This window comes from Ictidomys tridecemlineatus, unplaced genomic scaffold (assembly GCF_052094955.1).
Source record: "Ictidomys tridecemlineatus isolate mIctTri1 unplaced genomic scaffold, mIctTri1.hap1 Scaffold_444, whole genome shotgun sequence".
NCBI classification, from domain to species: domain Eukaryota; kingdom Metazoa; phylum Chordata; class Mammalia; order Rodentia; family Sciuridae; genus Ictidomys; species Ictidomys tridecemlineatus.
In genome coordinates this window covers 53,830-198,008 of record NW_027522873.1, presented here as the reverse complement: position 1 = coordinate 198,008, position 144,179 = coordinate 53,830, and the positions used below count along the sequence as shown (strand labels likewise).

Here is a 144,179-nt window from a genome sequence, read left to right as displayed (position 1 = left end):
CCTCTACAAGGGATCACTCCATGCAAACTAGGTTGGCTTCCTCACATCATAGAAGTTTTAGGAAAGTCAGACTGTTTACAGGGTAATTGAAGGTTTCATGGGAACCCTGTAGAAACTATATTGCCTTTCACTGACTTACTCTCATAAGTCACATAACATTACTTGTGAAGTCACCATGAGCACTCTCATATTCACATATTCAAGGGGAGGGAATTGAAAGTAGGCTCCCAACTTTTTTTGGCAGGGGTATCAAGGTACCGGGTATTGAATTCAGGGGTACCCAACCACTGAGCTACATCCCCAGCCCTGTTTTGTATTTTATTTAGAGACAGGATCTCACTGAGTTGCTTAGCACTTTGCTTTTGCTGAGGCTGGCTTTGAACTCGCAATTCTCCTGCTTCAGCCTCTGGGATTACAGGCACATGCCACTGAACCCTGCTGGCTCCCAATTCTTGATGGGAGTAGTGTCAGCATCACAATATAAGAAGAGCATATAATACAGGAGATATTGTGGTAGACATTGCTGCAAAATAAAATATACTAAACAAAAGGAAGAGATTAGTCAAGGAGAAAAGAAAATGAGATTCACAAAGAGAAGGCAAAATGTGTGCAACTAACATAAAAAAAAAACTTTCATTCAACAAATAATTATCAAACACCCTGTGTGTGTATTGGACATCAACCAAGAATTATGAGTACATTGGTAAGTCCAATGTTATCCTCATCCTAACAAAGCCAAAATTGTCTAGGTAGGAAATTATACATATAACAGAGTGGGAGGATTTAGGAGTTCTTACACAAGGACAGCTATAAAATTCATGGTATTTTATGATGTAGAACAGGTATTAGCAAATTTCAGCCTGCAAGTCAATCAAGCTTCATTGGTTTTGGTCAGGCATGTTGCAAGAACGACCTTATTAAAACATAACTGTACCTGCTAATTAACATAATGTCTGTGACTAGGCAAAGGTAAATACTGAGACAGAGACTGTATGACCCTCAAAGACTAACGTATTTATTATCTGTCTTTTTATAGGAAAAAAAATCTGACTACCTCTGGAGTAGAATATTGTGCATCCACTCAGAAGAGAGAAAGAAACTGAAGCCAAGAGGGAACACCCTAGACTTCCAGCATAATGTAGAATGCACAAGAGTCATTGCTTCAGAAGAGTCACATTATTGGACAATCGATAGAGGGGAATGTTGGTGGAGGAAGGCATGCAAATACTCTACTTCTTGTTGACACAGTTCCTTTACTGTCCACAATTGCTGAAGTCCTAGAAGCATTGGGATATTTTAAGAACTCCTGAGAAGACTCTTCTGTAGAAATCTTTGGTAATCTCTTTCAAGTTTTTGATCCCATGACTATATTGACAGGACACACACATTCCTATGCATCAAAACCACACCATTATTAATTGCTGGACCTTCATTTTCTGTGTCTTCTCATATCACCATATTAGCTGCCAATCCCACCTAATCTAGGAAAATTGACACTAGGTATCTCCTTTCACCTTCTTCTCATTGAGTATCATCTACACAATTTACAGTCTCTAAAGGATTAGATGGGTCAGGAATAACTGGCCCCATGGAAGGTAAGTAGTCGTGAAACTTTCAGACTAGAATCCCCCATTCAAAATGTCCTAATTTCACCACTTGGTTCCATTGAAACAGACATTCAACTCTTGTACTTCCGAGCCAGCTGGTCATTTCACACACATTCCATGCACAGGAAATGTCCATGTATCACTAACCTCACTAAATAACTATGACAATAAGCTCAAGAATGTCATGGCCAAGGACACAAACAGAGCAAAAGGATTTCAGGAGTTCTTCCAGGGAGAACCAGAATGTGATTCCTGGTATTTCATGGTGCAGAATAATTGGGAAAGTAACTGTGGATAATAATACAACAGAAGAATGTCTGACCAAAGTTTAGTCACACATTTAGACACTCAATTTGAAATTGAGCTTTACTAACTAGTTGTAGAAGTGAACCATAGTAATAAGATTCTTGTAGACAGCATGTCAATGACAGATTAGGGCCACTAGAAAACAGGTAGCAATGTACTTGTTTGAGAAGCATAAAGAAAAAATTGTCTAGAAAGAAGTTAAAGGAGAGATAGATCATATGTCATATGTTTTTAAAGTATTTTAAGTCAGGAAAATTCTACCTACATGGTAAACATAGTATTACAAATTTCTCATGAGATTCCTCTAGATGAAAATCTTTCTGGCTCTTACCACAATAGCGGGCTTGAGCAAAGCTTTTAACTTGAAGCAACTTATATGAAATTGGACATTCATTGGACCTTGAAAATGGTCAATTACATGCTTTGTTGAATGAATGAATTTGTGTCCCAGGAAAAATAAAATCCTAGGCCAAGAGGGAGATACACTAGTGAAGCAATGTGATTCTTCATGTTTTCCATTTTTGTACTTCCGGATGTCATGTTTAGTCATGTTTGTGTTTTAGTTCTGTGTGCCATGACTCTCCTACCTAACATATTCATTGGGGCTACAAGAAATACGGTGATATGACATAAAGGTTATTTATTAAATTGTTGAATCTTAAAATCATAAGCAGACTTACAAATTACCCAGAGTCATGGCCTCAGAAAAGCTATATACTGACCAGTTCTAGCCAAGATTAAATCCTAATAAGCCAAATAAGACAAAAAGAGGGGGGAAAATGCCAAAAGTATACAACTAAAGATGATGTTTGTGTATAAGCATCAGGGTGTGAGCATCTGTATTTGTCAACTCTCATTTCTTATAAGGAACAAACTAATTTATTATGCTAAAATTCTTTTTCTCTTATAAAGTGCTAATTGTAGCAGGTGTGGTGTGTGTATGTGTGTGTGTGTGTGTGTGTGTATGTGTGTGAGAGAGAGAGAGAGAGAGAGAGAGAGAGAGAATATTTTCACTGGGCAAATAAAAACTATGGCAATACTTTGTCTACCCTAACCACCACCATCATACCACCACCCTTGCCAAGATTTTGAAATTTTACTGGTACAGTACATGTAATCTGAAAATCCTACTTCTGTTGCCTCCAAAATTATCCTTCCTAACTAAAATCCTGTTGTGTTAATAAAGAAATACAGAGAAACAGTTTGGGAAAGAAACTTCTTTAAAAGTTAATAGGAACTAATATATGGGATTCACTCCATTCTTCCTCCCCCTCTTCTAGAAAGATTTAGAATTCTCTCCTGAGTCTTGAGTTTTCTCTTTTGGAAAAGACATGGGTAAAACATTCCCCCCTCTTTCGCATTCCTGGAATCAGCTGCAATTTTTGTGGGTGGGTAGGAGTCTGTGGCCTTTCCTGTTAAATCAGAAAAGGGACAATTGTGAAATGGCACCCAGTCCCCTAGGAGGAAACAAGCCATGGCATATCCAGAGCTATTCCAGGAACCATGCTCAACCCTTGCTATCATTTGGATCTGGAATGCCCACAAAAGGCTCATGTGTTAAAAGCTTGTTCCCCAAAGTGGTGCTGCTAGAGGGCTGTGGAATGACTGTTGGGAGGTCTTGGGTGTTTGGAGGCATGCCCTCAAAGGGGACCCTGGGACTCTGACTCTTCCTCTTTCTCTTTCTTTCTCTTCCATCATGAGGTGAAGGATTTTACTCCACCAGGTACTCCCACCATGATGTCCTGTCTCACCACAGGCCCAAAAGCAACAGGGTCAGTCAATCATGGACACAAATCTCCAAAACTATAAAGCTTTTCTATCTAGAAGTTGATTATCTCAGGCACTTGTTACAGTATCGGAAAGATGAACAATGCAGCCAGGATCAAAAATTCTGTCCTGACCCAGAGGCCCAGGAGGATATTGATGTTGGAAACTAGTTTGCAATTTTTTGTTTTTTCACCTATACTGGGCATGTTTACCAGGAGACAGCGTTCAAGGACACACTCTCTCTAACACTCTGTAACACACTCTCTCTATGCTAACAAAATACTGAGTTATTACATCCTGGATGGCTCTGGGCCAGAGGGTAAGGGAATAAAATTAGATGATTTTAATTTGGTTCGATATCTTCTAAGAACTTGTTGACCTGAATGCTTATTTTTATTTTCACTTTTTGAAAACACTTCCAAAGATGACAGATAACTAAGGACCCAAATGAACACATTACAGATAAACTAGTAAAAATAAATGGGAAGTGATCTACTCTCTAGGGGCATATTGTTAATTTTTTCCTTCTCTATTCAGAGAGAATCTTGTGGAAGAGTGTGTACCATGAGGTGTGAGTGTGATCATCCTCCCACAGATATCCTTTCCACATGGTAGTCTGTGGTTTTGTAGCTTCTGGTGCTGAAACTTCACACTATAAAATGTTTTATCTCTGTTTTGAAGACAACAGCCTTCCCAGAGTATCATTCAGTTATTTAGCATATATTTATTTAAAACAATGTACCACCATTTGGTAATGCAAAGATACATGAAGCATAGTTTTTATCTTTAAAGATGATAGCCTACTTGATATTTATTAAATATCAACTGTGTACAGGTGTTATGTATTTATGTCCCCTAAAATTCATATCTTAAAGCCCAAATCCCCAATGTGACTGTATTTGGAGACAGTCCCTTTAAATTAAGTAATTCAGTTTAAACAAAGTCATTAGGGTCAGGCCCTAATTCAGTAGGATTAGTGTTCTTATATGAAGAAGAATACACAACAGAGATCTCTCTTTGTCTATACAAGCACAAAAGTCCATGCGAGCAAGATGGCAGCCACCTTTGGGCCAAGAGAAGAGGCCTAGCATGAAACTTATCTCACCAACACCTTGACGTCAGCTTCTAGCCTCCAAAACTTAGAAATAATCTCAATTGCTTAACACCAGTCTCTGTAATTTTTCTTTTTTCAGCTCTACAGAATAAGACTCTGGGCAATGTAGTAGGTATTTTACACACATGCCATAAGCACTATTGCTTATTTAGAACTTTGTTGTAATGGATGTCTTTATAATCCACACTGATTCTAGTTTTTAGATTGTTTTGTTCTGGATTTCTCTTTATAAACCTGTTCTCAGAAAACCCACTGCTCTCAAACTGCTATCTGGCTGCACTGAAGGTTTTCTTGAGATCCTTCTTCTGAGAAAAAATGATCCTCTCTCTCTTTATTCTTCCTCCCTCACTTCCATCAAGACCTTTCCACCTTCATTTGGAAAGCAATATAAACAGATAGACCCATTTATACCCAAGTGTCCACAATGCTACTTTTCATGATGAATAATGCACTACTCCTTTGCTACTCAAAGTATGGTCAGCAGATCAGCTGCACTGGCCTCACTTGGGAGCCTGTTAGATGCACAGAATCTCAGGTCCTTCTCTAGACTGACGTGTAGGTGTGAAAGAGTTTGAGAAGCTCTGCTTTACCAATAGTTAAGAGAATCAGTCCTAAGTATGTCTATGAACCAGGCAGTATCTCACTGAGACAGTTCTTTCACCCTTAAAAGAAAAACATCCATTCAATTAATCTTCCACTCCACCCCAGCCTTCCTCATCACATTGCAATACTCCCATGAAGCTCCCCTTCTGCTCTCACATACTATCTTCTTCCACCTTTTAGGGACACTGTGTCACAAATGCAATCTTTGATCCCATCAGCGAGAGCCCTCTCCATCTCTTCTGTGACATTATCTTCTTACTCTAATTAAAGCAGCTCTCAATTCTTTCCTTATGGGAGATCTAGGCCTGTTGTTATGTTGTCCCTCTGTTATAGTTTGGGTCTGAAATGTCCCCTAAGGGCCATGGGCTATGTGCTGATGGTTTGCTTTCCAGCCTGTGATGCTACTAGAAGGTGGTGCAACCTTTAGGAGATGGGATCTGGTAGGAGTAAGTAGGCCACTGAGGTTGTGCCTTTGAAGGGTATATTTTGTCCCCAAACCCTATCCCCAACCTCTCTCTCCTTCCTGGCCACCGAGAGGTGAGCATCTCTGCTTTACCATGTGTTCCCTGCCATGACATTCTCCCTTACCACAGGCCCAGAATTAATGGACCAGAGACCCTGGAGTGAGTTCAACCTCCGAAATCATGAACTGAAATAACTCTTTCCTTTTCTAGTTGATTTTCTCGGTATTTTGACATTGTGATAAAAAGCTGACTAACATCTTATATCCCAAACTTCTGGTCACCAGGTTTTCCCAATCTTGCCATTTACTCAAGATTTTTTTTTTTCAAACCAACTCCTAGAGAAATCTTCCCAAGGCAAAACTAGTCAAGACTTTTATATCTTTGAACATATTCTCAATTAGATTACACACATACAATCAACTAAAGAAAAAAAAAAGATATCAAAACCATAAAGACAATGAAAGAAAAAAATTTTTAAAACTTTATCAAGAGACAGTATATTCAAAGGATTAGCTACAAATATCCCGAGGCTGTCTGATCTAATGGTTAATGAATGTGGGCTACTTGAATAAGATTTCATGAGTTCAGCGCAGAATGATCATGGAAAAATAATTAAGTCCTAAAAATGTTCTCTACTTAAAAGCGAGGGTACCTTGTGCAATATCACTGGTCATTGGAAAATTCAAGAGATGAAATTGTTTTTCCTAGCTAATATTGAAAATCTGTGAAAGTTAATTCTGTTTCAAAAATATGTATAACACTTCTAAGACCATGGAGTGTTACAGGCACAAATGTTAGAACATAGTGGCCAGGAGTATGGATCCCCCAGGTTTGAATCCCAGGTCCATCACTTACCCACTGTATAGCTTTGAATAAACTACTTAATCTTACTATTAAATTTTCTCACTGACAAATAGATAATAATAATGCTTGAATTATAGGATTGTTGCCATGACTAAATGGCTAATATTCTATGTGTGAAAACTTAAAATAATGTATAACCAATAATGCCAAAAGTAATAGCTATCATTTTAATATTATAGCTTATTGAGTACAAGGGCTTTTTCTATAAAATATTTCCCACAGCAATTGCTAAGCCTAGTGGGGGGAAAAAAGTGAACTGTGGTAGACAACCTACCACATATTACTCTATGAGATCCCTATAACTCGAAGAAACAAAAAAACATTAGATAAATAGGTGAAGTTAATGAATAAGTAAATTTATTATTTAAGATATCCACTTGAGTAATTTAAACCATTTACTGAGTGCTTACTAGGTGCCGTGTAGTGTCTTCATGGTGCTAGCAATATAGCTCCACAGAGGAATGCCAGCCAGTGAACCAAAACAACAAATATAATCTCACACTGTGGTAAGTGTTCTGAAGGGAAAAAATATTCCCTATTACAGAGAAAAATGAGGGGATACATTTGCTAATTAGGTCATTGTGGCAGTCAAAGAATCTAGAAACTCTTTTTCATACTTAGCATAAATCATTTCCCAATTTATTCTTTAAAAAATACAGGTTCCATAGGGTTAAATCCCTCTTAGAGAAATTCTTTAAAACTCCTCTTGTAGTTTTCACAATTCACATTGTCTTATAAAATTTAGTTCCTTTATTCTCCAGACCTGGAATCATGATATTATAGAAATTAGGTAAATACTTGATGAATAAATAAATGAGAAAATGAATGAACAAACCATGGAACCCTTTTTATATAACACCTATTAAAACCTTCTAAAACTAATGCTCTGGGGAACTCAGGGTTCAGGGGGCAGGTAGTCACCAAGGAAACACTGTGCTTAAGAGAAATCAAAAGCTTAACCCTCACCACAATTTATGCCATTCCAAAATTAGTCCAGTAGAAGAAAGGACACAGGGTCATGACTAAGTCTAGAAAAATCTAAACGCCTTTTTTATTCTGTCTTGATTTTGTACAGAGATTACAGGATCTCTGTGTTTGGCACTTATAAGTTTCCCATATTCTCCCCCAAAACCCCAGTCTCCATCCAGTTTTTATGTCTATTCTGGCAACTTCTTCCACACTGATGATTGACTTCATTTAAAACATCCTTGATGGCTATTGTTAGGACTTAAGTCATGGAAGGGTGGAGTTGAGAAACTGTCTTTCTTGCAATGTTCATATTGTCACATGTTAAATCTGGGTTTCAAGAAGTCTGGGCCATGTCAGATCTAGATCCAATTCATCATGCATTTGATTAGTCTCCTAGATATTCTCTATGAGAATGCAATGTGTTAGTTCCATTCTGTTGCCAGATATTTGAGGCTTTGAGACCTTCATCATTCAGCTGTGGAACAAGACACATTCAAATAAGTTATATGGTTGACATTTCTATCCAAAAAAATATAGCCCTTGCATAGAGACAGCAGATGAGCAGTTTCCAGAAGCTAAAGGGAGTAGGAAAGGGAGAATGACTGCTTAATGGGCATGAAGTCTCCTTTGGGGGTGTTGAAAATATTTTGGAACTAGACAGAAGTGATGGTTGTGTAACATTGTGAGTGTAATAAACAGCATGGAGTTGTTCACTTCAAAAGGTTAATTTTAAGTTAAGAGTAAGTAAGCTCCTTTGAAGTTAGCAAAACGAATAATAACAACAGCAAAAAACATGGCCCTAGAAGATCTTCTGAAATTGCAGCACCTAACACGACATAAAGGAAAAGGCCCCAATAACAGAGATACAATATTATGCACCTGTAGTTCTGAGGAGCTCACTCGGCTCCACTCCAGCATCAAGAAGGAAGACAGAGAATTGCTGTTGTTAAGGGAAAGAAGAGCTGTGGCCACTAGGACTTTGTCATCAGGACATTGTTCCTCACTTGAGATGTGTGAACTTCTAAGCCACTTCTGATCTCAGGATGAACCCCAGGTGAGGACACCCTGCATGAAGACAGCCTGCTGATGAGATCCAGTATTTTTTTAACAAAACGAATTTCTATGGAACTGGCACTAAAATATGTTTGGTAATAGGGATAGGAGAAGAATTACTAGGGTGGGGAAAATACAGCCCTGGGAAAGAAAAAAAATGAAAAAAATCACTGTTTCTTTAAACACATGTATTAATCACAGTTCAGATCCAACTCAAGGTAGGAACCCACAGCTGTGAATGGGAGAGTAGGAGGAGGGCATTATTATTATTTTAAATATATTTATATTAAATCATTTCTGAAAATGGGGTACAAGATGGAATTTGCAGCTGGAAGGAGGGCAAAGGTAACTTAATCTGTCTCCTTTGAGATGAATGTGTTAAATGGGTTTCCAGCTAGATCAAAGGGGGCATCCTCTGTAGCTGAAAGTGGGAGGACCACTGGAGAATGCTAGTTTGTCTACCTGTCACTTTAAAATATGCTCCTTCCCTCTAAGTGTAGGAGCCTCTTACAAAATAGACAACACTGGGAAATGGGAGAAAGGGGAACTAGTTACCTATGTAGTCTACTTCAATTTCTCAGCTTTAAGAAACTCCATGGATTTTTGTAACACATGCTATTTTCCCCCACCCCTGGGGAATATGTACCAACACTCTTGACAGTTTTAGAATGCTAGAAAAATTCTTTAAGACAGAAGCAATTAACTCTCAACATTAATTTCTGCATCACAGAACCTTGAACAATGTGTGGGATGATTATGGGTAAATGGTGGATGGGTAGGTGGATAGATGGATGGAAGGATGCACAGATGTCGGGATGGACAGATGGACACACAGGTGCTCTCAAGAAACCAGGGCCAAATATGCATCCAAAAAATGGACATGGAGATGGGCCTAGGGAGAAACTAGATTTTTTTGTTTAGAACTCTAATTTAGGGAGTTTTATAGACAGAATGAAGTTAAGAAACATGGACATTAACTTAAGTACACTTTATTGTAGCAGCATAATACAGCCAAACAGAGGGAGGGGTTCAAAAAATGGTAATAAGAGAATTATGAAATTCCTTGAAAAGAAAATCCCCACTGTATCTCCAGTTGTTCTGCCTTCTATAGAGTAGTTATCACATCACTTGTGAAATAATGCTTACTTATCAGGAAAAGCACTGGCTTTAGCAGTTTCATGGAGCTGATTTCAAAGATGGACTCCGGCATTTGCTGATGATGTGAAGGTTCCTCAAAAAATTAAAAATAGAATGACCACATGAACCATATGTACTGAGTACACATCCAAAGGAAATGAAACCAGTCTGTGGAAGAAACACCTAAACTCCCATGTTTATTACAGCACTGGTCACAGTATCTGAGATATACAATCAATTTAAATATCCACCAACAGATGAATGTATAAAGAAAATGTGATACATATATATATATACAACGGAACACTATTCAGTCACAAAAGAGTCCTACAAGAGTAAACTGGATTATCAATATTGATGTATTTTATTAATTCTAAGAAGAATATTTTCATATTTTAATATTTTCATGATTTGGATGACTCTCACAATTACTATTATCTAGTTGATGGTTATGACATAACTGTTATTGGAGAAACATGAACAAGCTTAGCTGTTAATCCTGGTGGAAAAGTAAACAATTGCAACTTCTTAACAGTTTAGTTAAGAAACTATGTAGGAAGTATTTAAAGAGAGAATATGAGCACTGGTTATTTTCTGACCATCTTTCATTGAAACCCTGAGGTCAAATCAAATCAAATTTCCATCAAAACTTTCAGAGCAAGCTAGTGATCAGAGATTATACTAGAGTACCTTTTAAGAAATACTGCCTCAGTAATGCTCCCAATGGCACAGAGGATACTGTTGTATGGGGAAAACACAGATATCAATAACTATGAATTAAAAACTGACGCGGGACAGAACTTCCATTTAGAATAGTGAAGAGATTGGAAAAACTTCTGCCCTGAAAACAAGTTTAAATTGACAAAATTGTCAGAAATATGCATTCTAGGCTCTAGATACTGGCCCCAAAATAAATAATAGATTAATAAGTGTTAATTCATGACAAGCTACTAGAATTTGGGATTAAAACATTGAGAATCTGCAGATGGTTTGAGTGTGGCGGTTCTGCCCTCAATCAGGGTGGCACTAACTAAGAAGACCATCCGCCTCCTGTCAACAGAGGCTATTTTGGAGTAGTTGACAGAAATTAATGCCTAACAGTGTCGTCAGTAAAAAATAAGAGTTGTGAACAACTGTACTACTGAGGTTGTGGTCCCAGACAGAGAGTTAACAGGGAGAACCTAGATGTGAGAAACTCACAGAAGACCTAGACGAGTTTATCCTTATCCCTGGTTTCCTGGAAACTAGAGGCACGCGTGGGGTCACAAAGAGAGGTCTACAGAAAGTAAAATCTGAGGCAAGACTGAACATTGCCTGAACTTTCCATGTGTTCCTCAACACAAACCCAAATTAACTGGCAGAGAGTAGAAATCTTATGATCTGAGGTATTTAAGCAAAACTCCTGACCAATGACTTGCTGGCTAGTAAGCTATGCAGACACAGGGACAATGCCTTGAAATTCAGACTGAAAATATAAATAGGATTATTTTAAACTTAAAAATATCTGTGGTTGTACACTGCAAGGGAAACAGGTCCTGCAATTAAGGCCAGGTATGTAGCTTTAAAATGGTAACAACAAATCTTAGGAAAAGAAATTCAGAATCCATAGTTTCTAGAATTCATTATATAAAATGCCAAATTTTCAAAAACAACAACAACAAAATGAGACATGCAAAGAACCAAGCAAAAGGGGAAAATATCAGTCAATAGAAACTGATGGGGCCCAGATGTTAGATTTAACAAAGACTTCAAAGTAGCTATTAAAAAATATGTTCAAAGAATTAAAGGAAAACCATGTCTAAAGAATGAAAGAAAAATATGATGGTAATGACTCAACAAATAAGTAATCACAACAGAGAAATAGGAACTATTTTAAAACCAAATGGAAAGTCGATGGTTGAAAAAGTATAATAACCAATAAAAATTTCATAGATGAGTTCAACAGAAGATAAGAGGTGGCAGAAGAAAGTTTTTCTACTGAACCAATCTAAAGACCACAGAGTAAAAAGATCAAAAGAAAAATGAACAGAGCCTCAGAGACCTGGGGACCACATCCAATATATCAATATATGTATAATGGGAGTTCCAGAAGAGAGACGAGGACATTTAAAAAACAATGGCCTCAAACTTCTCAAATTTGATACTCAATAAGAAGCTCAATAAAGTGAACTCTAAAAGGTCCGCATCCAGGATATCATAGTCAAACCACTGACAAAGAAAGACAAAAAAAATCTTGAAGTCATCCACAAAAATGATTCATCTCACATGGGGTAATAATAATATTACTAATGGGTTTTTTGAAATTAAAAAAAAAGGAGATCAAGAAAGTAGTTAAATGACATATTAAAAAGAAAAAAAGAAGCAAAAAAATGTCAAACAACAGTTCTGTAGCCACCAAAATTATCCTTCTAAAAGGAAACTAAAGCCATAAAACTAAGAGAATATATATATATATATATATATATATATAGATAGATAGATAGATAGATATAGATATAGATATATAGATATAGATATATATGTCTATATATATTTATTGGTTGTAGCTGGACACAATACCTTTATTTTATTTGTTTATTTTTATGTGGTGCTGAGGATCAAACCCAGGGCCTCGCTCGTGCTAGGCGAGCACTCCACCACTGAACAATAATCCCAGCCCCAAGAGAATTGTTTTTAAAAAGCTCATTCTATGGAATACCAGGGGAATCTTTCTAATTGAGAGGAAATGACACTGGATGGTAACGGGGAAATGGGAAGAAATGATATACACCCCAAAGGGTACATATGTGGGTGAACATAAAAGACTGTATTTTATATATTTTCTTTTGTTGCCTTAACTTTTAAACCATGAGATTGTATAAAGCACACTTAAAGTGAATGGACTAAATATTCTAATCAAAATACACAGATTGTCACACTGGACAAAAATACAAGAGTATTGCATAAAAGAAACATATTTTAGATTAAAAGACTCAAGCAGTTCCCAGCAGCTCAGAGGCTGAGGCATGAGGATTGCAAGTTCAAAGCCAGCCTCAGCAAAAGTGAGGTGCTAAGCAACTCAGTGAGACCCTTCTCTCAATAAAATACAAGATAGGGCTAGGGATATGGCTCAGTGGTACAGTGCCCTGAATTCTATCTCAGGTAACCACTCCCCCCGACCCGGAAAATAAAAAGCAATAAACAGCTGAAAATAAATAATGGGAAAAGATACACCATGGATATGTCAACCATAAGAAATCTGGCTTGGTTCTATTAATATCAGTCAAAATAGACCTTAATAAAAAAAATCCTGAAGAAAAAGAAATCCATTTCTAAATGATAAAATGGTTAATACACTATGAATAGCTATAACAAATGTATACTCATATATGATACATGAAGAAATAATTGAAAGTTGAAAGTGGAAATAAGCAATTGAAAAACAGCAGCTAGAGATTTTAAAACTGCATTCTCAATAACTGATAGAATAACTAGACAGAAATTCTTACCAACCAACTTGATCTGATATTATACAACACTTCGTGCAACAGCAGAGCACACAGATTATTTTCATGAATAAACCTTATGCAAAGACATAAAACAAGTCTCAATAAGCTTAAAATGGTTGAAATCATTCAAAACATGTTTTCCTACTGCATTAGAATTAAATTCTAAATAATCAACCAAAAATTGGAAATCCCCAAATTAATTGGAAATTAAGTAGTACTAGTACTTCTTAATAACTCATGGATTAAGGAGGAAATTAGAGCTAGTTAGAAAATATTTTGACTGAATAAAAATGAAAACACAACACTACCTTATATAATTATCAAGGTAATATGGTATTGTTGTAAACACAGATATAGATCAATGAAGCAAAATAGAAAGTCCTCAAAGTCTTATACATATTTTAAGTCTGATTTATTAATAAATGTCTTAAGATAATTCTAGAGAAAATGAATAGTATTTTCAATTGATTATGCTGAGCCAATTAGATATGCATATACCAAAAAAAAATGAAGTTTGGCCAGTACATCACATCATACACAAAAATGAACTCAAAATGGATTAACCAAAGATTTTTTTTTGTAGAATGTATGAGTAGATTGCTCCTTTTTATTGATCAACAGTGCAACAAAACATGATTCATAAAAAAATTGATAATATAGATTTCATCAGAATTGAAAACATTTGTTCCTCAAAAGATTCCACCAAGAAAACAAAAAAACAAACCATAGACTGGGGGAATATATTTACAAGAAGACTTACATTCAGAATATAATTTTAAAATTATGTAACTTAATAATAAGCAGACAAGTAACACAATTTAAAAGGAACATAATATTTAATGATATATTTCTCCATGGAAGATACATATAGCCATTAAATGCATTAAAATACTCAGCATCTTTATTCATTAGGGAAGCACAAATTAAAACTACAATGAAATACCAATACATAACCAACCAATGGAAATTGACAACACCAAATGTCAGTGAGAATGTGGAGAAACGGAAACCCTCATACACAGATCACAGAAACATAAAACAGTATAGTACTGCCACTTTGGAAAATGTTGGAAGTTTCTTAAAAATTCACATATGGCCAAGTAATTCCATTCCTAGGTTTTTACCCAAGAGAAATAAAAACATATGTTCACCAAAACCTTACACTTAAGTGTTCATAGCAGCATTATTTATAATGGCTCTAAACTAGAAACAATTCAGTGTTTTTAAACAAAATGTGCCACTTACCCACAATGGGATACTACTCACTATATGAAGGATCAAACTACCAATACACCACATCACAGATGAACCTCAAAGTCATCATGCTAAGTAGAAGAAACCAGAAACAGGCCAAGTCCAATGGCACATACCTGTAATTCCAGCAGCTTGGGAAGCTGATGCAGTAGGATCCTGAGTTCAAAGCCAGCCTCAGGAACAGCAAGACATTATGCAACTCAGTGAGATCCTGTCTCTGAAAAATATACAAAATAGGGCTGGGGATGTGGTTTAGTGTGTCAGTGTCCCTGAGTTCAAATCCCAGTACCTCCTCTCAAAATAAATAAAAATAAAGAAACCAGAAACAGCAAAAGTACAAGCTAGATTAATATTAATATTAAGTTTCCAGAAAGACAAATGTATAGTCCCAGAAAGTAGGTTACTGGGAGTCTCAGGCTTAGGGTAAAAGAAAATATTGAATGCATCTGAGGACCTTCTGGGATGATGAAAATGTTCTAAAGTTGGATTGTAGTGATGGCCATACAACTCTATATCCTTTCCAAAAGGTTATGGTACATAAATTATGTTCCAGTAAAACTCTTTTAAAAAGCAATTCAGGGATTTGAGGTGTAGCTCAGTGGTAGAGTAGTTACCTGGCCCTTGTGAGGTCCTAGGTTCAATCCTCGGCAATAGACATGCAAGTAATTCAGAAGAATTGAAGTATAAATATAAAAAGATTTAGATGAAAGGATTTTGAATGTTTGCATCATAATTAATGATAACTGTTTCAGGAGATAGATGTGTTTACCTGATTTGAACATTAAACAATGCATACATACACAAGAACATCATATGGTGCTCCTATGAATATTAACAATTTTTGTGCATTAGTTAAAAATGTTTTTTAATGTAAATTCTAAAAAAATAAAAAATAAATAAAAAGAGTTTGGGAACTTTCTCACTTATGCCTTCCTTTGTACATATGACAAGATGCTGAAGAGCAAGGATAAGTAATTTGCTGAAGATCACAGGTGTAGTTTACTGACAGTCAGAACCAGAATGAAAAATTTCCAGCCACTGGAATATTTGCTATGAGATATCATATAGGCCATGGCGGGTGGGGAAGTAGCTGCTTTAAATCTTCTTTGCAAAAAAAAAAAAAAAGTGAGGAAATAGGTGATAAATGAGTAGAAATATGAGTAGATAAATATTTTAGACATTCAGTATCAATAAATTCTAGTCACATATTCACACATGAATTTTATTACAGTACCTTTATGTACTATGCTCAACATCTGCTGCCTTATTCAGTGTTCATACTTGCACATACACAGGAATTCAATTTCCCAACTCACAATGAAGCTCTTCACAATCATAGATCATGGTTTTCCTGCATGCACCTACATTAGCCTGTGGCTGAACTAGAGTACACCCTTAATAAGTTCTTGGGTCCTCTGCAGCTTTCCACAGGGCGGCTACCACTACATCCTCCATGGGGCTATTTACTCCTCACAGTGACCTTGAATTTCTCACAGGTCGACCAACTTAACCCAAAACACCGTATTCATTCTCCTCACTCTTATTAACCCAGAGACATCTCAAGATGTGTGGGGAAATAAGAATCTAAATTTCATACACACAAAATGATAGGAACTGATAAGATGGTTTGATCTTTTTTTTTCTTTGTACAAAGGAAAAAAACACACACTAAAGACCTAAAAACAAATATATATATATTTGTAAAAATTGGGGCAGGTGAATGGACACCAATATGTTTTGCCTTTAAGCTGTGGTGTATGGCTTGGACACGAGGAATAAGAAAAGAATTGTTCTTATCTCTTATTTCTGGCTATATTTAAGGAAAAATAGAGAGCCCTCTAGTGGCAGAATTGCTATGCTCACAATCAAACTCCCTAAGGAGTCTCTTCCTAATCCAGTGGCAAAGATGTACATTAATACCTAGAGACTCAGCAACTCTTGCTCTTCAAAGGGGCCTTTTATTAAAATGAGGGTACAGTTTAACTTTAGCCTTCTTTTGTGAGGGGAGAGAAGTTTCTTGGCAAGAATTTTGAAACTAATAAATATTTAAACCCAAGCAATAGCACGTTCTAAATTATATTAAAATAAATTGGAGGTTAGCCATGAGTTCCAGAGCCACACTGATGATTAGTGGGTTCACTGGGATGGTCCCTGACCTCATTTGCATCCTCTACCCAATATTTAAATCCTTTTATTGATAGATGAAATTGTTCTCTTTTATTAATAGTTAAGCAAATACCTTTTTAAGATGCAGTGGGTTTGTTAAGAGTGTTACTTTTGTTAAGACATTGTCACTTTTATATGATGTCTTCTGTTTTGTAGGAATCTCTCTTTCAGACCATAGATCCAGTTGGCTTTGGTAGTTGACATTGGTCCTTTCTTTTTCCTCCTTCTCATTAAAATATAAATAAATATATATATATATATATATATATATATATATATATATATATATATATATATATGCCTGGAGCTTATCCTTTAACAGCTAAAGTCCAACTATCTGTAGAGTCAAGGAAGAAAAAAAAGGCAACAATTTCCTAATGGGATCCTGAATGCTTTTGCTCTGCTTTTTAACAGTCCAGGGTTCAGTTTGAAATATGTTGTCTCATCCACTACCAGTTAAGAGGTGCAACTTTCTGAAGAAGCAGATTTACTTCAAATACTTTGTGGAAAACATTATTTGGTGCAACGAAATCAGAAGTGGGTTAGACATGTGCATTTTATATAACTCCCCACATAAGCAAACTTGACCTACCCGTGACTTGGGTTATTTCCTTAGAGCTCACACTGGACAGTTCTTAGACTTCTGTTTTATTTTCAGAAAATCAAAAGTCTCCTCTCCTCTTCAGATTCAATCACACAAATTGCATCAGGCCTTAAAGAAAGCCATACCTCGGGACCTCACAAAGAGGTATCTATTACCAGGAGCTCTAAGAAAATGTTCTTTTAATTAGATACATTTATCTTTAATCCCTGTTTTGACAGAAACTCTAACATAAACATACATTACCAATACATAAAACCCAGCTCAAAGTATGGTTAATTTTTATATTTGACAGAGCCAGTTGGAAAAAATAACTTTGACCTTTCTCCGTCTTTGTGTGATGTCACTTCAACCTAGTCTCAGAGCCTAAAACAGAAACAGTGGCATCTGCAGCTAAAGTACAATAATGATTCTTAAACTGCTCCTTAAAAGTGGCAATAAAAACCCTAATAAGACCTCTGGGTCTTATGTCGAAGCAGCTGCAAAATCAAGTTAAATAATTTCTGCAAGGACTACAGTAATTATAAAACTGATTAAAGTTTACCTACACTTCATTCCTAGAGGGTTTCCACCAAGGACTTGGAAACCAGATGGTTCAAGACCATGCATGATGGATATATTCCATGAAGCATGTCCGTTGTCATAGGAACAACAGAAATAACATTATCTTTACTGTCTATTCCTTTACAAAACCATGTATTTAAGAGTTCCCACCAACTTAAAACAAATTCAAATGGATACTTGGGTAGCAGGTCAAAAAAAAAAGCACCTCTACCTACATTAAATATAAAGCCAAACTGTTGAATTCACTTACATGTCTGTAGCAAATCCAACTGCTTTCTACAGGGGTGTTCAAATACAGACTTCATAATTTTGTGATTTTAGTACTCCAGAGAGAATTGGAAAAACTGAGGAACTTGAATTAGGGTTCTGAGATTGCCCTTGGACAGGAAAAGAGAATGTCTAGGGAGAAAAGCATCCATCTCTGGTGATCCCATGAAAGTTCCAGTCCCACTTCTCCCTGGAGCTCACCCCTCCAGCCACACCCAGACACACCCAGACACATTCCTACTAAAAAACATATTCCTGCTATGGAATCATTTTGCCAAAGTTATTCTTTTCTTTTTCAAGATTCTCCACTGCCATCATAACAACAACAGGCACCGAACAATTATGGCACACTTCCTCTGTAGTGAACATGGATGATGCCATTTCATCCTCCCAACTGCTCTTTGCTGTAGGGAACTTTACTATCTCTATTTTAAAAATGAGGGAACATCCAAAGGTTTTTCAAAATACAATGACCAGAGGCAGAGACCAAGATTTTACATTTCTAACCAGCTTTAGATGATACCAAATGTTGATCCACTGTGAGTTGCAAGGACTTGAATGATTAAGGAGCATGACCCCATACACCCGACCTTAAGGAGCAGAGCTTGGCATTCCAGAGCATAGCTTTCTGACTTGAGAGCTCCAGCTCTTAATCACTAATATTCTGTCTCCCAACTCCATCACAGACACCAGCCTGTCCCCCAAAGTAAACAATAGATAACACAACAAAAAGACAAGTTCTAGATATGGACACTCTGATTTGAATGTAAGAAATATGTATAATTTTGATGTTTCTATGTATCCGCTAAAATATTTTTAAATAAATTAATAAGTTCATTACAACAGTGACAACTGCTATTCCCATTCTTTCCACTCAGGCAAGCTTTTCAAACCAATAGTTTGTAGGTGGTTTTGGTGTTTCCATACAATTCACTTTCCACTACCACTCTGAAACCTCCCTTTCAAACCTTGGAATTCCCTGAATATACTCTCTTTCCATTGTTGGTTTCTCGGTGAAAAAGATAAACCTGGTCTTATTTGTACAAACTTCAGACATGCCTTTTTGCCATTTGATGTACATTGAGATATAAATGGGATTCTTACATATGTAAATGCAAAATAAGGAACTATAGACAAGATACTACTAAGAATATTTCAAAGTAGGGAAAGGGACCAAAAGACAGCTTGGAAAATTGAAGATAAGAATCAAGAAAAAAAATAAGTTCAAGAGGACTTTTGTAAATAAAGGACCCAGGTAGATGTGGGGACTTCGGGAAGATGAGATATTACTCTCAAAACCCAGGGGAAGAAAGATGCTATGCTTTGGGTTTAGCCTGGAGATCTAAGATCAGGAAAGGCCTGGGTTAGAAAAGGAAGTTTTCAGAAAATATACCAAGAGGATCTCCCACCAATAAATACAACCTTTCTCTCAAGCTGGACTAAGCAGCCCTCTGTCATTCTGCCCCTGAATCTGAATTGACACATCTGAATTTAGAGTTTTCTTCTTATGAGTTTGCAAGCAGGGGGGAATATTCTGAGCTGGTTTGGGCATACAAACCATGTAAAGATCTACCTATGGGGGTTAATTTTAGGAAGTTCCATAAAAATCTCCTAAACTTGTCCTTGCCCCCCCAAATGCCTCTCCTACATGATTCCCTGGGCTAAAAATGTCCTACAGTTGAGCACGGCTCTGAAATCAACAAATAAGGCCAAATCCCCCACTCTGCAACTAATAAGCTGCACAATACTGGGCAGAATACTAAGACATTTAAAAAAGGTGGAGTACCATCTCAAACCTAAGGGAACTGGGCACATTGTTTTTGCTTTCAAGTTCCTCTTTGATCTACCTGTATTATTTGTTTCTGTATGTACCTGTGTTATTTATTATTCTGATGTACCTGTATTTTTGTGTGTTTCTGTTTTGTCACACCTCTGATTGTTCTTTTTTGTTTTTTTCATTGATTTTTTTTCACTGTGTGCTTCCCAGTATCATCGCTTTATAGGTACAGTGGGCTGAACTGAATGATCTCAAAATTCCAAGATTCTAATACTAAGATTCTTAGACAACTACACTTCCTCTCTTGCACTTCACCTAGTTCACAAGCTCATAAAACTTAAGCAAGTCGATGTCCTGGTGACACCAGAAACTATATTTGCAGTCTCACTGTTTTAATTAATTCTAAATCCAATTTCTAATTGCTAAAGAAAAATCAAAAGCAAACCAAAGATTGGCCCTAAACAATTCCTCTGGCAGAGTCTCCATTGTAGCCCCACCATGTTTTGAATGGTCCCTGGACTTCAAACCTTGCAGTTATCTTGGCTCTTATTTCAGACTCATGTCCTAAGACAAAAGCAGTCACCAAACCCTATGAATCCATAACCTCTCACATCTGGGAAGACTGACTGTGACTACCAAGCTATTCTGCATCTCTCCTCATGTCCACATTAATTTAATTGTGCATTTTCCTAGTGTTCTCCAGTTTTCTTTGATCAGAAAATCTCTTGTTTTTGCATTATGTTCTTCTTTCATAGTGTTCTATTAAATAGCATTGAAAAGATGTTACTCCTAATTTTACAGATGAAGAAAATTACTCCTAATTTTAAAGGCTCAAAGGGTTTAAGGAAGTCATCCAAGGTCACATGGCTAAAATAGGCTAGTCCCAGATGTAAATACTTACCTAATACCAAGATGTTATATCACATCTTTCTCATTAAAATGTCTGCATTGTGGTAATTAAAATAAAAATGAGCTAGGCGCAGTGGCACACGCCTGTAATCCCAGTAGCTCAGGAGGCTGAGATAGGATGATCACAAGTTCAAAGCCAGCCTCGGCAACAGCGAGGCACTAAGCAACTCAGTGAGACCCTGTCTCTAAACAAAATACAAAATAGGGCTGGGGATGTGGTTCGGTAGTTCAGTGCCCCTGAGTTCAATCCCCAGTCCCAAAATAAAAACAAAAGATAAAAATGAAATTATGTACCTCTAAATATTCTTAGAATGACATGATCCTATATTTAGAGGTTAATTGTAATCATTTAGTCTGTCATGTACTTACAAGTCACACATTTACCCAATATGATAGGACTACCAGACAGAATGATGAATGAGAAAAGAAAAAGGGGGCAGGGGAGAGAGAGATCTTATTGGAGTAATTTTCACACACTTTCTATGAAGAAAGACAAACGCACAGGAGTGACAGCTTAATGTCATACTCTGTGGGTGGTTCTATTCTCCATTTCTCCCCAATCCTCAGTGCAATCAGCAGTAAGGTCTTTCAGTATGTGCTTTCCTTAGGGACTTCAGAGCAAGAATAAAACATTACACTCTGGACTTTTCAGTTCTGAAGTGGACTTTTGTGCAGCCAGAGCAGGGACAACATTCTTAACAACTGTGGATTGTCAGCTGCAAGAGGCATGCAATCAAAAGTGAAAAAGATTTTCTAAAATTCAAGAGGTTGGTTTCCATTGCACAAGCCAAATCCTGGGGGACCCAAACACATGATTTCTACCATGAAGTGGGATGCATGCAGGGTGATGTAATGCCATTCACCCACCAGAAAGGAAAAGAAGGCCCCATCACCTTAGGAAAGAGAGAAAAGGGGGAAGCAGGACCCCTTCCATCACTCAACCCCCATCCCACTCTGCTTCAGACGCAGGAGCTGCCTGAAAACAGAAAGTTCAGAGGAATCTGAGGGAGCCACAGGCAGGATAGGCTCTGATCTTTCTGTATTATTGCACCTTTCCATTTTGTCACACCTATGATCTTTCTCCCAGAGCTTAATTAAGATGGAATGCTGCAAGTCACCAGAATCCTAACTTTACTAATTAATTTATACCCCTCGCTACTAAGGGAGAGAATGTCAGAACAGAAGTTAGGAAATTTTCTGGAGTTTGCAAGATCAAGTTCTCTACCACCAAGCCAAGATATACCTATAGTAACAAAGACTGAAGAATGTTTCTGGGAAGGCACACCTTAAAGAAGCCCCACAGGATCCTGGACATCCCAAAGCACTATGGGGAAAGTCTCCAGCCCACTCCCTCTCACACCCCACCCCAAACACACACACAAGGATTGGAAGGACTGATAGACCCAAAATAGATCCGAAGAAGTCTTATAGTTGATGTGAGGGCAATGCAGAATCTGAAAAGAACAAAGTAAAAGGAGCTAGCACAGGGGGGCCATGGAGAAGCTGCTGCCACCACAGTGGGGATGCAGACTTATGCAGCACCGCCCAAGGCCTGAGGGAAGAATGACACACAGAACAGGCTAACAAGCACCAAAGGTGATCAAGGACGCTCGCCATCCTCCCCACACCACACCTAATTATGTCATGCATGATGCAGACACTCCTCCAACCCAGGAGGAAGAGAAAATATCTAGAGAGGGGAGAATCCTAACTTGCTAATTAATTACCACTCCCTCCTTTCTAAGGAACCCTTAGACTAGAAGTCAGTGAACTTTCTAGAGCTGGCAATTCTTTACTACCATACCACTGTGTTTTTAAATCTAGGCTGAGTCTAGTTATAGAGAAATATAACTCGATTTTATACAAAAATTATTTTTTTTGTATACCTAACTTAACTGTGTAAAATTCATACACAGTTCACAATCTTAAGGAAATGTGTATTTCCTGTTGGCATGGTGTGGCTTGGAAGGGTATTCTTTTTCATTATTCAAATTTCTCTGATATGCCCCGTTTATAATGTTATGAGTCATAAACTCAAAAGAAGGTTTATTTCCATGGTAGAGGGAGAAACCATGGAATAGGTGGGCACTGGCTCTAACAGTCACTACAAAGTAAGAGAAGGCCTCAATGGTGACCCACTTTGCTTGTGAAGACAGGAGCAGGGAGCTGACAGGCAGCTTATGGGCCACCTGAAACAGCTTTGTGAGCCACTCATGGCTCATGAGGGAACAGGTGGGGAACCTTGGGCATGGGGGAGGAAGCAATAAAAACAAGAGAGTGGGAACCGCAAAAAGACAAAATAAACTATAGTTTCACTGAAAAAAGAGAAAATGTAAATATCAAGAAATAGAGTCTTTGGATTCATACGGGACTCTTCAAAGATGTGAAAGCAAAAAGATAGGTTTTTCCCCCCACTAAATAAAGAAAAGAAACTGAGAAAACAGTGAAAGGACCTTTCTGCAAAGAGTGCTAAAAATAAGTCTATATAGATAAATACTATTTAAATTCTTAACAGAAATCAAAACTTCCAGAAATTAAACAAGAGTTAAAAAAGGAAAGATCTAAAATGGCTATTAAAATAAATAGGTATTAAATTATTTTTAAATGTTTTAATGTTAAATCATTTTCCCAACAATCATTAGTGTAGCAGAAAGAGGTTAAAAAATGACTATCATAAGTCAGATGTCCTAAAATCATTAAATGTTAAAATGCTGTATCATTTCAAAGAACAAGAATAAATAATCAACTGAAAAATATTTATTTATATTTATATTTAGAATATTTACTCTATAGATACCAATACTATGAATTTTATTTAATATATATTAGCATCTTTTATGAATTAAAGCTAGCCCATCAACCATCCTACTGGTTTATTTTTCTCTCCTTTGTAGAGACATGAGACAGACGATGGTTAAATGCTTTGTTCCAGGTCTAAGTGAGGTAATTATTGACAGATGTTTACAACTCAGTTTCTCATTTTAAAAAGGAAATGTACATGCATACAATGCTATGGGTGTGGTACTGACATGGTGAGAATCATGAGAGAATCACAGAGTAACCAGACAGACACAGAGCCAGAAATAGACCCACCCACTCTGGATCTCAGACAGAGGAAACTTACTTTACACCATGTCCAAAATCAGTTCCAAACCAGCTAAACATTTGAGTGTAAAGTGAAAAAAATATAAATAGATCTTTTGGAAAATGGTAGGAGAATGCCATTGTGATCATGGAATATATGAAAGAGATAGTGCTTTGGGTTCACCAAATCCAACACTGCTCTCATTATGGACACTCTAAGAGTCCCAGGGACCATATGCCTGGCATCTGTCCTTGTAATGCAGGCAGAAATTACTGATAAACAGCATCTCCAGTTCTGACTCATATAAAATTCCCACCTGATGCTCTTCTTCCCTAATTTAGTCTCTCTTCCCTCACCTGGGACCAAAGGCAAAAGGATCTGCAGGTGGATTTCTGGGCCCAGGGAAGTGATAGAGCTATTGTTTGGAAGGAGTCTGGGTCTCTGAGTGACTGCATGAAACAGAAATCACCACCCCACCCCCAACACACTATATAAAGATGCCATACAAATCGATAAGAAAAATCAGATAACCCAAAAGGAAAATGGATCATTAAACTAAAGAAGACATATAAGTGGTAAATAAACATTTAAAAAGATATGAAACCCCTTTGGTAATTAGAGATATACAAATTAAAATCATGTTTTATATTCACCATTTGGGCAAAAAACATTAAAGTCTAATAATAACAAACATTGACAAAAATACAGGGCAAAGAGAACTCTCATATATTGCTAGTGTGAGTGTTCATTGGTACAACTGCTTTGTAAAAGAGTTTATCATTATCGAGTATTATCAAATCCCAATGACTCAACAAAATAGAATGCATTTATCAAGAGGAACCATGTACAGATACCAGGATATACACCCAAACTATGCATCCAGAGGCAACTCAAACTTTATTGCATTCATGCATAGTAGAATGAACAAATAAATTTTGGAAATGACCCACAACTACATGCAAAAATTCCTGTCTCACAAACAGTATTAAAATGACATACATTATTATTATTCTCATATGTATATGCAAAACTAAACTATATCATTTAAGTATGCATAAATACTTAAGAAAAGCATGAAACTCATTTTTTTAAGTCAGGATAGTGGTTACAACAAGAAGTGATTGGTGGTCAAACAGATGTTTGCTCTATAATGAGTTATTTAATAGCATCTAAATATTTCATGCACTTTTTAGCATACATGTATGTGTGCATGTATAATATTTGCAATAAAAATGTGAGGAGAAATAGATTTAAATGATAGCCTATGAAGAAACCAAGCTAAACTTTTGAAAATGTTAAAAAAATAGAGGAAATCATCACAATATGAAGATAAGAAATTCAATACTAGAGAGCCATCATTTAAAAGGGAAAAAAAATCACAGAGTTTGAAATTCCATCAGGATCAAAGAGATGACTGTTAAAAATTAACAAAAAAAATTAATATCTAACTTTGGGGCTTAGACATACATACCAATAATTTCTCTTTGGTCCAACTTAAAAATTCCAACTTCTACAAAATCTCTTCTGGAGGCCAAATACCAAGGGTTTACTAAAGTCCCTGAGCCAATCCAAGTACTGAAAGAGAACAAGCTTGGCAGAAAGGTAACACCAGCATTTAACTGGGGAAGGGGGCTGAAGAGCAAGGCTGAAGGAAAAGCAGCTCTGAGAACTGCCCCCCCCACAGAGAGAGAGAGAGAGAGAGAGTGTTTTGAGGTGAACCCATTTGCATTCACAGGGGAAAAGTATAATGTGATACACTAAACATAATTTCAAAAAGATTTTCCATCTCTGATTCCAATGTTTCTATAATCCTCAGAAATAGTAAGACAAGATTGCAAAGGAAAAAAAGACAGAACAGGCTGGTTTCCTTGATCTGAGCATAATGCTGAACATGTACATCAACTACCAGTGGGACTTGGGTGTTCCCAAAGGTGGAAATCCTAGGACTACCGGGAGGGTAAGTGCGTTCCAGCAGATCTTAAGCTTTCCTTTTCCCACTGAAATGTCTGTAGTATTTCAAATAAAATGTTCAGGATCCAGAGCAGTGCTTTTCCAAATGGAAGCAGACAGATTTCCAAGGTGTGATCTAGTTACCCTCCTTAATGCAAGAAAAGGCCTGACTCTTTATACTCACCTGAGTTCATAAATTTTACTCTTGTTGACAAGAAGAATAACAGCTTTGAAGTAAAGAGGTACAGCATGCTTAAAATGTCCACTCTGTCTCCCTGCTTCGTTTTCAAACACAATACGCACATTATTTCAGATAGACATTTAAAAGGACAGATATATACCGGGTACTTTAAATGATATTATACATTTTCTGGTGCCAGAGCACACAGATGGTCCATTTACCACTTCTGGGGATTTGCCACTGTTTTCCAAGCAGTAAAACTTTCTTTTTCTCACTTTTTTTTAAACTTCCCATTCTCTTTCATGATATTCACTAATACTATGAAATTCTCCAGACATTTTGGAAGTCATTAAAAAATGGAGAAAATTTCTGTTCTCTAAGAATGTGGATCTCTTATTTGTTTTTAAACCAAACAGGTGAGTTGAAAAAGGAGGTACAGGGATTTACACTTCTAAGAGCAACACAGCCTTCAGTTCAAAGACAGGCACACCAATGTCTAATCACTTCAGCTGGTCCCTTGTACAGACGAAGAACTCAAGGCTTACTGGTTAATTGATTCATTCATTTTTTTAATATAACAAATTCTATTTGCCTCCTTTCTTTGGGACCCAAAATTTCTACATAAATAAAGAAATAATAAAGAATGAGAGGCCGTCTTGGACAGAAAGGGAAACAACCATCCCATAAAATGTTAAATGTCACATTTTATTTAAAAAAATTTCCTTGCAAAGAAATAGTTGAAAATGCCTTTTCAGAACTTCAGGTAGTCTTAAAAGTTGATTAAACAAAATGGCAACAATACTTCATTAGAAATGTATATAAAATATAAAAATCTGGGTGTAGCTATATTCAGAAATTAAACAACACACTATTTCCAAAAGAAGGTTACAGGGAAACAGATACTTGTTAGTTATGAGACAATTTTAATAGATATTTACTTAGTAAATATTATTTTTTGTCATAGCCTGAGTACTGGTGATACTATTCTGAATAAGATAGACAGTACCTGCCTTTATAGAGCAAGAAGCAGATAATAAAAAGGTAAGAAAAGAGCTCCAATATATCCTACTTCAGAATATATTGGATTCCAAACAGAGATTAGAGGGGATGACATCGCACTAGGCACAAGGTGTAAATTCAGAACTTTTTTGTTTTGTTTTGTTTTCAATAGCATTTGTTTTAAAAATGAATAAGAAGAACAGAAGTTGAAAATTCTTTTTTTAATATTAACTTTTTTTCTAATTAGTTATACATGACATCAGAATTCACTTCGTTTTATTGTACACAAATGGAGCACAACTTTTCATTTTCGGTTGTGCACAATGTAGAGTCACACCATTTGTACAATCATACATATACCTAGGATAATGATGTCCTTCTCATTCCACCACCTTTCCTACCCCCATACCTCCTCCCCTTTCCCTTCCCCTTTGCTCAATCCAAATTCCTCCATTCTTCCCATGACCCCTCCCACCATTATGGATCAGCATCAGAGAAGATTTGGTCTTTGGCTTACTTCGCTTAGCATGATATTCTACAACTCCACCCATTTAGCTGCAAATGCCATAATTTTGTTCTCTTTTAAAGCTGAGTAATATTCCATTATGCATATATACCATAGTTTCTTTATCCACTCATCTGTTGAAGGGGAGTTTAGCTATTATAAATTGAGCTGCTATAAACATTGATGTGGCTACATCATTAAAGTATGCTGATTTTAAGTCCTTTGGATATAGATTGAGGAGTGGGATAGCTGGGTCAAATGGTGGTTCCATTCCAAGTTTTCTGAGGAATCTTCATACTACTTTCCACAGTGGTTGCACCACTTTACAGTCCCATCAGCAATGTATGAGTGTAGCTTCTTCCCCACATCCTCACCAACATTTACTATTATTTATATTCTTGATAATTGCCATTCTGACTGGAGTGAGATGAGACCTTAGAGTAGTTTTGACTTGCATTTCTCTAATTACTAGAGATGTTAAACTTTTTCATATATTTGTTGATTAATTGTGTATCCTCTTCTGAGATGTTTCTGTTTACATTTCCTTAGCCCAGCACATTCTAAAATTATTATTAAAGGAATTCCATAAGTGGTTGGTGCTAAGGAAATTAATCATCTCGTCAAAATGGAAACTAGGGTTTTCCTCACTGTTCTTCTTCTCTAATCCTTCAATCTCCCATATCCACTATTGCTGAAAAGGGAAACAAAAGAGAGGACAGTGAAAAGAAGGACAGAGGGAGGGATAGTTAGGTGCTCGAATTGGTTTGTGTACAGATTTTTTATTAAACCAGGATTTGAACTCTGGTGCACTTAACCACTGAGCCACATCCCCAGCCCATATCATTTCTTATTTTGAGACAGGGTCTCACTAAGTCGCTTGGGGTCTTGCTAAGTTGCTTAGGCTGGCGTTGAACTTGTGATACTCTTACCTGGGCCTGCAGAGCTGCTGGGATTACAGTAGTGCATCAACATGTGCAAATGGTTGATTGATCTTGTCAGTGTGAAGTGAACTATATTACACTGGTGCTGTGAAAAACCTTTTGAATTTCTAAGTATCCACTAAAAATGATTTTCTTCTCCCAGTTTCAGCATACGTTGGGACCCACAAACAAATGAAATATAATTATTCTCTAAAGTTCACTGTACAACATTTTGGCAACCAGACTTAAAAGATCATCCCTAGTTGCTATTCAATATGGATATCACGGCTTTAGGCCAGACCTATTTCCATCTTGTTCCTCTGCAGACCTTTTACACATAGTTCCCCTTTAGTAAAATGTTGTTTTGTCTAGGCATATCAACTTATGAGTATGTTTACTTGTAAAGAAATACTGTTTATTCAATTGTCTGGGAAATAAAGAAAAAAGCATTTATTAACAATAAAAATAAATCCATAGTGAAAATCAACCATAACTTATTGTTATGTAACATTGTAACAAATTTATTATTAACTCCCATAGCCAAAAATCCCTGTATTCGTTATATTTAACCAATTCTACTTCTTATGAAACCTGGACAATTCAGCATTCAAAGGCAAAAGTATGTAAAAACTCAAAGATACCATCTAGTTCTGCTTAAAAAGCTTGCTCTTTAAATCCCTGAAGCAAGTTCTCTCTTTCTCTTCCTTTGGCTTATGCAACCAGAGAAGCCAAGGATGGTCCACTATCCATCCTAAGTACAACAAAGGGGTGAGTGAAGTGTCAAACATTCATTTGGGAATATTTGCAATAGTGCAAATTGAGGGGCTTGGAATAGGTTTAGGATGAGAGTGGTCCATTCTCAGAAGAGACCTCGAATTTTCTCAAAAATTTCTGGATAATGCCTGGCAGTCATGACGAGGTAAAGCCTAGTTACACCATCCAATAGAATAGCCACTAACCACATGTGACTATTAAAATTACATACAATGTAGAATTCAGGTACTCAGTCACATTTTCCATATTTTAAGTGTCCATCAGCCACATGTGCCTAGTGGCCACAGCCTTGAGAAGCGCAAATCACTTTCTCCCGTCTCATAGTATTGTATTATAGGCAGAGCTATAAACCTTTCTGGGAAGTTCTTCTGCTTCCAGATATACTTCAGAAAATCTTATTGAATTAAAAAAATAATTGCATTTGCTTCTCTGTAATGGGTAATGACTCTTGAGACTCCTCCCCAAACTGGAAACCATTATGTTCATGTTAGATCTTCCCTTCTCTTTCTCTTTCCCTTCAAATTTGTCTGCTTGGACTTCCCACCCCTTTAAGCTTCCCCTCTTTACCACTTTCACCATCTTTTACTTTACCCTGGTCCATGAGCCATGCTCAGACCTGCCTCTCAACTTTATATATACTTTCTACCAGATCAGTGTGGTTCGCCTATCTTCTTACCATTACAATGTGTTTTTGCATCTTAAAAACTCTTTGTGCAGAACCTTAGGGCTTTCCAGAGGGAGGGGAAGATGGCAGGTTCTTAAAATAATGGAATTTATTAAACCATTTCAGATCAAACATATTAGAGTTTTTTTCTAATTCACCCATATCCACTCCCAAATAATAAGTGGATATTTAGTCATAATAGTTGAGCCCTGATAAGAGATAAATTCTTGATTATATAAAAAGTGAAACTTTTCCTTTAAGCCTCTTGACCTTGACATGAAGAAAATTCTATAACTAAATTTCAAACCGTGTTCTTTTGGGCAAAGGTTTCTGTTATCCAAATATACCTTTTGAAGCCAGTAGAAAGGACTTGCTGATAAACGTTTCAACACCAGGCTTTATTAAAACAAGTTATTTCTGTTGTTTACTATGTGGTCAGACCACGATGAAAAGCAGATCTTCACCAGTGCATTTCTGTGCAAATTCCTTACCTTTCTGTTTACAAAAGAAAGTGAAGACCTTTCAGGGCTATTTGTCACCAGGCCCTAGTAACCAACAATGCACATTGTCAACTGCTTAAGGTTTCACTTCCTAATTAACTTTCCTAGAAGCACAAACACAAAGCTCTCCCATTTAACCAGCCCTCTTTCCACTCAGTTCCACTAGGTTGATGAGTATGTCAAACCTCAACTGGGGTCGCGACTGTCCTGTGCACAGAGAGAGTAATCTGAGAAGGCTTTCTTCAAACAAATCAGTTCTCTACTTCAGTTAGAATCTTTTAAAGGATTATAACATTAAAGCAGTCTTGCCTCAAACCCATGCACGAATGTTGAATTTATTCTCAAAACGTTCTTATTTCCCTCATTCCCAAGGTGAGATTCTTTTTCATTTAATCATTAACAGTATTTCCCAGCCCTTGACTGAGGGATTCCAGATCACTTGTGCATACATACAGTATCTCAATGTGTTAGTTACTTTCAATAAAATCCTTACGATTGGAAGTGGAATTTTCTTTTAAATCCTTGTTTGATTTGGGCATTTGTAACTAAATCCACCCCACTAAAGAATTAAACAACGCCTCAAGTATCCTAAAATTGTTATGCTACTGTTCATTTTAATTGAGAGAATTCTTTTGGCAAAATTTGGAACATGTTTGTAAAAAATGCAATAATGCATTTTATATACTTTCTCATGGATTCGGGGATTAGTTTGCCCATTTCACAGGCAAAGGAAGTAAAGAACAAGAAAGTTCAGTCAGGAAACTCAATTTACACACTGTTGACCCTGAAACCAAGAGCTCTCCTGACTCAAAACAAGACACGTGGTTTAAAGGTACGTGGTTTAAATGAGATCTTTTATCCTAACCACTTTGGGACACTTGACCCATCTCTGAGAAAAAACTGGGGTATTTTCTCAGGCAGCAAGTTCTCATTGATTTCAGAATATTCCTAAATCTGTGCAGTACTTTTATAAGGACTAGAAATTATAAAAGAGTAACTATGGTACACTTGACATTCCTAAATGCATGATTCTGACTTCTTTCCGGTGAAACCACTTATTTCTTCAAGTCTGACTTTTTTTTTTTTTGGATAAACACAAGGATTTTATTGGAAGATGCAAACAAAAATTTTTTAAAAATAGAAACAGGGCTGGGGATGTGGCTCAAGCGGTAGCGCGCTCACCTGGCATGCATGCGGCCCGGGTTCGATCCTCAGCACCACATACAAACAAAGATGTTGTGTCTGCCAAGTACTGAAAAATAAATATTAAAAAAATTCTCATTCTCTCTCTCTCTCTCTCTCTCTCTCTAAAAAATAAAAATAGAAATAAACATTTTATTTTCTATAATAGATTTGAAAATCTAAGAATAAAAGTTTAGAGTTGTTATTTAGTAGATTAGCACAAAAAAATTGCTTGTTTTTTCGAATTTCCATTGTAGACTGGACTCAGAAGCCTAACTCCTCCGAGAAGATAAGGGCAGAAGAGGGAGTTTGGGGTACTTATGTTGACAGGAGCAGGAGCAGTGAGGGCCTCAGCACTCAGACACCAGGGTATGTTTTTTGCAGTGACAAGGAGACCTTTACTGGAGAGTAAGTGCCAGAGGCACAAGAGATGAGATTTGAAAGGTGGTTGGGATCAGATCATATAAAGAGCCTGGACTATTCAGCCACTTTGGCCCTTTTTTTTTAATTTTTATTGTTGGTTGTTCAAAACATTACATAGTTCTTGACAAATCATATTTCACACTTTGATTCAAGTGGGTTATGACTTTTTGCAGAAAACACAGGCTTAGACAGGAAGAGCTTTGCCTTTTCTCCAGATCATAATTAGGCAACATTATTATGCAGATATCTGAGGACAGATTTCCAAAGCCACAATATTTTCAGCTCAACTGGGCTTCCCAAACCACCATTAACTGAATGATCATCTGCTTTCCCTTACAAAAATTCACTTCTCATAGAGGACAAAAAAATGCAGTTAGCTCTACTAGTACTTTCTAGTAGCCTATGATAACTATTAAAGAGAAAAATTCACTACTGGATGACTAAACACAGTGCAGTGTACATTCAAATAGGAGTGACTGTCACTTGGTTCTATTGTCAGTTGGTCATAAGGTTAAGCCCAGCTGCAGGCCAGCAGAAATTATCACTCCTATGACTCAAATGTGGAGAAAGAATGCCCATCTTGGTAAAACTCCTGAGGACCAGTGGCTGGGATGAGCACACAGGGTGTATTCGGAGACAGATTTTCCTTGGCAGTTATCTATTGACTAGGAAATTTAAGGACAAATGTGAAAATAATTTGCTCAGAACGGCAAGGGAAGAGCCCAGAATGAGGACAGAATGACTATAATCCCGTGTGTAGGGAGGCTGAAGCTAGAGGATCACAATTTAAAGGCCAGTCCAGACAAGTTACTGAACCCCATCTCAAAATAAAAAATGAAAAGGTCTGGGATGTAGCTAGTTGGTAAAGTACGTCTGGGTTAAATCCCCAATAGCGAGGGGAGAGAGAGAGAGAGAGAGAGAGAGAGAGAGAGAGAGAGAGAGAGAGAGAGAGAATATGAATGAATGTATGTCAGAGTCATTCCAGGGAAGATTCTGATCTTGACATCAAATATACTTGATCCTTTTCATGAAAGAACATTTAGAAAGACTGGTTGGATCTAAGTGCTGCCAGGTGCTGTCTGTAGAGTGGAAGAGGTGATAACACTAATAATTCGTAATCCTTGTGGAGGCATCTGGTTACTTGCCAGCTCGGCTTAAATTGACCATGACCTGGTTGGGGGATCGGGAAGGGAGTGACTTTCCAAGACCATCAAGAATGAGCTGGCCTTGCTGCACATGAGAATCGGAACAATTATTTATCTAAATGTTCTCATGCAGAATAGTGGCAGTGCTTTCTTTCTTGAAGCCCTGCCTAGCTAAACACATAAGAAAACAGCAAATCCCACCTGAGCCACATTTTATTCCCGCCTATATACATTGCCAAGATATAAAGAGATAACTATGTGTAAAATTGTTGCAGAGAGTCTTGAATGAACCAAGAAGCAAAGGGAAAGGAAGATAAAAGAATTTAGAATTGTGTGACTGATGAAATAATGGCCAAAATAAAGTTTGCTTTCCAATGTCAACCCAAGTGCAAATTCACTCTTTCCCAGTGAAAGTGCAGCTTGGAGTGTGATCTTCATGCTTGGTTGTTGTTTTCAGCAGATCTTAAAAGCAGGTGACTGAAGTCACTGTTGAGGAGTGCAGTCTACCTAGGCTAAATCTCCAATGGAGTGGCGGGAGGCAGATAGCAAAAGGGAAACACCTATTTTCAGTTACAGCCAGATGTGATGGTGATCAGTAAAAAACCAGGGGCAGCTGAGGTTGGTCAATGGGGACATGAGGACAGGTAACACAGGTGAACTGAGGCAATTGGGCAGATCAGTGGCTTCACAATGAACATACACTTGAGGAGACCTTGAGAACATTCCAAGTCAGGGATCCCAAGAGTAGAAATGAGGCTGAATTTGAAGCCAGTAGGGGTAACCTGATATCACAGAGCATGGAAGAATGAGGTGCCGGGTGGTTTTACCTGCATGGTTTACTGCTGGGTCAGTGGGTTGCTATGAGCCCAATTCAGAATCAACAGGTCTTTCCAGGAGAAATAAATTAAATAGCTTACTAGTTTACCTCTAGAAACAATGTTTTCAGTTACCAAGTGGAAGACAGAAAAGAAGTAGAATCAAAATAGTGGCTTCTAAAGTCAAGCAAAATGTTCACATGTACATATGGTTAAAGTACATAACATCTTTTCCCCCAGACCAACATATATCTAAATTAATTTACATAATTTAGCATCAGCATCTCCACATGATATGTTGCATAAAAATTATGATAGAGAAAGAAAAGATCAAGGTATTAATATTTATGCTTTTAGAATTTTTCAAGATATAGATATCTTCCTTAAACCATAATTACAACTGCTTTTAATACAAAAGTACCCTGTTGTTGAAATGTCAATTGGGTACCCAGAAAGGTTGAAGAGAAACAAATGCAGGCTCTGTGCAGTTGAGTAATAGCCCAGAATACTGTTGATGGAGAAAAATACGAGTGGAGAACAAAAATGATTAGACAGTCTAATAATGCGTAAGGTCAAAAACACGAGGAGAAAATGTAAACTTCCTCAGTCACACTATTAAGGCTATTCTACTCATACATCACTTTGTAACTACTGTATTTTTAAAAATTGCAAATTGTAATATCTCCACTGAAAAGTTTACCTATTTTAGTAAGCTTGTAACATTAATTGTATTATAACGCATTTGATGTTTCTCTTCATGGCTAAGTGCTGTGCTTCATGAGGTCAGGTGTGTATTTAGCAGTATATTTCTGATCTCTAGAACTTTTCTTGACACTCTAAATGCTTAATACATATTCTTTATTAAGGGAGTAGAAAGGAGGGAGAGGGAAGGAATAAAGGAAGGAAGGAATAAAGGAAGGAAGGAAGTTGAAAATAAAGGAATGACATGTACATTTAGAGATTAATCAGATACTTAATATTTATATAGTATAATTGGATAGAGAGTTATTTGTAAATAATTTGAAAGAGCTTCAACCACTGATGTTCCCAGGATTATAGACATGCACCCAACACATGATTTAGGTAGTAGAATAAAAAAATGCATTTTAAAACTTTTAAAAAATGAGAATTTATAGAAGATGTCAACTTACCTATGGAAAGATTTGAATTTTGAATATGCAAGATAAATGAATCAGTTAAATAATTAAGATTTAATAAAATTAAATACAGAGTATTTTTGATATTTGTCCTGTGGTACCTTTGTGTACTTCTACAAAGTTCTTGTAAAAGCAGTAAATTGATATTAACAACACAGCTGCCCTTGGCAAACTAAGGCACTAAGTGTAGGCAAGTATGATGTTTGGGTAAAATGCTCTGATTCAAGAGATTTGGGGATTTAATTCTAATAATCCCATAAACAAAATAAACTGTAGCTTCTTCAAACATAAATTAAAGGCAGTGAATAAAATTATTTTGAGTCGTTTTAGTTATAAATTTTTTTATTTCATAAAAGTTTTATATCTTAATGAGTGTGGAATAAATGGTATGTCCTCTTATTATAAAGAAATTTTTTTAAATTTTTAAAATTTGTTTTAATTAGTTATACATGGCAATAGAATGCACTTTGATATATTACATATAATGGAGTATAATTCTTATTGTACATGATGTAGAATCATGCCAGTAGTATAGTTATTATGTACATAGGATAATCATGTCTGATTCGTTCTATTATCCTTCCTACCCTATTACCTCTCCCCTCCCTTCACTCCCCTCTACCTAATCTAAAGTAACTCTATTCTTCCCTACCACTCCCCACTCCCATTGTGAATTAGCATCTGCATATCAGAGAAATGGTGGCTTTTGGTAGCTGCTAAGGGAAACTGTAAAGTTCAGGACTTAAAACACAATGAAGTGATCAAAGATTTTTAGCAATTCTGCTTTCCAAAAAAATGGTATCAATTTGATTTTTTGAAAGCATACCGTGTTTGTAAAACATTTAGATGCACGTGATTTCCTAGTGGCTTAGCAAAATATAAATGAAACATATAAAGAAAATAACTAAAGCTACTTTCAAAAGTTATTGATTATATTCCTCCCTTGATTTTCATGATAGAAGACTGAGAAAGTCAGGCTGAGGGGTTCCCTTTCCTCAGAAATTACCTGTAAAAGAATCATAGACAATCTCTAAACTCCTAACAGTTACTTCCATAAAAGAAATCAAATATTATTTTGCAATCAAACTCTACAAGGAAAGTACAATATTGTTCTTTACATTTTGAGTGAATTCATGGGCCTCATATGTAGGAGGCTACATTTAAGAATACATGAGGGTTCAAACAGACTAATGTCCTACAAAACCTATGATTACAAAGCAGATATCAGAAGAATTCCATTTGGGAGGGTTTCCCATGAATTTGTGTTTCCTCGGCTGCCTCTCCGATTTACAGTTTGGGATCAAATGACTAATCTTGAATTAAATTATGTTCCCATGTCTTCTACCTGACATTCCACCCAGCCCAGGTCTCTTCATGGCTTGGCACAAATATCCTGGATATTCAGCCAAAATTCAATCCTGGTTGTGAACCTTGGCAAAGCATCTTGGTGGCCTGCTCCTAGATCCCTGCAGCCTCCAGCATGCACTCTGCCCTGTTTGGAGGACCCAAGAGGCCAGTTTTCTTTGAGTTTGTGTTGGTCGGCCTGCCCAAGTACAGGCTGATGTCTCCTTTTCCAAAGTTCCACGTTCTCCTTTCTGTGATATTGGTCAACATACTCCAGAGAGAAAATAAAAATCTCAGAGCATACTAAATGCAAAAACAGTCTACAGCATTTTCCAAAATTGCCTGTTTGGTATTAGACACCCTCTTTTGCAGACAACACACCCCAACAGCATTCTTGCACATAGCTTCACCATCTCTTGATACGTTATCCCCAACACTGCTTTTTATTATTTTCTCAAGAGGCTAGGAGAAAAGAGGATCCTGTGGCTGTCCTCCTTAAAATCTTCCATGGCTCTTCCTTTCTGGCAAGTCTCATGGGTTGTACAGCCAGGAAGGGGAATGAATTGGAGGCCAGAGCTAAAGACAGCCCAGTCTGTGAAATCAGATTTGGTGTTTTCTGGCACAGTTTGGAACACTGACACCTGAGCCCAAAGATCTGTCCAGAGAGTCAATTTTGAAAACACTTGTTTTTACACATAAAAGGCACATCTTCATGGAAAGATTAAAGGAAGGAAATGTGACTTATAATTACTGCTAAGCATCTGTTAGCAGTTGTGTATACTAATATGGCCCATGAAGAAGGCCAAATTTATGTTCTCTTTCCAAACCTCATACACACACACACACACACACACACACAAATTCTAACAATTAAAACATTCATGACACCTATCAAATAATTGTGAAAATGGGTAAAATTATATGTATACAAAAAAATTTCAGAATACACTGCTGCTCAGAGCTTGTCAGAAACGCTGCCACTCAGAGGTGCTGGAGTTTTGCACTGACAGAAGCCACATTTGAAACAAGCCCCGAGGCCATACCTGAACACACCCAAGCTCATGTGCTTGTACTCCACACTGGGTTCCTAACCTTGGTGCCCTTGGCCCATCAGGCCACATCCTTCTTAGTCTGTAGAGGTCTTCCTCATGCAGTGTAGACATTCAGCAGCACCCATGGCCTCTACCTGAGTTTTGCACCAGCACCCCTGACTTGTGATAACTCAAAAGGTCTCTAGGCATTGTCAAGTGACCCGAGGGAAGGGGGAAAGTCACCTGTGTTGAGGGAGCCCTGCCTGGCCTGGACCAGGATCTTAATAAACATCAGTGGAGAAAGGCATTGCAGTGCCCATGAGGACATGAGGACAACAGCAGAAGCCCTCTGTCTCAGGGGCTTGAATTTGCTGTGGATCCTGTATGTTCTGCAAAGGGACCCCAGCTTCCTAGATCCGATTCTAGTAGAAGGTGTCCTTGCAAATGTGGCAACTGGGCAAAAGTGAGCTTCTCCACCCATGTGGATTAGACAGGACCTCAGGTAGATCTGCAGGCATGTTGTAACCAACAGCCAATCAACATACGCTTAGAAAATCATGGAAAGACTAATGACGGGGGTGGGGTGCTTCACAGATGCCAAACCCACACCTGCCTTCTTAGTCTGTAGAGGCCTTCCCCGGGCAGTGGTAGACATTTAGCAGCACCCATGGCCTCTACTTGAGTTGTGCACCAGCACCCCTGACTTGTGATAACACAAAAGGTCTCTAGGCATTGTCAAATGACCTGAGGGGAGGAGGAAAGTCACCTGTGTTGAGACCCATCAGCTTCAGGGTCACCTGGGACCTTGTTACAAACACACATTCTCAGACCCCGCCCCAGATTGGCAAAACCAGGAACTCCAGTGGGCCCAGGAAACTGGTAAACTCTCTGTGAGACACAGGTACTCTGAGGTGGAAGAGGACTCGGGAAAGGCCCTGCAGTGAATCACTATTTGGTGACAGACAGGTCACAGGGGCCACAGCATGACCAAGAGGTTGCAGGCCGTGGGGGATAAAGAGCCCAAAGCTGGAGCCACCTGGGAGGGTTTGCAGCCAACACTTCCCCCTGTGCTATCTCCATGACCTTGGCCAAGTGACCTGATCTTTCAGTGCCTCAGTTGTCACCTATGGAAAATGGGGACAACCAAAGCACTGTTCCTCCTGCAACTATTGAGGGATGAGGAAGCTTTTATGATAAGGTGCTTAGAAGAGTGCTTGGCTCCAAGACCTTCGGACAAGTCAACTAACTGGTCTTGTCTTCACCATCATTGGCCTGTCTTGCCCCCGACTGTTCCCCTACAAGCCAGCCAGGCAGGTGCTTCATTCTCTGCCACATTCTCAGCAGGGAGCCCTGCCTGGCCTGGACCAGGCTCTCAATGAACATCGGTGGAAAAAGGCATTGCAGTGCCCAGGAGGATATGAGGACACAAGCAGAAGCCCTTTGTCTCAGGGGCTTGAACTTTGCTGTGGATCCTGTATGTTCTGCAAAGGGACCCCAGCTTCCTAGATCCAATTCTATTAGAAGGTGTCCTTGCAAATGTGGCAACTGGGTAAAATTAGACGGGCCCTCAGGTATTCTACAGGCATGCTGTAACCAACAGTCAATCAACACACGCTTAGAAAATCATGGAAAGACTAAAGGTGGGGGCGGGGTGCTTCACAGATGCTGTGTGTTTTCTTCCTCTACTTCTAGGATTCTCTCTACCCACCTCCTGAAGTCAGTCATACAACTATCCCCATTTCAGATATGCAAATACTGAGGTCCCAAGAGGTTACAGAACATGCCCAAGGTCATTGTTCAGTAAGCAGTGAAAGTGTTCTTCTCATGCTGGTCTCTGATTCCAAACCCATACCTGCCTTTCTTCCCAGGGCACTTCTTGGTCTGCACTCAGGGATAACATGCCTTAAGATTGGGAGGACAATCCTAATTTCAAACCTTCTACCTCACGTTATGCTGAAGACCATCCTTGGCAGCAGAGCACGTGTCTTATTTGGCTTAAAAACTCCATCTCTGGTAGTAATGAGATCTCTCTGCCACAGCCCCGCCACAAAGCCATTTGGGACCACAGGAGTGTGGACAAAGAGTGACCAAAGGAGTGTGGAGAAAAAGGACACAATTCAGGAAAGCGAATTACGAAGAAGAAAGAGCTGAATATAGTAGAACAGACAGGACCAGCAGACAGAGCCCAGCTGAGAGGCCTAGAGAAGGGCTGGGGCGAGCCAGAGCATTCCACGGGTATTGATGAAGTTCCGCTGTGTGCCTGGCACTATGCTGAGAAGTAGACGCTGCACTGAGCACAGTCTCTGACCTTGCCCTGCTAAAGATCCCAGTCTGGGGATTCAAAGCTGGATGACATTGTCCAGCACTATGCCATTTCTTCACACCCCAGCTGACCTCCAGCCCCCAGCACCATGGCCCATTTGCCTACAGTGAAGGCCAGCAGCAGCTTCCCCTCATGGCTGGCAGGAGTGGGTGGAGAACACCCCAGCTCTCTCACCCTGTAGGAGGGCTTCTACTAGTAGCATGATCTACATGGACCCCAGCACTCCTTATCAGGACTGTGCTTAGTCACTCAGTGACAACAACTGGCTGGTACACCCTGTCTTCCAGTTCCTAATCACTTCCTGTTCCCATCTGGAGTTTTCTAGCATCACCTCCCAAGAAAACTACTTGCTAACAAATCTGGATCACAGAGTCTCCACATTTTACCTCAGGGAAGCCAGAGAATGAAAGAAGATTCTAGAAAGATATACAGTGATCCCAGTCTATCTGGCCATTTTGTGCCTGAATTTATAGTACTCCTTGGCTGCTCTGATTGCCCTGATAGGCTTAGGAGAAAAGACAAGCCATATTTTGGGATGTAAAATGCATTCAGGCCGAGTCACTTTCACACAACCTACCAAGTAGGAGAAGAATCTCATGAAATTTTAAGTACAACAGAATGCCAAATGACTACTCATTCCAGTGAAGACATGCTGCAAATAAGACTTAGAACACGTGCTGCAAACAAGACTTAGAAAAGTGTCCTCACAGAAGATTCTGTCATTCTGCATTTGTTTCTGAAAGTTGAAGCACACAGTTCTAATGAGCCCAGGAAGAGGTTGATACCCAGTTGAGTTGGCATATGATGTGCCAGAGCTCAGGACTTCAGGGCTGCTGTCAGGTGGTTCCCGGGCTCTTCTGGTCCTCACCTTCACTCAGGGTCTTTTTGTTGGTGATGGAGTTCAGCAATGGATTACTGGCCCAGAGACTTGTTCAGTATTGCTCCGTAGGAGCAAAACACTGTCACCAGTTGTAGGAAGCCAACTCCAGGTGAGAAACTTGATAGATGTTAATGCTCACGGCTTCACACCAGCAACCTGCCCCTCAGTGATCATGCTCTCTAAAATATACACCATGCTAAATTGTGTGGAAGCATTCTAGGTCTAGCCAAACCACACGATCTTTCAAAAACAGCCCAATAACATTTAGAGGATTCACTCTCCAAAGCAAGCTTGCCAATGCCTGAGCGCCCACACACTCTATTGGTGCCAACCTCACCTCCTTTTAGAATGCACACATCCACCAAGATACCACTGCCTGTGGTGGTTGAGCAGCCTTTCCAATGGACGAGGTGGATGTGAATGTAACACGTGAAGGAATTAGCATTTACCAACAACTGGAAGAAAATAATCCATTCTCTAAGATGACGGAGCTGCTCTGTGATCTAGACCATCCCCCTCTCCGGCATCCTCTCTCTTTTCCTCTGCCTCGATGGACCTCCAACTGAGCCCAGAAAGATGTGTCCTTTCTAGTCAGAAGCCCTGTCATGGCTTCCATTTCCAGGCCCTGATTCCTGGTTAACTGCAGCCAGAGCTCGCTTTCAAGGTAGTCTCTTCAGATCCCTTCCCTACCCTAACCACAGTGTGGGCTCTGGCCCCACCCTTACTCTCTACACCACCATTCCACATTAGGGTCTTCCTGTCCCTCTCTGTGACCCAGGACTGCCCATGACTGACCCCACCCAACAACAAGCTGTTGAACCAGGTGCCATCAAAGGGAAGAAATGACCAGAGATGGCTAACTTGAAGGTTTCACAGAATAGTCCATGAGACAACGAATATCCTGAACCAGTGAAATGCCATAAGAGGAAGTCAATGAATTCTAACCTCAAGGGCAAATCCTACAGTACACTGGCTCTCAAACTCAGCTACACACTGGAGCCACCTGGGAGCTGTGCATAGTACTGACCGCTGGACCACCCACTGGCCCTGGGCTGATGGAATGGCTCTAGGCTAAGATGGGACACTGGGGTTTGTAAATTACCAGTTGAGTATAATATAAAGCAAACTTTGAGAACATTGCTTTTTTCCCCACATGAAGAACTGTGTGCATACAGATGCAGAAGTACACAAATCTGCAGCATAAACCTCCTTGAGGGCCATAGATTAAATGCACTGCAGTCACCAGCATCCTGGCTAGGAACACCACCAGCCTCCTATTTCCACCTTCCAGGTGATTGCAGCCCCGCCATCCAAGCATGGAGGAGTCCTCCCTGCTGAGAAATTTCAGTGTGCAGAATGGAGAGCCCTCTCTCCAGGGAGTCCCTGCTTTGACAATAAGTGCACTGGAGAAGTTGAAATCAAGTGGGAGGCACATGGGCAGGCTTCCTGGATGAGGCCCTATTGAAAGAAGGATGGGATCTGAGGAGTGGACCAGAGAGAGGAAAGATGGGAAGTACAGCAAGTACATTCAGAGCCGAGGTCAGGCCCAAAATACAATGTTGGCTGACAAGAGAGCCCTTGCACCAGGATCAACAATTTTGAGAAGGCAATGAGGACTGCCTGAAAAGATCAATTCCACAAAATTCCATGGAAACCCACTCATCACACCTTTCTGAAAACACTGGAAATGTAGGTTTCATGCAAGGAACTCTGGGTGGCAGATGGCAAAGTTTGCCAAATGCAAACATGCCTACCAGCTCTGAGAAGCCATTCTCATTCACACTGCTTCAACCAGGGAAAATCCCCATGTGCTCACTGAGAACAAGTTAGCTTGTGCCACTTGAAGCTGCTTCAACAAACAGCTTCACTTCTGCACTTCTAAGCTGTTCTCCTCAAGAACTTTCAGAGCACAGTTCAGGCATGAAACACAAAGGGTGCCAGAAAGAGATCTCTTGAATCTAGCATCACCAACGTGCAGTGGAAAAGAGGACCAGCTGAGAAGATCAGTTCTCCAAAGTCTCACTGACATCCATTTGTCACACTCATTTACAACATTCACTTGAAGTGCAGGTGCCCACATGAGTGAACTGTTTTTTTTTATCAATGGCACAGAGGCTTCAATGTGTAAGCATGCCTGTCACCTGTAAGAAGCAGTTTTGAATTCTTCTAGGTCCACAGGAAAAAAAAATAGCATGTGCTCACTTACAACAAAGTTAATCAACAAAGCAAATTGAAACTGCTTGCAGCAAACAGCTTCCATTCTCCCATTCCCCAGCTATTTTCAGCAATCGCATCCAGAGTCCAATTCCAGCTCAATATAAAATGTGTGCTCCCAAGGAAGCCTGTATAATTGACATCACCCAACTTGGGGAGGCAAGGGGAATGCTGAGAAGATCAGTTCTTCAAAACTCCTACTTTTTCAGAAAACTCATTGAAAGGCAGGGTACCCACTTGCAGCCATCAGTGGTTGACAGATGGCACAGAGGCTTCAATGTGAAACCATGAATGCCAATCATTACAAGTGCTTCTGACACACTCTAGTGCAACCTGGGACACCCCAAAGTGCTCAACGAGAACACACTTTGTTCCTGCAAGTGGAAGCAACTTGCATGAACTGTTTCAATCAGGAAATTCCAAGCTCTTCTCAGCAATCACATTCAGAGCACAGTTTTGGCCCAATAGAAAAAGGGTCCTAGCAAGAGGGTCCCACACCTACGATCACCTTCATAAGGTAGCTTCCCATCTTCTGTGTGGAAGTGGGTTTCTCCTTGGCCCTTATGCTGTAGAGGAGACCACTAGGAGCTAAGCTTCATGCAGGACCATCTGACCCGGACTTTTTGCAAGCCCTATGAAGCCCTCACACAAGCTCAAATGCTACAGGACTCTGCAGACCAGTCCATGCAACAGTAGACATTCATTCATTGTCTAGAGTCTACAGGTTCCTAAATGCATGGCATTCATTATCATCAAATGCACAATTTTGATCAAAAACCATCACAGTAGATCAGGTAACAAATCATCACAGTAGATCAGGTAACAAAAACATATATATTTTAAAATAATAATATATTAATGGGAACAACAAATACAGGATAGAGTAACAACTGTGTTACTAAACAAGGTCAAAGACAATGGCAAACTATAGATTCAAACTTTGAAGCAAATAGTAATCAATGTAAATATTCCTGGGCTGCCTCAGCCCCGCCCAGGCACACAGCAGCAGAATGGTTTTGCAAGCATCCTCAGGAGGGCTGCAGCCTTCTTCTTTGCAGGACGAGAGGGAGGTTGAGGCTGGATCCACTCATCATTCTTTTGGGAGAGGCTCCTTTTCCTCAGCACGAAGTTGGGTTTCGTGTGAGGGTTCTTTGCGTAAAATACGTTGGCCTGCGCTGGAATCCTCAGCTCTGGGGAGAGAGGGGTGTACAAAATAAGGTGGCTCAGGAGGTGCTCCCTGGGACACCCCAACATCTGAGAGCCTGTGCCAGAAACGAACTGAGCCACACACCTGAGAGCTCTCCAATTCAGCACCAATACCAACAAGACAGCCTCCACAGTCCTCCCTGAGGAAGAACTAGGCAGAGCACTTCAACAGACCTAATGTCTGTTCCTACCAAAGGCTTTGGACTCCAAAACATCCCAGGTCCTCTTGCGTCTGCCAAAGCACACCACTAGGGTTTGCATCTGAAATCTCCCACAAAAGTGCCGAAGATTCAGACCCCACATGAGCCATCTTCACAGGTGGGTTTGGAAGGAAGCATTGGATGGTGAGTGCTCTGATGTCAACATGAAATTCTCATTCAAGATGAATACACTACTGGGAGGTGGGAGGGACTGGAAGAAAGGTTGAGCATGCTTGGAGGAAGACCTAAACAGGAGTGCGCCCTGGGCACCAGTACCTTGTCCCTGTTGGCTCCACTGAATCCTCAATTCTCCAAGTAGAGGTCCTCCTTCTCCTCTCCGTCTTTCTCTCTCTCCCTCTCTCCCAGCCTTGTTCTCTCTCTCCCAGTCTATGCCTTTGTGGCAAGGGCTGAGGAGCTCTCCACTGCCACACACTAGAGCTTTATGGACAGCCTCAGTGCACAACCAAAGAGAAAGTTGTGAAACCCAGAGAAAAGGCCTAGGATTCTCAAGTATGGCCACGGTGAGGACAGGCTGACCAGCACGGATACCACATTAGAGCCACGCTTCTGCGTTGGTGGAGCCTGCTTCCATGTGAACCAGGCTTCTGAGAATGGAGGCCACATTCCAAATGCTGCCCTCCTGAGAACAATGATTCCAAAGACCAGCAAAGGGACTGCTTCCCTCCGACATGGTGTATGGCCCAGTGGTGCCATGACCCCGAGTGGGGGAATACAACAGCCAGCTTCTTCTTCCTCTGAACACCTCTTTCCTGTCGCCCTCCTCTAACCTAGAGCCTGTTCTCTATCCCTTCTGGGTTGGATGTGGGGATCTCTGCTATGAATTTCTTAGGCTACCAAGGCCCCAGACAGACTTCCTCTTCCATAGACTCTACTAACCTAACAGAAGGTTAAGATAGGAGACAAGTGATCCTAGAACTCATTGGGATGGTGGTCTTCAGCGTACATAGGCTGGGATAATGGCTGCTGAGGTGTTTGGCTCACAAAAGCCAACCAACCAACCAATGAAAAAGCGCTGACATTATTATCAGATGAGCTCTGTGGCTACGTGCTCAGGAAGCCCTCATCTGACTCTAGTTAGGGATCATAACCTGGCTATTGGGATCACTCCTTGGCTAGTGGACTCAGGTGCGGAAGACCATGGAATTGATGCAAAAACAGATGATTCAAGCTGTCTCCCAGGCTGTGTTTTCTTCCCAATTTCATCCTGTTACTGCTTGCTAGAATCTTGGCAATGCTCTGCCCAGGCAGTGGTTTTCTGGTCACACAGAAGGCTTTCAATCCTACTGCTTCAGTCCACAAAATGCCAGTTCCATCTTTAGCCCATGCATTCCCATGTTCCTCTGAAACCACTCCTATCTCAGACCACAGAACCATACTGCTCCTGGAAAGAGGCTTTCCTCCTCACTCCTCAATGATGTCAGCTTTGCATGCGTCTTCATGTCCTGGGCAGGGCACCTGGTGGGGAGCCGCACTAGCCACTGGGGTATACCAAAACACCTGGAGAGCTTACACCAGCAGAAGTGCAGTTGGCTTTGTGCACGAGCCCAACGCACCCTGTTGGAGTGTTCTTGGGGGTCAGAGACTACTTTTTGGTGCTAAGAGTCGACCTGAGTCTACATCCTGACCCTTGCTCTCTGTCATCTGATTGTCCCACTTACTCTGACGGTGAGAGATGATTTGGCCCAGCTCATATTCCTCCGGCTTCTCCTGAGTAAGCAAGTGTAGCTCGAGGGCCCTGCGGATGACGACAGGAGCCCGATCGTGGCAGGTCACCTGGAGCAGCATGGAAGACAGGCCTTCAGGAAATGGGCCTTGAAGTGACTACTCAAGGACAGTGGGCAGGGGCATTCTGGAGGCACCTCCACTCTAAATACAAGGGCAACATCCATGACCCTACTACCTGAGGCTGACCTCCTGCTCATCGCGTGGGCTCTTCCCATAGGCTACTAGCCCAATCCTTGTACATAGGACTTCCTGGACCTGCCATTGCTCTTTGTGGAGCTACACTTCTCTCCAAGTGAAAGGACCCCACTACCTGCATACAGATGCAATCTCATCCCACAAGTTGGGAGGAATGGGACAATAGCCTCCAAGATCCTAGGTCTGCCCGAGGATGCAGGCGGCATTGGGAATGGCCTAGGCACAAAACCTAGAGGCTTTGGTCTGGATTGCCAGGGCCCAAATCAGACCCAGGAACATGACCACACACAGGAGTGACGAAAGATAGCCATGAGAGCTCCTGGCCTCCAGAGGCTCAGTGCTGGCTGGGGTGTACGAGGGCACCTGTTCCGCCAAGGGTAAACATTGGGTTACCTGGACATTTAGTGTGCTTGCTCCACATCCATACTGACTCTGCAGAGAGACCCTCTCAGCTCCTTGTTCAAGGAACATGCAGAACCTCATACTGGTGTCCTGCTCCATAGAGGCCAGCATCCCATACAGAGGAACCTGCAACCTAGGTCCTGGCCTGTTCTCATCTGTCACCCATACCTGCCTCTGCCCTTCTGGACTGCATGCTGCCACCTGACACACAGACTCCCTCAGACATGGCGGTGGACAAGCTGCTGCTCTCCCTCATCTCAGCTCCAGCCCTTCACACTGACCTCTTCCTTCTTGATTCCCATCTATCCTCCTGATCATCCAGAAGCTCCAAATTCAAGAGGGCATGAGTAGTTCATGGTATTGGACCAGTGTCTGCTCCCCACCCAGGTGTAAGCACCAGGGGACACCCCTGCTCCCAGGCTTACCAAAACAGTCTTGGCCATCTTTGGACTTTGTGTTTCTAAGTGGACACGAATTAAGCAGGTGTCTCCCACCTGCTTGTGGGAAAGCGGCCTGGAGGACTTGCAGGTTGATTCTGAGAACTGTGGGGGATGGAACATCAGCAAACCCAGAAACAGAAAGCCACCCCAGCCTGTCAGTTGGCTCTATGGGCTTCTAGCACATATGTCCAGGTGCTCAGGCTTCTCATTTCCCCAGGTGGGAGTGGAATGGCAGCACAAGTACAGCTTGAATAAGGTAGGTGTTTACCTCCTTTCCCTTGACCTCGCGGCATTTCCTCACGATGAAATAATATTTGATTTGTGGATTCATGGACAGATACATCAGTGAGTGGTCAGGGACCTTGATTTCTGCAGAGCAAAGTGGAGAGAATTGTTAGGTGGCACTCAAGGATTAGACCACAAAACACCCACAACCCCTGAGAGTCTCCGCCAGGGCGAGCCTGCACCAGAATTGAGAGCCCTCCTATCCAGCTACAGTGCCACCAAAGACTCCCTCAGTGATTCTTCCCTGGAGAAGATGATGTACAGGATTCTAAACCAAAAGAGCACCTGGCAATGGAAACAGCACCTTGGGCCCAGAACTTCTCAGTGCAGGTTGGATCTGCCAAAGGGACACTGCCAGGATCTGCATCAGGATTGGCAAAGGCTCCTGTGCTTAGGCCTTTCTCCCCAGGGCAGCCATGCTCACACATGGGCATTCAGGGAAGCGTTGGATGGTGGGGGAATTCATCCCCTTGCCCTGGATGAATCCACTCATGGATGAATACACGGAGGGGAGGTGGTATCCATCAGAGGTGTGTTGGGCATGGACATGGGAGGACTTGAGCAGGGTGGTGCCCTGAAGAACTCTATTGTTTTCTAGGATCGCTCTCCTTCCCCTTGTTTCTCATCAGGAGCTGTCTGCTTGGTACTTCTATTCTGGTTCTTGTTCTACTTCTGGCTCTTCTTTCTGTCCTGCATCTTCTTGTAGTTCTTTCTGGGTCTTTTTCCTGTTCTTACATGATTCCTTCTTGTTCTTCTTCTTGTGTATCTCCCTCCACCCTTCCTTCTGTTCACCTCCTTCTTTTTCTTCTTCTGCCTCCTGCTCTTTATCGTGTGATCCTCTCCCCACTCAGGAGTGTCTCTTTCTCCTCCTCCTCCTTCTCCTTCTTTCTCTGGCAATGGCGGGGCGTCCTGAGGAGTTCAAATCTATCACACTCTTCTGCCCAGATGCAGCCTCTGTTCAGTAGTCCAAGATGAAATCAGTTCTCAATCAATGGCCAGGAGTGAAACCAAGACCAAAGACAAGTGACTTCCTTTCTTGGTCATTGTCACTGTCAGGAAAGACTGAATAACAGACACCGCATTCTGGATAGGCTTCTACCTGTGGTAGTCAGCACCTCATCTGGACCAGGATTGCTAAAATAGATTCCACCTCCATAAAGCTTCCCCAATGAAAACAAGGTTTCCAAAATCTAGGAGAGGGCCAGCATCACTGCCACCCTCCTGCCATAAGGCATAGATGCCATCACACCTAGTGGGTTCCAGGCCCCCCGTAGTCCTCCCTTTTGACGTCTGTTACACACAAACCTCCCCTGGTCTGGAGCCTGCTCTCAACTGATGCTTGGGTTGAAAGTCTGTTTCTGAAATCACCTTTGTAGATTCTCGGTTTGGTAATTCCTTTTGACTGGCTTATTTTTTTACTAGGGATAAAGCCAGAGGCACTTAAGCACTGAGACCATTCCCAGGCCTTTTGACTTGGGTACAGGGTCTCCCTAAGTTTCTGAGGCTGTTTGGAAATCCCCTTCCCCCTGCACTGCCTCCCAAGTCCCTGAGATTCGCAGACACTGCCCCTTGCCCAGCTCCTTGCACCTCAGTCTTCCTCATGTGTGAGACAGAGCCAACTCAAATGAGGCAGTGTGTGAAAATGGGAAAACTCACTTACGTGCTCGACAGATGGTGTGTTCTACTGTGGACAGGCTGGGATGGTGGAGGCTAGGAGTGTCGGGCTCACAAGAAAGGAAAGAGCACTGGCATTGTGGACAGCTCAGCATTGTGGCCTCTGTTCTTCAGATGCCCTTCTTTGTTGCTGGAAGGAATAATAACCTGGCCATTCTGATATCTTCAGGAGATGGGCACCCAGGCACAGAGGACTTGGAATTGTTCCAAAAAGAACCCAAACAGGCTGTCCCCTGGCCTTGACTTCCTCTTCACTGAGTCCTGTTCCCAGTTGCTGCAATCCTGACATTCTTGAGTAGGCAGGACTTCTCATATCCTGGCCATGGATTGGGACCTGTGCGGCTTCCGTCCATAGCAATGCTGATCCAATCAGGACCCATGCTCTGCTCCTCTTCATTTGAAGGCATCCTTATCAGTGAGCCATAAACCAAACTGATGATAGATTGAGCCTCTCTCTGCCTTGCCCTCATCGATATTAGCTTTGCATTGCCAGACCAGGTCCAGGGGAGAACACATTTAGAGAGGTCCAGCAGCCGCCTGGGGCCTCATTGAACTCGTCCACACTGGACACGCCCATCACTGCACTTGGTTTCCTGCACCAGGCCCACCACACTCTGGCTATTTTAGGGCCAAGGCCCACTTTCTCTTGGCTGTGAGTTATCCTGAGCCCACTGTGGATCATGTCTCCCCACTGTCTGATTGTCCTACTTACTGTCATGCAGAGACATCATTCTCAGCAGCTCAAAGTTGTCCACATCCTCATGCTGCAACAAATTTTGGTCCAAGGCCCTGCGGATGAGGCTTGTCACCCTCTCCTGACACGTCACCTAGATCAGGGTGGGACAAATGTCATCAGAGAATGGCTTTTAGAGGAGCTACCCAGAAGACTGTGGTCAAACATTCAGGAGAAATCTCAGCTACATATACAAGGGCACAATCTTGTTATCCTGCTACCTGAGTGTGGCCTCCATATACCCCCTGGGTTCTTGCAACGTGCTACTAGAACAATCCTGGTACAAATATCTGCCTGTACCTGCCATCTCCCCTCCCCCTGGGGAGCCACATTCCACTCAGGTCAAAGGACCAAACTGCCTATGCACAGACACACTCTCATCTCACTGAGATGACAGCAATGGGCCAGGGATCTGCGCACCAAGTGTGCTCTGGGATGCAGGCTGCCTTTGTGGGTGGAAGAGGCAGATGCACTGAAAATTTTGGTCCTGACTGCCACTACACAAAACAGACTCAGATACAAGAGTGTGCACTTGAGTGCTTCATGATAGCCTGGAGAGGCCCTGGGCTCTGGAAGCTCGGTGCGGGTCTGGTTCTAATGATGTACTTGACTCAGCACTGGCAGTCACTGAACATGTCTCCTCTGCAGCTGGACACCTGCAGCATTAGCGTGTCTACTGCACATCCATAGAAATTCTGCCAAGAACCCCTTTAGCTCCGTATTTACATACATGCAAAGACTGACATTCCGAAGTTTGGCATGACCCCCCCAGGTGATCCCGACCCCAAATTTTCACACCTAGTCATGCTAAGGAGGTTCTCTTCCCTGCCACCAGGAACACACCCCCTCCTACACATGTGACAAGTCACTGCCAGCTCCGCTGCTCCAACCTCACTCATTGAGAATACCAAGTTCTAGGCACTGCAGCCTGCACCCTGGACATATCTCTGCCTTCATCTGTCCACAGCACTTCCGTCTGCACTTCTGGCCTGCCAAACCCACAATACACAGGCCCACTCACCGCTGCAGCTGGGCATGCTGAGGCTCTCCCCACTCAGGTCAAGCCCTTAAGACTGACCTCTCTCTTCTTAATTTCCCACCACAGCCCCAGGGTTAGCTGTGTCTCCTGCCTTCCACTGTGGGGACACCCAGGAGGCAGCCCTGCTGTCGGGCTTACCAGGATGCGCTTTGTCTCCCTCAGGCTCTGTCCCTCTAGGAGGACGTGGACAAAGCGGCTGTCTTCCACCTGGTCGCTGGAGTGAAGCAGTGAGGAGCTGCTACTGGTGACTTTTCTCACGCACCACTCATTGGTTTGGGTGGCCTGGGGCAATGGTCCTGCAGCCACCGCAGAGCTGCTGCTCACAGCTGCTGGGATCCTGGATGCCACTGCCACAGAAGGCTCCAAGAACTGTGGGGGATGACAACATCAGCAAAGCCCAGCACCTGCACCCCACCCAGCCTGGCAGTTGGCTCTGTGGGCATTCTACAACATCCATCCAGAACCTGAGGTTCTTGTCCCCTTGGAGGATGTGGAGTGGCACCAGGAGTAAAGACTGAAGAAGGTGGCTGTTTACCTCCTTTGGCTTGACTTTAAACAACTTGCTGGCAGCTGTTTCCCGAAGAAGAAAGTTATAATCCACTCTGCCATCCAGGGCGTAATATACGTTTCCATCAGCAGGGATCCTCAGCTCTGGAGAGGCAGGGGCAGAGGCGTGGTAGGTGACACTCAAGTAATACACTACCCAACATCCCCCACAACTGAGAGCCTCTGCCAGCTCAGGTCTCACACACAGACCTGAGAGCCCCCGAATCCAGCTACTGTTGCACCAAAGACTCCCCACTGATTCCTCCCTGAGGACCCTCTATGCACAGGAGGTCCCCTACAGGAACACCTTTCAAGGAAATAGCCCCTTGTACCCCAGACCTTCTTAGTTCACGTTGGACCCACCAAAGACAAACAGCTAGAGTTTGTATCTGGATTGGTCCCCAAAGACTCATGTGTTCAAATTTTTCTCCCCACTGCAGCAATGATCACAGGTCGGTTTATGGAAAAGCACTTGATGGTGGGTGCCTCCACCTTGCCAGTGGATTCATCCACTCATACAGGGCTACACTAATTGGAGGGGTATGGTTTGGAGGTGTGTTGAGCGTAGGTGGAGGATGTCCACAGCAGGGCTGTGCCATCCAGAGATATATATTTCTCTTGAGTTCCCCACTTCTGCATTTTCTCCTCATGAGTCTAATTCTCATTCACATTTTTAATCAATTTATTGTTATACTTCTTGTTCGGCTTGTGTTTCTCCTTCTTGTTCTTGTTCTTCTTCATCTTCTCCTCATGCTTCTTCTTAAAGTCATCTTGACCTTCTTATTCATGGTCTCCTCCTTCAACTTATTTTCATTTTTCTACTTCTCCTTCTCCTCCTCCATGTCCTCCTTCTCCTCGTCCTCCTCATCCTTGTCCTCCTCCTCCTCGTCCTCCTCCTCCTCGTCCTCCTCCTCCTCTTTCTTCTTCTTCTTTCTCTCTCTCTCTCTCTCTCTCTCTCTCTCTCTCTCTCTCTCTCTCTCTCTCTCTCTCTCTCTCTCTCTCTCTCTCTCTCCAAGAAGAGTTTACAAGCTGTGAAGGGTTCTATTCTACCACACTCTTCTCTCTAGAAATGGCCTCTGGTCCTAAGTAAACTCAGTTTGCAATGAATAGAAAGATTGGAAGCCAGAAATGATTCTTCATTGAACTGCTTTTCTCATGTACTCATCTAGGTCAGGAAAGGCCACCAAAGTAGGCACCCTGTGGTTGTCTGTCTTCTTTGACACAAGACAAAGAAGCCTCTCTTCTTGGCCCCTTGTGGATAATAGCTTTGCAATGCCTCCTCAGGCCAAGGAAAGAACACATGATAGGCAGGTCCACAGCCCCTGGGGAACATGAAGAACCTGCAGATTTATGCCCCATCATTACACTTTGTTTTATGCACAAGTCCCACCATACTCATCCTGGGCACTGGGTCAATGCACACTGTGTTCTGGCTCCCAGTTATCGTGAGCCCACTGTGACTCACTGCTCCCTACCCTCTGATGGTTCCACTTACTCTGATGGTTCGAGAGAATTTGCAGAAGCTCGTAGTTTTCTGGGTCCTCCTGCTGGAGCAAGTGTGCATCTAAGGCCCTGCGGATGATGACTGGAGCCCTGTCCTGGCAGGTCACCTGAGCAGGGTTGGAGAAAGCTCATCAGAGAGGGAATTTGGGAGTAGCTACCCAGAGGACAGTGCTCAAGGACAATCAGAGACAAGTGAGCTCTCAACACAAGGGCACCATCTTGATACCCTGCTACCTGAGGCCTTCATGTGATCATGTGGGGGTCTTCCTATGAGCCTCTAGTCCAATCTTGGTACAAGAGTTTGCTTCAACCTGCTATGCCCTACAGGGACAAGGGAATAAGGACCAAAAGACTTTGTACAGACACACTCTAGTCCCATCAAGATGGGAGGAATGGTCCAGTGCACTTCCATATCCCTGCTCTGGTCTGGGATGCAGCTGCATTTTTGTGTGGACCAGGCACAAACCCTAGGTGCTTTGGTCCTGACAGCCAGGGCACAACACACACTAGGACTCTTTAATGATAGGCATGGAAGCTGCTGGGCTCGAGAGTGTCAGTGCTTGCTAGGGTGTCAGGAGGTTCGGACCCAGCAGGTGCAGTGGTTCAACATAGCTCCCCTGGAGGTGGACACCAGAGTCTCATGATGGATACTCCACACCCAGGAAAATTCTGCAGAGAGAGCCGCTAAATCTCTATTCACATACATGCAAACTAGGACACTAATGGGCCCCTCCAAGGCCCCCAGTTCTCTGTGACCCACACCTACCCACCCTAATCATTCTACAATGGCTCCCTTCCCTTCAACCAGCAACATATCCCCTCCCACACACAAGAAAATGACTGCCAACTCCTGTGCTTCAACCTCCACGGTTCAATATACTCCTCCTCAATACCAAGGTCAGTAGAGGATGGCCTGTACCCTCGATATTTCTCTGACCTCCTCTGAACCCAGCACTCACTCCTGCACTTCTGACCTGCACATCCCAAAACACGCAGGCCCACTCGCACCCAGACCTGGCATGCTGCTGCTCTCCCGCCTCTCTCTTGCTCACTTTCTGCTCTCCTTCCTGACCTTCCAGAAGCTCCAGTTCAAGAAGACAGGCCTAGTCCAAAGTGTTTGCTGTGGATTTCGTCTTCCCCACTGTGGGCTCCCAGGAGACTCCCCTGCTCGAAGACTCACCAGGATGCTCCTATACTGTGTTGTCCTTTCCTTTTCCAGGTAGACGTGAATGAGGCACCTGCCTCTCATCCGCTTGTTATATTGGGGCCTTGGGGAGGATCGAGTAGAGACCCCTGATGTCCTGGACTCCGGCTCTGCCCCTTCCCTGGGAGAAGGCTCTGGCTCTGGGGTTGGCTGAGGAGCCGTGACAGGAACTGAGCTTGTAGCTAGAGGAGAAAAGATGCCAACATGACTGCCTTGCCCTGACCTTCCCACAGACAGACAATACCTCTGCTGCCAGGAAGAACTCAGGCCCTTGGCCCACACAGGACCTCTTTGCAGACTGGGGTCACTTCCTGAATGGACAAAGGCTTGTCCTAATTTCCAGCCCAACACCAGGCATACAGACTCCCTGCAGTGGGACAACAGTCGGACCTTTCCTCATATACCCTTAGGTACTCACCACAGTCCGCCTGGCTCTCAGGCTTTGCCTGGCTTGATTTGCCATCTTCAATTGCGGCCAGGAGGTGGTGTGCTTGGTGTTCCAGGTTCAAGCCTCCCAGCAGGAGCCACATGGATAGCAGCTGCTGCAGACTCAGAAAGCCTGGAGGCTGATGGGAAGCCTCGGAGTAGAGGTTCACCCAGGTCCCCAGGAAGGAAGGTGAGGCACTGTGGGGAGGAAGGTGTGGAGTCAGCAAAACCCTGGCCTTGCCTTCACCACGGCCTCCAGAGAAAACCTCTGACCCTACACTGGGGAGAGCAGTCTTTCCTCAGCCTTCCCAAGTCAAATCACCTTGCAGGTCCCTATTCTGGAAACAGGAGCCCACCCTCTTGACCCCAAGCCCATTCCATGTTGAAGTTGGTCCAGGGGTCCACCATAGTCACTGAAGAGGACAACGTGCACTTATGCCCCATGGAGTCAGGGATGCAGTCACATGTAGGATATGTACTCATGGCACCTGCGGTTTGAGGCTGACCCCCATGAAAAGGGACACAATGGCAGTCATTTGCACCCTATTTTTCAATGAATTATGAAATGTGACTGGAAACGTGTCTTCACACAGTGGGTGCTTTCTCCATGTTCATCAGTGAATGAGCCCAAACTGCTGATTCCCACATATCTCTGGGTGTGGGAGCCGCCATGTCCAAAGCCCCTGTCCAGCTATGTCCCAGCTAGGATGCTCTGTCCCACTATGGAAATTAACATGTCTTTATTAACCCAAAAGTGCTTTTCCCAAGGCCTGAGTTTTGAGACGCCTCTGGCACAGATCTACGTTCTTCACAAAGCCAATATCACACCAGAAAGACCACCTGGCCTCGCTGAGTCCACCTGGGAATGAGCTCAGTGCACACCATTGAGCTGTGGTGCCCAGTGTGTGGGGACTGCTCCACGGACCTCTGTGGATCAGCTGGAGTCAGGATGGTTTCTCTGCCTGAGAGCGGAGTTCACTCCCCTTGCAAGGCTGTGGCAGGCACCTCCAGGACTCGTCCCATTCGGGACTGACATTCCACTATGAGTGTGGTCCTCTATCTCATTAGGTATCACAAACCTTTGGGTCCCTGAGAGGTACATGGCAGCCCCAAGACCCAGGCATGAGGGGGCTACACACTTGGGCTTGGTGGTCTGGTGCTTACCTTGGGAACAAGAGATCCAGCACCTGATGGGTGGGGATGGAATCCCAGGAGATTAACCCCATGTTGCCGCTGAAATGTAGGTTCCTCCCACAAATGACAGGCAGGAGCTCATTCCTAAGCTGGTCCTGCCTGTAAGGTTCAAGGCTCTGTACCCTGAAGGGCTCCTCCGTGTTCTCATCATTTTCACCCTGTGTTGGGACCAAGAATGTTGGTTTAAAATGGAAATGGTGACAAACAGAAAAATGACTTGTGCCAATACACTAGAGTCAAAGCACAATGGGACAGTTCCCATCAGTACAAACACACACCCACACACACCCACACACACACAGTCAGAATAGGAGTCCTGGGCCATTCATCAGGGATCAGACTAGAGGGCCTGCTGGGCTCACCTGCCCTGTGCTACTCACTGTTACTCTTGAGCTCCTCTGCGACAATCGCCAGAGGCTCTGGCGTCTAAGATGAAGCCTCACCCAGTGCATCCACAAAAGGGCTAGTTGGCCCCCCTGAGATTCCTGGGAGCCTGAGGCTCGGCATTGTTTGCAACCACAGGAGAACATCCTTCTCCCTCCAGTTTCTCCAACCAAATGAGCTCGGATGGCTTGGTCAGTTAAGTGGGTGCCTGGATACCAGGGTTCCATGTTCTGTTTGATCCATTGTCAAGGAAATGATGTCATTTCCTGTGCCCATACCTGAGCCTCTTTTCACATAAGACCACTTTCAAAAGCCCTATGAGCTGCTGATTTCTCCTCCATGCCTAAACATCTCAGGTGCGCAGGTGTTCACCAACAACTACCCAAACATCCCCACCAGCATCTGCCCTGCTTGGTGCCACTAGAGTTCCAGCTTGGAGCCTTCAAAAATGCATTCACAACCAGTCCTTCCCTCTCAGCAGCTTTTGGACCCTGGTCCCATCATTGTGCAACTCATGGTGTGCCCAGTCTTTTCTGGAAAGTAGGGTAGCATCTAATCTCTAGGGTTTATTGTGTCTATTGGCCCATAACACCCTCTATTCTCTCTGAAACCAGAGATGGGACTCACAGGTGGCTAAAGCACAAATGTAGAGATGGGACAATCACAAGAAGGGCAGAGACAAAGAATGCACCCCAACTCAATCAGGCCTGTGTCCCACACAGGGACGTGGCCAATGTCCGTCCCATCGTGGCTGCAGTTCCCTCTCTACACCATGGCAAGTTGGAGGGGACTGAGATGCAGAGGCTGCTCCCCTCTGCCATACAACTTCCCAAGGCTTCTCCTAAGATTTCAAAAGGGCCAAGTGTGTCTAGTGTTGGGGTCTCACAGAGACTCCGAGGTACCACAGCATCCTGCTGCCCAGAACCGGTTCACCCCTCACCTCAAGGGGGCTCAGCCTCTGCATTCATGGGAATTGAAGTGGGTACAGGTGATGGGATATCACCTCCAAGACTGAGTTATGCCAAGTCTATGACCCCTGTCTGCATCCCTGTCTCCAGCACCACTCCCTTCTCTCTCTTTCCTCCCCAGAGCAAACAAATCCATTTAGCAAGTGTGTCCTGTGATAAAGACATGACAGTCACCCATCCTCTCATTGCAAAAACACTGAGGCTCAGCCAACATGGATCCTACCAGGAACACAGGCATAAACTCAGAGTCCGATCCTCCCAGCCCAGCCTCAGTGGAGCCTGGACTCCCAGCCTCCTGAGTCAAGGAAACAGAGGTGCCTAGCCGAGCCACCTTGGATGCAGCCACACACAAACTGAACTCATCAATGCCCCTTGCTCTCAGTTGTGAGTAAGAGGGGAGGTGGTGTTTCACAACCCTGGACATCAAGTGCAGTCTCCAGGCTTTGGGGTGTGCCCTGGCCTCTCTCTATCTGCCCAGGCCCTCCAACTCACACTGGCCTTTTACCCAACCTCCTCCTAGGGCCAAACTCAATCCTGCCTCTCAATTTCTTCTGCCTTCCCCAACACACTGCTCCGCAAAATGAGCAGGGCTGGCTCTCTGTTATCACGCTGGTGTCAGCAGCAATGCCACCCCACTGACATAATTCTGAGTCCCAACCTAGGCACTCCAGCTGTCCTTGCCACATGTGGCCCTGTTTGGGCTCTGGCTCTTGCTCTTTTCTTTCATGTGCATGTGTTTTGAGGTTTTGAGTTTCTCCCACTGCAGAACTGCAGCTGTGGCAGGGTAGAGCTCATGAAGGTGACATTCTGAGCCACATCCAATCCCATCAGGACTGTGAACTGGGGTGATGCTGGAACACAGTGATGAGTGAACACATGGGAGGTGGTTGGACCCACCTTGCCTCTGAGTGGTTTCCTTTCAGGACAGGAATGTAGGGATGGGAGCCCCTGGCGTGGGGTGCTTTGCACAAGGCGTGACCACGGGCTCTTTCCTGGCAAAAACTGGCTCCACTCAGCATGGAGAGCACTGTCATTCCTGGTGGCTAACAACAGCCCTGGACCCCAGAAAGGAACCCACACTCAAGATTAACGTCTGAGTGTGCGTGTCCTCGAGGAAATGAGGTCTCCTGATCCCAGGTGCAAAGGGGTAAGTCCTCTAACTCCAGGGGCCATGAAGGGACATCTGAGATTCCCTTGTCCTTCTTTCCCTCTCTGAACCCATGGTGTCCTCACACTAACCACAGTTAGGACCCTGGCCTCATTCCCCAGTTGGGATCATTAGGCTCCATAAAGGACAGTCTCTAAGATGCTCAGTAAACCACCACCCTCTGCACAACCCATAACCCTATTCACCCAAGAGGCAAGAGGATTTCTATTCAGGAAAACCAGGACAGGGAGAGCCTTTCTCAAGGACACAAGGACATTAGTGAGTGAGGGAGTGATTAATGGATGGAGAACTATTTCCACCACCAACTTCCAGGAGCATATATGGCCCTTTGGGCACAGGTACGGACCCTTTTTTTCCAATCAACTTTTTCAGAGAAGTGAGGCTGCCTTCTAGATGGCACCTCCACACTAAGGGGGTCTCCTACTTCTTCCACATGTACATATTGCAACGGGCCTCCCACTGTGCATCTGAGAACACTCTGTGGGCATCTGTAGCCTTTCAAGACCCCAGAAACCATGCGGGCACCCCAGCACCAGCAGAGCATTTGTGCACATCACAACAATCACCCCGGGTGAGAACTCTCCGTTCCACTCTGTACTAGGCCCTGCCATCTGTACTGATCAGTCCAACCCCTCTCCTTCCTGTTTCTTGATTATACTACCATGGTTCCCACACATGGATTCCAGGGTGCTTGTGGCCCCCCCAACCATTTGAGTTCCAGGAACAGTGGAATGTGTTTGGGAACTTCTGGATGACGGGAAGTCCCACCCTCCAGGGTTTCATCTTCAATGTAATGAGTGCAGAGGGAGCCAGGAGGGCTCTGTCAGGTAGAGAGAGGTGGGAGCTGATGGAGCCTCAACTAAGTGCCCAGGACTCTGGGTTCAGAGCTGGTGTTATGTGGAATTGTTGAGGGACGTGAAGAAAACCCAGCTCACTGTACGCAGAGACAGCAGATGCCCTCACGTGGTCAGGCTGCTGTGCTAATCAGAGCCCCGAGATGTTCCACAGGTGTGCAGGTGGGGAACCCACGTGCCAGCCCAGGCTGTTCCTGAGCACCTCTACCTGGATTCGGAGCACGTGACTCTGCATCAGCGTCCTCACATCAATGTATCCCGGCCCCCCACCCCAAAAGTTCTCTCAGAGACAGTGAGGTTCCACTGCTCTGGACTTGCCCTTTTCTCTGGGATTCTGGGGTTCCATTAATTAGGAGGTCACAACAATTCTCAGCACACAGGCTGAGCCTACTGAGATCCCAGGAGTATCCAGGCATTGCTTCTATTTATAGTCCATCATGTCCCACCACACTGTGGACACGTATTGCACTCACCTAAAGAAACCACCAGGCCCAGGGCCTTCGTGCCACTGGCCTGCAGACACCTGGAGGAACAGGCAACCTATAGGCTGCGTGGAACCAAAGACCCTAGATCCTGGGATCTGAGCTGGACACACAGCTCATGTGCACACAGTCACCACCGTCACCGAGAGTGCAATTGAAACACCCGCCGAGTTAGCAGTGGACCTGATATGCCCACGAGTGGGGGTGAACTGCATCCCTTGAAAATGATCGTGTCCAGAGAAAGGCAAATTTTGTAGGATTTCACTTATCTCAGATTCTCAATTATCAGGTTCATAAAAAGATAAAGTACAATGTTCTTTTCCTGGGCCTCAAGGGCACTAGAATTCTGCATTGATGGCAAGAGTATGTCCACGTGACTTCTGGAGATGCATGGTGGTGACGCCTATACACCAACATGAACATGCTTAATGCCACTCAACTGTGTCCTCCAAAATGGTTTAATTACAAAACAGATGTTCGGTGTCAATTACCACAATGTAAACCCTTGGGAGACTGCTGATTGACTCATCTTAGCGTAAGTCAATGAATAAAGGTCCTAAGGTGCGAAGCTACAAAATGAGGGATGAGCATGGATGAGGATGGGCGGGAGAATCCTCCCCCTCTAACACAATTAGGGAAGGATGTGCTGCCCTCAAGTGGCTGGGGGGCCTGGGATCCTGCCACAGAGGGGGATTCCAAACCTCACATGCCCTGACCCAGGCCAGAAGACCAGGTAGAGTCCAAGGACCCTGGGGTGGCCCAATGGCAATAAAGGTCAAAAGGAACTGGGATCTGCCTGGACCCTCAATCCCCTACTCTGAGCAGGGCTGCATTATGAGGCCAGAGGCCATCCACAGCAATCTGCCTTTACAGGAAAACAGGGACTGCAGGCTGCCTCTGGCTCACTGACTCAGGATGGTGTTTTCATAAAGCAAGACCACTTCCTCACATTTGACCAGCAGCTCATGCGCTGACAGCACAATGGCTGGCTTGACTCAGGCCCTGAGAAATGAAATAGAAAATTCATAGCAAACCCATCTTCAGCTCTTCCACATCATCAGGGGGTGTGATTCATTTCCATCAACAAAGATGTCTGAAATGATGTCTAAACATGCTGGGGACTCACCTCCGTGTGGAACTTTTCAGGAAAAAGGGGATCAAATCTCATGAAGCAACTCTTCTCTCCTCTAGCCCATGGGCAATGCAAGGAACCTGCATGTTACCAGAGGCTCACTCTCTCTTCTCATGTCTTCTGGAAAGGATTCATGAATGCTTCCTTCAAGGTGAAGCAGAAGCCTGCATTCCCAGCTGCACAGAAGTGTTTGAGGGCAGTGTCTCCCTTAAAACCCAAGAAGAAAAACAGGTCATTAAACAGGCACATGGATTAGAGTACATGATCAATGATCCCTCCTCCCTGAAGCCTTCCACATGCCCACCTTCCACATTCACAGAGAAATGCTTGGCCATTCTCAAGACCAGGAGACCATGATGCTCATCACCAGGAAGTCAATAGGAACATGAACAGAGCAGCATGGATTGCACAAGGTGGCACACCAAGGATCTGCAGCACAGCTGCTAGAACACCAGAGCTGAACTTCAGTATTGACTTTCTGCCACCTGCCGAGTACGATGGTAATGTCAAGCACAACATGCAGATATGCAAGTAGTGGGTGACACGGTGCATCCATTCACAGAAGTGGGCAACATCTTCATTGGAACAAGGAAGTATCTTATCCTTACTCATCAAAATCATCACAAAGAATAAAATGGATGCAAGACTTCTCATTTCACTATCATGTAGCTGTTGGATTTCCCTATTAAATAATACCTCCTCCAAAATAAAAAAATATCTCAGATATGTGTCAACTATTCGATGGATGACATTTTAAAAACTAGGCCTTTCCTTCATATTTATGTATGCTATAGCCCTGCCTAAGGCTCTTTGAGAAAGGAGCACATAGAATTGGATCTTTGAAAATCTCACATTTGCCGGTAAATATTACCGACAATGTCAGGCATGGCGAAGTGAAAAGTGGGACTTTGGATACTCAAAGAATGCTATGTTGTGAGATTGGTGTCTCTGACTCATAGACAGCATGTGGTTTCTATGAAAGCTGGTGAGGGAGCAGGAGTAACGAAGCTCATGGAACAGATGACCTCAGGGAATACTGACAGATAGGCCAAACTGGAGAACATGTTCCAGCTAACATTGGTATTTGGGCTCCTGAGCCCAGTCCTGTTTTAAAAAAAGTTGCAGACAGGCAGTGTTCATGTACAAAATGTCTACCATGTAAAAGTGGGTAATTGAAATGTCATCTAGGTACACATCTGATAGAATGGTCTGCCAACCTATGGATTTCATTCTAACAAATAAAAAGAAAAACACAGACATGAGACAAAAAGATAAAACCTTGTCTTCACCAGGATGCCTAAAAATAAGTTTTATTTGCCTCATGCAAAGAGCTTTCAATAGAACTTCTGATTTCTGAATGAACCCATTCAATTTTATAATGCACAGATCATAAGGTTTTCTTTACAGAATATTCTCTTCTTCTTCTTCTTCAAGCCTCACATAGAAAATGTCTCACAGGACATAGGAGGGGAATGACCCAAAGGATGAGAGAATGGCTGGAACCGTTCTCAAATGTGCCCATGTAGCCTAAAGTTTGAAGGCACCTAATTGTACTCTAAAACAATGATGAACCTATTTGATCCATTAATTAATAAATAGCAGGGCTTTACCACTTGAACCAAATCACAGAAAAATGGAAACAGATGATCGAATTCCTCTTCTCCCATCACCTCCTGGCCCAGACTCTCCCCAGAGGTGGCTCTGGTCATCTGTCTATTAGGGAGTCACCCGTGGTCCCCTATCTCTCAGAAAAGAAAATCACCTCAGCTACTGTCCCTAAAGCCAAGTGATGGCTGCGGTTTCCACACCGTGTGGATCTGGAGAGATGCACAGTGCCGCTGGACCAGCCTATGTTCAGGGCTGTGTCTGTGTCCCACAGCTGAAACATGTGGTCCAGGGTCTTCTTTCCACCCACAGGTCCTAAGAACTTGCAGTCAGCACGTGCCTCCTTATTCACTGTGGCCACAGACTTCCTGCCAATGGCCATTGCATTGTACACGTCTTATAATTTAACACGGCATTGAAATGAACTTCCTTCTGGGAGCTTCCCAGGGCACGTCCCAAGACCTGAATTTCTGTGTTGTAGGGAGCATAGCGTTCGTGCATTTTTTAAGTTTCATGGATAATGTTAAATGTGCCTCCAAAGTGTATGAAAAAAGCTTATCTTCCTATCCCCTCCCAGCACATATTATCAACATCCTTAATTTGGGTAAAAAATAAATAAATAAAACACATCATTTGAGCCTGTGTTCATCTTCTTGCCAGCTGTGTTCCAGTGACCTCCTCCCGTGCATAGTGCTCATCTGTGTTTCTCCTCGTGCCTCCTGTTCTACTGGGTTGCCATTTCCTCCCAATCGGTCCCTCTGTTTTGACAATGTTTGGGGCATATTTCGTTGGAGAGTAGTTTCTAACGTGGATGGTCAATTGAACCATCTTGACAGCTTTGGGTTTTGAGGATTGAAGCCAACCCTCCCCATTTCTAGGCCACAGCCTCTTCTCCTAGATTTCTACCAGTATTCCAGTAAATATTTCATTGAATTTGGTTGGTCTCTGTGTCTGGGTTCAAGACTTAGGTCCTGCACTTGCTAGCAGGGACATTGTGCTTTCTGGTTTGTTGTGTTGGCTTCTTGGGGACACTGTGAGGATCAGGTAGGCAAGGCAGGTAGAGTGGCTGGCCTAGAGCATGGCCCAGAGGGAGCGTTTGATCAACATTATTTGTAAAATGACAGCTGTCAATTATCACAACCAACATGAAAGGCCATCCTAACAATCATCATTATGAAAATATTGGTCACAATAATGTTTTCTACTTCTATGGTACATCTGTATTATACTCTCCATGAGTGAGGTCACAGGCCATGTGTCATTGTGTGCCTGCTTCTGTCATTTAGCCTGGAGGCCCCTGGCATAGTTTGCGCTTCAGGACTGGAAGCTCTTTTACGATACAGTTTTCAAGTGGCCATTGGTCGCCTGATGGTACTCCATGGGGTCATCTGAGCCTGGCTTGCATCTGGCTCCTGCAACCAACATCCTGTTTTGCTAGAAACTCCATCGAAAGAGGCTTGGAACTCCTGCTCTCTTGTTCATCTCTGAAGTTCTGCCATTTCTTCTCAGATGGCTCCACAAACCTTTCAAAACCCTCCCCTGCTCCAGGGCTTTGAAGCGGTTTCTTTGGAAGCTTCTGCACAGGGTTAAGGACAAGCCATTCCTCACATGCTCCTTCCACAGGAGGAAGAGAGGGGCCAGAGGGGCCACAGGGAGCAACCTCCTGCTCTGTTCCAGGCAGCCACTTCCAGGCTGGGGCTGCAGCCTGGGGCTCTCAGGACGGCTCTGGCTAAGGGGGAAGCCCTACCCAAGCCTGGGTCACAGCCTCCCATGCCCCAGGGCAGCTGGTGAGCACTGGTAAAGGGTGGAGGGGAAGGCTTGCACCCCAGGAGTCGGGTCTGGACAGCATTCAGGTGGGAAGAGACCACTGGTCACCAAGGGGATGTGAAGCAGGGGGTGACCCAGGGCAGCCATGAGATCTCCTCTAAAGACCACTGTGGTCCCAGCACTACAAAGGGACTGAGTGACATTATTACTCTTCCCTGTTTTAAGGACAGAGGTGTGGAAGGGATTCCTGAGAGTCACAGAAAACGTGGCTCACAGGTTTCATTTTGCCATCTAGGAGTGACCTTGGCCGCACTGGTGGCAATTCCCCGGACCTTTGATGAGCCCCCTGGCATCCTCCCAGGCCCAGTCTCTGGGGCAGACAGCTGCTCTGACTGCTCTCCCTAAACCTGAAGATCACATGGGGTTTTGAAATTCTTTTTGTTGCCGCACTGGGCATTGAACCCAGGGCCTTGCACATGCTAGGCAAGTGCTCTACCGCAGAGCTCACCCAGCCCTGAGGGTGACAGGTTTGGAGAGCATTTGCTACCTGAGTCTTGGTGAGGTGAATCCTCATAGCCCTGAATTCAGCACGTTTCTCTACCAGCTGCGTTTGCAGGGTTAAGATCTTAGCTTGAGTTTTGATTTCCCTTATTTCTTCACTTCTCTCTCTCTCTCTCTTTTGGTACCAGGGGTTGAACCAAGGGGTGCTTTACCACTGAGCCACATCCCCAGCCCTTTTTAAAATACTTCATTACAGACAGAGTCTCACTGAGTTGCTCAGAGCCTCACTAAATGGCTAAGGTTGGCTTCAAACATGCCATCCTCCAGCCTCAGCCTCCAGAGTGTCTGGGATTACAAGCATGTACCACTGCCCCCCAGCTCTGCACTATTCTTAATCAGAGAACCTGTGGGGCTATGTTTACTAGGTATGAATTGAGTTGCCCTCCAGAGAAAAGAAAAAGTAACAAAGCTTTGCTGTGTGGGCAAATCAGGGATGACCCCAGGACAGGGTCAGCTTTCTCTCCAAGGAAACCCCACTGCCCAAAAGGAGCCCCTTGGCCAACGCAGTGGTGCACTCCTGGAATCCCTGCACCTCGGGAGGCTGAGGCAGGAGGATCAAAAATTTCAAAATCAGCCTTAGCAATGGCAAGGCACTAAGCAAATCAGTGAGACCCTGAGCCTAAATCAAATTCAAAATTGGGCTGGGGATGGGGTTCAGTGGTCAAGCATCCCTGAGATCAATCACTGGTACCACCCCCCGTGAAATAAAAGAGCCTCTGCTAAGGACTTCCCTGGGCTGAGGCAGCTGCCTGCAGTGGGTGTCCTGCAGAATGCAGTCAATCTCCCCAGGCCTGGGCTGTGGGGAGGGGTTGGCCCGGAGACCAGGGGTTAGCCCCCAGCTAATGATCACTTGGTATTGTGGTTTGGATGTCAAATGTCCCCATTGCCCATGTGCTAAAGGCTTGGTCACCAGCCTGTGGCCCTTGGGACATAATGGAAACTTTAGTAGGTGGGGCCTCCTGGAAGGAATGAGATCATTAGGGGTGTGACCTTGAGGGGGATATTGGGACCCAGCCCAGTCCTACCCACCCTCTTCCCAGTTACCCAGAGATGAGCAGCCTCCTCTGTCATGTGCTCCAGCTGCCAGGATGTCCTACTGTGCTGCCACAGGCCCAAAGCAACAGGGCTAAGGTGCCATGGACTGAGACCTATGCAGCCGTGAGCCAAAAGAAACCCTGTTTCCTTTTAAGGGGATTCTCTCAGATGCTTTGTCACAGCAACAGAAAGCTGACAGCACCCTTGGTCTGTGCCCCTGCTTTATACATAGGGATGCTGAGGGCCCACAGGAAGCCGAGCAGCCCCAGGTCACATGGTCCCGTAAAAACAATTATTATCCATTCATTCACTGACTACATGGCAGGAGCTGGACTCCAGATCTCAGTGTTTGAAAAAGTTGTGTTTCCTTCCTGCCCCTTAGTCCCTCGCTCTCTCTTTTTGTATGAATCCAAGAAGGACCTTCAGGAGATTGCAATGCCACCCAGTCATCCTAGCCAGCTTTGTACTTGAACATGAAGTTCATGGGATGTTTCTGCTTCACATTGTTAGTCACTAGTCATCAGAGACCTCTGTGCTTTCACCTACAGAGTGCCACCCCACTTCCCTGCTGCAAGGGCTCTTCCTGCCAGGTCACCTGCTGGATGGAGGGCACTGCCCAGTGCCCTAGATCTCTCCTGAATGTCCTGTGACCACCCCACTACAGGCCAGGCAGACATCCACAGAAAAAAACAGCGAGAGGGTCTGGCGCCCCCTGCAGAAAGCACCCCCGTCCAGGTACTGTTATATAGATGCCCACAGAACATTCCTCAAACCTGCAGCAGCTTGGACTGCATCCAAATGCAACCACAGGCCGAGCACAGTGGCACCCACCTGTGCTAGAGTGACTCAGGAGGCTGAGGCAGGAGGATTGTGGGTTTGAGGCCAGGTTTAGCAACTTATTGAGGCACTGTCTTAAGATAAAGAATTAAAAGGGCTGAGGATGTAGCTCAGTGGCAGAGCCCCTGGTCCAATCCCCAGTACCAAGAGGAGGTGGAGATACCAGAGATGGGAACTTCTGAGTTGGGTCAATGATAACTCCAAGTCCAATGACACTGAATGCATAGGGGAAGCTTTAACCCGCAAAAGAAAAGGAGGAAGGGAGCTTCAGCTCCAGGTAAAGGACTAGGAATTGAACCCGGGTGCCTTACCACTGAGCACACCCCAATCCTTTTTATTCTTGTTTTGAGAAGGGGTCTTGCTACATTGCTGAGGGTCTCACAAAATCACCAAGGTTGACCTCAAGTGATCTTCCTGCCTCAGCCTCCCGAGAATCTCTGGGATTGCAGGCATGCACCACCATGCCCAGCAGGAAAGGAACTTTTATCAGTGCAGCCACACGGGGAAGGCAGGGGACCCACATCTTAGCCTGTTTTCAGGGGGTGACAATGACTTGGAGCTTTTATAGAGAGGGGAATGAGGGCAAGGGCTTGGGCTTTGCACAGCTGCCAAAGCAGGTGGTCCTGACCAGTTGAGGTCTGTCCATCTTCCCAGGATTGGCCAGGTGGTGCCTTGTCAGGAGAGCTGTGTCACCTGCTTTGGCTCTCAGATGCACATCAATCAGACCTTGTTCCTGGGACATGAAACAGACTGCATGGGGATGGGGGTCTGGATTCTGAATTAAGAGCAACTTTCTTCTGCTGAAAATAGAGACGGGCTGCAACCCTACTCCCACCTCAGGAGCCAGGAAAGCTAAGATGGGTCCTGCCCTTCCTCAGGCCTGGGCACAGGCCATCTGCCTAGGCATTTTCTGTGTTTTTCCCATTTTTGCTTTTCTTCAGGCCAAGGAAATTCACGTATGTAGATCACTTGGGTTTTGTTTCTATAAACTGTAACCACTTCTGTGGGTCAGGGGCTTCTTCCAAGCCTTCTGGCTGCTTCTCCCCAGTTTGATCAAAGTTCTTGATTTTTTCCTTTTTCTTTCTTTTTTTTTTTTTTTCCTGTTCCTTGTGCTGGTGGGCACTGATGAAGCCAGCAGGGTCCAGTAACAAATCCAAGGTGACTCAGGCAAAGGGGATGGATGGGCCATATATTGAGGCAGAGATGCTGCCCTTCTAATTCTGCCTTTAGCCATCCATTGGATGTCGGTGGGTAGAGGTGGAGGGCTGGAGTCCTCCTTACAAACTCCCCAAGACTCAAGTCAGCAAACACTGAAAGCCCTGTGGCCCTCAGGGACAGGGCCCCAGACAGTTCCTCGGTGCCTCCCAAAGGCTGCCAAGGGAGAAGTCACTTGGGGCCCGACTCCAGGAGGATCATCAAGGGGCGGGACAGGGGGACTTCAGGTAAAAAGCTGCAGCCAGCTCGCCCTAGGACCCCAGCCCTCACCAGCCCCACCCCGTTCCTGGACAGAAAGGTTTCCTCGAGCATCCTCACTGGGTGTCCCTGCAGCAGGGCCCCAAGACTGCCCTGGAAAGGGATCAGTCAGGTGGGAGCGACCGATTTCCCTGATATATGCTGCTCAGCACCAGTATCCCCTTCTCTAGGCTCGGCAGAGTCCCCTGAACCTGCAATGTTCCCAGATGTGCCTGGCCTGCAGCCCTGGCTCTGAACCAGCCTCGTGGAACACTGGGTGCACAGTGGAGGCCCGTGTGGAGTGTCCTCCTCCCAGTGCGCACCTCCTACTCATCCCTTGGCACATCCCCAACCCTCTTTGCTCCCAGGACCCCTCAACTTTCTTTCCAAAGGCCTTGGAATCCCCAAAGGATTGATGCATGAGGGAAGGGACCTGCATCTGGGGGCACAGACCTCGCTTTGGCATCATGTTGCCTACGTGGTACTTACACCCCTGAAGATCTCGCCCAGCATTTGAAGCAGGATCGATTTAGCCACGCAGGAGTTAAGCACTGATAAGCTCAAAACATTGCATGGACAGGAAAGAGATTTCTTCTGCAATCAATTTCTACATCATAGTCTTCAGTAAAGGAAGAGACCACTTGGGGGCTTCTCTGTCCCCTGTTGGTTGTAGCTAATTTCAAAAAACAGTTTCAATGAAGGGCAGCAACCTGCACATTTCAAGCACACTCTGCTGAGTTCCAATACTATGCATCAGCTGTGAGGGCACCACAATCAATGTAAACAACATGTCTATCACCCTAAAAGTTTCCTCCTGCCTCTCTGCAATCCCTTCACACCTCCACCATCCCCCCTCACATCTCCAGGTGACCCCTGATCTGCTTTTTGTTACTATATACTTTCTAGAAGTTTCAATAAACGGAATCATACAGCATGTTTTATTTTTTTTTTTAAATCTGGCTTCTTTCAACATAATTATTTTGAGCATCATCAAGGTTAAGTGCCAATAGCTCACCCTTTCCTATTTTTGAGTGATCAACTGTCTCATAAGGTGGGCCTGGGGAGTCTGCATCCACTCACCTGCTGATAGACATCTACACTGTTTCCAGTTCTTGTCTATAAACAAAGCTGCTATGAAAATGTGTATACTAGTCTTGGCAAAGGCAGGTTGTAATTGATGGATTTCTGGAGGCTCAGTAGGCAAGTTGAATATTGAAAACTCCAGGGAGGGAACCCAGTGGGCAGAGCTTGTTCTGCAGAGTGATGTCCTGAGTTTAACCCCCAGTACCAAAAAAAAAAAAAAAAAAAAAAAGAAAAGAAAAAAGAAACAGAAAAAAGAAAAAGAAAAACTCAGAACCACCGCCAGATCACAGGGGCCCTCCACCTTTGTGGGTTTCAGCTGCAGGAGTTCAGTGTTCCCACTGAGACTGTCTCCAGGTTCCTCATGTTTCTGGACCTTTCTGACATATGCCAGAGCATTCTGTTCCTAACAAGGCTGCCCTCTAGAGAAACTGCTTTATCAGAGTCTGAACAACTGGGAATCACCAGAGCCTGTGTCACCTGGGGGAAGGCAGGCAACCAGCTCCAGCACCCTGAGTCCTGCTGTTCCACCTAAGAGGGCAACAGGGAGAAGCACTAGGGACATTCCCAGCCCAGGATGCAGGCTCAGGAGACAGGGACCCGCTGGAGGGGCCACAGAAAGCTTGCCTCCCACTCCTGGACACTCCTCAAGGCCTATTTCCACGAGCTCCCTTCCCCAGTGCTAGAGTTACAAGGCAGACTAAAAGGCAAAGGCCTGAGAGAGGAGCAAGCACGGACACTAGACTCCCACCAGGAGGGATGCTGGGACACTCAGACCAGGAACCCCTCAAACAACCACGACTAACCTGCCAAGGGCTCTCATGGAAAGACAGAGAACAGGCACCAGCAGAGGGGACAAGGCAGAAAGAGATGGAGACACAAAATGGTGGGACACAAATGAGGAAGAGCTTTGATGAGCTCATTAACATACTGGACTCCACTGAGCAAAGAATGTCTCAGCTTCCAAAACACGAAAGCAAAGCAAGATAGGGAGAGGGAGAGGGAGAAGAGGGAGAGGGAGAGGGAGAGGGAGATGAGGGAGACAGGGAGAGGGAGATGGAGAGGGAGAGGGAAAGAGAGAGAGAGAAGGAGGGGGCAACAAGGGAGAGGGAGACAGGGAGAGAGAAAGGGAGACAAGCAGAGGAGTGGGGGAGGAGAAGGGAGAGGTAGAGGGGGAGAGGGGGAGATGGAGAGGGAAAGGAGGAGAGGGAGAGGGAGAGGGCGAGAGGCTGAGGGGGAGGGAGACAGGGAGAGAAAGAACCAACATCTAAGAACTGTGGGAAGATAAGAGGTGTCATGTAGACAAGATGGGAATCCACGGAAGAGGAGAACTTCCCAAATTAGTACCAAATCAAAGTGGCTCAGAGAACTTCAAGCAGAAGGAACAACAAAACAACTCCACCCAGCCTCAGCCTCCAGGAATCCAAACTGCAGCACCAAGAGAAAGCCAAGCCAACACCAAAACAGAACCACCATCAAACACACACACCCTAAAGGGGCCAGTGGAAGAAGCCCTGCCTCTGGGAACAGAGACACAATATATCCAACTGCTCAGAAAGTATTCAAGGAAGAGCGTGGAGCAAAACACTTAGAAGTGTTGAGGTGAAAGCCCCCCAACCTACAGCCATGTCCTGAAAACTCAGCCTCAGAGTGAAGAGAAATAGAGACTCTCAGACACACCACGGAGGGACTGTGTCACCAGGAAGCTGCCTGGCAAGAAATGATAAAAGAAGTCCTTTAAAAGAAAAGGACCATGATCCCGGCCAGAAAGAGACTTACATAGAAAAGAATAACAACTTAAGTTTTCTTGGATAAGTTTGTTCAGAACAAAATTAACAAATGTCCTCGATGAGAACTGTATATGTACATGTGAGATGACAGTGTGACGCGGGGTGGCAGAAGCACCAGGAATGCTTTGTTGCTGTGAGGTACTGACACCAGTCTTGACCCGGCAGTGTCATCCGAAAGTGGACCTGGGTTAGTTATCAGTATACACTACAACCACTAAAAAAGGTTTTTAAAAAGAAGTATAACAGGTGTGCTGAGAAATGTGAGTAGATGGAATCAAAAGGCAGGAAAAGAAGAGACAGACAAAAACAGGCACAAAGAACCAGGGCAATTACACAGAACGGTACCAAGCACAGCAGATGCTATTTCAACTGGATCAATAATCACATTATATGTCAGGGGCCTAAACGTACCAATTATCAGAGATTATCAGAGGGGTTCAAAAAACAGGTTCCAACCCTTTGGTGTCTAGAAGTCCACTTAAAATATACAGTAGTACCCCCACCCAGGGATACATCCCGAGACTCCCAGTGGATGCCTGAGCTGCAGATGGCACTGAGCCCTATATACACTGTTTCCCCCTATATCTACATTCTTATGACTGTTATAAATTAGGCACAGGAGGAGATTGACAATGGTAACTAATAGTAAAATAGAATAATTTTAACATAATTCAATAAACTTCCCACCATCGCTCCCCTTAAGCTTTAAGTAAAATCAGGGGTATGTGAGTGTCAGCAGTAATACTGCAACAGTCCATCTGATAACCAAGATGGCTACCAAGAGTGAGTAACAGGCAGGGAGCGTATACAGTGTTGACACACTGGACAAAGGGACGATTCATACCTCAGGGGGACAGTGCGAGACTTCATAGCATTACACACAATGAAATATAATTTAAAACTTAGGAATTTTTTTTATTTCTGGAATTTTCCACTTAACAGTTTGGGACTGCAGTTGACCACAAGTACCTGAAACCTTGGCGAGCTGAACCGTGGGTACGAGGGGACCACCGTAGATTAAGAGTGAAGTGTTGAAGAGGGAAACACGGGACCAACTCTAGTGAAGGAAAGCAGTAGTCACTGTATGAAGCTCAGACTATATTAACTACGTGCAAGGAAAACTGCCAATCATATAGAGGGACACCACCTGAATGATGATGGGACAGTTCTCCAAGATGTACCATACTCAGGGAGCACGCACTGTACGGCAGAACATTAAAATACTTGAGAACTGCGGGGAGAGGTGGAGACGGGACCAGCCTGCTGCCAGAAGTGGACAGACCCTGAAGGGGAACACCAGGAGGACAAAGTTAAGCTCAACAGAACACAGCACAGTGCGCTGACAGGATGTGCACAGGTGTTCAGAGGGCTTGCACTTAGTGCGGTCTAGGAACGGCTGCTTTGAACTTCCCAGGCTTCTCTTTGGGGCCGCCTGTTCCTTGTTCCCCTTCTCCTCTTTTTCTGCCTTCTCTTGGATTGAGGGTTTTTTGAGTTTGTTCTGTGGTGCGGGGGATGGAACCCATAGCTTCCCACATCGATGCAAGCAATCCACCACTGAGCTGGGTCCCAAGCCTTTTTTTTTCCCCCCAAGAAAACCATGTCTTTAAAAGCTTTAAAAACAAATAATGCTATTTTGCAAATATGACTTTGCTTAACGAGGGCCACCAACTTACAGCACTGTGATGTCAGGAACACAGAGTGTGCAGGGAAACTAACTAATGCTGCTACAGTTGGGAGATTGGCTGCTGTTGCTGACTGAAGTGTGGGTGATACACATTGGGACTTGTGACCCATCAGATCAGCATAAGTTAATGGTCACCCAACTCCCTGCACAGGCTTGGGTCTGATCACATATTCTGCCTGGATAGATATTTCAGCCTCTTTTGTATATAAAAGACACACACATACTCTCTCTCTCTCTCTCTCTCTCTCTCTCTCTCTCTCTCTCTCTCTCTCTCTCTCTCTCCCCTCTCTCTCTCTCTCTCTCACTCACACACACACACACACTCTCACACACTCTCTCTCTCTCTCTCTCTCTCACACACACACACACACACACTCACACATACATGTATGTCCTGTCATACAAACATGTAAAATTGTCTGCAAGGGCACACATTAAATAAACAAGTATTACGCGCCTCAGGCAATCCTATTCACTATAAATACATACACATTTTTTTGCATTTTGTTTTTTTTGTACCAAATTTCTACATTATCTAGCAACTTGCAAAAGAAAAGTTTATTTTTTTCTGATACAAAATGTCTCTAAAGACTCGTTATGTTTGGACTTTAATCAAAGGATATGTATAATCAACAAATCAAGAGCATTGTATGTTTGCCCAGCCCTTTCTGAGACAGGGTCCTGCTAAGTTGCTGAGGCTGCACTTGAACTTGGGAAACTCCTGCACAGCCTCCTGAGCAGCTAGGATTACAGGTGTGTGCCACTGCAACAGCACAATGAGTTATTTTTAAGATTGCACCTCATTCTCTTTGCTGGCTTAATAGCTACAGCTCTGTGTCACGCTAGTGACTCCTTTACAATAGGGTTTAAGTGCACATCTTTACCTTAACCAGTCCACCTTCAAATGACCCCTTGAGAGAACCAGGTGACAGCATATTTCCAGGACTCCTGCCTGGTCTCTGTGTTGTTATCATACATTGCACATCTACATGTGTAAAAAAAATGTTGGCATTAATTGTGCTTTAACTACTCTATTGTCTTAAAGGCAATAAACTGGGGGACTGTGACAAGGGCCTACCTGGGTAGGCAGAGGATTGGGGGAGGATGGGGGCAGAGAAAGTATTCAAAGAAACAGGAAATGATGATCTGCCCACGGAGGAGGAACATGGTGGGTCACACCCCTTACAGGGGCCTGTGTCCACAATACTAAAGCATCTTTACAACTCAATGATAAAAACACAAATAACTCAATTTTTCAAATGGGCAAAAAGAGGTGAAGAGACATTTCTCCAGACACCACACAAGAGGTGTCAAGCGTGTGACAAGAGGTTCCTGCTGCTGGCACTTGATGTTCAAGTTGGAACAATGAGGCACTTCCTGCCACCAGGGCAGCCTGGGCCCTGCTGGAGGTGGGTGCAGCTGTGAGGGACAGGGCAGGAGGTCACCTCCCAGGGATGGGTCAGCCCGAGCGGGCGTCGGGCACAGCCACCACAGCCCTTCATGTCCCTGTGCACATTACCCCTGGGTGGGTCTTTTCCTGTCTCCCTGCTCCATTTGCTTTTGCTGGTTTCATGGAGTATTTAAAGTAGTCTTGAACTGAGGTCAGTACATAATGTCCCTGTCACACTGCCTGGCACAGATCACGTGATCAATAAATCAAAACTAGAATTATTTATTTGTAAATAAAGAAGGTTGAAATTACCTCAAAAAAGAAAAAAGAGGTGACACAGCAAGATGTGACGGGGGAGTCCCAGGCGCCTAGGGCAGCAGGCACGGTGTTGCAGTAGGGGAGCCAGGTGGCAGGAAGGTCAGGTGGAGGCCCTCTTGAGACCTGACCAAATAGAGCGCTTCATTCCCTGTGCAGCCTTCACCTCTTCCCAGTCCAGCCTGATGTCGGGAACCTCCTCTTCTGGCTCAGGATCCTTCCTCAAGGCCCCCCGGGGGGAGGCGACCAGGATGGGCAGGGGGCCACATTCCTCCCGGAATTCCACCACATGGAGACCTTTCTTGTCGGCCAGCTGTTGGTGGGTTTCCTGGGCAAGACCAAAGTGAGAACAGCAGTTAGGTCTCCGAGGGTCCCTGTGGCTATAGGAGTGAGAGGCACCACCACAGGGGTGGGGTGGGGGTGGGAGTGCAGAACCCACCAGAGAGCTTGGGGGAAAGAGCAGTGCCAGCTGATTCTGGGTGGTTAAACCACAGTGGCTGTCACAGGGGGATGCCTCAGCCCACCTTCCCACCCCAAACTGGGGTACGCCAGGCCTCGCCTTCCAAACTCCCTAAGCACGTGCTTGCCGGGCCAAGCACCAAGCCTGAACCTGGTGGAGCCCTGAGATCTAACAACCAAATCACAGGAGGTCCAGGGGGGAAAGGACATCAAGGACTCCACGGGTGCTCAACCCTGGAAACACTATGGGACAAAACACCTGACTTCTTCAACATAACAGCAGCAAGGGGGGAAGAGAGAGGGACAGACCAAGAGAGACTTAAAAGACACAGGAGAAACTTTAGAAGTGCTGACATCTTCTCAACTGGATTGAATCAAATCAATGGGATTGAATCAAAAACTGTGTAAAAAAAAAAGTTTTTAAATCAGACGAATGGATAGATTTGAATGAACAGATTCGATACTTGATAATACTGAGTCATGATATTTAGGAATGGTAAGGGTACCATGACATTTTTTTTTCCCCAGTGCTGGGGATCAAACCTGGGCCTTAAGTGTTCCTAGCAAGCGCTCTACCATAGAAGTAAACGGATCCTTTAGATCCTCTAAAGGATCAGAATCAGAAACCACTTCTCAGGTTTCTGATTCTGATCCTTTAGAAATACACTGAAATATTTACGAATGAAATAAAATGGGACCTGAGATTTGGTTCAAAACGACTGGGTGAGGTGATGTTGAGAAACAAGATTAGCTCTGGTTGGGCAGCAGAGCCCTGGGGTCACTGCAGCAGGTGGCCGTGGGAGCCCCTAGGAGACCCTCAGCACCTTGGTCTGCAGCATAGCCAGACCTGCTCAAACCCCAGGGAAGGTTACCTGGCAGGAGAGCCCATGGAAGAGGCCCCGGGTGAGGTTGAGCATGTTGACGGACCCAGAGACCTCGGCATACATGTCCTTGATGCCAATGAGCCGGCAGATGGTAATGATGGCCCTGTGGCAGCGCAGGCCGTATCCTAGGAGACAGGAAATGGACTGAGCACCTGCCAGCATGCTGTCTTTCGTGTGGCTCTGGGTTTAGGGAATGACATTTTGGCTTCACCACCCCCAGCTAGTGTGACTTCTAGGACGACATTTATTCAATGGTATGTACAAAAATTAAACAGAATATCTACCTTAAACGTAGTGGGGGGGGAAACCACGATGTTACTTACATTAAAACTTTAGTGCCTGAAAACTCTTGGCCCTCTGCCCAGGCCAGCTCCCGTGTCCATGCCTGGTTACCATCAAGGGAGACGCCTGTCCTCACCCTCCTAGACCACTCAGCTGCCCTGGCAGCGACACCACTTCCCTCTCCTGGGAACACCTTCTGGCCTAAGTGGCAGCGTCTCCTGAATTGGTGGCTCCTGGAGTGCTTTCTCACCTCCCTGATGGCCTTCAGTGCTGGGGTGGTCTCCTCCCCTCTAGCCACGTGCCCTGCTCTTGGCCACCGGCAATCCCTCCTCCAGAAGAGCATCAAAAACACAAGCCAGGGCTGGGGCTATAGAGCAGAGCGCTTGCCCGGCATGTGTGAGGCACTGGGTTTGATCCTCAGCAAATCAAGGCTCCGGGGCACAACCTCTCACTGGCCATTGCTCTCTGAATTAAACAAAGACATCTGCAGGATCTTCCCCCCACAATATCATTATCACACACACACACACACACACACACACACCCCGTGCCCGACCCCACTTACTGCACTGTCCTCACATGGCCTGTGCAGGAGGGCACACTACCTGGGGCACGCACCAGCCTGGAACGTTCTCCCAGACCTGCCCCTCTGCTCCTCTTCCTTCAGGATCTCACTCACACTGCCCCTGCTCAGAGGCCACCTCTGGCCACCCTGATGAAGGTGGCCCTCCTCCTCCTCTTGACAGCACTGAGGAAGGCACAAGGCAGTAGCTCAGTTGCTTAGGGCCTCACTAAGTTGCTGAGGCTGGCCTGGAACTTGCAATCCTCCTATCTCAGCCTTCTGAGTGTCACTGGGATTACAGGTGTGCACCACTGCGCCCAGCTCCTGACCTGAACTCCTGAGATTTAAAAAACTACAGTCAAATGAAACAGGTTCTTACTACAGAACTGCAAGCAAAATGCAAATCCAAATGTTTAAGAATTCTGCACCAAGAGTGCACTGGGTGTGACTGTCCCCATAACCAACACTGCCTGTGGCCTGTCCACAAGACAAGAAAGGCCATTTCTGCTCACCCAGTGCCTCAATGAATAGAGATCATAGAAGTTCAACAGTACTCAATGGTGAGGGGCTGGGGGAGCTCCGTGACAGCGCGTGCTTCACAGGTGTGGGGCTCTGCTTTAATCCCCAGCACCAAATAACAAGCCTAACACCACGACACTTGTAGAGGAACAGCACGTGACTGGCAGGAAAACACACCGTCCAGCTGGGTGAAGGCTCCAGGAGGAACCACGTGCCCACTCATCCAACCGGACCACCACCACCTGCTCTGCATGCCTCAGCCACTCCAGGAACAGGCCTGGGCCTGTGCAGCCCGACCTTGGCTTCTTCCCCAGGAGCCTGGCCTTCCTCAGCCTAATTCAGGACTTCCATCTGTCACTCTCAGGATGAGTTCAAGGAGAGGCGAACAACCCCAGGGGGGAGGGTGGGACTGTGGTGCTTTCTCTGCTTTATGTTCAACAGAGAGTCAGAGCTTTCCAGTTACCTCTGGGCTATTTCTTCATCTTGATGTGTGTGTCCTCTTATATCTCAAGGAGATGTCATGGAATACTGGGGGGTAAAGCAGACACAGGAGGGTCAGGCATGTGGCTTTAATGTCTGCAAAAGCCACAGAGCACTGGGTGCTGCCCTAAGAAGCCAGCCCACAGGACACACAGACGCTGACCCCACTCATTCTCCTGCCACCCCCCGAGGCCAGGCTGTTTCCTCATTTTGCACATTTGTAAGAATGCAGTCAGAGCAACACAAAGACACCCATTGGGCATGTCACAGACACACCAGGACACAGTGGCATTCTGCAAATCTTACAAGAAAAGACCCACACTCACTTGTATGGTCTTCATACCGCTCTATGTAATGCAAATAGTGGATGGCTTTGTTCTTTGCCTGAAGAAAGGAAGGAACAAATTCTCCTAAATCTCTCGCTGGGTTTCAAAACTATTTTATAAAGTATTTTATTATAAAAAATTCCACCTATGCACCTTAAAACATAAGGACTTAGCTACAATATCATTATCACACATACACTGACGATTCCTTCGTGATACGTGACTGTGTGCCTGCAGTGCCCCCATGTGAACACAGAGCTTTTCATCTTCTACTAAATGTTAACAAAGAAAAACATGCACGTACTTTCCTGAAAGCATCCACCCGCTCAGTGGCCTTCCCAATGGCAAAACCTTCAAAAGAAAAAGCAAAACTTATGAAAAGGAAAGCTACTCTGACCCAGCCTGTGCCTCTCCCCAGCTCCCAGTTTGGGCTCTACAGCATTTCACGCCCTTCTTTCAACTGCCCACAGAACACCTGCTCTGCACAACCAGCCATGAAGAAAGCCAGAGATGTGCTCATCTGTTCTGAGGCATTCGACAGACTTGACATTGAGATACATAACATGACCTTTTATAAATCTCTAATAAAATGAAATATACTCAATTTTTAAAATTAAGTATGCTCTATATTTATAAAAGGCAAATGTTTTGGGGCACTTGTGCAAAGAGATTAAAATGACAAGAAGGGATAGGGGAAAAATACATTGTTATAGAGTAAAACTATGATTTCAGTAGAATTTCAATTTTAATTAACCAGAAAAATAAACCTAATAGTTTCCAATTTGTAAATGCTTTACCCTAGGAAATGAGGTCTATCACAAGTTGCAGAAATGCTTCCATTATTTGCTGCCACCATTTATTATTTAATTTGAAAAAAGTACTTTGTTTTAAAATTACACACAGGAAAATAAAATAGGCAAGACATCTGAGGCCTGGGATGAAAAGGGCTTCAATTCCAGTTCCTAGTTTAAACAGAACAAAGTAAACCATGGAAGTCCTAGAGGGAAATATGAGTGCACTTACTTATAATCTTCAAAAGGAGACTTTCTAAGCAAAACACAAACCAGAAGTGACCTAGGACTGATAAATTTGCTATGTTAAGGTTTAAAACTTCTGTGGATTTTAAAGCTTCGATGTGGAAAAAAATTCAAAACTAAGTCAAAAGATGATAAGACAAAAAAGGCTCATGTCCTTAACTTACAAGAAGCTAATCCCAATCAATAAAGACAAGAAAACCACCCAATTAAAACAATAGGCAAAGCACCTGGACTGACAGATGTCCAAAGGGAAAGCGCAACGGCCAATGAACACGCAAAATGGCGTCGGCACTCTCCTAACTTAGAAAGTACAGGTGTAAACTGGGAGAGACGTTTCAGGGATCATACTGACAATCAGTAAAGTCTGATACTACTCAGGGCAAGGATGGGTGGTACAGAGGGACATAAACTGATGCAACCTTTGAGGAGGAGATCTGGCAATACTTGACATTTACACCCAGTGCGGCAGCAATTTCAAGACATTTCTCCTATTTCTATATTTCCAAAAGTTCAACAAGCTCCATGTACAAAAAGGTCAATGTTATTGTTGTTGTTTGTAATAAATGATACAAATTTGGAAACAATAGGGATTGGGTCAAAAATCATGTCTATGCACACACTGGAACACTATGAAACCAATACCAGAAATCTGCTTATGCTAACAGAAGACCTCTCAGGGCAAAACCAAGCAAGAAGAGCAAGGTGCAAATTCATGGCTATAATAAGATCTCTGCTAAGCTTTTGATAAAAAGGTAAAGGGAGGTAACATGGACACAAAATTTCAGAAAAGATATTTTTGAAAAGAGACAACACTAACTGCTAACCATGGTCTCTTACAGCAAAGCACTATCATGTCTTTTGCTTTTGCTTTGAAATTTTCAAAAGGAAGCAACAAACAGTTTTTCAGTTCTATGTGAACACATTTCAAAAACAAGATGTTCAGTAGGGAAACTTTAAAAGTCTAAAGAAGAAAATTTAAATGACTGACAAACCTGCTAACCCAAGTGAACACTTATCAGTCAGTGTACAGTCTTCTAGTTTTTTTCCTTGCATATAAATGACTTTAAAAAAAAATCATGATTACATGACAAATTTTTAACCAAAATTACTTATTGTGTAAGTAATTTTTCACAATTCTTTAATGGCTATAGAATATTACTTTGGAGGCCTGTGGTTGTGGCTCAGAGGGAGAGCACTCGCCTGGCATGCGTGAGGCACTGGGTTTGATCCCTAGCACCACATAAAAAATAAAGATCTTGTGTCCACCTATAACTAAAAATAAATATTAAAAAAAAGAATATTATATTGGACAGCTATCCTGTAACCAGGCCCGATTGAACTTGTTCTAAGTTTTCACTATTATGCACCATACAATAGTGTCTTAAGCCCTTTAAAATACCCAGTCCTCAGATGTAGGCCTTAAGAGCTTTTCTTTCTTTCTCTGAGAAGCTTCGTGGTTTACCACCAGGTTTGTGAGCCCAGACCTCTAGGCGGCTCTATTAGTAGAAAAAGTGAGACTGGCAGCAGGGCCCTGGCTTCCAGCCGGGCAGCCAGGCCTCTTTGTGTTCAGCGTCACCCCACTCACCTGCAGCTCCCTGCCCATTCCCCACAGCCACCAGGACACGGACTGATCTCTTCCTTCCCTCTTTGGCTGTCATATTGAAAACATTTCTGACCTAAAAGACAAAATGCTTCATCAATAGGACAGCTGAAGAAAACTCTGAGGTAGAGGACGAGGACCTGCTGGCTCAGCCACACAAGGCTTGGTGCAGGACCCAGCACCTCCTCCAGTCTGTAGGCACAAAAGCAAACTTCCCAAACAAACCCTCCCTCTGAAGCATTTCGGGAACACAATGGAAATAAGACTTTCTCTTCCTATTTCATTGGGTTATTAGGAGAGTTAACTAAGATAATCTTTAAAGGAATTTACAACTACACAACTCAATGTACCCCATCTTAATAAATGTACACAGGAAAGAAAACACTATGGATTAAACTTTGAAATAGTTTAACACTGATTATAAGACAAATTCCAGTATCAAAGGTACTAAAATATCTTAGAAATGATGAAATGCAACGTAAGGAAAAAACTTCGCAGGACTGGACTGCTATGTTAAGGATCAGGCTTAAACAAGAATACAGAATTTGGAAACACCTATTCATTATAAACTTCAGGAAAATCTCCCATTTTTTCAGCCTATTTTAAAGGCCAGGAATTATGAAACTATTAACTAAACTGCTTAAATGACAGTTGTCCCCTTTCCTTCCTAGGAAGAAGTTTAAGGAAAAGGGAGGCTGAGGCCACACTTTTGAATGATCTTATAGGAAACAACCTACATATGAAAGACTCTTTCAGTGGGATTAACTTTCAAAAGCTATGAACTGGGGTGTGTGTAGGGGCACACGCCTGTAATCCATGTGACTCAGGAGACTGAAGCAGGAAGAAGGCAAAGTCAAGGCCAGCCTGGGCAACTTAGCGAGACCCTTCTCAAAATAAAAAGTTAAAAGGGCTGGGGATGTGGTTTGGTGGCAGAGTGCGTGCCTAGCAATGCACAAAGCCCTGGGTTCAATCTCTAGAATTGGGGTGGGGGGAATAACACACAATGGGATACCAACATAAAACACTTGTAAACATATTTTAAAAATTCCATAATATAACTGATATTGAAGAAATAATATACATATTCAGAGAGGCTTTGTCACAAATTTGATATATAAATTATTCCACAATTTGGGGAGGTACTGGGAATTGAACTCAGGGCACTTGACCACTGAGCCACATCCCCATCCCTTTTTCGTATTTTATTTAGAGACAGGGTCTCACTGAGTTGCTTAGGGCCTTGCTTTTGCTGAGGCTGTGGAACTCACCATCCTCCCTCCTTAGCCTCCCAAACTACTGGGATTTCAGCTGTGCACCACCGAGCCCGGCTCTGTTCCACATTATGAAACACTGATTAAATGCACAGTGCCAGCTCCAAGGAACACTGGCCATCAGAGAACCACCCTGGAAGGGTGGTTCAAGCACACCTGATACAGGATCTGTGAGCAGCCCAGAGACCACTGCCCTAGTCAAACTGCACACTGGCCATAACCTGAGGCTTTCTGCCCCTGCCCCTGCTCCTCCCAACCTGTTCTCTGATTGTGTCCTAGATACAACTGGTGTACAGCTCCACAAGAGGCCACCACAGAGCACACTCTAGCTCCAGGAAGAAGGAACTTAACATAATCTCCAAATTGTGCTCCTGAATTTGCCCCTCACAAACCTCAATTTCATAGTCCCCACAAACCAAGGCAGCAGTGGGGACCACCAACATGAAGGAACTGAACTTCAAATTGTGTTAATTCCTCCCTGAACTTGAGTCTGTGTCCGAGAGATCACTGTCACCACAGCTCTGCTCAGCTCCTACTGCCCACCCGACCCCGGCAACCTCTCCAGAGGACCCTGGGAGTTGAGCTCGGCAGGCCTACCTCGAGTATCCTGGTATCAAAGTCCTCATAGGTCTCTACAAGGAGAGAAGAAAAAGCACACAGATAAGAGCATCCACGCTGCTCACGTGGGACAGCCTTTCCCAGGTGCCCTCAGACTTCTAATGGGAAGAACCTGAGCTCTCTGGTGCCACTCTCCAGGCTGCGCCCCAGTTCCCATCATCCACAGGGACTGCCTGGCCTGACTTCACGAGCTCAGCCACGGCTCTCTGACCGCAGCCTCCCTCTCTCCAGCTCCCTGCTGCCGGCTCCCGAGGCACAGGTTCCTGGAGCGCCGACACCTCCAGAGCCTTCCTCGCTGCTTTCCCATCTGGTCTCCTGGGCTCTTCACAGCCTCTCTCACCAAAGTCCCTCAAAGACACCAAAGTCCCTCACTCCTCATAGATCTCGCCAACGTCCTCAATCCCTACACTTTTGTCTCTACCGCCCTCTCCAGGCCAGAACCCACGCAGCTGTCTGGTCACAAGTGGCCTGCTGCTGCTGCCGGGAGAGATCAGAGCCTGGCCTACGCTCACCACTCTCAACTGCGGGTCTGACCCGCTCGGGAACTCCCGGCTCCTCAGCTTTCAGTTCTCTTAATTCAGCCTCCGCTCACCACCACAGCTGTTTCCAACACTCCCAAATTCTCTTGCTTTTACTTATTACAGAAAATCTCAATTACAAAATAAAATAGGAGAGCAGAATAAAAGCTTCTGTACCCAGCAGTCGGCTTTGAAAGCGGTCAGCTCAAGAGTCAATCTTCTTTCCTGGACACTGCCAGGGTCCCACCCACTGGGTGATAGTGAAGCCAGTGCCAAGTGCCACCTTCTCATCAAGAAATATTCTGGTGGCCATGTTCACCAATGCCACTATCTGGCTTGATGACTCCTGACCAAAGCTACCAGATACCAGGTGACCTCCCCGCCTTTCCACCCCCATTGCACAGGCTCACCCAAACCTGCACCCTGCCCCTGCTGGTAACAGCAGCCTGTCTGTCTAAACTCTGGATCTGGTTACTGGGGACTTGGCTCGTGGGCAGGTCCTCTCCCTCCCAGACCTCCACCCTCCTGCACGCTCGCCCCATCCTCTCCAGCCCAACCGTTCCTCTACTTTGAGCCAAACTCCTGTTTGCTTCCTCTTCTCCCACTCACTGGCAAGAGCAAGATTTTCAGGTGAATCTGCCTCTGTGGGGAGGGGGAGGCTTTGTTTTCTAATTCAGCCTAAGTGTCGTCAGTTTTTGTTTCATGTTTGCTTTTACGAAGGCTTAGTGACAGCTCTCTGGGGTCCCTCAACTCTGCTGTTAAACAGCACTCCAAGCCTGAGGCCACGTGTTTGGGAAACGCTGTGCCCTACAGATCTATAATGCACACCACCATGTCTAAGGCACCTGCTAAGGCACTGGGACCCAGGGCTTTCCATCCTGTTGGAGGAACACTTCCTGGTTACAGGCCTCTAGTGTCCCACAAATGCAACCGGGATAACAATGTGGAAAGTTAGTCAAAGAGGTCAAATTCTTTTTTCAGAAAGGGTAATCTAAACAGACAAGTAAACAATAAAATTATTTTCAGAAACACTGTAGGACGATACGTCCTCTACCAAAGGCAAGCAAACCAGGCCTCCACTACCTCCATTGGGACCAGGGTCCGGGGGACCGACACTGAGGCCACCCCATGTGTTCCCGCTCCAGCCTCGCTCCCGCTTCACTTTCATCCTCCGCTTCCAGTCCCACTCTTCCCTTTGCTGGAGCATGTCAGCCGCCACCTGCTCCTGCTCCTCCTTGCTCCTCTGGGCAATGGTCTGCACGGCTCCATTTCTCATGAGAGGGGCATTCAGACCCGGCCACAAGAAGCCGGAGCGTCCTGAAGGGTAAAGATTATAGGTAAGTGACAACTTCTAAAAGGTGCTCACTCTTCATGTTGCTAAGATGCCAGGGAACGCGTGCACAGACACCAGCACAGTATTGTGGAGTTGGAGCTGATGCGATCACTTGGCAGGTGACCTGGCACTGTCACAGTTTTATGCACATCTACCCTACAGGCATGTGACCGCATTTTCACTTTTACCAAGAGAAACACTCGTGAGGCCTGTGAGCGCTAAGATGTCTGCTGAAACACGACCTGTAATGCAGGTCGGCAACAGAGTCGGCAACAGAGGAACGGCTGAACGCACAGCCAGCAGGCGCCATATCCTGCACAAAATCAAAAGCCGTTGCTCTCGGGCTGGGGATGTGGCTCTCAAGCAGTAGTGCGCTTGCCTGGCATGCGCGCGGCGCGGGGTTTAATCTTCAGCACCACATACAAATAAAGATGTTGTGTCCACCAAAAACTAAAAAATAAAATATTAATTTCTCTCTCTCTCTCTCTCTCTTAAAAAAAAAAAAAAAAAAAACGTTGCTCTCCAGGTTCTGATGTGGAATGATTTCTAAGACATGTTATTATTATTACTTTTGGTTCTGGAAATTGAACCCAGTGGCGTTCTACCACTGAGCCACATCCCCAACCCTTTTTATTTATTTTGAGACAGGGTCTCACTAAATTCTTGAGGCGGGCCTTGAAACTTGTCATCCTCCTGCCTCAGCTTCTCCAGTCGCTGGGGTTAAGGGGTTTGCCACCATGTCCAGCCCTGAGACCTCTTATTGGGTTAAAAAAAAAAAAAAAAAAAAACAGATTATACAATTGCATGTACCATATAGTATAATTATCTTTTTCTTTTCTTTTCTTTTTAAAGACGATATCTATTTCTTTAAGGAATTGATACAAAAGCGCGCACCAGCACACACAAAAACAACTGAAGGAAATACCAATAGGAGACCAGTGGCCCCTCAGGGGAGACAATGGGAATGTGGACGGCAGGAAGGACATCAGGGGCTTTTAGTTTTCTCTACACTCCGCGTTTTTACTGAGAAGGTATGCATACGATTTTTATAATTTGAAAACATAAATTATAGCCAGACACAGTGGTGCATGTGAGCAGTCCCAGCTAGGTGGGAGGCTGAGACAGGAGAGAGGTTTTAACCTGCAAGTTCAAGACCAGCCTGGCAAGACCAGATGGCAAGACCTGTCTCAAAAATAATAATAATAATAATTATTATTATTATTAACATTATTAAAAATAAATAACAAATGCTTAAAAACTAAAACAAGATACAAGTAGTAAAAGCACCCAAGCAGATGTGCAATCTTAGAAGTGCAGCACAAGGTGCTTCCTTTATTTCTGAAAGGTTGTTAGTATCAAAAGTGATGAGTCTGCACAACAGTAAAAATAAGCCAATTCAAGTTCACCTATCCTATTTTTGCTTTCAAAAGCACAAGTATAAACAATCACATCACCACGTGAAGGACCAAGGCCAAGTGCGGCCCACCAGCTGATTTGTAAATAAAGTTTTACCGGAACACAGCTGGGCCTGTCCAACCATGCGCTGTGCAGGGCAGTTTCTGTGTGACAGCAGCCCAGTTGAGTAGCGGCAACAGGCCCTGTGACTACAGATCTGCTCTTGGTCACTGTCTTCTCTGGGCAGGGGAAGCCTGCCAGCTCTCTGCGAGCTCCACCTGCCTGCACTGGGCTGTGTGCAGCACAGGACCTATCACAGCTGTGCCCCATGAAGAGTACGTGACACTCTGGGGCAGCTGGTAAGCCCCCTGGTTGGACTCTAAACCATGGATTCTTATGCACTTAATGAGAATGTTTCCAGTTTGCCAAATATCCATAAAATCGGGGGAAAACACTTTAAAAGCACATAGACTCTTTTTAGAACAAAGTTTGCCGTTGGGCCCCCCCAGGCCTCCCTCAGACCCAGCTTGCTTGCTATTTCTCCCCTTCCCAAGATCATCAGTTTCCCACCCCAAGTTCAGGACCAAATCTGAAAACTGTCAAAACAACCAAACACGTTTACCTTCACCAATGACCTGACCCCTGTTCAGATCCTTCCTTCTCTTTTTTTTGCTTCTTTTGCCTCTTCCTTTTCTTGCCCCAGCACCAGTCTCTGCTAAAGCACCTTTCCAGAGCTCATCTGCTGTCACTGTAAGGAAACGGGGTTTTGAAAAACTCTGTAGTTGTAAAGCAAAGATCTACACTCTCCTAAGAATAAGAAAGGCCACAAAGCCCAGCTTCATCCATGTCACTGAGGGAATGAAAATAAAATAAAATCATACAGTGAACATAAAACATGATTACATTTGGAAAACACAAGAGGAGACAATTCCACTTTGTTTCCACAAAAGATGGCTAACATTAAATCCCAGTAAGTCCCTGACCAGTAAGTAGACTTGCTTCCCTGATGTCTGCCAATCACAACTCAGGTCTCAGTAGTGACGTCTCTTGAACTTCTCCAAATGATATGTCCTAGCAAAGGCCCAGCTAAAAACAGTAAGGGCCTTCTTGGTGTGACTCTAAATCAGCAGGGTATCTGGGGCACAATTCAATACTTCTAGGCCTTGGGTGCCCCAAATGAGGGGCTCAGATAAACTAGTGCTCTCCAAATACAGCTGTAGCACATGAGATAATTCTAGTTGCATTTTTAGTTGAATAATCACTAAAATGTTAATTCGTTTATGACAGAAGAAAAATTAAGATAGGAAAGCACCCCTACTTTCCTGTTGCAGGAAGTGGAAGTGTGTGCCAGTCTACCTACATTTAGTGAAGAAGCTGTAGGGTCTGTACTGCTGGCCTGACCGGCTGGTGGGAGGAGAGATACAGCACTGTGTCTGTAGCGCATGACTCAAGCTGGTGAAGTGTCGGCTGTCTCTGGTTCCCTGCAGTGACAAAGGGCCTACAGAGAGATGAAACAAAACCAAGTTAGATGCTCCCTGGCTGTGGAGCTGCCAGCACCAAATAACTGTGACTTGATGAAAATAAGTCTCTAAAAATTCTAATCTTTTAAGAATCATATTTTGAGGACAATTGTTATTTAAAAAATAAAACCAAACTTTTAGGAATGAAAGCCACCTAAATGCCCTTCCTAGAGAGGTCATGGTTCATTTCCACAGTGGATGTCCCAGTCTCAAGAAAGCTCTGTACAGCCAGGGTTTCTGCCCTGCATTATCCAGCCCAAGCTCCTGGGCTGCTCTGGGCAAATGGCGCCCTCTGCTGTATGCAGCTGGGCAGTGGACAGATGAGGAAAGACCTTCAAGTGAAACTCTTCAGAAGAACAAGACTCAATGTGTAGAGGGTACCCTGCCCTTTATGTTCAAAACACAAGGAAGCAGGGAAGGCATGCTGTAGACAGCTCCAGAAGATCAGGCAAGAGACTGAGGAGCGGCTGCCTCTGTGGAAGAAAACAGGGGCACTTAAGGTTGGATGTGAAAGACCCGCATTTTTGTATTTTGAGGGATTTTTTTTTTTTTTAACCACATGCATCTATTACTTGAGAAAAGGTTTTAGAACAGCCATGTCTGAGAGGAAGCCATCTGACCAGTCCCAGGGATGGCGGTTTCACGTGAGGAAGAAGGCAGAGGTGACAGGAACAGGTGGTGATGAAGGAGTGGGACAGTGCTGGCAAGATCAGTGCATGCACAGATTCTTGAGCTCTGTGCTTCACTAGAGAAGTGACAGGATCCAAACAGCCCTGGAGGGAAAGTGGCCTTTAGGGTATTGGCTTGATAAACACAAAACAAAAACCTGACAACAGCTGTTTTCAAGTCTGAGTGAAGCCATGCAGAGGACAGTAACTGCAGATTCATCAGCAGCATCAACCATGACTCACAGGACCAGAGAAAGAAAGCGGGTAAGGACAGGGAGAGTGACATCTAAGGGTGGTAGGAAGCCATCGAAATAGTTCCACTGAATACAGAGACCCAAACACAAAGGGATAATCTTTGATTACTGGACAGCACTTAATACGACCATTTTGTTTCAAATGTAGGCCTATGAGATACATTTGCCAATGCCACAAGGAACTGGATGACTGGATGAGATTTCAACACTAATTTCGATTCCAGATGATTTGCTCACCTGTGGGGAGGGAGATCGCACCTAGCACACAGATGTCCTCTAGACCTGTAGCCCACCTGATGAACTACCAAATAAAATGTAGCCAGAAAACATTGGGTCTTCATTTTTTTTGAAGTTGTTGATGGATCTTTATTTATTTATATGTGGTGCTGAGGATCAAACCTAGTGCCTCACATGCTAGGCAGGCACTCTGCTACTGAGCTACAACCCCAGCCCTGGGTCTTCATTGTTTAACAAACCAGAACTTTATCATTACAAATCTCATTCTGCTATACACAGCCTTTCTTGTAAACACCTTCATCTTCAACACATATCTAATATTAAAACATTTCATCTTGCTCTGTTCAGCATTATAATCTTTAATGTAGTTCAAGAAGTGTAAAAATTATTAACAGATTTTTTGGAAAGACTGAAATATCACTCATAGCTAATAATGTACCCAGCCTAAAAGAAACCAACTGTCAAAAATAAAAAGAAATCAACTTTAGAATTTAGAAATAGCCACTTGTTTTTTGTTTGTTTGTTTTAATGGGAGGCAGGGAAGAACTGGGGATTGAACCCAGGGCTTTGTACACATTAGAAATAGTCACTTTTTCTGGGTGCATGGCACATGGCTGTAATCCCAGTGACTCAGGAGACTGAGGCAAAGGATTGCAAGTTCGAAGCCAGCCTTAGCAACTTAGCAAGAACCTGTTTCAAAATAAAACATAGGTCTGGGATATACCTCAGTTGGTAGAGTGCTTGCCTTGCATGCACAAGGCCCTGGATTCAATCCCCAGCACCATCAAAAAAATAAACAAAGAAAAAATATATCAAAAGGGCTGGTTATGTAGCTTAGTGATAGGGTGCCCCTCAGTTCAATCCTCAGTACCACCAAAACAACAGTCAATTTTCATGCACACTTGTATAAACGGTTTTGCTTACATTGTGTCACGATTTTTTTTTTAATATTTTATTTACATTTTAGTTTTCGGCAGACACAACATCTTTGTTTGTATGTGGTGCTGAGGATTGAACCCGGGCCGCACCCATGCCAGGGGAGTGTGCTACTGCTTGAGCCACATCCCCAGCCCCGTGTTATGATTTTTTAAAGAAGAAAGTTCAGTAGTTCAGGCTGAGTCACGTTCTGAAGCTCACTTACAGATCACAATCCACCTCACTTATCAACTCTGTTCTGATCCTTTGAGTTCTTATTAAGTTTAGGTCATGAGACCCCAGACTCAGGAAGCAACAACCCTGCAGCCTAAAGTGGGATAGGCCACAACCCCTCAGGTGGGGACGGAGAGGCCCCCAGGGTTCTACCTCAGCACACATCACGTTCTACACCAAGAACTCCTTCCTTCTCACTTGGGTCTCTTCTAGGAAAACTGGTTGGTGAGAGATTTTAGAAAATTTATTACTATGTTTCTGACTAATTTGTTGCAGCATTTAGAAAAATAGAGTGATAAGGAAAGCAATCAACTTCTTAAAAGTCAGGCAATTATGAATTTCAGGAAAAAATGTAACAGTAGAATACTACCTAGCTCCACTCTGAATGTGCACATAATTTAATAACAAAAACAATGCCCAGAGATTCAGTCCAAACTCGGCTTCTACCTATACTGGAAGAAAGTAAGGGTAAGGATAGACTGTTACATCTCCAATTAGCATAACAATGTTGTTTAAAGAAGACTGAGTGTATTTAGAAATATAACCAGAGGAAGGTGAAAGAATTAGTGTTCCTAGATGATGGGAAGGAGCAGAAAAGGACTAGGAATGAAAGCTCTGAGCCTTTTACGACCTTTTGGAAACTCAATTTTTTTTTTTTTTTTTTTTTTTTTACTTCCGGTGTGGAGCTGGGGATTCAATTTCGGGCCTTGGGCACCCTAGGCAAGGCTCAACCTCTGAGCCGCACCCCCAGCCTGAAAGTTAATATTTTAATGAATAGCACAGCAACCTGCAGTGAGGACAGCTATCCCTATCAGGCCCTACACCGGCTCAGGTCAGGGCAGTGCCTGGCACATGTTAAGGGGTAAATAAACTGTTTATAAATCAGTGAGTGAATCAACCAAGCAACAAATCAAACTGGTTGATTCACAGTGGGTGTGACAGGTCGTAGGAAATCTGCCATTAGGGAGAAAGCCCTGTCAGCTGGACTTCTCCCAGGATCTCCAAGGCATCTCACAGGTGGGTCTACAAGAGGAAAAGGCAGGAGACCCACAGGGAAGCCCAGCACTCAGGAGTCCCAGAAGCTCAAGGTGAAAGGGCCAGGCTTCCTTGCACAGCAAGGTTGGCCTGGACTTCCCAGAAGGCAGCTGAACAGAGGCCCTGCACTATGTCAAGGAAGTCTGTGTCCACAGGAGGGGGCATCACAACAGCCAGAAAGCTCTGGGACCAGCCCTGCTTCACTGGCTGTGTGATTTCTTTCATTCTTTTTTGGGGGAAGGTACTGGGCATTGAATTCAGGGGTATTTAACCACTGAGCCCCATCCCTAGTCCTTTTTATTTTTATTTTAAGACAGAGCTGGCCTTGAACTTGCAACCTCCTGCCTCAGCCTCCGAAGTCACTGGGATTACAAGTGTGCACTACTGTGCCTGGCCTGGCTGCATGATCTTGAACAAGTCACTTGGCTTCTCAGAGATTCACCTTATCATCTCTAAAATGCGAATAAGCTCATGAAAGCCAGTGTGAGGGCTGAACAAGGTGATATGTTTCAAGCCTAGTGCACAATACCTACTCAAAAATGGCAACCATTATTTTTTAAAGCCTTGAACTACAACAATTGCACTCATAAAAAATTTGAAAAATACTCAAGACGGTACAATACCATCATCAAGGACATGCCTTGTCCATTCACATTTTCAAATCTACAGAAACTCTTATTAAATCTTATGAGAACAGATACTTCCCAAATGAATCTCACCATTGCTGAGAGTGGTCTTCAGCGCCAAAACAGAAGCTGTTGGAAAGGTGTTCAGGGAAAGCTGCCAGCACCAGAAATGACCTGTCAATTAAAAATAAGTAAATAAATATTTTTTGGTTCCAGTGCTGGGGTTGAACCCAGGGCCCGGAGCCTGCAGGCACGTGCTTCACCACTGAGCCACATCCCCTCTTCGTTTTTTGAGAAAGGGTCTCCCTAAGTTGCCCAGACTGGTTTCCAACTTGCAATTCTCCTGTCTCAGGCTCCCAAGTTGCTGGGATTACAGATGAAGGCCTCTGCACTCAGCAAAAAGTGGAGTTGTTTTATGGTGTGGGCAATAGAACCCAGAGCCTCACATATGCTGGGCAAGTGCTTTACCACTTAGCTATGTCCACAGGCCTCCAACAAGAATAAATAAATTTTAAAGATACATTCCTACATGAAGAGGGACATTTAAAATAATAAGGTGAGCCACCTACTGTGGCACAAACCCGCAACCACAGATACCGAGGAGGCTAAGGCAGGGGAAGTGCAAATTCAGGTCTGGAGATATAAAGGGTTGAGGATGTGGCTCTGTAAAGCACAATAGGGTGCAATGCCCAGTACCCCAAAAATAAATAAAACAGTAACATTCACAGAATAATACCATCCACAGAATTAAAGAACTAAGAGAAGTGGATGAGTGATTTCCAGGCTTAGTGACCACTGGCCAGGTAGCTGCCATCATGCTGCACCTTCTCTTCACCCTCCCATCAACCAGGCTTCATGCTTGGCAGTCACCTTAAAAATCCCTCTGCCGTGGGCCACACCTCTGCTGTGGTCCTGTTGCCACTTCTTTGTTCAGGCCTTAGCATCACTCAGACACAGGTTCAAGGTTTTTTAATGGGTCTCCCACCTCTCCCCTTGTATTTACCACCTTTCTACAGTAAGAGGCTTCATCAATTAACAGCCCTGACATGTCCTTCCCTGGCTTCCAGCTGCCAAGTTACAAATTCTGGGCACAGCCTACAGGACTGCCACATGGCCCCAGGCTTCCACACCAGCCTCCTGCTGCCCCTGCCCCACCCTCCCCATAGCCATCCAAACACACAGTTAGTCTTGAATTCGCTCTCATACACTTTTGTATATGAGATCCTGGATCCACCAGATCCTGGATGCTCAGCAGCTCTTGTGAAACCTCCACCCTCTGGAGCCCCCACAGCACCAGGCTGACTATACCTCCCTGTGCAACCCTTCATACAGTGTGGTTCTCCAGAACACACTTAGACAGCATTTGTGGGCAACTGGTTTTTGGCAGAGGGACCATGACCATTCAATAGGGGAAAAGGAATGTGTTCAATAAATGGTGTTGGAATAACAGGGTGTCAACCCATAGAAGAATGAAGTTGGGGGGCTGGGGAGATAGCTCAGTGGTAAAGTGCCTGCCTAGCACACATGAGGTCCTGAGTTCAATCCCCATCACCACATAAAAAAAAAAAAAAATAAACAACAACAATAAAAAAGATATTTAAAAGAATACAACTTAATTATTTGGGGCTGGGGATGTGGCTCAGGCATTAGCGCGCTCGCCTGGCATGCGAGCGGCCCGGGTTCGATCCTCAGCACCACATACCAACAAAGATGTTGTGTCTGCCGAGAACTAAAAAATAAATATAAAAAATTCTCTCTCTCTCTCTCTTTTAAAAAAAAAAAAAAAAAAAAAAGAAGAATGAAGTTGGAGCCCTACCTCACACCTTATGTACAACTTAATTCAAAATGGACTAAAGACCTGAAGGTAAGAGCTACAACTATAAAACTCCTAGAAGAAAAACAGAGGTAAATTATCATGACCTCGGGTCTAGCAATGTTTCTTAAACATAACTCCAAAAGTACAAGTGATAAAAAGAAAAAAAAAGAAAAAACCCATAAACCAGACTTCACCAAAATTTAAAACCTGTGTTTCGGGGATGGGGATAAAGCTCAGCTCAGCGGTAGAAGAACCAGCATGCCTGGGTTCAGGCTCTAGCACTACAAAAACAAATAAACAAAAACCTTGTATGCCTCAAAAAAACACTATCAAGCCAGGCTTCGTGGTGCATGCCTATATTCCCAGCAGCTCTAGGGGCTGAGGCAGGAGGATTGTTGAGTTCAAAGCCAGCCTTAGAAAACCCCTAAGCAACTCAGTGAGACCCTGTCTCTAAAAATATATATATAAAGAAGGGTTGAAAATGTGTCTCAGTGATTAGGCACCCCTGGGTTCAACCCTCAGTACAAAAAAAAAAAAAAAAAAACCAAAAAACAAAAAACCCACAAACTATTAAGAAAGTTAAAAAACAACATATGGAATAAAATTCTGCAAATCATACATCTGATTAGACATCTTTAGAACTCCTTACAATTCAATAATAAAATGAAAACCCAATTTTAAAAGAGCCAAAACACTTGAACAGACATTTCTCAAAAAAACATGTAAAAATGGCTAATAAGCACATGAAAATACATTCATTATCCATCAGGGAAATGCAAATCAAAATTTCAAATTAATACCATTTCATACTCACTAGGATGGCTATAATCAAAAGAACAGATAATAAGAAATGTTGCTAAAGAAAAATCAAAACCCTCACTGTACCCTCAGGTACTTTGAAAACATTCTGGCCATCCCTCAAGTGTGGAATTACCATTTTATCCAGCAACTCCATTCCCAGGCACATACTCAAGAGAAAAGAAAATAGACACACAATGTAAAAACATGGCATGCTGATGTTTACAGCAACATTAGGCATAATAGCCAAAAGATGGAAAACAACCCAAGTGTCCCTCAACTGATGAGCAGATAAAGTGTGGTGATGGACACGTTACAATTCAGCCCTAAGAAATTCAGGATGATACATGTTACAATGTGGATGAATCTTGATGACCTTGCACTAAATAAGCCAGCCATGTATGTGGTTCTACTTACATGAAATGTCTAGAACAGGAGAGCTAAGAAGAGTGGAAAATAGATCAGTGGTGGCTACAGCTAAAAAGCTTCCTTCTTGGAGTGATAAAAATGTTCTAATTAGATTATAATGATAAATGCACAGGTTTGTGCAAATATTGTGCACTTCAAATAGATGAACTGTATGGTATGTGAATTATAGTTCAAGAAAGCTGAAAAAAAAAACCAAAAAAAAAATAGTTATACACAAGAAGACAAAAAAGGGGGGGACAGGGAAACACACTTTGGTGTCAGGAATTTTGGGTGCAAAAACCTATGTCCCTTGCTCAATCTATGTGGCTCCCTCCACCACATGTATAAAGAGTATAATAACAGAACCTACTCCATAAAGGGACTGGGAAGGCAGTGAGGGAAAACGCATGAACAGAGGAAGACAGTGGCTGGCACACAGTTTAGACTCATGAAGGAAGACAGCCTTGAAATACTAGGAGATGGGGAAAGAAAAATAAAAGGGAAGAGACAATCATAAAGACAAAAGAAAAGAATATTAAGGTCAGATTTTCTGCCAAGATTGCTGGTGAAATTTTTTGCTACAAAATGAGTTACCAAAAAAAAAAAAAAAAAGGACTTTGAGGGTTTTAGGGGGCTTTGAGTTCCACAATTGGAAATGCTGAACTGTGGACTTAACAACAAAATAGGGCAGAGAAGGCAGGCGGCGGCCACGCAGCGGCCCTGGAGCCAACCTTAGGCAACACAGCAGCAGGGCGCCTTCCTAGGGTGCACACAACCCACCAGGGCCCCGGGGGACAGGAAAGGCGACACTGAGGGCTGACGTCCGAGTCATCCGTCTCTGCACGGAGGCCACCGGCCAGCTGGAATTCAGCTGACGGAGGCCAGTGCTCTCCGACTCCACCTGGACAACCACCATCACCTTCAGAGCCCCGCGGGCGCCTCTCAGCCCCGAACCCGGTGGGCATCACCATGTGACCCGGGGGGTCGCGCCTGCCCGCCGGGAAAGCAAGGCTCGCCAGTTCCCTCCTCTTCACCAAAACGAACCGTGAAGAACCGACTACACTTCACGTCACTTTACAGCCAAGCGCCCCAACGCCAGAGAGGCAGGGAACGCGCGCAAGGTCACCCAGCGGTCCCGGGCTGGATGGGAGAGCCGCGGGACGCTGCTCACTTCCCTCCGCCCGGACTCCCTCAAGCCCTGGCGACCCCCGGCTCCCGCGCCCCCTCCCCGCGCTCACCGGTCGACACACCGCACACCGCAGGAAAGCGGCCCTCAGCGCGCACCGCCGCCGCCATGCTGAAGCGCGAGCCCCGCCTCCTCCCTCCGGGGCAGCCGGTCCTTCGCCTGCCACGAGGCTCCTCGTCAAACGGCGGGCCCCAGCCCTGGGCTGGAGGTGCGAGACCCAAGGACCACGCCGTAGCCAATATCGCGTTGGAAGGATTATCCGGATGGGCCACAGGGTAGGTTGGATCAGGCGTAGCCGCGGACAGCTCCGCGGGGTCCTCGCGCTAGGGCCCGGGGGCGGGGCTGGGGCGGGGCCAGCCCCGGGCGCGGGTCGGCGAGTTGGAGGCGGCCGCTTGTGAGCGCCTGGGAGGTCGGGCTGGCGCAGCGAGCTCTCCAAGCTACCCCTGGCCGGGACCCACGAAGTGTAGGGAGGATCCACAGGGTGGATAAGACAGGGTGGAGAGATTGAAACCCGCTCCAGGAAAGCCCTGGAGTTTTGCAGATGAAGTACTTTGCTCGAGTTTCACAGGCATTTCTGCATTTATTCTGATTCCAACGTGTGGTCGTCACACACGCGTATCCCAGGGTTTTCCCGTTCATCTCAGGCTCCGCTTTATGCAGTCTGTTCTTGCACAAATGATGCACAAACCTGCCACAAAGGACGGCAGGAATGTGTTGTGAGAAACGGACTCCTGCTCAGATAGTCTTTAATGATCGATCGGATCAAGGTTAGAATGTTCAGATATACAGAAAAGTAAAAATCGTGGCAGAGCCTACCCAGACTGACATAGTTGGCTTGGGGTTGTGGCTCAGCGGTAGAGCACATGCAAGGCCCTGGGTTCGATCTTCAGCACCACGGAAAAATGAATAAATAAAACAAAGGTATTGTGCCCAACCACAACTAAAAAGTATATATTTACAAGAAAAAAAGTGACACAGTTGTTGTGCACTGCTGACCTTTGGGGCTAAGTGAGACAAAAGCCAGTTCAGTATGGACAGCCCAGGTCAGATCGGTGGCAACTTTCTGGTCTGTGTTGTGGTCAAGCCTTCAAATGCTGTAAGGTCACTAGCAAGTTTGTTTTTTATTTTGGTTGGCATGTTGTTTATACCTAAATAATTATACTTTTGAAATAATTATACATTCACAGGAAGTTGCAAAATTAGTACAAAAAGATACCCATACACCATTCACCCAGTTTCCCGAAATGGTAATATTTTACAGAACTATAATGTGAAAACCAGGAAGTTGGCATTGATGTAACCCACTGAGTTTGTTCAGATTAATCAGTTTTGCATGGACTCATCTGTGAAAGTGTGTGTGTGGAGTTCTATGCAATTGTAGCAGAAGTAGACTTATGTAACCACCACCACCATCGATGTACAAAACTTCTATCTCCACAAAGATCCCTCCTTTCACCTGTAGAGACACTCATCCACCCTCCCAACATCTGGAAGATGGCAACCACCAATCTATTCTTCATATCTATAATTTTGTAAACTTGAGAACATTTAGTTATTACCATCCTACTCACAAAAGAAGAAATTCATGTGTTGATATAAGATGAATAAAATTTATTTATAGATACCATTCAAATGTAGAGAGAAGAAATTGAAATAAAATATGTATTTCATTAAAGTTTAAACTGAAACAAATACAAAAATAAAAAATAAAAAAAATAAATGGAGTCACTTAGTGTGTGATGTTTTGAGTTGGCTTTTAGACTGTTGATGTCTATTCAAGTTGGTTTATAGTTTCTTACTTTTATTACTAAGTACTTATTATTACTGCCATTTTTTTTAACCATTTGCCCTTTCTAGCATATTTGGCTTGTTCCCAGTTTGGGGCTATTCCAACCAAAGCTATCATAAACACTCATGTACATATTTTAGACATTTAAACTTTAAAAATTGTAGCAAATACATGTAAACTTTACCATCTTAACCATTTTAAGTGTGCAGAACATTGGCATTAAATAAATTCATATTGTTGTGCTATCATAATCACCTTCTGTTCATAGTATTCATTTCCTCTGTGCTGGGTGTGGTGGCGCACACCTGTAATCCCAGCTGCTTAGGAAGCTAAGGCAGGAGCATCACAATTCAAGGCCAGCCTTAGCAGCTTAATGAGACCTCATCTTGAAATAAAAACAATAAAAAGAGCTAGTGATACGGCTCAGTGGTAGATCACCCCTGGATTCAATCCCTAGCACTGGGGGGAAAATTCTTTACATTTTGAAAAACTGAAATTGTACTTACCAAATGTTAACTCCCCCTCCCTGTCTCTCAGCCCTACCATTCCCCTTTATGTCTCAAGAAGTATGCCTACTCTGAGTACCTCATACAAGTAGAGTCACACAGTATTTCTCCTTTTTCTCGTTGATTTCACTTTAGTAGCATTTGGCAGAATCGACCTTTAGAGATCAATAACATTTGCATGCACATGCGTGTGCACACACATATAACTCCATATATATGTCATGTATACAGCTGTTGCCTATATATAACTCCATCCCTGTGGTGTTTATATAGTCACTTGTCAAGGGACAATTGGGTTATTTCCACCTTTTGTCTATTGTGAATAATGCTGCCATGAACATGGGTGTATGAGCATGTCTTTGAGTCCCTGCTTTCAATTCTCTGAAGTGTATACCAACCCCATACCTATTTCTGCATGGGCATAAGATTTCATTTCTCTGGAATATGCCAAGTTCTAAGATTCCTAGATGTATGGTCGGTATATGCTCTGTTTTTAAAGAAACTGCCAGCTGGGTGCCGTGACATCTGCCTGTTCTCCCAGTGGCTTGGGAGGCTGAGGCAGGACGATTATGAGTTCAAAGCCAGCTCAGCAACTTAGCAAGGCCCTGAGCAAATGGTGAGATCCTAGCTCTAAATAAAATATAAAAAAGGGCTGGGGATATGACTCAGTGGTTAAATACCCATGGGTTCAATATCTGGTACCAAACAACAAACAAAAAAACTGCCAAACTGTTTATTCAAAGTGGTCTTAGCATTTTATATTCCCATCAGCAACGTGTAAGAGATAGATGCTCTCTGCATGCTCACTAGCATGTAGTATTATCACCATTTTAAAAGCTGTTCTAGCGGGTATATAGTGACATCTCCTTATGGCTTTAATTTATATTTCCCTAATAGTTAATAACACTGAACTCCTTCCGTGTGTGTGTGTTCTTAAACATCTATCTGCATATCCTTTTTGGTGAAATGTCTGTTTGTATGTTTTGCTCATTTTCTAGTTGGATTATTTGTTTGTTTATTTTTTCTTTCTTTTCCCCCCAGTACTGGGGGTTGAACTCAGGACCACACACATGCTAGGCAAGAGCTTAACCACTAAGCTACAGCTCCACCCTGATGATTTCTTTTACTGTTCAGTTACTGTTCATTTCTTTATTTATTCTAGGCAATTCCATTTTCAAATAGATAATTTGCGAATATTTTCTCACAATCCACAGTTTGTCCTTTCATTCTTTTAGCAAGGCCACTTGGCCATTCACCAAGCAACAGGTTTTTATTTTGATAGTCCAGTTTATTAATTTCCCTTCATGCATTGTGCTTCTGGTGTCGTGTCTAAGAACCATATCCCTAATTCATGGTCTAAAGCTTGTCTCCTGTTAATTTATAAAAGTTTTGTAGTTTGGGGCTTTACACTTAAGTCTGTAATCCATTTTATTTTGTTTTGTTTTCTTTTTGTAAGATGTGTGAGGTTGAAGTCGGCTTGCAGAAGGGTTCAGACAAGCTAGTCACTTCCTCCCCCAGGAGCCAGGGGTCCCCTTATCCTCATTTCTACAAAACTGCCTCCCACAGCCACTGCTAGTCCACTCTGCACCCACATGCATCCCCATGTTGCCCAGTGGGACATTCTGTATCTTCCTTTTATAAACTACTGTTGAGCTCATCTGTCATTGTGTGGTCAGCCATCCACATGGCCCTGGAGCCATTTTTAGTGTATTCCCAGAGCTGTGCAACATCATCACTGTCAATTTTAGATCACATTCATCACTCCAAAGAGAAATCCCCATACCCTCTGCCACTCCCCCGATCCCCATCTGCTACCCCAGCCTGAAGCAATAGCTAGTCTACTTTCTATCTCTATAGATTTGCCTCTTCTAGAAAATTCCTATCAATGCAGTCACACATGGTCCATTATGGCTGGCTTCTTTCACTTAGTATAACATTGTTGCGGTTTACCCATGTTGTCGCAGGTATCTGTACTTCCTTACATTTTATGGCTGAGTAACATTCTGTTTGCTTGGATATACTACATCTTATCCATTCGTCAGTTGATGTACATTTGGGTTACTTTTGCATTTTGTCCATTATAAATAATGCTGCCATATACATGTATGTACAACTTTCGTGTAAACATGCTTTTGTTCTTTTAGATATGTACCTAAGAGCAGAATTGCTAGGTCACATGGTAACTCTGCCAGACTGTTTTTCAAAGTGGCTGCAATATTTTACAGTCCTACCAGCAGTGCTTAGGATTCTGATTTCTCGCCAATAGTTTTGGAGTTCAAGCATTGCTGTTTTAATCTGGTTGTCTTTTATTATCCAGTTTTATTGGTTCTTTGAATATTTTGGATATAAGTTCCTTATTGGTACATGATTTGTAATTATTTTCTTCCATTCTGTAGGTTTTGTTTCCATTTCTTAATAAGTATCCTTTGAAGCACAAAGACTTGAGTTTCAATTGTGTTTTTCTATTTTATTGTCATTGCTTATGCATTTGGTGTCATGTCTAAGAATTTACTGTCAAATCTGAGGTCGAGAAGATTTGATCCATGTTTTCTTCTAAGAGTTCTTACATTTAGGTCTTTAATCTATTTTGTATTCATATTGGCGAGATGTGGTCCAACTTTATTCTTGTGCATAGGCCCTCCAAGTGTTCCATCATCATTGGTTAAGGGAAGGGAAAAAAGAAAGAAAAAGATAAGGAGAAGAAAGGAAAGACTATTTTTTCCCTATTGAATGGTCTTGTCACACTTGTTGAAAATTAGCCATCCATAGACATGTAGGTTTACTTCTGAGCTCTCGATTCTATTCCATTGATCTACAACATCTGTACCACACTATCTTAACTGCTGTTGCTTTGTAGTAGGTTTCAAAGTTGTGAAGTATGGGGTTTTCTACTGTGTTCTTCTTTTTAAAAGTTATTCTGGCTACTCTTGATATCTAGCAATTCCATGTAAATATTAGAATCAACATGTCAATTTCCACAAATAATACAGCTGGGATTCTGATAGAGAGTGCTTTACTGTATAGATCAGTCATCTTGACAATAGCATGTCTTCTGACCATGAACATGGGATGTTTTTCCACTTCTCTTTTATAACTTCTTTAATTTCTTTCAACCAGTGTGTTTAGCTTTCAGAATATAAATGTTGCACTTCCTTTTTTATTTTATCCCTAAGTATTTTGTTCTTTCTGGTGACATTATACATGGAATTGTTTTCTCAATTTCATTTTTGGATTGCCCGTTGTGCATGTACAGAAGTAGTAGTGATTTTTGTATATTGATCTTGATTCTAGCAATGTTGTGGGACTCTTGTATTCTAATAGGTTTTAGTGGATGCTTAGGATTTTCTGCGTACAAAATCATGTCATCTGTGAACAAAGAGGTTTTCACTTTCAGCTAGCTAATTAGCCTCTTAGGACATGTGTTGTTCTCTCCCTCTCACATTTCTTTTTACCACTCTCGTGCTCTGGATCCTGACATTCTCTAGCTTTTAACAGAAGGGGACACTCACAGTTGTCTTTCCTTAATCACAGAATCTCTGTAGCTCACTTGGATTTATTAGAAGTTCCAATTAAGAAACCTGTCTTATTATTTGTTGATGAATCCTCTCTCAGAACTGAAACTGGAGGTTATCAAGCAGAATACGTGATCACTAATTTGAATTCTCTTTAGAATATAGTCGACCTGAGGGGATGTCAGACCAGATGGCAAAATGCACTGCATTTACCACACAGAGTTTGTGAACTCATGTGCACTGAGAGTAGGTTTGCTTGGCAGCATCATGTGACTTTAGGATGCTTTGAAAACAAGGAGGGTTTCCTAACCTCTGCTAGAACCCCCATAAAAATGAACAAATTAAGGAACATGTAGATGCAGCTTCCTTCCTTCTTGGAGGACCGGCTATCATCAGGGCTGTGGCCCCTGCAAAGTCAGAATGAGAAATGGCACCATGGATGTGAAAGGAAATGCTCTAGCAAGCAGTTATGCCAAAGTAGCAGCCTCAGCCAAAATTATGCTCCTAAATGGACCCCAAAGAGTAAATCTAGAGTGATTCAAAGAGAGTATTACACATTATCAACGTGAAGACCCTGGTTCTGAAAAAAGAATAATATTAAAAATTATAACCTTCACTTGGATAATCTCTAGTGCTCCCAAAATGGCTGCTTTCTGGTATCAGATTATTTCAGATGGATATTATCTAAATTTCTCCATGTAGTTGCCCATCATAATACAGACAACTTGGTCACTATCTTAAATTAGTATTGGAGAAGGAACTTTTAAAAGGGAACTTTTTAACAGGTTATTTTCAGATTATGGATCACCTGTCAGCATAATTCTGGAAATCCTGTAAAGGTGGGGCATGGCCAGGAACCAAGACCTCCGGGGCCACCCTGCGTACCTTCGGGTGGGTCTTACCCAGCTTCCATTCTTAAAGAGTTGGAATATGTATGCATCAATGTATATCTGTTTTCAGGATGAGCTGAAGCATTTCCTTGTTAAACATGCACAGTCCTTACAACCATTAGCAGCTGCTTGCTTTTTTTCCCCCAACCTGAGGCTCCTAACTTTCATATCAAGTGATCAAGGCACATATTTTACAGGAATCATTAGAACTCCATAAGGCATTACCCCACGTTTAAAAATGACACTGTTTTTACCATACATAATCTCCCAGAAAGCTTGAAAGAACCAACATTATTCTTAAATTAAAATGAGCAAATTTTTCAGAAACCCTTGAACTCCTAGCTAAAAATTTTACTCAGAGAATTCCTTATGGCCATAAGATTCACTCACTTGGGACACATCAGTTCTTCCCCTGAGTACTGGTACAGTAAGGCCCACTTACTTAGGGGTTTTGCCTCCAATGATAAATCTACACTGCTATTCTCAGGCATGGAAAAGTACTGCAAAGGACTTGGGTCTAGATCCTTCCCACAGCATCTTCCTAAAGACCCTCTTTGTTACATTAAACCACAAGATTTTGTCTATTAAGAGTCACAGGGGAAAGGTTGAACCTCCTTGCAAAGGACCTTTCAAGGAACCACTAACAAAACTATCACTAACTCTGGAATAAGTTATTGACAGCAGCTCTCCCTAGGATACAGATCTGTGTCTGTGCATTGGCAAAGGAAGTGATGGGCTGCTGCATTGCTCTGGATTTCTCATTGGCTTGACGTGGTGGCATCTGCGCTTGTTTCTGAACTTGGATCAATGAACAGGCTAGACGTCACATTAAAGAGAATAATTTGCTCCATTCTTCTGCACTGCTATCATTTCTTATCAGATATTATGAAGATGATATTACAAGATCATGTGCTACGGTGTACATGAACAATGGAACATTCCCCATGTGGTGAAGATAGCATCTCTAGTGGTCCCTGAATTGGCCAGCCTCTCTCCAGCAAGAGAATGTGCAGAAGGGGGATCCATAAGCACACAAGCGGAAGATGGCCACACCACTGAGCCACAGGTCTGGCTCACACTTCTTCAGCAACCAGGAAGCCAGAAGGTGACGTGTGCAGCAGTCATCTCAGACATGGCCTGAACTTGGTCAATCACTGCAGCTCCTCTGTCTTTTGCCCCCACTACCAACTCAGGACCAACCATGGAAAGTCACATATCTCCCTGAAGCAGCCACATGAGATGTCCTGCTCCCAGCTAGGTCAGCCCAGTTTTCCACGCCAACAGCTCTCAACCTGGGGCACACCTGAGCTTCCTTTTATTATTATTTTTTCATTGTAAAGGTGTCTCACTCCCTGCATGCATTTGGATGTCTGCTGCAGGTGGAGGTGGCTGATGACTTGGTTATAGGAACCTCTGAATCATCTCTGACTGCTCTTATTTGAAAGGCCTTTATTTCCACATGGGCAAAGCCCTTCCTCTTCTCGAGAAGAAAACCAAGTCCCAGAGAAGGTCATTGAGGGGACCTCCAAATGTCTTGGAGTATTTGGCACAGATTCCTGTCCCCCTCTTCTTCCTTAGTAATTGTAGCTGAGCTCACTCCTGCTGTGTTAGACAAAGACTTTGGTTTCCAGTCTCCTCAACAGGGAGTCTATAAGCAGGAGTGATACACTGCAGTTGTTTATTGAGGAATGTCTGTAATCTTCATGTTTGTTACATGTTTGTTGGGGACCGCAAATCAAGATGGCGCCTGGCAGTTTGCCAGGAGGAGTGGTTTGTAAGACAACGCCACCGAGCCATTAAGTTGGTGGGGATTCCTTATTGGCTGACTGTTGTATCTAGATAATGCTAATTGAGTCAAGCTGTGTGTAATCAGTTAGGTATGTATACCTCTGCTGTTCTGCAATAAAGCGGCTCTTACTACCTTGGGTGCCCACTACTTGAGTTCCCACTCAGTTCCCGCTGAGTTTTCCCGAAATGAAGCAGTTGCCGCTTCAACCTTCAAGTTGCTTGTCACCTCCCAGTTATTTGGCCCAGACAGACTGCGGTACATGTTTAATTGAATAATAAGTGAAGAAGGATTTTTGACTGATTTGTTTTAGGGTGGGTGCTATGTAATAAAGTATTTGGCCAATCCTTGTTGCTGGTTCCTTGGAATTTCCTGAGCAACAAGAGAGCCCTTGGACCATGCATGATATGCAGAGTGGCAGCCTGGCCTTGCCAGAATTACCAACCAAATGATTCGAGGGTTGGGGCTTTGAGCCATGTGGTATCAGTCATCCTCTAGGGAAAGGAAGGGGGCTGGTGACTGGGTTCAACTGAGGGGTCAAGGATAGAATCCACTATATCTGTGTAATGAAAGTCCAATTAAAACCCTGGACCCTGATGCTCAGGTGAGCCTCCCTGGTTGGCAGTACTCTGTGTATTGTCACACATAAGTGTGCAGGTAGCCTAATGTGCTCCTGGGAAATGACAGGAGCTTTGCATTTGGAAGTTCCTAGACCTTGCCCAATCTACATCTCTTCCTTAGGCTGGTTCTACTGGGTCTCTTTTAGCTATCATTAAATTTATGATGACAATGTAATATTGTATGGTGGTGCATATCCATGATCCAGTGACTCCAGAGGCTGAGGAAGGAGGTTCTCAAGTTCAAAGGCAGACTCAGCATCTTAGAAAGGCAGCTTAGAGAGATCCTGTCTCTGATAAAAAATAAAAAAGGGTTGTGTTGGGGATGTGACTCAGTGGTTAAGCACACCTGGGTTCAATCCCTGGTACCAAAAACAAGCAACAAAAACACACCTTTTTGTCCTGAGTTCTGAGAATCATTCTAGTGAGTTACCTAACATACAGGGGTAGTGGGGAGCCCTGAATTTGTAGCCAGCTCTCAGAAGTGAAGGTGGTCTGGGGACTCCTCAATCTGTGAGGGCAGCCTTGTAAACTACCATGTTTTTAACCCATGACGTTTATCCCAATTCTGAGCAGTTGGCATCAGAAACTATTACAGTGCAAAATCTAAAAGCACTCAATTTCTATTACACACACACAAAAACACACCACACTATCCTAAAGATGAAACTATGCTAATCTAGTTCTGAATTTGAAAAACAGGAGGCACCATTACATTTTTCTAAGGAAATGTTTAATTGGCAGTTTTCTAGAAGGCAAGCTTTTCAACTAGTACAAAAATATGAAATCAGCCAGGTGCACTGAGACAACGTGGGAAAGTCAAATTCTTTTTTCAAAGTAACTCCCAACTGGTGAGAACCCACTGGAAGCTCCCTTCTCAGAGGAAGCATGAGACATGACCTTCAGCAACTGATAAGAGTGGTGAGATGATGAACAGAAAATTACTTAAATGGTTATCACAAGACCAGAGAACCTCTGGAAGGTGTGGTCATTCATTGTGGCTCTCCACACTTTAGAGATTTGTAAATTATTATTTACCAAAACATTGAATCATCTCCGTAATTCAGTTTTAGAACCACCCCCCCCCCGTCCCCATAACATTGTGGTCACTCTCATTTGCCATTCTCAGGACACCAATAAATCTCATTTGTCTCTGAAAAATGTCCTTTTCTGGACATTTCCTAAGGATAAAACCATATAATATGGACTCTGATATCTGCCGTCTTTCATTTAGAAAAAAGTTTTTGAGGTTTTTATTTTTATGACAGCCATATTTTAGTGGTTTTCATCTTAAAAGAAGATTTCATTCCAAAAATTCCAAATCTAGTAGCATGCAGTTGCAATGGGAATTGCTTCTTGCTCAGATACAGACTACTTGTGGCCTCACAGAGAAGGTAATGTGCTACAGAGAAACAAGGACACAGGGTGTCCTATAGCAAGGGCCTTCAGTCTCATCCCCAAACTACAGCTGAACCCACGGGAGGAGGCCAGCCCAGGAAGGTCTGCAGGGCAATGCTCTCTAAAGATCCATCTCCTTAGCCTAATCATGGCTGGGCTAGGTCACTGATGGCTGTCCACCTGCTCAGCCTTGTCACTCTGGCACCTGTGACACCCCTCCCCGTGATCCACAGGATGTGGTGACCAAGGACAGGCACAGTTAAACACTGGCCTCCGCAGGTAGAAGGCACCGGGCAGGCCATTTTCAGCTTCCTTTCAGCTCATGTGGTGGATTTCAAATCTGAAAGGAATTTTCCTCACATTCCTTCAGCTCCCAGGGTTTTTCTCTGGGGTGAAGAATTGATGTATGCCGAGTTCTGAGTTATACTAGTGGGTTTTCTCAGTTTTACCAAATTCAAAGAGTTGCTCTAGAGGTAGGCACAATGGCATGCACCTGTAGTCCCACACACTGAGGCAGGAGGATTGCTGGAATTCAAGACCAGCATGGGCAAAACAGCAGGATCCCATCTCAAAACAAACATCTTAATAATACTAACTTCTAGCATGGTAGACTAGGAGCTTGACAGACCCACTTGCCTAAAAGGTGACTGTTCTACAAATTATCCAGTATAACAAAGAGCAGAAGAGCCAGCAGAGGCTCCCCACATGGTCCACATTCCAGGGTTGTAACCAGCAGGGGGAGCTCTCCGGCTTCTGAAGGGATGGCTCCACCCCCGACACACACACCCCAAGGTTCTCTCCAGTATGAATTCTCTGATGTGTAATAAGGGGTGAGCCCTGATGACGGCTTGCCACATCCACACCTCCATCTTCCAAAGGGTATATGGCTTTGGGATTTTTATTTTATTTGTTTTGATACTGGGGATGGAACCTAGGGCCTCACACATGCTTCATAAACTTTAGGATATTTTAAATATAAGATTTAAAGGCACTTTTTTAGATGGGAATTTTAGATTAGAAATAAAGTACAAGCGTACTTTAGATTAATGATTGGTTAGGAGAATTAGAGTCTGGTTACGTAGCTTGGCATTAGTTAATAAGAATATAACATATCTCGGGAAAAATAGTAAATCCTGGGAAAATCTGAAAAATGTAAATTAGTGACGTATTTTATTAATGATTCTGTACTTTGAATAATTACACAACTGAAGGTCATATCCTGGAAAAATGTAAATTAATGTTACATTTTTTGTACCCCCAATCATGGTCAAGGAAATGTCATGTCTCGGCAAAGTTTTAAATTATATAATCAATGACGTATTCTGAATCTATAATGATGAGAAAAATTGTAATAAAAGATGACCCAGAGAAAACTGCATCTCTCTCTGGAGATTGCTCCAATGGAACGACTCCTGTCTCATCTTTTCGCCGACGCCACTCATCCTTCAGGACTCCCTGAACCCCGCTAGGGCAGGACCCCGGCAAGAATGCATTTGGATTCACTGTACACTATTGCAACACAACTTTTCATTTACCTAATTGGACACGATGTAGCATTGCACCCTATGTTACTCATCCATGTACCTGGGGGAATAATGTCCATCTCATTCCACCATCTATCCTGCCCCATACATCCTTCCCTCTCCTCCCTCCCATTTGATCAAAATTTCTCCATTTCTCACATTCCCCCCATTTTGGATCAGCATCTAGTTCTTAAGAGAGAACATTCAGCCTCTGGGTTTATGGGATTGGCTTACTTCACTTAGCATGATAGTCTCCAACTCCATTCATTTACCTGCAAATGGTATCATTATATTTTCTTTTAATGCTGAGCATTAGTCCATTGTGTTTATATAGGATAATGTTTTTGTATCCACAGCAGAACATCTAGGTTGCTTCCACAGTTTAGCTATAGTGAATTGAGTTACTATAAACATTGGTGTGGCTGCCTTTCTACAGTATGCTGATATTAAGTCCTTTGGGTATAGACCGAGGAGTGGGGTAGTTGGGCCAAATGGTGGTTCTAATCCAAGTTTTCTAAGGAACAATGGAGTTTTGAACTGGCTGTTGGTCACCTGGTGGTACTCCATGGGGTCCTCCAAGCCTGGCTTGCATCTGCCTCCCCCTATCCTCTGGGATGAGCCAGATGCTCAATCGTGTCATCTGCAGTAAATGGCTTTCCTATGTCCTGTTCCTCATCAGCTTGCAGTGCTGGGTCTGCCCCCAAGATGGAACTGAGCAGTGGATGCACAGGCATTGCTCCAATGTCCTGCTACCTCCTGACATGGAAAGAACATCTCAGAGGCTTCTTGTATATTTACCCTCACCCCTGCTTTTCTTTTTAATAACTTTATTTATTTATTTATTTATGTGGTGCTGAGGATTGAACCCAGGGCCTTGCACATGTGAGGTGAGTGCTCTACCTCTGAACCATAACCCCATCCCCTACCCCTGCTTTTGCTATGTCTCATTGAAGTCTTAAGTGACCTCATTCCACTCATTCTAACAAGCCTTTAGACATTCCCCATCTCCAAAACAAGAACTTTTCTCCTCTGATGGATACCCCTCATTCAACACCCACATCTGCAAGTGCCTGCAAACATAAAAAAATTAGGTGCTGTACTAAAATTCTCAGAACAGATGCTCTAGCATTGAAAATGCTGCAGAGACAACTTGGCTACACCATGAACAAGCTCTGCCATTGACTTCAGGTCCTTCCCTGCTAGGAAAGGAGGCCAAGTGCTATCCAGATACAGCTAATAGAATTATCTCTGTTCTCTGGCTTTGATTCTTCAGAATCAAACACACACACATTGTCTCTCTCTCTCTCTCTCTCTCTCTCTCTCTCTCTCTCTCTCTCTCTCTCTCTCTCTCTCTGAAATACAATTTGGACCACGGCACACATATCAATATGGTAAATACTAATTATTTACAGAAGAAGGTTCTAGACCATGTGTTTGCTTGATGTTATTGTTTTTATTATTTTCTCAAGAGGCTAGGAGCAAAGAGGATCCTGTGGCTGTCCTTCTTAAAATCTTCCATGGCTCTTCCTTTCTGGCAAGTCTCATGGGTTGTACAGCCAGGAAGGGGAATGAATTTGGAGGCCAGAGCTAAGGACAGCCCAATCTGTGAAATCAGATTTGGTGTTTTCTGGCACAGTTTGGAACACTGACACCTGAGCCCAAAGATCTGTCCAGAGAGTCAATTTTGAAAACACTTGTTTTTACACATGAAAGGCACATCTTCATGGAAAGATTAAAGGAAAGAAATGTGACTTATAATTACTGCTAAGCATCTGTTAGCAGTTGTGTATACTAATATGGCCCATGAAGAAGGCCAAATTTATGCCCTGTTTCCAAACCTCATACACCACACACACACACACACACACACACACACACACACGCATGCACACACACACACAAATTCTAACAATTAAAACATTCATGACACCTATCAAATAATTGTGAAAATGGGTAAAATTATATTTATACAAAAAAATTTCAGAATACACTGCTGCTCAGAGCTTGTCAGAAATGCTGCCACTCAGAGGTGCTGGAGTTTTGCACTGACAGAAGCCACATTTGAAACAAGTCCCGAGGCCATACCTGAACACACCCAAGCTCATGTGCTTGTACTCCACACTAGGTTCCTCACCTTGGCGCCCTTGGCCCATCAGGCCATATCCTTCTTAGTCTGTAGAGGTCTTCCCCATGCAGTGTAGACATTCAGCAGCACCCATGGCCTCTACCTGAGTTTTGCACCAGCACCCCTGACTTGTGATAACTCAAAAGGTCTCTAGGCATTGTCAAATGAACCAAGGGGAGGGGGAAAGTCACCTGTGTTGAGGGAGCCCTGCCTGGCCTGGACCAGGCTCTCAATGAACATCAGTGGAGAAAGGCATTGCAGTGCCCATGAGGACATGAGGACAACAGCAGAAGCCCTCTGTCTCAGGGGCTTGAATTTGCTGTGGATCCTGTATGTTCTGCAAAGGGACCCCAGCTCCCTAGATCCAATTCTATTAGAAGGTGTCCTTGCAAATGTGGCAACTGAGCAAAAGTGAGCTTCTCCATCCGTGTGGATTAGACAGGACCTCAGGTAGATCTGCAGGCATGTTGTAACCAACAGCCAATCAACATACGCTTAGAAAATCATGGAAAGACTAATGACGGGGGTGGGGTGCTTCACAGATGCCAAACCCACACCTGCCTTCTTAGTCTGTAGAGGCCTTCCCCGTGCAGTGGTAGACATTTAGCAGAACCCATGGCCTCTACTTGAGTTGTGCACCAGCACCCCTGACTTGTGATAACACAGAAGGTCTCTAGGCATTGTCAAATGACCTGAGGGGAGGAGGAAAGTCACCTGTGTTGAGACCCATCAGCTTCAGGGTCACCTGGGACCTTGTTACAAACACACATTCTCAGACCCCGCCCCAGATTGGCAAAACCAGGAACTCCAGTGGGGCCCAGGAAACTGGTTAACTCTCTGTGAGACACAGGCACTCTGAGGTGGAAGAGGACTCGGGAAAGGCCCTGCAGTGAATCACTATTTGGTGACAGACAGGTCACAGGGGCCACAGCATGACCAAGAGGTTGCAGGCCGGGGGGGATAAAGAGCCCAAAGCTGGAGCCACCTGGGAGGGTTTGCAGCCAACACTTCCCCCTGTGCTATCTCCATGACCTTGGCCAAGTGACCTGATCTTTCAGTGCCTCAGTTGTCACCTATGGAAAATGGGGACAACCAAAGGACTGTTCCTCGTGCAACTATTGAGGGATGAGGAAGCTTTTATGAAAAGGTGCTTAGAAGAGTGCTTGGCTAAAAGACCTTCGGACAAGTCAACTAACTGGTCTTGTCTTCACCATCACTGGCCTGTCTTGCCCCCGACTGTTCCCCTACAAGCCAGCCAGGCATGTGCTTCATTCTCTGCCACATTCTCAGCAGGGAGCCCTGCCTGGCCTGGACCAGGCTCTCAATGAACATCGGTGGAGAAAGGCATTGCAGTGCCCACGAGGACATGAGGACACCAGCAGAAGCCCTCTGTCTCAGGGGCTTGAACTTTGCTGTGGATCTTGTATGTTCTGCAAAGGGACCCCAGCTTCCTAGATCGGATTCTAGTAGAAGGTGTCCTTGCAAATGTGGCAACTGGGCAAAATTAGACGGGCCCTCAGGTATTCTACAGGCATGCTGTTACCAACAGTCAATCAACACACGCTTAGAAAATCATGGAAAGACTAAAGGTGGGGGCGGGGTGCTTCACAGATGCTGTGTGTTTTCTTCCTCTACTTCTAGGATTCTCTCTACCCACCTCCTGAAGTCAGTCATACAACTATCCCCATTTCAGATATGCAAACACTGAGGTCCCAAGAGGTTACAGAACATGCCCAAGGTCATTGTCCAGTAAGCAGTGAAAGTGTTCTTCTCATGCTGGTCTCTGATTCCAAACCCATACCTGCCTTTCTTCCCAGGGCACTTCCTGGTCTGCACACAGGGATGACATGCCTTAAGATTGGGAGGACAATCCTAATTTCAAACCTTCTACCTCACGTTATGCTGAAGACCATCCTTAGCAGCAGAGCACGTGTCTTATTTGGCTTAAAAACTCCATCTCTGGTAGTAATGAGATCTCTCTGCCACAGCCCCACCACACAGCCATTTGGGACCACAGGAGTGTGGAGAAAGAGTGACCAAAGGAGTGTGGAGAAAGAGGACACAATTCAGGAAAGCGAATTACGAAGAAGCAAGAGCTGAATATACTAGAACAGACAGGACCAGCAGAGAGAGCCCAGCTGAGAGGCCTAGAGAAGGGCTGGGGCGAGTCGGAGCATTCCACGGGTATTGATGAAGTTCCGTTGTGTGCCTGGCACTATGCTGAGAAGTAGACGCTGCACTGAGCACAGTCTCTGACCTTGCCCTGCTATAGATCCCAGTCTGGGGATTCAAAGCTGGATGACATTGTCCAGCACTATGCCATTTCTTCACACCCAGCTGACCTCCAGCCCCCAACACCATGGCCCATTTGCCTACAGTGAAGGCCAGAAGCAGCTTCCCACCATGGCTGGCAGGAGTGGGTGGAGAACACCCCAGCTCTCTCACCCTGTAGGAGGGCTTCTACTAGTAGCATGATCTACATGGACCCCAGCACTCCTTATCAGAACTGTGCTTAGTCACTCAGTGACAACAACTGGCTGGTACACCCTGTCTTCCAGTTCCTAATCACTTCCTGTTCCCACCTGGAGTTTTCTAGCATCACCTCCCAAGAAAACTACTTGCTAACAAATCTGGATCACAGAGTCTCCATTTTACCTCAGGAAAGCCAGAGCATGAAAGAAGGTTCTAGAAAGATATACAGTGATCCCAGTCTATCTGGCCATTTTGTGCCTGAATTTATAGTACTCCTTGGCTGCTCTGATTGCCCTGATAGGTTTAGGAGAAAAGACAAGCCATATTTTGGGATGTAAAATGCATTCAGGCCAAGTCACTTTCACTCAACCTACCAAGTAGGAGTAGAATCTCATGAAATTTTAAGTACAACAGAATGCCAAATGACTACTCATTCCAGTGAAGACATGCTGCAAACAAGACTTAGAGAAGTGTCCTCAGAGAAGATTCTGTCATTCTGCATTTGTTTCTGAAAGTTGAAGCACACAGTTCTAATGAGCCCAGGAAGAGGTTGATACCCAGTTGAGTTGGCATATGATGTGCCAGAGCTCAGGACTTCAGGGCTGCTGTCAGGTGGTTCCCGGGCTCTTCTGGTCCTCACCTTCACTCAGTGTCTTTTTGTTGGTGATGGAGTTCAGCAATGGATTACTGGCCCAGAGACTTGTTCAGTATTGCTCCGTAGGAGCAAAACACTGTCACCAGTTGTAGGAAGCCAACTCCAGGTGAGAAACTTGATAGATGTTAATGCTCACGGCTTCACACCAGCAACCTGCCCCTCAGTGATCATGCTCTCTAAAATATACACCATGCTAAATTGTGTGGAAGCATTCTAGGTCTAGCCAAACCACACGATCTTTCAAAAACAGCCCAATAACATTTAGAGGATTCACTCTCCAAAGCAAGCTTGCCAATGCCTGAGCGCCCACACACTCTATTGGTGCCAACCTCACCTCCTTTTAGAATGCACACATCCACCAAGATACCACTGCCTGTGGTGGTTGAGCAGCCTTTCCAATGGACGAGGTGGATGTGAATGTAACACGTGAATGAATTAGCATTTACCAACAACTGGAAGAAAATAATCCATTCTCTAAGATGACGGAGCTGCTCTGTGATCTAGACCATCCCCCTCTCCTGCATCCTCTCTCTTTTCCTCTGCCTCGATGGACCTCCAACTGAGCCCAGAAAGATGTGTCCTTTCTAGTCAGAAGCCCTGTAATGGCTTCCATTTCCAGGCCCTGATTCCTGGTTAACTGCAGCCAGAGCTCGCTTTCAAGGTACTCTCTTCAGATCCCTTCCCTACCCTAACCACAGTGTGGGCTCTGGCCCCACCGTTACTCTCTACACCACCATTCCACATTAGGGTCTTCCTGTCCCTCTCTGTGACCCAGGGACAAAACTGTCCATGACCGACCCCACCCAAGAACAAGCTGTTGAACCAGGTGCCATCAAAGGGAAGAAATGACCAGAGATGGCTAACTTGAAGATTTCACAGAATAGTTCATGAGACAAGGAATATCCTGAACCAGTGAAATGACATAAGAGGAAGTCAATGAATTCTAACCTCAAGGGCAAATCCTACAGTACACTGGCTCTCAAATTCAGCTACACACTGGAGCCACCTGGGAGCTGTGCATAGTACTGACCGCTGGACCACCCACTGGCCCTGGGCTGATGGAATGGCTCTGGGCTAAGATGGGACACTGGGGTTTGTAAATTACCAGTTGAGTATAATATAAAGCAAACTTTGAGAACATTGCTTTTTTCCCCACATGAAGAACTGTGTGCATACAGATGCAGAAGTACACAAATCTGCAGCATAAACCTCCTTGAGGGCCATAGATTAAATGCACTGCAGTCACCAGCATCCTGGCTAGGAACACCACCAGCCTCCTATTTCCACCTTCCAGGTGATTGCAGCCCCGCCATCCAAGCATGGAGGAGTCCTCCCTGCTGAGAAATTTCAGTGTGCAGAATGGAGAGCCCTCTCTCCTGGGAGTCCCTGCTTTGACAATAAGTGCACTGGAGAAGTTGAAATCAAGTGGAAGGCACATGGGCAGGCTTCCTGGATGAGGCCCTATTGAAAGGAGGATGGGATCTGAGGAGTGGACCAGAGAGAGGAAAGATGGGAAGTACAGCAAGTACATTCAGAGCCGAGGTCAGGCCCAAAATACAATGTTGGCTGACAAGAGAGCCCTTGCACCAGGATCAACAATTTTGAGAAGGCAATGAGGACTGCCTGAAAAGATCAATTCCACAAAATTCCATGGAAACCCACTCATCACACCTTTCTGAAAACACTGGAAATGTAGGTTTCATGCAAGGAACTCTGGGTGGCAGATGGCAAAGTTTGCCAAATGCAAACATGCCTACCAGCTCTGAGAAGCCATTCTCATTCACACTGCTTCAACCAGGGAAAATCCCCATGTGCTCACTGAGAACAAGTTAGCTTGTACCACTTGAAGCTGCTTCAACAAACAGCTTCACTTCTGCACTTCTAAGCTGTTTTCCTCAAGAACTTTCAGAGCACAGTTCAGGCATGAAACACAAAGGGTGCCAGAAAGAGATCTCTTGAATCTAGCATCACCAACGTGCAGTGGAAAAGAGGACCAGCTGAGAAGATCAGTTCTCCAAAGTCTCACTGACATCCATTTGTCACACTCATTTACAACATTCACTTGAAGTGCAGGTGCCCACATGAGTGAACTGTTTTTTTTTATCAATGGCACAGAGGCTTCAATGTGTAAGCATGCCTGTCACCTGTAAGAAGCAGTTTTGAATTCTTCTAGGTCCACAGGAAAAAAAAATAGCATGTGCTCACTTACAACAAAGTTAATCAACAAAGCAAATTGAAACTGCTTGCAGCAAACAGCTTCCATTCTCCCATTCCCCAGCTATTTTCAGCAATCGCATCCAGAGTCCAATTCCAGCTCAATATAAAATGTGTGCTCCCAAGGAAGCCTGTATAATTGACATCACCCAACTTGGGGAGGCAAGGGGAATGCTGAGAAGATCAGTTCTTCAAAACTCCTACTTTTTCAGAAAACTCATTGAAAGGCAGGGTACCCACTTGCAGCCATCAGTGTTTGACAGATGGCACAGAGGCTTCAATGTGAAACCGTGAATGCCAATCATTACAAGTGCTTCTGACACACTCTAGTGCAACCTGGGACACCCCAAAGTGCTCAATGAGAACACACTTTGTTCCTGCAAGTGGAAGCAGCTTGCATGAACTGTTTCAATCAGGAAATTCCAAGCTCTTCTCAGCAATCACATTCAGAGCACAGTTTTGGCCCAATAGAAAAAGGGTCCTAGCAAGAGGGTCCCACACCTACGATCACCTTCATAAGGTAGCTTCCCATCTTCTGTGTGGAAGTGGGTTTCTCCTTGGCCCTTATGCTGTAGAGGAGACCACTAGGAGCTAAGCTTCATGCAGGACCATCTGACCTGGACTTTTTGCAAGCCCTATGAAGCCCTCACACAAGCTCAAATGCTACAGGACTCTGCAGACCAGTCCATGCAACAGTAGACATTCATTCATTGTCTAGAGTCTACAGGTTCCTAAATGCATGGCATTCATTATCATCAAATGCACAATTTGGATCAAAAACCATCACAGTAGATCAGGTAACAAATCATCACAGTAGATCAGGTAACAAAAACATATATATTTTAAAATAATAATATATTAATGGGAACAACAAATACAGGATAGAGTAACAACTGTGTTACTAAACAAGGTCAAAGACAATGGCAAACTATAGATTCAAACTTTGAAGCAAATAGTAATCAATGTAAATATTCCTGGGCTGCCTCAGCCCCGCCCAGGCACACAGCAGCAGAATGGTTTTGCAAGCATCCTCAGGAGGGCTGGAGCCTTCTTTGCAGGACGAGAGGGAGGTTGAGGCTGGATCCACTCATCATTCTTTTGGGAGAGGCTCCTTTTCCTCAGCACGAATTTGGGTTTCGTGTGAGGGTTCTTTGCGTAAAATACGTTGGCCTGCGCTGGAATCCTCAGCTCTGGGGAGAGAGGGGTGTACAAAATAAGGTGGCTCAGGAGGTGCTCCCTGGGACACCCCAACATCTGAGAGCCTGTGCCAGAAACGAACTGAGCCACACACCTGAGAGCTCTCCAATTCAGCACCAATACCAACAAGACAGCCTCCACAGTCCTCCCTGAGGAAGAACTAGGCAGAGCACTTCAACAGACCTAATGTCTGTTCCTACCAAAGGCTTTGGACTCCAAAACATCCCAGGTCCTCTTGCGTCTGCCAAAGCACACCACTAGGGTTTGCATCTGAAATCTCCCACAAAAGTGCCGAAGATTCAGACCCCACATGAGCCATCTTCACAGGTGGGTTTGGAAGGAAGCATTGGATGGTGAGTGCTCTGATGTCAACATGAAATTCTCATTCAAGATGAATACACTACTGGGAGGTGGGAGGGACTGGAAGAAAGGTGGAGCATGCTTGGAGGAAGACCTAAACAGGAGTGCGCCCTGGGCAACAGTACCTTGTCCCTGTTGGCTCCACTGAATCCTCATTCTCCAAGTAGAGGTCCTCCTTCTCCTCTCCGTCTTTCTCTCTCTCCCTCTCTCCCAGCCTTGTTCTCTCTCTCCCAGTCTATGCCTTTGTGGCAAGGGCTGAGGAGCTCTCCACTGCCACACACTAGAGCTTTATGGACAGCCTCAGTGCACAACCAAAGAGAAAGTTGTGAAACCCAGAGAAAAGGCCTAGGATTCTCAAGTATGGCCACGGTGAGGACAGGCTGACCAGCACGGATACCACATTAGAGCCACGCTTCTGCGTTGGTGGAGCCTGCTTCCATGTGAACCAGGCTTCTGAGAATGGAGGCCACATTCCAAATGCTGCCCTCCTGAGAACAATGATTCCAAAGACCAGCAAAGGGACTGCTTCCCTCCGACATGGTGTATGGCCCAGTGGTGCCATGACCCCGAGTGGGGGAATACAACAGCCAGCTTCTCCTTCCTCTGAACACCTCTTTCCTCTCGCCCTCCTCTAACCTAGAGCCTGTTCTCCATCCCTTCTGGGTTGGATGTGGGGATCTCTGCTATGAATTTCTTAGGCTACCAAGGCCCCAGACAGACTTCCTCTTCCATAGACTCTACTAACCTAACAGAAGGTTAAGATAGGAGACAAGTGATCCTAGAACTCATTGGGATGGTGGTCTTCAGCGTACATAGGCTGGGATAATGGCTGCTGAGGTGTTTGGCTCACAAAAGCCAACCAACCAACCAATGAAAAAGCGCTGACATTATTATCAGATGAGCTCTGTGGCTACGTGCTCAGGAAGCCCTCATCTGACTCTAGTTAGGGATCATAACCTGGCTATTGGGATCACTCCTTGGCTAGTGGACTCAGGTGCGGAAGACCATGGAATTGATGCAAAAACAGATGATTCAAGCTGTCTCCCAGGCTGTGTTTTCTTCCCAATTTCATCCTGTTACTGCTTGCTAGAATCTTGGCAATGCTCTGCCCAGGCAGTGGTTTTCTGGTCACACAGAAGGCTTTCAATCCTACTGCTTCAGTCCACAAAATGCCAGTTCCATCTTTAGCCCATGCATTCCCATGTTCCTCTGAAACCACTCCTATCTCAGACCACAGAACCATACTGCTCCTGGAAAGAGGCTTTCCTCCTCACTCCTCAATGATGTCAGCTTTGCATGCGTCTTCATGTCCTGGGCAGGGCACCTGGTGGGGAGCCGCACTAGCCACTGGGGTATACCAAAACACCTGGAGAGCTTACACCAGCAGAAGTGCAGTTGGCTTTGTGCACGAGCCCAACACACCCTGTTGGAGTGTTCTTGGGGGTCAGAGACTACTCTTTGGTGCTAAGAGTTGACCTGAGTCCACATCCTGACCCTTGCTCTCTGTCATCTGATTGTCCCACTTACTCTGACGGTGAGAGATGATTTGGCCCAGCTCATATTCCTCCGGCTTCTCCTGAGTAAGCAAGTGTAGCTCGAGGGCCCTGCGGATGACGACAGGAGCCCGATCGTGGCAGGTCACCTGGAGCAGCATGGAAGACAGGCCTTCAGGAAATGGGCCTTGAAGTGACTACTCAAGGACAGTGGGCAGGGGCATTCTGGAGGCACCTCCACTCTAAATACAAGGGCAACATCCATGACCCTACTACCTGAGGCTGACCTCCTGCTCATCGCGTGGGCTCTTCCCATAGGCTACTAGCCCAATCCTTGTACATAGGACTTCCTGGACCTGCCATTGCTCTTTGTGGAGCTGCACTCCTCTCCAAGTGAAAGGACCCCACTACCTGCATACAGATGCAATCTCATCCCACAAGTTGGGAGGAATGGGACAATAGCCTCCAAGATCCTAGGTCTGCCCGAGGATGCAGGCGGCATTGGGAATGGCCTAGGCACAAAACCTAGAGGCTTTGGTCTGGATTGCCAGGGCCCAAATCAGACCCAGGAACATGACCACACACAGGAGTGACGAAAGAGAGCCATGAGAGCTCCTGGCCTCCAGAGGCTCAGTGCTGGCTGGGGTGTACGAGGGCACCTGTTCCGCCAAGGGTAAACATTGGGTTACCTGGACATTTAGTGTGCTTGCTCCACATCCATACTGACTCTGCAGAGAGACCCTCTCAGCTCCTTGTTCAAGGAACATGCAGAACCTCATACTGGTGTCCTGCTCCATAGAGGCCAGCATCCCATACAGAGGAACCTGCAACCTAGGTCCTGGCCTGTTCTCATCTGTCACTCATACCTGCCTCTGCCCTTCTGGACTGCATGCTGCCACCTGACACACAGACTCCCTCAGACATGGCGGTGGACAAGCTGCTGCTCTCCCTCATCTCAGCTCCAGCCCTTCACACTGACCTCTTCCTTCTTGATTCCCATCTATCCTCCTGATCATCCAGAAGCTCCAAATTCAAGAGGGCATGAGTAGTTCATGGTATTGGACCAGTGTCTGCTCCCCACCCAGGTGTAAGCACCAGGGGACACCCCTGCTCCCAGGCTTACCAAAACAGTCTTGGCCATCTTTGGACTTTGTGTTTCTAAGTGGACACGAATTAAGCAGGTGTCTCCCACCTGCTTGTGGGAAAGCGGCCTGGAGGACTTGCAGGTTGATTCTGAGAACTGTGGGGGATGGAACATCAGCAAACCCAGAAACAGAAAGCCACCCCAGCCTGTCAGTTGGCTCTATGGGCTTCTAGCACATATGTCCAGGTGCTCAGGCTTCTCATTTCCCCAGGTGGGAGTGGAATGGCAGCACAAGTACAGCTTGAATAAGGTAGGTGTTTACCTCCTTTCCCTTGACCTCGCGGCGTTTCCTCACGATGAAATAATATTTGATTTGTGGATTCATGGACAGATACATCAGTGAGTGGTCAGGGACCTTGATTTCTGCAGAGCAAAGTGGAGAGAATTGTTAGGTGGCACTCAAGGATTAGACCACAAAACACCCACAACCCCTGAGAGTCTTCGCCAGGGCGAGCCTGCACCAGAATTGAGAGCCCTCCTATCCAGCTACAGTGCCACCAAAGACTCCCTCAGTGATTCTTCCCTGGAGAAGATGATGTACAGGATTCTAAACCAAAAGAGCACCTGGCAATGGAAACAGCACCTTGGGCCCAGAACTTCTCAGTGCAGGTTGGATCTGCCAAAGGGACACTGCCAGGATCTGCATCAGGATTGGCAAAGGCTCCTGTGCTTAGGCCTTTCTCCCCAGGGCAGCCATGCTCACACATGGGCATTCAGGGAAGCGTTGGATGGTGGGGGAATTCATCCCCTTGCCCTGGATGAATCCACTCATGGATGAATACACGGAGGGGAGGTGTGTTGGGCATGGACATGGGAGGACTTGAGCAGGGTGGTGCCCTGGAGAACTCTATTGTTTTCTAGGATCGCTCTCCTTCCCCTTGTTTCTCATCAGGAGCTGTCTGCTTGGTACTTTTATTCTGGTTCTTGTTCTACTTCTGGCTCTTCTTTCTGTCCTGCATCTTCTTGTAGTTCTTTCTGGGTCTTTTTCCTGTTCTTACATGATTCCTTCTTGTTCTTCTTCTTGTGTATCTCCCTCCACCCTTCCTTCTGTTCACCTCCTTCTTTTTCTTCTTCTGCCTCCTGCTCTTTATCGTGTGATCCTCTCCCCACTCAGGAGTGTCTCTTTCTCCTCCTCCTCCTTCTCCTTCTTTCTCTGGCAATGGTGGGGCGTCCTGAGGAGTTCAAATCTATCACACTCTTCTGCCCAGATGCAGCCTCTGTTCAGTAGTCCAAGATGAAATCAGTTCTCAATCAATGGCCAGGAGTGAAACCAAGACCAAAGACAAGTGACTTCCTTTCTTTGTCATTGTCACAGTCAGGAAAGACTGAATAACAGACACCGCATTCTGGATAGGCTTCTACCTGTGGTAGTCAGCACCTCATCTGGACCAGGATTGCTAAAATAGATTCCACCTCCATAAAGCTTCCCCAATGAAAACAAGGTCTCCAAAATCTAGGAGAGGGCCAGCATCACTGCCACCCTCCTGCCATAAGGCATAGATGCCATCACACCTAGTGGGTTCCAGGCCCCCCGTAGTCCTCCCTTTTGACGTCTTTTACACACAAACCTCCCCTGGTCTGGAGCCTGCTCTCAACTGATGCTTGGGTTGAAAGTCTGTTTCTGAAATCACCTTTGTAGATTCTCGGTTTGGTAATTCCTTTTGACTGGCTTATTTTTTTACTAGGGATAAAGCCAGAGGCACTTAAGCACTGAGACCATTCCCAGGCCTTTTGACTTGGGTACAGGGTCTCCCTAAGTTTCTGAGGCTGTTTGGAAATCCCCTTCCCCCTGCACTGCCTCCCAAGTCCCTGAGATTCGCAGACACTGCCCCTTGCCCAGCTCCTTGCACCTCAGTCTTCCTCATGTGTGAGACAGAGCCAACTCAAATGAGGCAGTGTGTGAAAATGGGAAAACTCACTTACGTGCTCGACAGATGGTGTGTTCTACTGTGGACAGGCTGGGATGGTGGAGGCTAGGAGTGTCGGGCTCACAAGAAAGGAAAGAGCACTGGCATTGTGGACAGCTCAGCATTGTGGCCTCTGTTCTTCAGATGCCCTTCTTTGTTGCTGGAAGGAATAATAACCTGGCCATTCTGATATCTTCAGGAGATGGGCACCCAGGCACAGAGGACTTGGAATTGTTCCAAAAAGAACCCAAACAGGCTGTCCCCTGGCCTTGACTTCCTCTTCACTGAGTCCTGTTCCCAGTTGCTGCAATCCTGACATTCTTGAGTAGGCAGGACTTCTCATATCCTGGCCATGGATTGGGACCTGTGCGGCTTCCGTCCATAGCAATGCTGATCCAATCAGGACCCATGCTCTGCTCCTCTTCATTTGAAGGCATCCTTATCAGTGAGCCATAAACCAAACTGATGATAGATTGAGCCTCTCTCTGCCTTGCCCTCATCGATATTAGCTTTGCATTGCCAGACCAGGTCCAGGGGAGAACACATTTAGAGAGGTCCAGCAGCCGCCTGGGGCCTCATTGAACTCGTCCACACTGGACACGCCCATCACTGCACTTGGTTTCCTGCACCAGGCCCACCACACTCTGGCTATTTTAGGGCCAAGGCCCACTTTCTCTTGGCTGTGAGTTATCCTGAGCCCACTGTGGATCATGTCTCCCCACTGTCTGATTGTCCTACTTACTGTCATGCAGAGACATCATTCTCAGCAGCTCAAAGTTGTCCACATCCTCATGCTGCAACAAATTTTGGTCCAAGGCCCTGCGGATGAGGCTTGTCACCCTCTCCTGACACGTCACCTAGATCAGGGTGGGACAAATGTCATCAGAGAATGGCTTTTAGAGGAGCTACCCAAAAGACTGTGGTCAAACATTCAGGAGAAATGTTAGCTACATATACAAGGGCACAATCTTGTTATCCTGCTACCTGAGTGTGGCCTCCATATACCCCCTGGGTTCTTGCAACGTGCTACTAGAACAATCCTGGTACAAATATCTGCCTGTACCTGCCATCTCCCCTCCCCCTGGGGAGCCACATTCCACTCAGGTCAAAGGACCAAACTGCCTATGCACAGACACACTCTCATCTCACTGAGATGACAGCAATGGGCCAGGGATCTGCGCACCAAGTGTGCTCTGGGATGCAGGCTGCCTTTGTGGGTGGAAGAGGCAGATGCACTGAAAATTTTGGTCCTGACTGCCACTACACAAAACAGACTCAGATGCAAGAGTGTGCACTTGAGTGCTTCATGATAGCCTGGAGAGGCCCTGGGCTCTGGAAGCTCGGTGTGGGTCTGGTTCTAATGATGTACTTGACTCAGCACTGGCAGTCACTGAACATGTCTCCTCTGCAGCTGGACACCTGCAGCATTAGCGTGTCTACTGCACATCCATAGAAATTCTGCCAAGAACCCCTTTAGCTCCGTATTTACATACATGCAAAGACTGACATTCCGAAGTTTGGCATGACCCCCCAGGTGATCCCGACCCCAAATTTTCACACCTAGTCATGCTAAGGAGGTTCTCTTCCCTGCCACCAGGAACACACCCCCTCCTACACATGTGACAAGTCACTGCCAGCTCCGCTGCTCCAACCTCACTCATTGAGAATACCAAGTTCTAGGCACTGCAGCCTGCACCCTGGACATATCTCTGCCTTCATCTGTCCACAGCACTTCCGTCTGCACTTCTGGCCTGCCAAACCCACAATACACAGGCCCACTCACCGCTGCAGCTGGGCATGCTGAGGCTCTCCCCACTCAGGTCAAGCCCTTAAGACTGACCTCTCTCTTCTTAATTTCCCACCACAGCCCCAGGGTTAGCTGTGTCTCCTGCCTTCCACTGTGGGGACACCCAGGAGGCAGCCCTGCTGTCGGGCTTACCAGGATGCGCTTTGTCTCCCTCAGGCTCTGTCCCTCTAGGAGGACGTGGACAAAGCGGCTGTCTTCCACCTGCTCGCTGGAGTGAAGCAGTGAGGAGCTGTTACTGGTGACTTTTCTCACGCACCACTCATTGGTTTGGGTGGCCTGGGGCAATGGTCCTGCAGCCACCGCAGAGCTGCTGCTCACAGCTGCTGGGATCCTGGATGCCACTGCCACAGAAGGCTCCAAGAACTGTGGGGGATGACAACATCAGCAAAGCCCAGCACCTGCACCCCACCCAGCCTGGTAGTTGGCTCTGTGGGCATTCTAAAACATCCATCCAGAACCTGAGGTTCTTGTCCCCTTGGAGGATGTGGAGTGGCACCAGGAGTAAAGACTGAAGAAGGTGGCTGTTTACCTCCTTTGGCTTGACTTTAAACAACTTGCTGGCAGCTGTTTCCTGAAGAAGAAAGTTATAATCCACTCTGCCATCCAGGGCGTAATATACGTTTCCATCAGCAGGGATCCTCAGCTCTGGAGAGGCAGGGGCAGAGGCGTGGTAGGTGACACTCAAGTAATACACTACCCAACATCCCCCACATCTGAGAGCCTCTGCCAGCTCAGGTCTCACACACAGACCTGAGAGCCCCCGAATCCAGCTACTGTTGCACCAAAGACTCCCCACTGATTCCTCCCTGAGGACCCTCTATGCACAGGAGGTCCCCTACAGGAACACCTTTCAAGGAAATAGCCCCTTGTACCCCAGACCTTCTTAGTTCACGTTGGACCCACCAAAGACAAACAGCTAGAGTTTGTATCTGGATTGGTCCCCAAAGACTCATGTGTTCAAATTTTTCTCCCCACTGCAGCAATGATCACAGGTCAGTTTATGGAAAAGCACTTGATGGTGGGTGCCTCCACCTTGCCAGTGGATTCATCCACTCATACAGGGCTACACTAATTGGAGGGGTATGGTTTGGAGGTGTGTTGAGCGTAGGTGGAGGATGTCCACAGCAGGGCTGTGCCATCCAGAGATATATATTTCTCTTGAGTTCCCCACTTCTGCATTTTCTCCTCATGAGTCTAATTCTCATTCACATTTTTAATCAATTTATTGTTATACTTCTTGTTCGGCTTGTGTTTCTCCTTCTTGTTCTTGTTCTTCTTCATCTTCTCCTCATGCTTCTTCTTAAAGTCATCTTGACCTTCTTATTCATGGTCTCCTCCTTCAACTTATTTTCATTTTTCTACTTCTCCTTCTCCTCCTCCATGTCCTCCTTCTCCTCGTCCTCCTCATCCTTGTCCTCCTCCTCCTCGTCCTCCTCCTCCTCTTTCTTCTTCTTCTTTCTCTCTCTCTCTCTTCTCTCTCTCTCTCTCTCTCTCTCTCTCTCTCTCTCTCTCTCTCTCTCTCTCTCTCTCTCTCTCTCCAAGAAGAGTTTACAAGCTGTGAAGGGTTCTATTCTACCACACTCTTCTCTCTAGAAATGGCCTCTGGTCCTAAGTAAACTCAGTTTGCAATGAATAGAAAGATTGGAAGCCAGAAATGATTCTTCATTGAACTGCTTTTCTCATGTACTCATCTAGGTCAGGAAAGGCCACCAAAGTAGGCACCCTGTGGTTGTCTGTCTTCTTTGACACAAGACAAAGAAGCCTCTCTTCTTGGCCCCTTGTGGATAATAGCTTTGCAATGCCTCCTCAGGCCAAGGAAAGAACACATGATAGGCAGGTCCACAGCCCCTGGGGAACATGAAGAACCTGCAGATTTATGCCCCATCATTACACTTTGTTTTATGCACAAGTCCCACCATACTCATCCTGGGCACTGGGTCAATGCACACTGTGTTCTGGCTCCCAGTTATCGTGAGCCCACTGTGACTCACTGCTCCCTACCCTCTGATGGTTCCACTTACTCTGATGGTTCGAGAGAATTTGCAGAAGCTCGTAGTTTTCTGGGTCCTCCTGCTGGAGCAAGTGTGCATCTAAGGCCCTGCGGATGATGACTGGAGCCCTGTCCTGGCAGGTCACCTGAGCAGGGTTGGAGAAAGCTCATCAGAGAGGGAATTTGGGAGTAGCTACCCAGAGGACAGTGCTCAAGGACAATCAGAGACAAGTGAGCTCTCAACACAAGGGCACCATCTTGATACCCTGCTACCTGAGGCCTTCATGTGATCATGTGGGGGTCTTCCTATGAGCCTCTAGTCCAATCTTAGTACAAGAGTTTGCTTCAACCTGCTATGCCCTACAGGGACAAGGGAATAAGGACCAAAAGACTTTGTACAGACACACTCTAGTCCCATCAAGATGGGAGGAATGGTCCAGTGCACTTCCATATCCCTGCTCTGGTCTGGGATGCAGCTGCATTTTTGTATGGACCAGGCACAAACCCTAGGTGCTTTGGTCCTGACAGCCAGGGCACAACACACACTAGGACTCTTTAATGATAGGCATGGAAGCTGCTGGGCTCGAGAGTGTCAGTGCTTGCTAGGGTGTCAGGAGGTTCGGACCCAGCAGGTACAGTGGTTCAACATAGCTCCCCTGGAGGTGGACACCAGAGTCTCATGATGGATACTCCACACCCAGGAAAATTCTGCAGAGAGAGCCGCTAAATCTCTATTCACATACATGCAAACTAGGACACTAATGGGCCCCTCCAAGGCCCCCAGTTCTCTGTGACCCACACCTACCCACCCTAATCATTCTACAATGGCTCCCTTCCCTTCAACCAGCAACATATCCCCTCCCACACACAAGAAAATGACTGCCAACTCCTGTGCTTCAACCTCCACGGTTCAATATACTCCTCCTCAATACCAAGGTCAGTAGAGGATGGCCTGTACCCTCGATATTTCTCTGACCTCCTCTGAACCCAGCACTCACTCCTGCACTTCTGACCTGCACATCCCAAAACACGCAGGCCCACTCGCACCCAGACCTGGCATGCTGCTGCTCTCCCGCCTCTCTCTTGCTCACTTTCTGCTCTCCTTCCTGACCTTCCAGAAGCTCCAGTTCAAGAAGACAGGCCTAGTCCAAAGTGTTTGCTGTGGACTCGGTCTTCCCCACTGTGGGCTCCCAGGAGACTCCCCTGCTCGAAGACTCACCAGGATGCTCCTATACTGTGTTGTCCTTTCCTTTTCCAGGTAGACGTGAATGAGGCACCTGCCTCTCATCCGCTTGTTATATTGGGGCCTTGGGGAGGACCGAGTAGAGACCCCTGATGTCCTGGACTCCGGCTCTGCCCCTTCCCTGGGAGAAGGCTCTGGCTCTGGGGTTGGCTGAGGAGCCGTGACAGGAACTGAGCTTGTAGCTAGAGGAGAAAAGATGCCAACATGACTGCCTTGCCCTGACCTTCCCACAGACAGACAATACCTCTGCTGCCAGGAAGAACTCAGGCCCTTGGCCCACACAGGACCTCTTTGCAGACTGGGGTCACTTCCTGAATGGACAAAGGCTTGTCCTAATTTCCAGCCCAACACCAGGCATACAGACTCCCTGCAGTGGGACAACAGTCGGACCTTTCCTCATATACCCTTAGGTACTCACCACAGTCCGCCTGGCTCTCAGGCTTTGCCTGGCTTGATTTGCCATCTTCAATTGTGGCCAGGAGGTGGTGTGCTTGGTGTTCCAGGTTCAAGCCTCCCAGCAGGAGCCACATGGATAGCAGCTGCTGCAGACTCAGAAAGCCTGGAGGCTGATGGGAAGCCTCGGAGTAGAGGTTCACCCAGGTCCCCAGGAAGGAAGGTGAGGCACTGTGGGGAGGAAGGTGTGGAGTCAGCAAAACCCTGGCCTTGCCTTCACCACGGCCTCCAGAGAAAACCTCTGACCCTACACTGGGGAGAGCAGTCTTTCCTCAGCCTTCCCAAGTCAAATCACCTTGCAGGTCCCTATTCTGGAAACAGGAGCCCACCCTCTTGACCCCAAGCCCATTCCATGTTGAAGTTGGTCCAGGGGTCCACCATAGTCACTGAAGAGGACAACGTGCACTTATGCCCCATGGAGTCAGGGATGCAGTCACATGTAGGATATGTACTCATGGCACCTGCGGTTTGAGGCTGACCCCCATGAAAAGGGACACAATGGCAGTCATTTGCACCCTATTTTTCAATGAATTATGAAATGTGACTGGAAACGTGTCTTCACACAGTGGGTGCTTTCTCCATGTTCATCAGTGAATGAGCCCAAACTGCTGATTCCCACATATCTCTGGGTGTGGGAGCCGCCATGTCCAAAGCCCCTGTCCAGCTATGTCCCAGCTAGGATGCTCTGTCCCACTATGGAAATTAACATGTCTTTATTAACCCAAAAGTGCTTTTCCCAAGGCCTGAGTTTTGAGACGCCTCTGGCACAGATCTACGTTCTTCACAAAGCCAATATCACACCAGAAAGACCACCTGGCCTCGCTGAGTCCACCTGGGAATGAGCTCAGTGCACACCATTGAGCTGTGGTGCCCAGTGTGTGGGGACTGCTCCACGGACCTCTGTGGATCAGCTGGAGTCAGGATGGTTTCTCTGCCTGAGAGCGGAGTTCACTCCCCTTGCAAGGCTGTGGCAGGCACCTCCAGGACTCGTCCCATTCGGGACTGACATTCCACTATGAGTGTGGTCCTCTATCTCATTAGGTATCACAAACCTTTGGGTCCCTGAGAGGTACATGGCAGCCCCAAGACCCAGGCATGAGGGGGCTACACACTTGGGCTTGGTGGTCTGGTGCTTACCTTGGGAACAAGAGATCCAGCACCTGATGGGTGGGGATGGAATCCCAGGAGATTAACCCCATGTTGCCGCTGCAATGTAGGTTCCTCCCACAAATGACAGGCAGGAGCTCATTCCTAAGCTGGTCCTGCCTGTAAGGTTCAAGGCTCTGTACCCTGAAGGGCTCCTCCGTGTTCTCATCATTTTCACCCTGTGTTGGGACCAAGAATGTTGGTTTAAAATGGAAATGGTGACAAACAGAAAAATGACTTGTGCCAATACACTAGAGTCAAAGCACAATGGGACAGTTCCCATCAGTACAAACACACACCCACACACACCCACACACACACAGTCAGAATAGGAGTCCTGGGCCATTCATCAGGGATCAGACTAGAGGGCCTGCTGGGCTCACCTGCCCTGTGCTACTCACTGTTACTCTTGAGCTCCTCTGCGACAATCGCCAGAGGCTCTGGCGTCTAAGATGAAGCCTCACCCAGTGCATCCACAAAAGGGCTAGTTGGCCCCCCTGAGATTCCTGGGAGCCTGAGGCTCGGCATTGTTTGCAACCACAGGAGAACATCCTTCTCCCTCCAGTTTCTCCAACCAAATGAGCTCGGATGGCTTGGTCAGTTAAGTGGGTGCCTGGATACCAGGGTTCCATGTTCTGTTTGATCCATTGTCAAGGCAATGATGTCATTTCCTGTGCCCATACCTGAGCCTCTTTTCACATAAGACCACTTTCAAAAGCCCTATGAGCTGCTGATTTCTCCTCCATGCCTAAACATCTCAGGTGCGCAGGTGTTCACCAACAACTACCCAAACATCCCCACCAGCATCTGCCCTGCTTGGTGCCACTAGAGTTCCAGCTTGGAGCCTTCAAAAATGCATTCACAACCAGTCCTTCCCTCTCAGCAGCTTTTGGACCCTGGTCCCATCATTGTGCAACTCATGGTGTGCCCAGTCTTTTCTGGAAAGTAGGGTAGCATCTAATCTCTAGGGTTTATTGTGTCTATTGGCCCATAACACCCTCTATTCTCTCTGAAACCAGAGATGGGACTCACAGGTGGCTAAAGCACAAATGTAGAGATGGGACAATCACAAGAAGGGCAGAGACAAAGAATGCACCCCAACTCAATCAGGCCTGTGTCCCACACAGGGACGTGGCCAATGTCCGTCCCATCATGGCTGCAGTTCCCTCTCTACACCATGGCAAGTTGGAGGGGACTGAGATGCAGAGGCTGCTCCCCTCTGCCATACAACTTCCCAAGGCTTCTCCTAAGATTTCAAAAGGGCCAAGTGTGTCTAGTGTTGGGGTCTCACAGAGACTCCGAGGTACCACAGCATCCTGCTGCCCAGAACCGGTTCACCCCTCACCTCAAGGGGGCTCAGCCTCTGCATTCATGGGAATTGAAGTGGGTACAGGTGATGGGATATCACCTCCAAGACTGAGTTATGCCAAGTCTATGACCCCTGTCTGCATCCCTGTCTCCAGCACCACTCCCTTCTCTCTCTTTCCTCCCCAGAGCAAACAAATCCATTTAGCAAGTGTGTCCTGTGATAAAGACATGACAGTCACCCATCCTCTCATTGCAAAAACACTGAGGCTCAGCCAACATGGATCCTACCAGGAACACAGGCATAAACTCAGAGTCCGATCCTCCCAGCCCAGCCTCAGTGGAGCCTGGACTCCCAGCCTCCTGAGTCAAGGAAACAGAGGTGCCTAGCCGAGCCACCTTGGATGCAGCCACACACAAACTGAACTCATCAATGCCCCTTGCTCTCAGTTGTGAGTAAGAGGGGAGGTGGTGTTTCACAACCCTGGACATCAAGTGCAGTCTCCAGGCTTTGGGGTGTGCCCTGGCCTCTCTCTATCTGCCCAGGCCCTCCAACTCACACTGGCCTTTTACCCAACCTCCTCCTAGGGCCAAACTCAATCCTGCCTCTCAATTTCTTCTGCCTTCCCCAACACACTGCTCCGCAAAATGAGCAGGGCTGGCTCTCTGTTATCATGCTGGTGTCAGCAGCAATGCCACCCCACTGACATAATTCTGAGTCCCAACCTAGGCACTCCAGCTGTCCTTGCCACATGTGGCCCTGTTTGGGCTCTGGCTCTTGCTCTTTTCTTTCATGTGCATGTGTTTTGAGGTTTTGAGTTTCTCCCACTGCAGAACTGCAGCTGTGGCAGGGTAGAGCTCATGAAGGTGACATTCTGAGCCACATCCAATCCCATCAGGACTGTGAACTGGGGTGATGCTGGAACACAGTGATGAGTGAACACATGGGAGGTGGTTGGACCCACCTTGCCTCTGAGTGGTTTCCTTTCAGGACAGGAATGTAGGGATGGGAGCCCCTGGCGTGGGGTGCTTTGCACAAGGCGTGACCACGGGCTCTTTCCTGGCAAAAACTGGCTCCACTCAGCATGGAGAGCACTGTCATTCCTGGTGGCTAACAACAGCCCTGGACCCCAGAAAGGAACCCACACTCAAGATTAACGTCTGAGTGTGCGTGTCCTGGAGGAAATGAGGTCTCCTGATCCCAGGTGCAAAGGGGTAAGTCCTCTAACTCCAGGGGCCATGAAGGGACATCTGAGATTCCCTTGTCCTTCTTTCCCTCTCTGAACCCATGGTGTCCTCACACTAACCACAGTTAGGACCCTGGCCTCATTCTCCAGTTGGGATCATTAGGCTCCATAAAGGACAGTCTCTAAGATGCTCAGTAAACCACCACCCTCTGCACAACCCATAACCCTATTCACCCAAGAGGCAAGAGGATTTCTATTCAGGAAAACCAGGACAGGGAGAGCCTTTCTCAAGGACACAAGGACATTAGTGAGTGAGGGAGTGATTAATGGATGGAGAACTATTTCCACCACCAACTTCCAGGAGCATATATGGCCCTTTGGGCACAGGTACGGACCCTTTTTTTCCAATCAACTTTTTCAGAGAAGTGAGGCTGCCTTCTAGATGGCACCTCCACACTAAGGGGGTCTCCTACTTCTTCCACATGTACATATTGCAACGGGCCTCCCACTGTGCATCTGAGAACACTCTGTGGGCATCTGTAGCCTTTCAAGACCCCAGAAACCATGCGGGCACCCCAGCACCAGCAGAGCATTTGTGCACATCACAACAATCACCCCGGGTGAGAACTCTCCGTTCCACTCTGTACTAGGCCCTGCCATCTGTACTGATCAGTCCAACCCCTCTCCTTCCTGTTTCTTGATTATACTACCATGGTTCCCACACATGGATGCCAGGGTGCTTGTGGCCCCCCCAACCATTTGAGTTCCAGGCACAGTGGAATGTGTTTGGGAACTTCTGGATGACGGGAAGTCCCACCCTCCAGGGTTTCATCTTCAATGTAATGAGTGCAGAGGGAGCCAGGAGGGCTCTGTCAGGTAGAGAGAGGTGGGAGCTGATGGAGCCTCAACTAAGTGCCCAGGACTCTGGGTTCAGAGCTGGTGTTATGTGGAATTGTTGAGGGACGTGAAGAAAACCCAGCTCACTGTACGCAGAGACAGCAGATGCCCTCACGTGGTCAGGCTGCTGTGCTAATCAGAGCCCCGAGATGTTCCACAGGTGTGCAGGTGGGGAACCCACGTGCCAGCCCAGGCTGTTCCTGAGCACCTCTACCTGGATTCGGAGCACGTGACTCTGCATCAGCGTCCTCACATCAATGTATCCCTGCCCCCCACCCCAAAAGTTCTCTCAGAGACAGTGAGGTTCCACTGCTCTGGACTTGCCCTTTTCTCTGGGATTCTGGGGTTCCATTAATTAGGAGGTCACAACAATTCTCAGCACACAGGCTGAGCCTACTGAGATCCCAGGAGTATCCAGGCATTGCTTCTATTTATAGTCCATCATGTCCCACGACACTGTGGACACGTATTGCACTCACCTAAAGAAACCACCAGGCCCAGGGCCTTCGTGCCACTGGCCTGCAGACACCTGGAGGAACAGGCAACCTATAGGCTGCGTGGAACCAAAGACCCTAGATCCTGGGATCTGAGCTGGACACACAGCTCATGTGCACACAGTCACCACCGTCACCGAGAGTGCAATTGAAACACCCGCCGAGTTAGCAGTGGACCTGATATGCCCACGAGTGGGGGTGAACTGCATCCCTTGAAAATGATCGTGTCCAGAGAAAGGCAAATTTTGTAGGATTTCACTTATCTCAGATTCTCAATTATCAGGTTCATAAAAAGATAAAGTACAATGTTCTTTTCCTGGGCCTCAAGGGCACTAGAATTCTGCATTGATGGCAAGAGTATGTCCACGTGACTTCTGGAGATGCATGGTGGTGACGCCTATACACCAACATGAACATGCTTAATGCCACTCAACTGTGTCCTCCAAAATGGTTTAATTACAAAACAGATGTTCGGTGTCAATTACCACAATGTAAACCCTTGGGAGACTGCTGATTGACTCATCTTAGCGTAAGTCAATGAATAAAGGTCCTAAGGTGCGAAGCTACAAAATGAGGGATGAGCATGGATGAGGATGGGCGGGAGAATCCTCCCCCTCTAACACAATTAGGGAAGGATGTGCTGCCCTCAAGTGGCTGGGGGGCCTGGGATCCTGCCACAGAGGGGGATTCCAAACCTCACATGCCCTGACCCAGGCCAGAAGACCAGGTAGAGTCCAAGGACCCTGGGGTGGCCCAATGGCAATAAAGGTCAAAAGGAACTGGGATCTGCCTGGACCCTCAATCCCCTACTCTGAGCAGGGCTGCATTATGAGGCCAGAGGCCATCCACAGCAATCTGCCTTTACAGGAAAACAGGGACTGCAGGCTGCCTCTGGCTCACTGACTCAGGATGGTGTTTTCATAAAGCAAGACCACTTCCTCACATTTGACCAGCAGCTCATGCGCTGACAGCACAATGGCTGGCTTGACTCAGGCCCTGAGAAATGAAATAGAAAATTCATAGCAAACCCATCTTCAGCTCTTCCACATCATCAGGGGGTGTGATTCATTTCCATCAACAAAGATGTCTGAAATGATGTCTAAACATGCTGGGGACTCACCTCCGTGTGGAACTTTTCAGGAAAAAGGGGATCAAATCTCATGAAGCAACTCTTCTCTCCTCTAGCCCATGGGCAATGCAAGGAACCTGCATGTTACCAGAGGCTCACTCTCTCTTCTCATGTCTTCTGGAAAGGATTCATGAATGCTTCCTTCAAGGTGAAGCAGAAGCCTGCATTCCCAGCTGCACAGAAGTGTTTGAGGGCAGTGTCTCCCTTAAAACCCAAGAAGAAAAACAGGTCATTAAACAGGCACATGGATTAGAGTACATGATCAATGATCCCTCCTCCCTGAAGCCTTCCACATGCCCACCTTCCACATTCACAGAGAAATGCTTGGCCATTCTCAAGACCAGGAGACCATGATGCTCATCACCAGGAAGTCAATAGGAACATGAACAGAGCAGCATGGATTGCACAAGGTGGCACACCAAGGATCTGCAGCACAGCTGCTAGAACACCAGAGCTGAACTTCAGTATTGACTTTCTGCCACCTGCCGAGTACGATGGTAATGTCAAGCACAACATGCAGATATGCAAGTAGTGGGTGACACGGTGCATCCATTCACAGAAGTGGGCAACATCTTCATTGGAACAAGGAAGTATCTTATCCTTACTCATCAAAATCATCACAAAGAATAAAATGGATGCAAGACTTCTCATTTCACTATCATGTAGCTGTTGGATTTCCCTATTAAATAATACCTCCTCCAAAATAAAAAATATCTCAGATATGTGTCAACTATTCGATGGATGACATTTTAAAAACTAGGCCTTTCCTTCATATTTATGTATGCTATAGCCCTGCCTAAGGCTCTTTGAGAAAGGAGCACATAGAATTGGATCTTTGAAAATCTCACATTTGCCGGTAAATATTACCGACAATGTCAGGCATGGCGAAGTGAAAAGTGGGACTTTGGATACTCAAAGAATGCTATGTTGTGAGATTGGTGTCTCTGACTCATAGACAGCATGTGGTTTCTATGAAAGCTGGTGAGGGAGCAGGAGTAACGAAGCTCATGGAACAGATGACCTCAGGGAATACTGACAGATAGGCCAAACTGGAGAACATGTTCCAGCTAACATTGGTATTTGGGCTCCTGAGCCCAGTCCTGTTTTAAAAAAAGTTGCAGACAGGCAGTGTTCATGTACAAAATGTCTACCATGTAAAAGTGGGTAATTGAAATGTCATCTAGGTACACATCTGATAGAATGGTCTGCCAACCTATGGATTTCATTCTAACAAATAAAAAGAAAAACACAGACATGAGACAAAAAGATAAAACCTTGTCTTCACCAGGATGCCTAAAAATAAGTTTTATTTGCCTCATGCAAAGAGCTTTCAATAGAACTTCTGATTTCTGAATGAACCCATTCAATTTTATAATGCACAGATCATAAGGTTTTCTTTACAGAATATTCTCTTCTTCTTCTTCTTCAAGCCTCACATAGAAAATGTCTCACAGGACATAGGAGGGGAATGACCCAAAGGATGAGAGAATGGCTGGAACCGTTCTCAAATGTGCCCATGTAGCCTAAAGTTTGAAGGCACCTAATTGTACTCTAAAACAATGATGAACCTATTTGATCCATTAATTAATAAATAGCAGGGCTTTACCACTTGAACCAAATCACAGAAAAATGGAAACAGATGATCGAATTCCTCTTCTCCCATCACCTCCTGGCCCAGACTCTCCCCAGAGGTGGCTCTGGTCATCTGTCTATTAGGGAGTCACCCGTGGTCCCCTATCTCTCAGAAAAGAAAATCACCTCAGCTACTGTCCCTAAAGCCAAGTGATGGCTGCGGTTTCCACACCGTGTGGATCTGGAGAGATGCACAGTGCCGCTGGACCAGCCTATGTTCAGGGCTGTGTCTGTGTCCCACAGCTGAAACATGTGGTCCAGGGTCTTCTTTCCACCCACAGGTCCTAAGAACTTGCAGTCAGCACGTGCCTCCTTATTCACTGTGGCCACAGACTTCCTGCCAATGGCCATTGCATTGTACACGTCTTATAATTTAACACGGCATTGAAATGAACTTCCTTCTGGGAGCTTCCCAGGGCACGTCCCAAGACCTGAATTTCTGTGTTGTAGGGAGCATAGCGTTCGTGCATTTTTTAAGTTTCATGGATAATGTTAAATGTGCCTCCAAAGTGTATGAAAAAAGCTTATCTTCCTATCCCCTCCCAGCACATATTATCAACATCCTTAATTTGGGTAAAAAATAAATAAATAAAACACATCATTTGAGCCTGTGTTCATCTTCTTGCCAGCTGTGTTCCAGTGACCTCCTCCCGTGCATAGTGCTCATCTGTGTTTCTCCTCGTGCCTCCTATTCTACTGGGTTGCCATTTCCTCCCAATCGGTCCCTCTGTTTTGACAATGTTTGGGGCATATTTCGTTGGAGAGTAGTTTCTAACGTGGATGGTCAATTGAACCATCTTGACAGCTTTGGGTTTTGAGGATTGAAGCCAACCCTCCCCATTTCTAGGCCACAGCCTCTTCTCCTAGATTTCTACCAGTATTCCAGTAAATATTTCATTGAATTTGGTTGGTCTCTGTGTCTGGGTTCAAGACTTAGGTCCTGCACTTGCTAGCAGGGACATTGTGCTTTCTGGTTTGTTGTGTTGGCTTCTTGGGGACACTGTGAGGATCAGGTAGGCAAGGCAGGTAGAGTGGCTGGCCTAGAGCATGGCCCAGAGGGAGCGTTTGATCAACATTATTTGTAAAATGACAGCTGTCAATTATCACAACCAACATGAAAGGCCATCCTAACAATCATCATTATGAAAATATTGGTCACAATAATGTTTTCTACTTCTATGGTACATCTGTATTATACTCTCCATGAGTGAGGTCACAGGCCATGTGTCATTGTGTGCCTGCTTCTGTCATTTAGCCTGGAGGCCCCTGGCATAGTTTGCGCTTCAGGACTGGAAGCTCTTTTACGATACAGTTTTCAAGTGGCCATTGGTCGCCTGATGGTACTCCATGGGGTCATCTGAGCCTGGCTTGCATCTGGCTCCTGCAACCAACATCCTGTTTTGCTAGAAACTCCATCGAAAGAGGCTTGGAACTCCTGCTCTCTTGTTCATCTCTGAAGTTCTGCCATTTCTTCTCAGATGGCTCCACAAACCTTTCAAAACCCTCCCCTGCTCCAGGGCTTTGAAGCGGTTTCTTTGGAAGCTTCTGCACAGGGTTAAGGACAAGCCATTCCTCACATGCTCCTTCCACAGGAGGAAGAGAGGGGCCAGAGGGGCCACAGGGAGCAACCTCCTGCTCTGTTCCAGGCAGCCACTTCCAGGCTGGGGCTGCAGCCTGGGGCTCTCAGGACGGCTCTGGCTAAGGGGGAAGCCCTACCCAAGCCTGGGTCACAGCCTCCCATGCCCCAGGGCAGCTGGTGAGCACTGGTAAAGGGTGGAGGGGAAGGCTTGCACCCCAGGAGTCGGGTCTGGACAGCATTCAGGTGGGAAGAGACCACTGGTCACCAAGGGGATGTGAAGCAGGGGGTGACCCAGGGCAGCCATGAGATCTCCTCTAAAGACCACTGTGGTCCCAGCACTACAAAGGGACTGAGTGACATTATTACTCTTCCCTGTTTTAAGGACAGAGGTGTGGAAGGGATTCCTGAGAGTCACAGAAAACGTGGCTCACAGGTTTCATTTTGCCATCTAGGAGTGACCTTGGCCGCACTGGTGGCAATTCCCCGGACCTTTGATGAGCCCCCTGGCATCCTCCCAGTGAGTCCTCCCAGGCCCAGTCTCAGGGGCAGACAGCTGCTCTGACTGCTCTCCCTGGACCTGAGGATCACATGGGGTTTTGAAATTCTTTTTGTTGCCGCACTGGGCATTGAACCCAGGGCCTTGCACATGCTAGGCAAGTGCTCTACCGCGGAGCTCACCCAGCCCTGAGGGTGACAGGTTTGGAGAGCATTTGCTACCTGAGTCTTGGTGAGGTGAATCCTCATAGCCCTGAAGTCAGCACGTTTCTCTACCAGCTGCGTTTGCAGGGTTAAGATCTTAGCTTGAGTTTTGTTTTCCCTTATTTCTTCACTTCTCTCTCTCTCTCTCTTTTGGTACCAGGGGTTGAACCAAGGGGTGCTTTACCACTGAGCCACATCCCCAGCCCTTTTTAAAATACTTCATTACAGACAGAGTCTCACTGAGTTGCTCAGAGCCTCACTAAATGGCTAAGGTTGGCTTCAAACATGCCATCCTCCAGCCTCAGCCTCCAGAGTGTCTGGGATTACAGGCATGTACCACTGCCCCCCAGCTCTGCACTATTCTTAATCAGAGAACCTGTGGGGCTATGTTTACTAGGTATGAATTGAGTTGCCCTCCAGAGAAAAGAAAAAGTAACAAAGCACTGCTGTGTGGGCAAATCAGGGATGACCCCAGGACAGGGTCAGCTTTCTCTCCAAGGAAACCCCACTGCCCAAAAGGAGCCCCTTGGCCAACGCAGTGGTGCACTCCTGGAATCCCTGCACCTCGGGAGGCTGAGGCAGGAGGATCAAAAATTTCAAAATCAGCCTTAGCAATGGCAAGGCACTAAGCAAATCAGTGAGACCCTGAGCCTAAATCAAATTCAAAATTGGGCTGGGGATGGGGTTCAGTGGTCAAGAATCCCTGAGATCAATCACTGGTACCACCCCCCGTGAAATAAAAGAGCCTCTGCTAAGGACTTCCATGTTGGCTGAGGCAGCTGCCTACAGTGGGTGTCCTGCAGAATGCAGTCAATCTCCCCAGGCCTGGCCTGTGGGGAGGGGTTGGCCCGGAGACCGGGGGTTAGCCCCCAGCTAATGATCACTTGGTATTGTGGTTTGGATGTCAAATGTCCCCATTGCCCATGTGCTAAAGGCTTGGTCACCAGCCTGTGGCCCTTGGGACATAATGGAAACTTTAGTAGGTGGGGCCTCCTGGAAGGAATGAGATCATTAGGGGTGTGACCTTGAGGGGGATATTGGGACCCAGCCCAGTCCTACCCACCCTCTTCCCAGTTACCCAGAGATGAGCAGCCTCCTCTGTCATGTGCTCCAGCTGCCAGGATGTCCTACTGTGCTGTCACAGGCCCAAAGCAACAGGGCTAAGGTGCCATGGACTGAGACCTATGCAGCCATGAGCCAAAAGAAACCCTGTTTCCTTTTAAGGGGATTCTCTCAGATGCTTTGTCACAGCAACAGAAAGCTGACAGCACCCTTGGTCTGTGCCCCTGCTTTATACATAGGGATGCTGAGGGCCCACAGGAAGCCGAGCAGCCCCAGGTCACATGGTCCCATAAAAACAATTATTATCTATTCATTCACTGACTACATGGCAGGAGCTGGACTCCAGATCTCAGTGTTTGAAAAAGTTGTGTTTCCTTCCTGCCCCTTAGTCCCTCGCTCTCTCTTTTTGTATGAATCCAAGAAGGACCTTCAGGAGATTGCAATGCCATCCAGTCATCCTAGCCAGATTTGTACTTGAACATGAAATTCATGGGATGTTTCTGCTTCACATTGTGTTAGTCACTAGTCATCAGAGAGCTCTGTGCTTTCACCTACAGAGTGCCACCCCACTTCCCTGCTGCAAGGGCTCTTCCTGCCAGGTCACCTGCTGGATGGAGGGCACTGCCCAGTGCCCTAGATCTCTCCTGAATGTCCTGTGACCAACCCACTGCAGGCCAGGCAGACATCCACAGAAAAAAACAGCGAGAGGGTCTGGTGCCCCCTTCAGGTACTGTTATATAGATGCCCACAGAACATTCCTCAAACCTGCAGCAGCTTGGACTGCATCCAAATGCAACCACAGGCCGAGCACAGTGCCACCCACCTGTGATAGAGTGACTCAGGAGGCTGAGGCAGGAGGATTGTGGGTTTGAGGCCAGGTTTAGCAACTTATTGAGGCACTGTCTTAAGATAAAGAATTAAAAGGGCTGAGGATGTAGCTCAGTGGCAGAGCCCCTGGTCCAATCCCCAGTACCAAGAGGAGGTGGAGATACCAGAGATGGGAACTTATGAGTTGGGTCAATGGTAACTCCAAGCCCAATGAGACTGAATGCACAGGGGAAGCTTTAACCCGCAAAAGAAAAGGAGGCAGGGAGCTTCAGCTCCAGGTAAAGGACTAGGAATTGAACCCGGGTGCCTTACCACTGAGTACACCCCAATCCTTTTTATTCTTGTTTTGAGAAGGGGTCTTGCTACGTTGCTGAGGGTCTCACAAAATCACCAAGGTTGACCTCAAGTGATCCTCCTGCCTCAGCCTCCCGAGAATCTCTGGGATTACAGGCATGCACCACCATGCCCAGCAAGAAAGGAACTTTTATCAGTGCAGCCACACGGGGAAGGCCGGGGACCCACATCTTAGCCTGTCTTCAGGGGGTGACAATGACTTGGAGCTTTTATAGAGAGGGGAATGAGGGCAAGGGCTTGGGCTTTGCACAGCTGCCAAAGCAGGTGGTCCTGACCAGTTGAGGTCTGTCCATCTTCCCTGGATTGGCCAGGTGGTGCCTTGTCAGGAGAGCTGTGTCACCTGCTTTGGCTCTCAGATGCACATCAATCAGACCTTGTTCCTGGGACATGAAACAGACTGCATGGGGGTGGGGGTCTGGATTCTGAATTAAGAGCAACTTTCTTCTGCTGAAAATAGAGACGGGCTGCAACCCCACGCCCACCTCAGGAGCCAGGAAAGCTAAGATGGGTCCCGCCCTTCCTCAAGCCTGGGCACAGGCCATCTGCCTAGGCATTTTCTGTGTTTTTCCCATTTTTGCTTTTCTTCAGGCCAAGGAAATTCACGGATGTAGATCACTTGGGTTTTGTTTCTATAAACTGTAACCACTTCTGTGGGTCAGGGGCTTCTTCCAAGCCTTCTGGCTGCTTCTCCCCAGTTTGATCAAAGTTCTTCATTTTTTCCTTTTTATTTCTTTTTTTTGCCTGTTCCTTGTGCTGGTGGGCACTGATGCAGCCAGCAGGGTCCAGTAACAAATCCAAGGTGACTCAGGCAAAGGGGATGGATGGGCCATATATTGAGGCAGAGATGCTGCCCTTCTAATTCTGCCTTTAGCCATCCATTGGATGTCTGCGGGTAGAGGTGGAGGGCTGGAGTCCTCCTTACAAAATCCTTACAACTCAAGTCAGCAAACACTGAAAGCCCTGTCGCCCTCAGGGACAGGGCACCAGACAGTTCCTCGGTGCCTCCCAAAGGCTGCCAAGGGAGAAGTCACTTGGGGCCCGACTCCAGGAGGATCATCAAGGGGCGGGACAGGGGGACTTCAGGTAAAAAGCCGCAGCCAGCTCGCCCTAGGACCCCAGCCCTCACCAGCCCCACCGCTTTCCTGGACAGAAAGGTTTCCTCGAGCATCCTCACTGGGTGTCCCTGCAGCAGGGCCCCAAGATTGTTCTGGAAAGGGATCTGTCAGGTGGGAGCGACAGAATCTCATGAAATTTTAAGTACAACAGAATGCCAAATGACTACTCATTCCAGTGAAGACATGCTGCAAATAAGACTTAGAACACGTGCTGCAAACAAGACTTAGAAAAGTGTCCTCAGAGAAGATTCTGTCATTCTGCATTTGTTTCTGAAAGTTGAAGCACACAGTTCTAATGAGCCCAGGAAGAGGTTGATACCCAGTTGAGTTGGCATATGATGTGCCAGAGGTCAGGACTTCAGGGCTGCTGTCAGGTGGTTCCCGGGCTCTTCTGGTCCTCACCTTCACTCAGGGACTTTTTGTTAGTGATGGAGTTCAGCAATGGATTACTGGCCCAGAGACTTGTTCAGTATTGCTCCGTAGGAGCAAAACACTGTCACCAGTTGTAGGTAGCCAACTCCAGGTGAGAAACTTGATAGATGTTAATGCTCACGGCTTCACACCAGCAACCTGCCCCTCAGTGATCATGCTCTCTAAAATATACACCATGCTAAATTGTGTGGAAGCATTCTAGGTCTAGCCAAACCACACGATCTTTCAAAAACAGCCCAATAACATTTAGAGGATTCACTCTCCAAAGCAAGCTTGCCAATGCCTGAGCGCCCACACACTCTATTGGCGCCAACCTCACCTCCTTTTAGAATGCACACATCCACCAAGATACCACTGCCTGTGGTGGTTGAGCAGCCTTTCCAATGGACGAGGTGGATGTGAATGTAACACGTGAAGGAATTAGCATTTACCAACAACTGGAAGAAAAAAATCCATTCTCTAAGATATGATGACGGAGCGGCTCTGTGATCTAGACCATCCCCCTCTCCTGCATCCTCTCTCTTTTCCTCTGCCTCGATGGACCTCCAACTGAGCCCAGAAAGATGTGTCCTTTCTAGTCAGAAGCCCTGTCATGGCTTCCATTTCCAGGCCCTGATTCCTGGTTAACTGCAGCCAGAGCTCGCTTTCAAGGTACTCTCTTCAGATCCCTTCCCTACCCTAACCACAGTGTGGGCTCTGGCCCCACCCTTACTCTCTACACCACCATTCCACATTAGGGTCTTCCTGTCCCTCTCTGTGACCCAGGACTGCCCATGACCGACCCCACCCAACAACAAGCTGTTGAACCAGGTGCCATCAAATGGAAGAAATGACCAGAGATGGCTAACTTGAAGATTTCACAGAATAGTCCATGAGACAAGGAATATCCTGAACCAGTGAAATGACATAAGAGGAAGTCAATGAATTCTAACCTCAAGAGCAAATCCTACAGTACACTGGCTCTCAAATTCAGCTACACACTGGAGCCACCTGGGAGCTGTGCATAGTACTGACCGCTGGACCACCCACTGGCCCTGGGCTGATGGAATGGCTCTGGGCTAAGATGGGACACTGGGGTTTGTAAATTACCAGTTGAGTATAATATAAAGCAAACTTTGAGAACATTGCTTTTTTCCCCACATGAAGAACTGTGTGCATACAGATGCAGAAGTACACAAATCTGCAGCATAAACCTCCTTGAGGGCCATAGATTAAATGCACTGCAATCACCAGCATCCTGGCTAGGAACACCACCAGCCTCCTATTTCCACCTTCCAGGTGATTGCAGCCCCGCCATCCAAGCATGGAGGAGTCCTCCCTGCTGAGAAATTTCAGTGTGCAGAATGGAGAGCCCTCTCTCCTGGGAATCCCTGCTTAGACAATAAGTGCACTGGAGAAGTTGAAATCAAGTGGGAGGCACATGGGGAGGCTTCTTGGATGAGGCCCTATTGAAAGGAGGATGGGATCTGAGGAGTGGACCAGAGAGAGGAAAGATGGGAAGTACAGCAAGTACATTCAGAGCCGAGGTCAGGCCCAAAATACAATGTTGGCTGACAAGAGAGCCCTTGCACCAGGATCAACAATTTTGAGAAGGCAATGAGGACTGCCTGAAAAGATCAATTCCACAAAATTCCATGGAAACCCACTCATCACACCTTTCTGAAAACACTGGAAATGTAGGTTTCATGCAAGGAACTCTGGGTGACAGATGGCAAAGTTTGCCAAATGCAAACATGCCTACCAGCTCTGAGAAGCCATTCTCATTCACACTGCTTCAACCAGGGAAAATCCCCATGTGCTCACTGAGAACAAGTTAGCTTGTGCCACTTGAAGCTGCTTCAACAAACAGCTTCACTTCTGCACTTCTAAGCTGTTCTCCTCAAGAACTTTCAGAGCACAGTTCAGGCATGAAACACAAAGGGTGCCAGAAAGAGATCTCTTGAATCTAGCATCACCAACGTGCAGTGAAAAAGAGGACCAGCTGAGAAGATCAGTTCTCCAAAGTCTCACTGACATCCATTTGTCACACTCATTTACAACATTCACTTGAAGTGCAGGTGCCCACATGAGTGAACTGTTTTTTTTTTTTATCAATGGCACAGAGGCTTCAATGTGTAAGCATGCCTGTCACCTGTAAGAAGCAGTTTTGAATTCTTCTAGGTCCACAGGAAAAAAAAAATAGCATGTGCTCACTTACAACAAAGTTAATCAACAAAGCAAATTGAAACTGCTTGCAGCAAACAGCTTCCATTCTCCCATTCCCCAGCTATTTTCAGCAATCGCATCCAGAGTCCAATTCCAGCTCAATATAAAATGTGTGCTCCCAAGGAAGCCTGTATAATTGACATCACCCAACTTGGGGAGGCAAGGGGAATGCTGAGAAGATCAGTTCTTCAAAACTCCTACTTTTTCAGAAAACTCATTGAAAGGCAGGGTACCCACTTGCAGCCATCAGTGGTTGACAGATGGCACAGAGGCTTCAATGTGAAACCGTGAATGCCAATCATTACAAGTGCTTCTGACACACTCTAGTGCAACCTGGGACACCCCAAAGTGCTCAACGAGAACACACTTTGTTCCTGCAAGTGGAAGCAGCTTGCATGAACTGTTTCAATCAGGAAATTCCAAGCTCTTCTCAGCAATCACATTCAGAGCACAGTTTTGGCCCAATAGAAAAAGGGTCCTAGCAAGAGGGTCCCACACCTACGATCACCTTCATAAGGTAGCTTCCCATCTTCTGTGTGGAAGTGGGTTTCTCCTTGGCCCTTATGCTGTGGAGGAGACCACTAGGAGCTAAGCTTCATGCAGGACCATCTGACCTGGACTTTTTGCAAGCCCTATGAAGCCCTCACACAAGCTCAAATGCTACAGGACTCTGCAGACCAGTCCATGCAACAGTAGACATTCATTCATTGTCTAGAGTCTACAGGTTCCTAAATGCATGGCATTCATTATCATCAAATGCACAATTTGGATCAAAAACCATCACAGTAGATCAGGTAACAAATCATCACAGTAGATCAGGTAACAAAAACATATATATTTTAAAATAATAATATATTAATGGGAACAACAAATACAGGATAGAGTAACAACTGTGTTACTAAACAAGGTCAAAGACAATGGCAAACTATAGATTCAAACTTTGAAGCAAATAGTAATCAATGTAAATATTCCTGGGCTGCCTCAGCCCCGCCCAGGCACACAGCAGCAGAATGGTTTTGCAAGCATCCTCAGGAGGGCTGGAGCCTTCTTTGCAGGACGAGAGGGAGGTTGAGGCTGGATCCACTCATCATTCTTTTGGGAGAGGCTCCTTTTCCTCAGCACGAATTTGGGTTTCGTGTGAGGGTTCTTTGCGTAAAATACGTTGGCCTGCGCTGGAATCCTCAGCTCTGGGGAGAGAGGGGTGTACAAAATAAGGTGGCTCAGGAGGTGCTCCCTGGGACACCCCAACATCTGAGAGCCTGTGCCAGAAACGAACTGAGCCACACACCTGAGAGCTCTCCAATTCAGCACCAATACCAACAAGACAGCCTCCACAGTCCTCCCTGAGGAAGAACTAGGCAGAGCACTTCAACAGACCTAATGTCTGTTCCTACCAAAGGCTTTGGACTCCAAAACATCCCAGGTCCTCTTGCGTCTGCCAAAGCACACCACTAGGGTTTGCATCTGAAATCTCCCACAAAAGTGCCGAAGATTCAGACCCCACATGAGCCATCTTCACAGGTGGGTTTGGAAGGAAGCATTGGATGGTGAGTGCTCTGATGTCAACATGAAATTCTCATTCAAGATGAATACACTACTGGGAGGTGGGAGGGACTGGAAGAAAGGTGGAGCATGCTTGGAGGAAGACCTAAACAGGAGTGCGCCCTGGGCAACAGTACCTTGTCCCTGTTGGCTCCACTGAATCCTCATTCTCCAAGTAGAGGTCTTCCTTCTCCTCTCCGTCTTTCTATCTC

At 45.1% G+C, this 144,179-nt stretch overlaps 3 protein-coding genes across 17 annotated transcripts; all 3 read right to left on the bottom strand.

The window, feature by feature from the left end:
* Window positions 1–43,817: 43,817 nt before the first annotated feature.
* Window positions 43,818–77,482, bottom strand: LOC144373609 (uncharacterized). Of its 15 annotated transcripts, XM_078036643.1 has the most exons (19): window positions 77,469–77,482; window positions 75,631–75,767; window positions 74,297–74,627; window positions 73,479–73,579; window positions 72,058–72,193; window positions 71,880–71,967; window positions 68,530–69,308; window positions 60,778–60,990; window positions 55,766–55,953; window positions 54,594–54,799; window positions 54,152–54,357; window positions 52,964–53,078; window positions 51,458–51,573; window positions 51,061–51,291; window positions 49,863–49,977; window positions 47,460–47,560; window positions 47,177–47,293; window positions 46,088–46,202; window positions 43,818–44,192 (listed from the first exon to the last, which is right to left on the bottom strand). In XM_078036643.1, the coding sequence occupies exons 8-19, from the start codon at window positions 60,817–60,819 to the stop codon at window positions 43,984–43,986; spliced, it is 1,761 nt and encodes a 586-aa protein (XP_077892769.1). In that variant the 5' UTR covers window positions 60,820–60,990; window positions 68,530–69,308; window positions 71,880–71,967; window positions 72,058–72,193; window positions 73,479–73,579; window positions 74,297–74,627; window positions 75,631–75,767; window positions 77,469–77,482; the 3' UTR covers window positions 43,818–43,983. The 15 variants fall into 15 exon arrangements, with proteins under 15 accessions (XP_077892769.1, XP_077892764.1, XP_077892762.1 ...); XM_078036638.1 differs by having other exon boundaries at window positions 68,530–68,713; window positions 70,988–71,967; window positions 73,479–74,627; XM_078036636.1 differs by having other exon boundaries at window positions 73,479–74,627.
* LOC144373613 (small ribosomal subunit protein uS5m-like) lies at window positions 74,403–95,486 on the bottom strand. Its single transcript, XM_078036654.1, has 10 exons — window positions 95,333–95,486; window positions 91,166–91,246; window positions 86,944–87,081; window positions 86,206–86,331; window positions 83,939–84,172; window positions 82,317–82,351; window positions 80,434–80,524; window positions 78,112–78,162; window positions 75,631–75,767; window positions 74,403–74,627 (listed from the first exon to the last, which is right to left on the bottom strand). The coding sequence occupies exons 1-10, from the start codon at window positions 95,388–95,390 to the stop codon at window positions 74,403–74,405; spliced, it is 1,176 nt and encodes a 391-aa protein (XP_077892780.1). The 5' UTR covers window positions 95,391–95,486.
* Window positions 95,487–115,585: 20,099 nt separating this feature from the next.
* LOC144373610 (uncharacterized) lies at window positions 115,586–125,314 on the bottom strand. Its single transcript, XM_078036652.1, has 7 exons — window positions 125,302–125,314; window positions 124,697–124,831; window positions 123,205–123,320; window positions 122,808–123,038; window positions 121,611–121,725; window positions 117,852–119,324; window positions 115,586–115,957 (listed from the first exon to the last, which is right to left on the bottom strand). The coding sequence occupies exons 1-6, from the start codon at window positions 125,312–125,314 to the stop codon at window positions 119,161–119,163; spliced, it is 774 nt and encodes a 257-aa protein (XP_077892778.1). The 3' UTR covers window positions 115,586–115,957; window positions 117,852–119,160.
* Between the last annotated feature and the right edge of the window lie 18,865 nt (window positions 125,315–144,179).

Coding starts and splice junctions, on each gene's coding strand:
- LOC144373609 (XM_078036638.1), bottom strand. CDS start 60,819: ATGAGATTTGATCCCCTTTTTCCTGAAAAGTTCCACACGGAG. Junction 47,294..47,459: donor GCGAGGTCAAGGGAAAGGAG/GTAAACACCTAC, acceptor CATCCCCCACAG/TTCTCAGAATCAACCTGCAA. Junction 44,193..46,087: donor AATCATCTCTCACCGTCAGA/GTAAGTGGGACA, acceptor CTCTCTCCCCAG/AGCTGAGGATTCCAGCGCAG.
- LOC144373613 (XM_078036654.1), bottom strand. CDS start 95,390: ATGGCGGCGGCGGTGCGCGCTGAGGGCCGCTTTCCTGCGGTGTGCGGT. Junction 86,332..86,943: donor CTACAGCTTCTTCACTAAAT/GTAGGTAGACTG, acceptor GTTTCCTTACAG/TGACAGCAGATGAGCTCTGG. Junction 74,628..75,630: donor TCCATGGGCTCTCCTGCCAG/GTAACCTTCCCT, acceptor GGTCTTGCCCAG/GAAACCCACCAACAGCTGGC.
- LOC144373610 (XM_078036652.1), bottom strand. Junction 123,039..123,204: donor TTAAAGTCAAGCCAAAGGAG/GTAAACAGCCAC, acceptor CATCCCCCACAG/TTCTTGGAGCCTTCTGTGGC. Junction 119,325..121,610: donor AATGATGTCTCTGCATGACA/GTAAGTAGGACA, acceptor TTTGCTCTGCAG/AAATCAAGGTCCCTGACCAC.